At 41.8% G+C, this 144,179-nt stretch overlaps 1 protein-coding gene across 1 annotated transcript; it reads left to right on the top strand.

Moving 5' to 3' along the window:
* The first annotated feature begins 28,973 nt into the window (after nucleotides 1–28,973).
* Nucleotides 28,974–129,888, top strand: PIK3CB (phosphatidylinositol-4,5-bisphosphate 3-kinase catalytic subunit beta). Its single transcript, XM_066619384.1, has 24 exons — nucleotides 28,974–29,106; nucleotides 59,695–59,809; nucleotides 73,846–74,029; nucleotides 75,835–76,060; nucleotides 79,685–79,908; nucleotides 82,581–82,763; nucleotides 84,726–84,896; nucleotides 85,458–85,535; nucleotides 89,621–89,872; nucleotides 91,250–91,346; nucleotides 93,599–93,729; nucleotides 94,165–94,218; nucleotides 95,366–95,554; nucleotides 101,307–101,428; nucleotides 102,738–102,881; nucleotides 104,921–105,020; nucleotides 108,449–108,627; nucleotides 109,340–109,449; nucleotides 109,830–109,908; nucleotides 120,881–121,048; nucleotides 123,289–123,412; nucleotides 124,056–124,201; nucleotides 127,473–127,605; nucleotides 128,533–129,888. Exons 3-24 carry the CDS (start codon nucleotides 73,877–73,879, stop codon nucleotides 128,659–128,661), a joined length of 3,192 nt encoding a protein of 1,063 aa, XP_066475481.1. The 5' UTR covers nucleotides 28,974–29,106; nucleotides 59,695–59,809; nucleotides 73,846–73,876; the 3' UTR covers nucleotides 128,662–129,888.
* The last annotated feature ends 14,291 nt before the right edge of the window (nucleotides 129,889–144,179 follow it).

Genomic DNA, 144,179 nt, shown 5'->3' with positions numbered 1-144,179 from the left:
TCTGCATCCCCATGTGAATGAAAGTGCAGATAATAGTCTTGTTGGAAGGGATGGACTTTTTAAATTGAGGGAAGTGTCTGTCTGATTGCTGGAAGGTGAGTGCACAGTGTCCTAAGGGAATAAGAACATAGGAAGAAAGCAGTTTAAAACAAATGAGAGAGACTTGTTGTGCCTTGCTTCGTCAAGATGCTACAGGTACCAGCTAATAGCTACTTACAACCCCAGCAGAACTAAGTGCTAGACTAGAGTGAGAACAGAGTGAGACTCTACTTTAACAGCAATTCAAGTTAGCACTGAAAAATGACAGCCCAACAATGGTAAAGCTTGCAGAGTGTACTTGACAACTACCCACAAGCAGTGGTATACATAACAAATACTCACAAGTAAACTGTATTATGATGATTATGAATGTTTATATATATTTTTATAATTATAAAAATTATAATTTTTATAATTTTTCAACAATAGTAGTTCACAAAGTTTACATAATGAAATGAATCAATAAACGGTTCCCTGTCCCCAAAGGGCTCACAAGCTAAAAAAAAAAAAAAAAGAATTGAATTATCTGGAAAGTTCCAAGGATCCATCTTAGCTCTTGGTATTGGTATTGGCAACCTTCAGTCTCGAAAGACTATGGTATCGCGCTCTGAAAGGTGGTTCTGGCACAGCGTCTAGTGTGGCTGAAAAGGCCAATCCGGGAGTGACAATCCCTTCCACACCGGGAGCAAGTGCAGTCTGTCCCTGGTCTGTCTCCCTGGCTATGGGCCTTCCTTCTTTGCCTCTTAGCCTCAGACTGTTGGCAAAGTGTCTCTTCAAACTGGGAAAGGCCATGCTGCACAGCCTGCCTCCAAGCGGGCCGCTCAGAGGCCAGGGTTTCCCACTTGTTGAGGTCCATCCCTAAGGCCTTCAGATCCCTCTTGCAGATGTCCTTGTATCGCAGCTGTGGTCTACCTGTAGGGCGCTTTCCTTGCACGAGTTCTCCATAGAGGAGATCCTTTGGGATCCGACCATCATCCATTCTCACGACATGACCAAGCCAACACAGGCGTCTCTGTTTCAGCAGTGAATACATGCTAGGGATTCCAGCACGTTCCAGGACTGTGTTGTTTGGAACTTTGTCCTGCCAGGTGATGCCGAGGATGCGTCGGAGGCAGCGCATGTGGAAAGCGCCCAGTTTCCTCTCCTGTAGTGAGCGAAGCGTCGGAGGCAGCGCATGTGGAAAGCGCCCAGTTTCCTCTCCTGTAGTGAGCGAAGAGTCCATGACTCGCTGCAGTACAGAAGTGTACTCAGGACGCAAGCTCTGTAGACCTGGATCTTGGTATCTTAGCTCTAGTTGTTTCGTATTAAGGTTCAACAGGGTATTCGCTGAATGTACACAATACAGTGTCATCCATACTTGACAATGGAGTCTATTCAAGCCTGAATTCAAAATACTTAGGTATCTATGAGGATACATTGAGGGAACTTGGTATGTTTAGCCTGGAGAAGAGAAGGCTGAGAAGGGATATAAGAGAGGAGATTCCAGATGGTCATCAGGAAGAAATTCTTGATGGTAAGGGCAGTTTGGCATTGGAACAGCTTGCAAAGGCTCAGCAAGCACCTGCTGGAAATGGATTTCCTGCTACAGGTGGGAGGTTGGACTAGATGACCTTGTGGAGCCCTTCCAACTGTATGATTCTATGATCTATTCAAGTTCAAACTGAAAGACATTTTTTCAACAAACTGAAAAGCAAGAAAAACTGTATTTGAAGACCATGTGTTTGAGTTACTAACTTTATCCCTCATAATAACGAGAAATAATCCTATGTGGTCACACATCTTTCCAAAATGTGAGGATCTCCATGAGAGTAACTTTGGAAACATGATAAGTTATGTAAGAATTTAAGGAACAAAAAGATCATCTTGGTTCTGCTTGGTGTGCGTTTTGCAGGGAGGAGGGGGGAATAAACCCAAACTATATTACAGTAAAATCCTATGCATGACTACTTGGAAGTGAGTCTCATTTAATTCAATGGGACATTACTCCCAAGTATAGGATTGCTGCCTAAGCCTTACTGGGGAAGGAAATAGAGAGAGTGCAGTTGAATCCAACTCCTAGGGGATGATTTATATTACCTGTTTCCATTCTTAACTTTCCCCTGCAATTTTTTTCAAACATTTTGCCCCACAGGTAGTAGTAATCATGATCAGGAGGACAGAGATTTGAAGAACTCTGGGACACGCATGGCAGTGAAAGAAATGTATATAGACACACAGAGACTTCCTTTTCATTGACTGTATCTTGTTTGAAATCCTTGCAATTCGTAGCAAAAAAGCATTCCCAAGCTGCAGTTGCACAAAAAAATCACATCAATATCCACATTCAAACAGGTCAAGTGACTTGTTCTAATGCTGTGAACACTGGGATGGTATTTGTCTTCACCATAAAATCCAGAAGAAAACAAATAGTCAGAGGCAACGCACTTCTGTTAAACTCTCTTTCTTGTTATGTCTACAAAAATATATTATCTCTACTGGGTCACTTGCTGTGCAGGATGAGAGAGTGACATACATCCCTTTGTTTCTTGGTAAGAACTTGTTTCAGAAACTGTCCACACATTCAAAGAACTGGAAAATCTGTACATTATCTAATATTCAAACAAATGACTTGTTCTAATGCTGTGAACACTGGGATGGTGTTTGTCTTCACCATAAAATCCAGAAGAAAACAAATAGTCAGAGGCAACGCACTTCTGTTAAACTCTCTTTCTTGTTATGTACACGTCTGTCACATTTGCAGTCACATGCTATGGTAGCATCAAGTCTAATATATTAAAAATAAAATATTGAAATGAATGGGGACCCACCTGAAATTGGCTCACGACCCATCTAGTGGGTCCCGACCCACAGTTTGAGAAACACTGGCCAAGAGATTAATTTTATTTGTTGAAATTCCATCCAACTCTTTCCAACCTGCTTCCTGTATATCAGGCCCAATCCTGTCCTTTGTGGCTGCACCGGTGCTGGAAAGTTGGATAGGATTGGGCCCACAATCATCTCCATAGGCAAGATGCACTGCTTAAGCCATTTCTGCCCAGCGTTGCATATACGCAACAGGGATCAAATGTATACACCTGTGGGCTTGGCAGAATAGGGTTAAAATGGCTGATTGTAAGCCTTACTAGCAGAGACCAGGACATTTTTAAACTTATTTTTCTTGCTTATGTGCTCATAAATTTCCAAAAATCTTTATGGCTTCATTTTCACCACCACCTCCCACCACACTGCTTGACTGTATGTACTCCTTGTGGATCTTCTGCGGTTTTAGCAAAAAATACTGTATGTTTACTTTTCTACAACATGCCTATTATACTGAATGCCCAAATTAGACACCAGCTGGATGACATCAACCTATTGCTGGGTTCTCTCTTTGAGCAGAAGAGTTGTTAAGTAGCATAGAGACAATTCTAAGCATGTATGCTTCCCAGTATATGTTTTAAAGATCAATGAATACTTGTGGATGCAATAGTGAATGTGTGTGTGGGGGGGGGGGGGTTACATCCTTTTACAAGAAGATCAAATACTAATAATCATGAACAACACATGTAATAATATTAAGAGATCCAGCTCCTTTCACTCCCCACAATATACCAGGTCCTCGCTTCTCCACCTTTTACCCATTTCTACTCCGGCTGGGTACAGTTAGGGGAAGGGAGTAAGGACATACACAAGTGTGGGTCATTGCTTGTCTCCCTGCATTCAGTTCAAAGCACAAGGAGTGAGGGGAAAGGAATACCTGCAGTTATGGGAGGTTATGTTTTTTTTTGTTTTGTTTTGAAAAGGGAGGCCTAGATCAAGTAGAGCTATGTAGCTGAAGATCCTTTTCCCGTTTGTTTTGCACGTCTCCTGCTAACTTGTGGCTAATAATAAAATAAGAGTAGAGGCAGTTAAAAAAATGATTTCAAAGGCCAATGACACAGTGCACTCTATGGCTATTGCAAAAGGCAACATACCATAGAGAGCAGACTGGCCGCTGCCACGAACAGTGAGTTAAGAGTAAAGGTCTGACAGCCCAATTTTATCCATGATTGGGCTGTCAGGAGGAGGGATTTACAACAATGGAAGGGTTATCTGATATCATAAAATGGCTACCAATGGAGGACTCCATCGACAGCCATTTAAGGAGTGCCGCTGCACTCCATGCCTATTGCTGGTTCCCACTGGACCAGGTAAGGCAGCGATGAGGGTGGGAGTAGGAAGGGAGATACACTTCCTTGATCTCCCTTCCTATCAAGATGGGAAGATGAAGATGGGAAGATGAAAGGAACAGGGAGGTGGTGGGTGGGACACAGCAGCAGCTTTTAGGTTGGATTCAGAGAGGCTTCCTCCAATGAATGAAGCTCATCTAGATAAACATAAGAACATAAGAACAGCCCCACTGGATCAGGCCATAGGCCCATCTAGTCCAGCTTCCTGTAGATCCAACTGTGTGTTTATTCTGAAAACATATAATAAACTAGACATAATGTTGGGTGTTCAGAGCAACTTTCTCCATTAGAGGAAACTTATCTGGATCTCATCAGGGTCTCTATTTTTCTGCATGTTCTTTACAGAGGTTTCTCTAAAATAATAATAATAATAATAATAATAATAATACAGGTATTTATATACCGCCTTTCTTGGTCGTCCGATTTCTCCTCAGACTTTAATTCAAGGCAGTTTACACAGGCGGGCTGTTTAAATCCCCGTAGGGATTTTTACAATTAAAGAAAGGTTCTATCTTTCAAGAACCACACAACATTTCAGATGGAACTTTTGCAGTCTGTTATCACTTTCTGGCCTCCTCCCACATAGGCTGACAAGCAGCTCCTTCCAAAGAGTTGGTGGAATAACTTGGCTCAGCTTGTCAGCTGCTTCAAGGTCTCACCATTCATGGTGCCGGTAGCCTCGAACTGGCGACCTTCGGATGTTATCTTCAGGCAAATGGAGGCTCAACCCTCTAGACCAGACCTCCTGCCCTGTGGCTGTGGCTTAAAACTGTGGCTTAATTTCACGTGTCCCCACCCCTTTGCTTTTCCTTTGGTCTGCCTTTCTCTTTTCTTAAGACTTGACAAAACAATGCAAAGTGGATAATAAGATTGCAACTGAAAAAGCTCAATCATTTTTTCCCCTCTCAACTCAGAAAGTTCATTCCAATAGCATTTTGAGAACTGTGGCAAAAATTATATTTTCACGTTAACTAAAAATCAGTCAGGTGTCTCTCCATTAGTTTCAGATCAGTGGATCACACTCATAATATTTGCCAATAACCATTTAATGAGTTTGCAACTGGTAGGCAACACGGCAAAAGAGATGCGCCATTAACCAACCATAGCATGCTGGTCTAGTTAACTGGAACACAAGCCACCCTTTGACGCAGGTCTGCACATTGATAGGACCATGTTTGGAAGTACATTTCGAGTAACATTTTAAGGAGTTGTCTCACAGTGTGACCAGCAAACCCGTTTTGCATTACAACATTAAAACGACAATCTGTCTTTTAAAAAAAATTTACAGGTGTCAAAGCAGCACATAAATATGGCATTTTCTCCCTTCCAGATCCCAGCTGGAGGCAAACAAATGTCCTGGTATTTCTGAAAAGTAATATTGGATTAGATTGAAGGAAAGTTTTGCATTCATTGAAATTCACCGTATTTCTTAGGTCATAGCTGAGCAAAGTTAGTGCAAGTTTAAAATGCATGATTTTTTATGAGAGGTTAAACAATAACATGCCTGTTACAAGGGCCTTCGCATGAGTGAGAAAAGTTTGATCTCCATGGAATAGTTTTGAGCAGTTCCTGTTCTGCTTTAGTGGAGTTACGTCAGTGTTTTGGTCTAGCAGCTCTTTGTTGGTTATAGTGGAATGCAGTTGTTTTGAACCAGCTTGTGTGACTTCTCAGCTGACAGTGTGGCATCTGACAAAGAAACCCAAAGTACAACAAATTAGAGAAATACTGTAGAACTGAGAGGACATCCGGACAACAAAATTACCATAGGGATCAATTATTACTCTTAAAATATTATTTTTAATTACAGTATTTATAAACTGCTTTTCATCACCATCATCATTATCATCAACAACTTTCTCAGAGAAAGGGAATAAGACAGTGGTTTCCTGTTCCAAAAGGGCTCGCAATCTAAACACACACACACAGAAGGGATACCCCAGTTAGGGTGACCTTGGGGGCTTGTGGTCTCACCAGCAAGACACAGAGGTCAGTCTGGATCTTGTAAAAAGTTGTTAATGATGTGGGTTTACCCAATCACGTGAGGAGTTGCAAGTCAAGTCTAGTTTATTGTTTAACCAAAAGGTCGTAAAATAAAGTGTATAAGAAGGGGCAATCAAAGAAAAATGCCTAAGGCTGCAATCCTAGCCACACTTACCTGGGAGTAAGCCCCACTGAGTACACTAGGGCTTACTTCTGAGTAGACATGCATAATATTGGGCAGTCATTCAAACGCATAATTCAAATACACAAGGTTACAATCATGCATACTGAGAAACTTTTGCTCCCGTTTGTCAGAATGCCAGATGCAAGGGAGGGCACCAGGATGCAGGTCTCAGGTTGTCTTGTGTGCTCTCTGAGCCATTTGTTGGGCCACTGTGAGGAAGCTGGACTAGATGGGCCATTGGCCCAATCCAGAAGGGCTCTTTTTATGTTCTCATGAGCAGCCACAATGAAACTTGCCACACTGTATGTGTGTGTGTGGGGGGGGGGGGATCACCCACCTTGATTTGTCAAAATCAAAAACAGATTCATCAAAATTAATTGTCTGCAACCCTATACATCAGTGGTTCTCAAACTCTCTGGGAGAGTTCTCTGGGAGTATGAGAGAGTTTGAGAGCCAGTAAGTCTTTGCAGGGGAGGAGGCAGCAGGGGCGGGGGGAGGGCAGTGGCGCGATCCCCAGGATTTCGCCGCTCAGGGGGCTGCAGGGGCTTGGGTGCACTTACCCAAGCCTCCTGCAGCCTCCCCAGGGTGCAGGGAGCCCGGCGCGACTTCTGGCAGGGCTCCCCGCAGCAGGGAAAGTGGATGTAGAGCCATCGCGCCCTGCCCCTACTAATTCTGGGGTTTAATGTGGACTTCTAAATTCCTTTCACCCTGGATTTTCCTGTTACTGCTTCTAGAATGACTGCTTAGTTCCAGGAAACACTTTCTATGACAGAATGTCCTCACCCTTCTTGAGAAGTTTTCTGTAGCTCACAACGATGTGAATCAGTGATACACAACATTTTGCTGGCATAAATCATACCTGTTCTCGGATTCACGCTCTGGGTGATCCAGGAAGAACAGCTGGTGGAACTCTTCCAAATGTATTTTGTGGGATTTCTACAGCACAACTGTATGCATGTTTACTCAGAAGTATGTCCCATTCTTTTCAGTGGGTCTTATTCTCAGATAAGTGTGGATAGGATTGCAGCCCTACATCCCAATCTTAGGCAACACTGCCGACAAATGCAGCGGCGCCAAAGCAGCCACCACTGCGTCCGATGGCTCTACAGCTGCTGCCTGAGGTCTCCCTCTCAGCCTCAGCTGAAATGCCAGGAGGAGAGAGTTTCACCACTTGTTGTAAGGACTACATTGTGATCATGCAAGCAAAGTACTCTGAAGACTTGAAAGTTCTGTATACTGTAAAAGTTACATATTACGTATTACAAATGGGACATTTCTTTTTTGTTTGGATGTTGTTAAGCCTGCGGTGGGCCAACACATGAGTGGGCAAATAGAAGCATGCCAGCTAGCCATTCCAACACACCACCTAGTCATTCCACACACACACACCCCCTACATTTGGTACTTAACAGTATCTGTAGAGGACAGCACTGAACATGGGATAAGATCTGTCCGGTGTTTCGGAAGAGACTTGGGCAGCTGCTTGCTCCCTTTTCTCACTGATTCTCCATGGATGGGCAGCCCAATCTTGCATAACTCCCCATGACAAGGCAGGTGATGTATCCTGTGGGAGAGTTTCAGCATGCTGAGGCCTTCTTGGGGTAAGGGAACATTTGTCTCCCCCCCCCCATCCACATGGCTCCAAAGGGGAGGGGAGGAGCTGCTTGCACACTGTGGTGAGGCTAAAAGGAGGTGAATGGCTTCCAAGGGTAGGGGAAGGAGCCACTTGCATGCTGCAGGGAGGCTCCCTGCAAAACTCAGTGCACCGTCCCCCCTCTAGCTACGCCAGCAGCAGATCAGACTCACAAAAGGGGTTAGGTTTCATGGGCACTGCTGCTGCCAAACCTGCCCCCTTCCTGTGCCTAATCATCTACTCTCTGTTTCACCTACCCCATTCCCTCCCTCCACACCTCCATCCAAACCCCTGCACAGCCTAATCTGCGCTGGTGCTTACTTTCACTGATGGATGTCCTTGATCTGCCATCACACAGACCTGGCCACTCACCACTTGTGGCAGTGGCCAAGCCAAGCTTATTTGCTTTGTCAAGTTTCGACCACTTTAAAGCATATTATGCCATAGGATTGTCCATTAGTTTCTGAAGAGAGCTACTTTGAAAAGCATAAAGGAGCCTATACTGTCTACTAATTAGTTTTCAACTGTTGTTCAAGTCCCCTTCTGACAAATGGGCATTCTTGTCTCTCATCGTAGAAAACCTTAGAGATAGTACACATGAAACAGGAACATGTTATAGACACATAGCTACTGCTTGTCAGGGGGCTTTCCTTCATCTGATTATACAAATTTTGTATATAATGTGGGGAAAACCTTATTATCAGCTTGGCAAGCCCTGCAGATAAAAGCTTTATCAAGACTGAAGTTAGGACAGTTTCCTTCTGGCTGTTGTGTGAGATTCTTTCAGTTTGTTTAGGAATATTAACTAATAATCCAAGAATCTGCTATTCCAAGTGAAGTGTATCCATCCTACTACTTCTCCTGTAATTACACAGGAACAAAATAGTACCTACATTACCACATCCCAGTCTTTGGAGGTGTTCCCAAATTCAACCTGAGACTGAGCAAACTAGCCAGTCATTGCAAAGGAAATTTAGCTCACACTTTAATCATGCCATCTCTTAGAGGGCTACCACAAATAAACAGCCGTAAACACACACAAAAGGTTGTTCTTCCTACATGTACAGATACTATGACTCTGAACAGATGTGATGAGTGGGAGGGTGGTGTCATTACATAATTCTCTGCAAGTCAGAACAGCAAAATGGTCTATTTAAAAATGTTACAGGAACTTGGCACCTAATTGAGCACTCCTACAGAAAATACTCATAATGGGAGGCAACAAATTTCCACTAGAAATCTGTGAGTATCTTGCAGTCCTAATTAGTTTAATCTTCCAACACCTTTAAGGAAAACAATGAATGCAACATTAAGTGTTAATAATGATAACACAGGGCACCACACATTCTGCTGTCTTAAAAGTTAGACCTATTCCTGGGTATATTTGGGGTGCCGATTCAAACAATGGCATCAATTTAACCCTATCTAGTTTCAGAGATATGGCAGAACCTCTTTAGTGAATGGTTCAAGCAGCTTCCTCATGAGGAAGGCTATGCCATGACTTCCTCACGAGGAAGCTGCTTGAACTGTTCAATGAGGCTATGATGTATCTCCAAAACTAGACATGATAGGGCAAAACTGATGTCATTTTTTGGAATAAGCACCCTAGATTTATATAGAACCACCATAAATAAAAAAAGGTTTTTTGGACCCTCACTTTTACAAGCCTGTGTGAAATTGTTACACACTCATGTGGTGAGTGAGGAGAGGGTGGGCTGTGGTTCTGCTTCCACACACCCTCAGCTCACCCTTATTTTAAAAAACACACACACAACAGCAATCACTTCCAAAACCAGGGCTGAAGCTACACAGAGGAGAACTGCCTTGTGTGGTAGATGCTGCAGATTCCCAGGTGGGGTTCATGAAAACAGATTGAATAGTGTAGGACTAGCGCTCAAGGAAACAAGATGCTCTCTACTGAATCAACCCGGTCAGACAAGTTGAAGGGGAAAAAAAAGAGAAGGAAGTATATTAAACAAGGTAGCAGCCAAAGGGATGTAAATGAAAACTACAAGCAGACATATGCAAAAGACGAAGGTTCTGGCAGGGCCTAGGCATGCCTCTTAAAGCCAGTTGAATAAGTATAAATCTGATAGCAACTTTCTATATTGGGTCCCTGATATCACTTTAGACAGTATTTCCTATCTACCATAACATCTAGAAATAGGCTGGATCCAGGCACTGTAATAGTCACTCAGCCAGTGACCAAATCAAGAAGCCAAGATCATCCTTTAGTTTAACCTTATATGCCTTTTGTCTGTCTGATAGTGTTACCATTCTGCCTTATTAGCCAAGTCATGGTCTTTGACTTGGTCTTTGAAAATTCTTACCTGACTTCTGATCTCCGTCAGAAGGGAGACCCTTCTATACTAATACTAATTTCAGTAGGAATAGCAAAATAGGTGGCAATCCTAAAGTATTCCTCAAGTTCTGCTTGGGTGTGAACAAATGTGAAAGGTTCTGTTGTGATAAAATTGAAGGGAAAGCCAGGGATTTTCACTGCAACTCATCACAACTTTTAAGGGTGTGGACCAGAAAAATGGAAAGTAGTGGAGTAAATTAAACAGTTATGGTATAAACAAGCCTGGGTGTGGATTGCCCTTGCCTATCATGGATGACCACATGGGAATGTAAAAGTAATAAATTTCAAAGTTGAAACTGGCTCAGCTTCCTGTGTTCTGCATTTCCAGCATCTGAATGGACTGTGGTTAGGTGATTCACCTGTCAGGCAGTTTGTTTTGTGAGTAAAACTACTGTAAAAGTAGAAGCAGAGAGGAAGAAAGAAATTATCCAAATTGTCTCTGACAGGTCACCAAAGACAGGGGGTGGGAGTATTCCATATTTTAATGAGGTTAAGCAGTAATTGCAAATAACTGACACTCTAAAAATAAATGCAGGAAAGTGGCACAGACGTGACAACATGGTGGAGTGGCATTTTTTTTTTCTCTCTCTAGGAGGCTGGCAGTGAACATGTGGTTAAATGTCAATGTTGATTGATAGTTCAGGGAATGAGTGTGTGCCAAATATTCATACAGCCAATTCGTCAACATCACTCAGCATGCACTTTGAGGGTTGCAAGAATCTGGCTTAGCACAGATGTTTTCTGTTTGTATCCCCAGGTTACTGTGGATAAGGTCTTAAAGAACCATGGTTAAGGAGTGGTATAGATGGCTGTGATACAGGGCCATTCATAATGTTACAGCAAAAGATGAGTCCCATGTTTCTAATGCAGGCACACCAATTACCTTCAGTGACATTTTACTTGACTAGCAGTACAGTCCTATTATGCTTACTCAGAAGTAAAAACTGTGATTCCAGGAAAGTTCATTTAGGATTGCAGCCTTAAAGTACACAGTAAACATGTGCTCATTGGAAATGAGAACCTGGAGGTGGGATGTGCTACCTGGTCTCAAATATTCTTCTGATGTTATAGAAAAGGCATGACTGACTTATGGGATAGCCAGTCTGTATGATAAAGCACACATTATATGCTATAAGTCAATATAGTAGATGTGTGCTTTTAAAAAGAATTTAACATAAAATGAAAACTTATTACATGCACACATACAAAAATTATCAAGGATCCTACACAAGAATTCAGTAGCAACTGTGCCATTTGTTACTTATATATATAACCCTTTGTAATTGGGTAAGAGGCACTTTTTCAAGTGGGTGCTCCTCTTTTATTTAGCAGGGGGACAGTAACTGGCCCTCCACACCCCAGCAGTGTCTTTTCTCATGGCCGTCTGCTGGTGTTCTTTTGCATCTTTTTAGATTGTGAGCCCTTTTGGGACAGGGAGCCATTAATTATTTGATTTTTCTCTGTAAACCGCTTTGTGAATTTTTGTTGAAAAGCGGTATATAAATACTGTTAATAATTATGTACTAAGGGGAGAACAATTATGAATCAATAACAGTGTGTATTGATTTATTATATATTCATGACCCAATCCTCTTCTTCCCCCACCATGTACAGCCATGCCAAAAAGCATGCATTATCCAGTGAGGGGTGGGGGAGAGAGTGGGAGACTTTGGAAGGAAAAGGGAACATCCCCTTTCCTGTCTGTAAGTCTCCCACCCCGCAATGGGTCTCCTCAGATCTGCACCAGCTCTTTACCACCAGAAAGGGAGTGGGGAGGCTGCAGAAATGGGGGATAGGATCCAGCATGTGCCATCACCACCCCCCACAGCCCCTGTCCAGATTTTCATTGTAGAAGGGCAGGGAAAACAGCTTGCACTTGCAGCATTGTGGACACTACCCATGGACAACTGGATTGGCAGGAGATCGACTAGAATGGGTAATACTTGTTTGTATTTTCTTCATCAGACAAAAATTAATAAAGTGGCTATAGTTATAGTAACTGTAAGTTAAGCTATCCCCTCTTTTCCTTCACAGCTTTGAACATTTCAGTAATCGGATAAGCTGTTAATGAGAGGGAATTTTAAACCTAAATTAAATTTGATATTCAAAGTATATGTTACTTTCAAAAGGAATTTATTTTAAAACACTTGAGGTATGCACATAGTACAATAATCTATTACACTACCTGGGTTAACCTGGTATCCAATTCATCTCCCACTAAACTGCTGTTACTGAATTTTGAGTGAGAGAATAAAGTATGTAAAGAGCATGGGGAATATGCAACATTTCACAATTGTGAAATGGATTCTAGTTTTCACTCCTGACCTTCTATTTAATTTTTTACCACTCATGGAGAATAGCAATAGGCCACTAATTGAACATTAGCAATATAAGCATGTGCTCTGTCTCAGTGGAATCCTACTCTGGGAATACTGTAGCTAATTTGTGGCTTAGCTGTGGCAGTTTTGCTTGCCTCCTTTTCTTGCAGGTGGTTTAAGGGGCAGATGTGTTTGAGAGATTTGCAGCTCAATCCTGTGCTTGCCTATGCAGAAGTAAGCCCACTGAGTTTGAAGTACGTATAAAATTGCAGCATTAAAAAACAAATAGGATTTTTCAGTAGGAAGCATTTCGAGCAAATAACAGTGGAGGAATACATGCATTACACCAGAATGCAAAATCCACTTTTGGAAGACGAATATGGAGTCCAATTTCCCATTACAACAGATTCAGGGCCCAATCCTACCCAATTTTCTAATGCCACTGCAGCTGTGCCAATGGGGTATGCACTACATCCTGTGATGGGGAGGTACAAAGGCCTCCTTCACAGTATGGGAACATTTGTTCCCTTACCCCGGGGCTGCATTGCAGTGCTGGAAAGTTGGATAGGATTGGGCCTTCAGCCCTGAAACAGGACCAGAGGACTATGATTTGACAACAGGTAACTCATTGATCATATTATCATATTTTTAGATGCAAGCAAGGAATTTAATAATCCAAGAAGAGATGGGATCCAGAAGAGCTCCTCAGGAAAAACATTTGCTTTGTTAGGAAACTACTGAAAGGAACTAATCACTCCCTAGGGGTGTTAAATGATTCTTGAATCAATACAATTATTATTGATTCTGCATTTACCTAACCTTAGCTTACTGAGAGCTCGAAGAAGGTCTATATTAAAGTGGCAGCTGCTGCAGGAAAAGAATGAGTGATGGCTTTTACCAGTCAATTAGAAGGAAATCTTTAGGACGTACACAATATAAATTTATAATGGCTGATTTTTAATAAAACGGCAGTGGTTGCCATCTCTACTTGGCATGTGCAGTAGACTCTAATTCTGATTGCTAATTTGAAAACAATATGTTCTTATGTATGGGCTATAATTTTGTACTCTGATGTTGGACCAACAGAATTATTTGAGTCGGTAAAAAATTGCTTACAACCATGAATCCCGCTGATCTCACTAATCAAATCCTGCCACCCATTTGTCTGACATCCGTACTTGCAGTCTGGTACCAATGTCAGTTGGACCATTCTTTGTCAGTGTCCTTCTCCCTCAGTCGTGCCAATCACAAGACACAAAGGGAAGTTTTATCACAAAGAAGCAAAAGCAGGAAAAGACAGTAACAAAAGAACAGCTGCGTTAAACACCTTCTCAATAGGCAATTCCTCTCCCTGCTCCAGCATCAACAAAGCATTCAGTGTACTACTGCATGATATTTTTAGCTCCCCATCTTGGGAAAGAATGGCTGTGATTTAGCTCTGATATCATGAGACAGTCACTCATAGGATCAGATGCCAAGTTCCTAAATCATAGGACTAGGTGTTAAGGCACTAGTGCAAAAGGCATCCTACAGGGTCTTTCATGCTACTATGACAGCATGGTATCATAATCAGGAAGCCTCCAATCAGAGGAAGCACACCCAGCAGAACTCCAGTGGGGCACTGCTGCAACAGGGCAATGGAAAAATCAGGTAAAGTTAGGAACACAGTAGGGGAAGAATGGGGCTTAGTTGGAATTCTATGCTTGGTCAGAGTCCACACTTGCCCTCAATGAGGGTGTGACATTACGTCTGCAAAAGTACATTCTCATTGGACTCAATGGAGGGACCCAGCTACAGAGCACTGGAGAGGAACAGCGGTATCAAGGAGTCCTTGGGAGACCAAAGGTTCTCATCCTAGGACTCTTTTGTTTGTTCTTTGGCAATGAGAGGCCTGGGTTCTAGTCCTGCTGCTTTCTGCCTGCTACCAGAAAGGTTCCTAAAGACTTAAACCCTCATCTTCTGTTTTCCATTGCACTGACATTACTCACTGATCTATAAGCCTGGAAGGCATTGCCTTCTGATGAGCTTATGTTGAAGTGTGCATTTATTTTTAGTTGAATTTGAACTCCTGCATGAGGGCGACCATGGAGCTTGTTGTTATGTTTGTGAATTGCTTCTCTGCCAGGCTGGGGAACACTCTGAGGGAAGGCAGTTTTGGCTATTCATGGGAGCCTGCCCAGGAATTCTTATTATTAAGAATATTTATATACCACTGTTTATCTACTGAATTATGATGTAGCACAGAGGTTCCCTAAGTGTGCACCAGTGCCATGCGGCATCTTCTTCCCAGTTCGCCAGGCTGACAGCGAGTGAGATCTTTCACTATTTTTGTGAGATTTATGCTATTCTCATGAGATTTTGTGCACCATCAGCCTGGTAAGCTGGGAAGAAGAGGTTATGCAGTGCCATGTGGTGCCCCTGTGAGTGCAAAGGGTGTCATGACCCCAATGAGTTTGAGAACCACTGATGGAGTGCAATGGGCTCCACGATGTTGCCGTGGCATCCTCACCATCACTGTTCCTTGGTTAATGCCGTCCCTCCATGGATACTGTGGAGACACAGTTGGTGTACAACAGTGTGGAAAATAGCTATTGATGCAGTTGTCAAAGATGCTGTGTAAGGGCACAATCCTAACCAACTTTCCAGCACTGACATAGCTGTGCCAATGTGGCGTAAACTGCATCCTGCAGTGGGGAGGCAAGGGGGCCTCCTCAAGGTAAGGGCATGTTTATTACCTTATCTTGGGGCTGCATTGTGGCTAGATCAGTGCTGGAAAGTTGGTTAGGATTGCAGCCTAAGTAGCTGTTTCTTGTGGTTTTGTTTTGCTTTCTCTGCTGTTGGGGGCACACGGGACTGTGACTATGCCAGCTTTAGCCATGGCACAGTGCCTACCAGCATAATAGCACCATTGGAGTGGGCTGCTCATCTTACACATGTGCCTTTAACCAACAAGAGACAATTAAACTGCTTTGTGCCAGTTTTCTGTGTTTTTTTTTAATTGTAACTTAAAAACTTGGAGGAAGTGGCTAGGACCAATGAAGCTAAAATTAGATTAAGGAAGAAGCCTAATCAAATAATGTCTGACTATCTTAAATTCAAACCCAGAGGTCCCCAGACAGTAGTAAATAAAAAGAAAAAAAATTGTTTGGCACAAAGCTGGAGGAAAGAGAAACAACGTTAACCAACAATACCCATACGCACTGATAGCATCAGCTGTAGGAATCTCAAAGTTGCTAACAATCCTCTTTGGAAATCTTGGAAGACAGCTGAGATTCTTGCAGACTGACAATGTGCTGGCCTAAGTCTCAAGATATGCAAATATCCACAAAGGAGACAGCACCATGTATCTATTTGGCATGGGACACTGAATGTGGAGTGCCAGGTTCATGCTAAATGCTCTAGTACAGGGGTGTCAAACTCGTTTCAAACCAAGGGCCAAATAGTATTTATGATGCCTGCTGAGGCCTGGAAATGATGTCATTAGGCAGGAAATGTCATTAAACAGGTCATAACCAAAAATAAGCACTTTTTCCTCACTTAGGAACTTATTAGCTGCAAATGATGGAAGAGAAAATATGCAAATCTTGATCATATTCCAAAATATGGAAGAGCCCCATTTTCATGTGGGCTGCCCTTTCAGAAGTAACACCTCAGCACTGCTCAGCAGATGAGAGCCTGAGGGCCAGATAAAAAGCTTCCGGCCCCCATGCCTTATGTTTGACACCTCTGCTCTAGTAGCACTCATTTGCATGTACACTTCCCAGCCTAGAAGGTGTGTGTTTCTATACCTATGCACACAATGCCTACTTTTGTATGGATGGATCAGGGTGACCGACGTCTCCAACAAATGCAAGGACCTACCAATTGGTAAACTGACAGATTTGATCAGCTTAATCAATAGATTAATCATCATTCTAAGGTGTATGTAAAGCTGGCAAATACTGAGCATTTCAGGGCAATCCCACTGTGACATTCCTGTGAAACTGAGGATCAGAAAAACTTTTTTTTTTTTCAAAATTGATAATGGTTTCATATGAATTTGGGGTGCTTATTCCAAAATGGCATTGGTTTTGCCCTATCACATCTAGTTTTGGAGATAAGGCATTGCCTCATTAGTGAATGGTTCAATCACCTTCCTTGTGAAGAAGCAATGGCATAGGATTCCTCATGGGGAAGCTGCTAAAGAGGTTCTGCCATATCTCTGAAACTAGACACAGTGCAAAAATGATGCCATTTTTGGAATCGGCACCCTAGATACACCCAGGAATAGGTCTAAGACAGCAAAATGTGTGTTGGCTAGTATAATAGGAGGCACAGGCAAAGGAGCTGACAGGTCTCTGCTGAAATTAATGTCAATGCTTCTTAAAAGTGAATCTTTCATCATAATGACAGGGTTTGACCTTGTTCATTTTTAAGCCATCTTTGGTTCTGGTATGTTACTGTCATGGGATTTTAAGAAATATTCTACGTGCTCATCTTTCACAAAAAGAAGATATGAAAGCTTAAGTGCCTGTGGAATGCTATAAATGAGATGGAAAATTGTGCCAACGAATGAATCAATTTCTTGGGTCTACCTTGTGTCTGGCTGCTAACCATTAACCACTGAGAAAAAGAAATGGGTGTGATGTCTGGATGATTAATAAAAAAAAAAGCTAAAAGAAACAGCAAATGGAAAACTCAACATATGTGAATGCACTACACATTATAACTAGGGGAGGGTAGGAAACTTTCCTGCCAGTGTTAGTTATTCAGTTAACAGGATTGTAGATTGGCAGCATGTATTATTTTTAGAAGGATTACCTCTGTTGATAGATAGTCCATGCATGCAGGGTGTGAATGCTAATGCATTCCTCCTGAGGCATCCAAGGAACCTTCCAGCCAATCTGTCATTCCTGAAATTTTTAAGATAAAGAGCCTACAAAAACAAATGAGAGGAATTGCTGCTGATTGGGGTCTGAGGCTATGTGTATCTTTTCTGGAGAGAGTTTCTTGGTGTTTTGGTGTAGCTAAAATAGGAGGTCCTAAGCCTGAGGTCCTTTTTTAAAACGAGATTTTGATTATTATAGCTAAGAGATAAAAATCAAATCAGACACTCCTCTTCGAGATGCTTCAGCAAACTCCTCCCCAAGCTATGGTCTTCCTCATATCTTCCATGCATCTCACTGTTACCTTGCTGCTTCCTATCCCATCTCTGCATCACCATTATCATAACTCATTTCAAAATTCTAGACATGTCCCTCAAGGGAGTCTTGCCTGTGTAGATGACAAGCGCTCTGGGCAAAGATTATGTCACCACAGTTTATTGTGCAGACACACTGTTGATATTGAAGGAATGCTCTCAACAGTATTGAGAATGCTGTCAACAGTTCCCAAAGTGTTGGGGCTGATTCATATGAAGTCCTTCCAGTGTGGTTAGAGGTATATGGTGAATACTATGGATTGTTGCTAAGATTTCCAGCTTGAAGTTGCCTACAGTACATATATAGATTGATTCTTTATTACCTTCTCTGTATGATAACCACTGAAAATGTAAGATTGGTTCACATCATCTCATCATAAGGTGATTCAGGCCCCAATCCTATCTCCTGCCACCAGCACTGATGCAGCCATGCCATAGAGGCATGTGTGTTGTATTCTATGGTGGCAGGGGGGAGGGGAGGGAAGAAGGAGCCTCCTTGGATTAAGGGAACTTTTGTTCCCTTATACCCAAGTAAGCCACTTGTCACTCCATGGGTGTACTCAAACATGTGCCACCTCTGGGAAAGCTTAGCAAAGCCAGATGGGGCATAACTGCCCCCCCTGCCCAGCTCCTGGAGATCGAGTTCCTATTCCTCCATCTCCATTATGTCTCTTCCTGCCCCAATTCACCACCTCCAGAGGAACCTGTTCACTCTGATGGTGCATGCACAGTGACACCAGCCTTTTGCACTGGTGGCCCCATTGCATGTATTGCTGCTGTATCTGTTTCACCAGCGTAGGGGGCCTTCCACTGATGGAACAATCATTGTGGAAGGCTCACATAGGTCATGTGCCCTGCAGAGACCGTAGTTCAGTGGTTAGAGCATGTATGCTGCATGCAGATGATTCCAGGTTTAATCCATGGCATCTTCCAGTAGAACTGGAAAAATCTTGGAAACACAGAAGTACACAGTCGCCAATCTGTGCAGAAAGTACTGATTGAGATGGAGCAATGATCTGATTTACGATACGGCAGGTTCATGTGAAATTTTCTGTGAATTAGATCTTGGGTTCCAGAAATGTAGCTTGTTGTTCCAGATTAATAACTGTCCTTCAGGTGTTTCCTAGTATGGGCTATTGTCCCTTTCATCCATTCTGTTCTTAGAATATCACAATAGAAGTCAGAAGGAGTTGCTTAGTGTTGTTATACACTGGACAGGCTCAAAATACTAAGATGTTTACATGACAGAAGCATAATGAGTAATGCAAACTGATGACTAATGCCTTAACTGAAAAGGGGAACTCCCATTAGCATGTTTTGTAAAGGTCTAGTTTCTGGGCCTTTACTGATGTTTATTTTCAGCATGCAACACTGCCTTTTGTATGCTGAAACTGGATCTTATGTGTTGTTTAGTAGACCAAAAGTAGACCAACAGCTCAGGCCATCCCATCATTGTGTCTCCACAATGAAAAAAATTTACCTTTTGATTTCTGCCTGTGATACTAGACACGGAGTCCAATTCAGTTTCAAACTGGTCTGGCATTATAAAAGAAACATTTTTATTATTATTTTAAAAACATTCAGTGCAGAAGTGCTAACTTCTGAAAGTCCTAAATATATATTGTGCAACTGAGGTCAAACAAGAAGTACACAGAAGCATGCAGAAGAACAATTTGACAATAGTAAGAGATGGAGCAGAGATGCAATGCAGCCAACTCCACGGACAAAAGAGATGAAGCTGCAAGGAAGCTGGAGTCCTCCTGATGGCGAGCCTTGTGATCAGTCTGACTGAGGGCCCAACCCTATCTAATTTTCCCGTGCCTGTGCAACCATGCCAATGGGGCATCCTGGGATAGGGAGGCATTCACAGAGGCCTCCTCAAGGCATGAACATTTATTCCCTTACCTCAGGGCTGCATTGAGGCTGCACCTGTGCTGAAAAGTTGGATAGGACTAGGCCCTTAGGCTGTAATCCTATGCACACTTTCCTGGGAGTAGATCCTATTGACTATAATGGGACTTACTTCTGAATAGACAAACATAGGCTTGGGCTGAAAGTTTTTCTTTTTTGTGTTTCTAGCAGGAAGGAAGTCAGCAAAAGGAGATTGTCCCACCTCAAAGGTGCATTTAAATTGCATTAAGCCTTTGTCCCGGACAAAGACTAAAGCACAAGTGAGCAGAGGACAGTTCCTCCAAAGAAAGTCTCACTTCCTGCTTTTCTTCCACAGGAAGGAAGCAAGACAGACCCAAAAGCATGAATGAAAGGAGGGGCCTTGCTTCTGCTCAGATTTGGGCTCTTCCTGGTTTTCCACCCACCCACAGAAAGGGCTTGGGAAACCAGACGGAATGGAATATTTAATAGATCACGTGTGCTTGTTTGCTTGCTCTAATTTCTTGTATAGAATCTGTTGACAGGTCATGTTAGTGGTAGAACCCAGCTTGGTTCTTCAACAGCCAGTCAGATCTGGCCATGGCAAAAAGTGTCAACTAAGACAAGGATAATTCTGGTCCCAAATCTGATACAACAGAAAATTTATTTATTTTTTACATTTTTAGCCCATGTGGGGTAGGTGAGGCTGAGAGTGACTAGCCCAAGGTAGTCGCCCTGGAAGATTCATGGGTGAGCAAGGCTTTGAAACTGGATTGTCCAGGTCTAAGTCCAACTCCTGAACCACAACATCATCCTGGCTCTCAAATGTAATTCCAAAACTATTTTTCCATAGCCTGAGTTTAATTATGTGCTTGGATTCACTTTTTTATAGTCTTCTAAGAAGTTGCAGTCAGATTGCAAGCACAGCCCTTTACACTTAAGTATTAGATCGTGGTAAAAAAAGAACTACACTACAATATTTAAAAGGTCCTATAAGTATTTTTTTAAAAATTATTGTATTACTCCCTGCTTTCAGGAAGTATTTTAAAATGTTCATATAGCTAACACTCACAGAGCTTATCAAACAAAGCAATCATTTGCTTCTGCTGAAGTCAATGAGTTTCTTAAATTAAAAAAAAATACTTCACTGGAAGCAGGAAATTGGCAGCCTTCCTTTATTTGGCTATTTGTAGTTTATAAATAGACATTGATTTTTAAAACCTTTGTGCCAAAATTGACAAATACTTCAACAAAGTATTTTTTTGTTTTTTAACAATACATGAAGACTCAAGGATTTACTGAAAAACTAATAGGCTCTTCCAGGGAAAGACCTGCCAGAGCAGACCTTCCCTTGATCTCCAGTAGTAGTCTATTCCCCCAGGTTGCTATTTAGAGCACGCTGCCTGGCAGTACAATGGATTTTTTTTTTCTCTTAAGGTTTTTAGTTTAGAAATCTTTACTGCAAATATGTTATAATTAGACAGTGCATGCCTCATTGACACAGCTGTATCTGTGCTGGAAAGTTGGATAAGTTTGTGCCCTTAGATTCATCTTCTCTCACATGAACCAACCTACACATTAATGTCATCTCTGGAGGTCCTTCTCTTGGACCTCCTGCCTTCAGAGGTTAGGTCCTTTTCAGTTGTACTGAAAGGTTCTTTTCACCAAGGTCCTTTCAGTTGTACTGCCCTGCCTTCAGAATGCTCTCCCCAGGGAGGCTTACCTGGTGCCAACTCTCACATCTTTCTAAGCTAGGCAAGAACTTGTTATGTTCCTAGGATGGTAAAAATCTGGTTTAATTTTGTTGCTGCAATGCTATGCTTTTATTGTTCTGTCACTTTATTTGTTGATATTGGGCTTGGCAAGCAGAGTCTATATTAACACTTTATTAGCTGACCTGGGAGCAGCACTACTGAAGGAGGGGAAATCAATATTCATCCCAAAAGCAAACAAAAAAGGGTGTCTTCTTGAAGCAACACTGGCAGCTGCTGTTTATAGCCTCCACTGGGAAGTCAATATCTAGTCAATGCTTTAATATGATAATTTTGTATAGGGTTAAAGTTGCTTCTCTGGCTATCAGTGGCATCCACAGCCATAGGCTGAGCTGCTCCAATGTCATAGAATGTTCATAAACACAGGGAGTTAAAATTTAGACAGACAAATGCAAGGTCACTTTGACTTGGAAATCCTCAGAGACAATTCTAAGAAATGAAGATGTTAGGGTAGGCAGTAGGGAAGCTGAGGATTTGAAAACAGAGGGTAAGAAAGTGAGGACTTACAGACACAGAATGTGTGGTGAATTGAAAAATAAAAAATGGAGCCAGAGACCTGCAAAAAGTAGGCAGAAGAGACAGTGTGGTGAGAAAAGAGACTGTAGAAGTCTCTTACACAAGTCTAAGGGCAGGATGGACAAATGCCATTGGTGTGGAAGGGAAAGAGGTGAGCACAACTAAAGAACAGAGTGGATGGAAAAGTAAGGGCCCGATGACAGGGGGCACTGCATTGAAGCAGGACCTTGGAAGAAAGTTAGACTAAAGGATAAACCTCACACAGTTCTGGAATGAAATTCCCTTTGATTTAATTATAAAAGACACAGAATCCCTGTAATTCCTGTCCCCACTACAGGGATAGCAAGAGAAGAAGGTAATGTGCAAGGATCAAACCAGCTCTGATATGAACCATCCTTAATCTGATCTCCCAATGCTTTTTAACCTTATAGCAGTTGTGGATCAGTGGGGGGCACTTTTATCAGCCTGGAGGTGTTTAACTCTCTACCCTGTCCTGGTTTCCTGATCTAAATCACACAGCCAGAGCACTGCAGTGGAAAAAATACAGGGACCATTTTTTTTGTTTTTAAATTGCATAGCTAACAGAACAGGGGAGGGGGTAGGTGACTAAGAAAAAGAAAATGGCATTGGGCAAAAGCATTAAAATAAGGTTATTTATCCCCCCAGCTGTTTTAAAGTTCTGCTTTAATAAAAGCACTGAACAATCTAATAATAGATCAGCTATATCATGTCATTTGGCCTTAAATTTCAGATACCAACCAAGCTGCAGATTTCCAATTCCATTTCTATTCCATCAAATCATCACAGAGGGCTGAAAACAAATGTTAAGATTGCTATAAGGGTAAAAATGCCACTTTTATAAATGGACGTAGCTTATTTCTTGCCCTCATTTCCAGTGGCGTCGCTAGGGGGGTGCAGGCCGCACGGGTGATGCACATGGTTGGGGTGACGCGCACTGCAGAGGTTACATGCTAAAACTGTGGTGGTTAGGAATAATACCATCATGTTATATACCATTGGATGTGGAACTTCTAGCTCTGGGGTCTGCAACCTGTGTTTTTAGAGCCACATGCGGCTCTTTCAGCGGTCTGCTGCGGCTCCCAAGTGGGAGCTGGAAGTGGGGCGCCTTCCCCGCGGCAGCCGCCCAGCCCCGAGGGCGCCTCTCTCCGGTGCGATGTGCTGTGGGCGCTGGCTGCTGGTGAGTGCGGGTCGGGGCTCCGCCCTCGCCTACAGCAGCTCCTTAGGCAGGCAGGGGCAGCGGTGCTCTCCTGCACCTGCTCTCCGCGCCCCACTGCGAGCAGGTGCTGCGGGACAGGGCCGCTGGTGGCGGGCGTGGGTGGCGCTTTGCAGGAACCCCTGTGGCCGGGCAGGGAGAGCTGGCAGCGCTGGCGCGGCCGCGCATGGGCTCAGCGGGGAAGGGCATCAAAGGAAGGGGCAGCGGCACTCTCCCGCACCTGCTCTCTGCACCCCACTGCGAGCAGGCGCCCGCAGGCACCCCACTGCGAGCAGGCACGGGGGGGCAGCCGGGCTCCTCTTCCCTGCGCCCTTCCTTCTTCTCCCTGCAGCGGGCAGGGGGCTGAACCGGGGGACAGGGCCGCTGGTAGCAAGCGCAGGGGGGGCACTTTGCAGGGACCCCTGCGGCTGGGCAGGGAGAGCTGGTGGCGCATGTGCTCAGCGGGGAAGGGCGGGTGAAAGTGGGTGAAAGTGGCAAAGGGGGTGACAGAGCGCCTCTCTGTCACCCACTTTGCTAAACTAATTACTATGTAAAAATACAAAGGCAGATAAGCTGCGCTCCAAAGCCTCCTCCGACCCCTCCCCGCAACTTGGAGTCCTGTCCCCCCCCCAGCACAGAGCAGGCAGGGGGATCCTTCAGCTCCATCCCTCTGAGACTGGCAGGCTTTGTGACGCCCTTTGCCTTAATGTTGCCCCCCCCCACTGCAGAAGAGATGGGGTGACCGACCCTGGAGCTCCCTGGAGTGCGCCTGCAGGGAGTGCACACTTTCCTGGGAGTAAACCCCATTGAACTGAATGGGACTTACTTCTGAGTAGGCATGCTTAGGATTGGGAGCCAACTCCGGAATCAGCCCCTCTGGCCTTCGTGCGATTTCTCTCCTGGTCAGTGCGCCTGAGCATGGAAGTCAGTCCCTCTGAAACCGACAGGGCAGACTTCCCAAAAGAAGTCTGAGGGTGGAGAATGTGATCCTAATACTACACATACTGACTAAGGAGGAAGCCCCATGGAAATCAGAGAGGCGCTTACTTCTGAGTAAGCCTGCATAAGTCTTCCCATTGCTTCGATTCAGCACAAAGCAGCATGTCTGTTTTTTTCCCCTCCCTTGACTCCACTTTGGAGTCAAATGAAATCCCATTGATTTTAACACACTATAGTTTTTTTATACATAGCATAAAGGTAAAAAAAAAAAAAACTATATATGCAGTGTTATCTTCATTTTAGATGTCAAGAGGCTTTTGTGGCTCCCACGGTTTTCTATTCTCTGGAAAATGGGTCCAAATGGCTCTTTGAATGTTTAAGGTTGCCGACTCCTGCTAGCTGAATGCAATGCAAAAAATCAGAGTGAAATATCTCCTTTCTATCAAAAGTTAAGGCCAAAAAACCTGAGAACCAAAAATGCATGGAGCCCTATGGAAAGTGAAACTGAGCCGTATCGCGCGTTAACTCGTGAGTAGGCGAACTTGCCTTAGTCTGTAGGAAAGGATAGGCTGAGAGGAATCCAAGGACACTAGAATGGTCCTGATTCAATGAATACAGCCCCCAAAAACACCTGAGAAGGAAGTCCTTCCCTCCAAGCAGACAAATGTATTGAGCCCTATGGAAAGCGAAACTAAGCCTCACAGTTGCATTTACTCAAAAGTAATCAAACATGCCTTGGTTGGTGGTCAGGCCAGGCAAAGGGGAATGTGAAGCCACCAGAATGGTCCTAATCTGATGGAACTGGAGCTCAACAAATGCTCCAGAAGGCAGCTTCTCCACCGCTAAAAAGGATCAAAACAGAGGCTTCAGCTGATAAGGTGAACTTTTTTGAGACTTGCAAAGCCAGGTGAATCCTGATAGTGATCTGGTTTAAACAGAAGTTCTTAAATTGAGCTGGGCCCTGGGTAGGGCTGAAAACCTAACTGATTTTGGAGGGGGGGGGGTGTTATTGCAGGCAGGCTACAGAGGAAATTCACTTGGTGGACCAGGACTGGCTTCTGCTTATTTAATTATTTGTTTTACTTTAATTATCTATACTTATTTATTTTAATTTGCCTGATGATGTCACTTCTACCATGACATCACTTCTGGTGGGTCTTGGACAGATTGTCATTCTAAAAAGTGGGTCCCAGTGCTAAAAGTTTGAGAACTGCTGGAAAAAGGTGTTAGTAAGTTGACATCCTGGGGGTGTGTGTGTGACACCACTAGTGACCAAAATCACTAAAATCACAATTTGGAGGAATAATACCATCATGTTATATATCAATCAATGCGTGTGTGTGTATATATATATATATATATATATATGTGTGTGTGTGTATTTATATATATATATATATATATATATATATATATATATATATATAAATTATGTATCAACACATGCAGAATGTGTTCTATCTTTGTTCTATCAAAAGGTACAGCCAAAGAACCAGTGGGGGCGGAGTGATGGTACATCACCATGCCCACCACCTGGGGTGTTGCCCTGCCCACTGCATGGGGGGGGGGGGTGATGTGCTGGCATCCCACACCGGGTGACACAAACCCTAGTGATGCCACTTCTCGTTTCCCATTCTGGGGCTATGCATATGAACTACCAGTTAGGTAACTGCCTGAAAAAGGATTTAGCTTCTGCCTCAAAGTTGAGCTTGGCATCCAGCCCAACCCTTCCAGGAAAATGGCATGAAAAAGTATACCAAGCTTGCTTCAAGTTTTCCATTGCACAGTAATGGGAATGGGGGCAGGGAACGAAGCATCGTTTTAGGCCAGTTACTTATTAATAAGATTAAGCTGTGGCTTGATTTGAAATTGCTTGGAAACCTGAAACAATTTTTTACAAAACATCTTATCAATAATTAACTGACCTTAAAAAAGGGTTGCAGCATTCAGTTGGTGAGAACACTTGGTTGTAAATGGGTTATCTAAAAAGATGCCCTAATTAATCAGGCAGCAGCTGTATTTATTTTATTTTTGAGACTAATTTTTATAAAAACTACAGATGGCAAACACAAATCTGAAGAGGCCATTCCGCCTTTAAAAACAGTGCAGGCTGCAACACCTGAACGCACTACTAAACCAGGGATGGGCAGGCATGTAGACTCTTTTGCACTTTCTCAAAACCCAAGGGCTGCCAAGCCAAGCCAAGCGCAAATTGTGATGCTCACACACTTGGAATTAACAGACTGGGGCTTTGAAGCATCTTCTTAGCCCAAGCATATGTCTTCAGCACCAGACCTGAGCTAACAGTCCTTTGGCACAAAAATCTCCACCTGGTTTCCCATGGGCCATCTGTGGGGGGAGGGGGGACTGGAAGAGAACCTCTGTTCCTATTGTTAACAGAGAAATCAAGGAACTGTTGTCCATTTATTGCAAGGCCTACCAAATCTACTGGTAGAGCTCAAATCTAGCATTTTGTCCACAACTGATTTAATAACAGTAGTTAGGTGTGTTTGAAAATTGTTGTTTTTTTAAAATTGTTGAATTAAAATGCAAAATGTCATGTTTTATATTTTTGTTCCCAATTAATACATTACCTATTGTTAAAGGTGTTTGAAAAATGTGGTGTTTTATGTTAAACAAAAACCAAACACCTCTAGTATATTTTGTGCTTCAGATCTATTGTTTTTATTCTCTTTCTCTCTGATTAATTAGCTAATGCTTCATTGACTAATATTTCTTTAAATTGAATGATAGCCTTAGTGTAAACCCTAAAGACTTGGTTTATGGCTTCTCTTTGCCCTGCAGCTTGTGGCTAAACATTAAAAGTTATTTGAAATCAGATGCAGGGTGCTGTCCCTCACCAACGACCATCCACAGCCATTGAACAGAGGTAAGGGGGAAAGGCAGCCAGGAATTTTGAGGCAAGTTTAGCCTGAACAACTTATTTATCACACACTGTATCAGTACTTCTTGGAGTTTGGTGCAACTCTGTCTGCTGTCCAGAGGTGGCAGAATACTGTCCTGAAAGGGTTAAGCCATGGCCCAGTGACCCTACACTTTACCTGTCCCCTTTGGATGACCTATGTGGGAGTGTGGCCCAGACACTATAACCTTCCCTTCTGCTCACTGAACACTGACCTGACAAGATGGGTCACAGCAGGGCTCTGCTGGCAACGCCATCTTGACCACATGGCATGCAGGACGAGGCAGCTCCAGGGCCTTGTTATCTTAAGTTTAGCGTAACGTCTGATCATAATCAAATGCTGTAACATATGCTTCTATGGAACCGTGAGTAAATAACTTTCTTTTGCAACTTCAACCAGCCATTGTAGTTTGTCTTTCTTGATTAGCAGTCAGCCAAGTGTGGGAGGCTCCCTGGGGTTGATTCCTAGCAAGAGGGGGGGGGGTCTGCTGCTGAAGCTACTCTGCTTCCCCCCCTAAAGAGGAAACCAATTTTTTAAGATTCCTCCAACAGTACTGACAAGATTTTTGCCACTGCTTTTATTAATCTGGAGAAAATGCAGTACTCCCCTCAACCCCTGTGCTGTCTGCTCTCAATCATACGTGCATTAAAAGCAAGAGTGGCAAGAGCAAATTCCTTTATTTGTTATTCAGAAAACACACAACCCACATTCCAATATAAAATGCTCAAGGTGGAGAATAAATTCAACAAAATGCAATACTAGTGTACAGCAATCAAAGTTCTCAAAGAAAGAGTGCCCAGAGACTAAACAGCAGTCCCAAACACCAAATAATATCATATTAAACACCAATAGTCTGTCCAGGTTCCATGCAGACAGGTCTTTAAAGTCTATTTAACACATTTCTGCCTGGCTCACAGGTATACACATTTGATCCCTGTTGTGTATATGCAACGTTGGGCAGAAATGGCTTAAAAGGGGGCCAAGATCCCAGATTTCAGTCGGTCCACAGAGAACTGTTCTAATGGGATGGGGGGGGGGCAACCACCAAGAATGCCTTTTCTGCCATGCCCAGAGGTGAATAGATGATGGAGCCACCTAGAGGTTCCCTGATCTGGATACTTACCGTGCAGCCTGAGCAGAACATCGTGGTTGACAGCTTAGAGCCCAATCCTATGCATGTCTGCCCAGAAGTAACTCCCATTTTAGTCAAAGGGGTTTACTCCCAGGAAAGTGTGGATAAGATTGTAGTCTTCGAGCCCAATTCTATCCATGGGTATAGTGGACTTACTTCTGGGTAGACAAGCATAGGATTGGGTTCTTCGTGCCCATAGGCTGGATAAATGACCAGGCATTGGATGGTGCTGCAGGGATCCTGGACTACCTTAAGTGATCTTGAGCTGATGCCCCGTTGTGCCCATGAAAAAGCCTCCTCGCCCCGCTCCCCCTCTCCCCCCCCCCGCATGGAATCTCCCCCAACCTGCAGGCCAGCTGCCGTTGCCTGGGACCCTCAGGGCAGCAGCCCGTCCGCCGCTTGCAAAACCCGGGTGCGCGCTGCAACCAGGGAGGCACTTCTGCTTTGCGGCTCAGGCGAAACTGCCGCTTCCTCTTGGCCAAACCTGGGAGGGCGGCAGGCACCTTCCTTCGCCATTGGCTCCCCCGCCAGACGGTCCCGGGAGATTGGCTGCAAGGAGCGGGGGGCGGAGAAGAGGGAGGGATGCTGTCGCCTAGGCGATGCTCGCCCGGGAGGGAGGGAGAGCGAGCGCGCGCCCTCCGGCAGGCAGGCAGCGCATTCCCACCCAGGAGGGTGGCGCGGACGCGGCTCGCTGGGGCCCGGGAGCTGATGCACGGGGTGCCGGCAACAGTGTGGCAGGGCGGAGGAGCAACAGTAGCAGGCGAGGAGGAGACGGTGGCGGCTCCGGAATAGCAGCAGAGGCAGCCACCACCCGCCAGCACCGCCGCCGCCTGGGCAGGTGAGTCTGCGGAACCCGGATGCGTTTGCACTTGGAGAGGAAAGCCAGGGCGGGCTGGCGAGCAAACTTCCACCGTCTGCCTCGCCGTTCCCCTGGGGGGCTGTGTGTGTGTGGGAGGGGGGCTGTGTGTGTGTGTGGGAGGGGGGCTGTGTGTGGGGAGGGGGGCTGAGAGGCGGGGGCTGTGTGTGGGGGGACTGTGTGTGTCGTGCTGAGAGGCTGTGTGTGTGGGGCTGTGTGGGGGGGGGACTGAGAGGCTGTGGCTGTGTGTGGGGGCTGTATGTGTGTGTGGGGCTGTGAGGCTGTGGTTGTGGGGGGAGCTGAGAGGCTCTGTGTGAAGGGGTTGAGAAGCTCCTCTCTATGTGTGGGAGGGGGCCCTGAGAGGCTCTCTATGTGTGTGTGAGGGGGCTGAGAGGCTCCCTCTTTATGTGTGTGGAGGGGGGGCTGAGAGGCTGTGGGGGGGCAAGGCTACGAGTTGCCTGCTTGGAAAGCTCCTGGTGGGAATTTCGGTGTGCAACCCGGCGCAATGGACTAGCATTGCGGCGCCTGCGCGCGGGCGTCCTGCTCCCTTGCGGAGTTTTCTCCAGCCAGACGTGTTTACGTGGAAGTCGGTTCAGTCCGTCGGTCCCGCTCAGCTCGGGCGGATTTCCCCACCTCCTGACTCTATGCCTTGAACTACCCTCAAAGTGCGTTGCCAAAAGGACATCCCTGCAGTGACTCCGGAGCTATCTCGGATTCCAGTTCGCTTTCCCCTCCTTCTTCTCCCACTCTCACCCTCGTGTAAGATCTGGCATCTTCTCCAGCTACTAATTGGTTTCTGGGTGTCTAATCGCAGTGGAAGTAGTAAGAAGACAAAGGCATTTGTCTGAGTGTTTAAACACACACACACACACACACACACAGAGATTGCAACATGGGCTTGCTCAACAGGCACTAGAGTCAGAGGGCTGCTGCCTTCCTTTCAAATTGTCATGTGAAGTTTAGTCACATCTATTGAGTCTTTTATCAGTCCAGGGTGGGTGAGAAGAAGGCTGCAGAGGGAGGGATACTTATCATGCCTCTTAGTAAGAATTTGAGCTGTGAATGAGTACAGGAAAGACTTGTCAGCTAGTATCATGCTATATATATATTTGGCAAGTAAAAGTGGTGGAGAATGCTTATTTTGTTTGGTGACACAACAACCCTAAAAGGCGGTCCCTGACATTTTACAAACTGAGAACTGAAAGTTAGAATTGATTGATGGTTGGGGTGAACTTTGGGTTCCTTATCTTTTTAAGCAAAACTTAGTCACCAATAAGCTTTTAGAATGATACAGGCTGATCCAAAAGCCTTTACCTCTTTTGCTGTTTCTAGTTTTCTTTGGTTCAGTTTGTAGTGGATGGCCTGGGTCTGTCTTTTAACAATGAATATCTTTTTGTACATTGCATAAGAATGGCCAAAACCTTACTGATTGGAACACGACTGTTCTTTATTGGAATCTGGTGTGATTCTGCAGTGTTGTACAATAAAACTTTTTAGAATAATGCTATGGCTGAACTTATTACCCGACTCTTCCTGTTGACAGATTATTTAGATTTTTTCTTCACATTGGATTCCGATTTCTGAGTAAAGAGAGATAGTTTCAGACTCTTAAATGCGGAAGTTGTTTAGACCAATTCTGTTTTCCCAGTGATCATTGTGACACTTCTCATAATAAGGTCATAGCTTCAAATAAGCTAGTTCCATTTTCAAAAGCATGTGCTGTCATTGATCTTGGCGACTTATGATGGGCTGGAGTTCACCACAGTGTCTGCAGTGCATTAATATACAGCAGCTGTTTTCAACTAGTGGCACACTGGTGTGCCATGGGTGGTCTACAGGTGTACCACAGGAGTTTGGGGGAAGGGTCATTTGTTAGTAGGGCCACAGGGGGATGCAAGCCCCTGCTGGCAGTGCAGTGTGCCTTGATAATTTTAGCTTCTTCTCTGTGTGCCATGAGATGAAAAAGGTTGAAAATTGCTGATATACAGTATGCATCATTGTTGAGTACTTCCTTAGTATATAGGGCCATGAAGTTGGTTTGTAGAGCATAAAAGGTGAAATGGTGATTGTGATAATTGAACTATAACTAGTTCTGAGAACTAGTTGAACTAGTTCTGAGAACTATAACTAGTTCAATTTGTAGTAATGCAATGCAATTGTATGGTGTGTAGCTCAATAGCAAATGAGCGATATAAACAGATACTTTGAAGTGCTTGAATTTCAGTAAGGAACACTTACTTTGGAAATTACCTTGGACAATTAATATTTGCATTTGGTTGTATTTCAGGGTGAAGAAACATTTACTTTGAACTGGTAAGGAGTTCCATCATGGTAGACAGGAGACAGATTGGTGTTGCTGTAGCAGTAAATGTAAGCTGTAGTGGAGAGGTTCTGCCCAGTGACTTGGATATTGCTAAGATTAGTGACTGCATGAACTTGTTTTAAGAAATAATGGTAACTTTCCCTAAATATGGCTTCTGCATACATTCAACTGCCTAGAAATTATAGTTCTCACAAGGGTCTGATCATTTGGATTAAGTTTGGTGGCTAGGAATTCTACAGCCCTGAATATCTTTTGCAGACTTCAGGAGTATAGCTGTGGTGGCAAAACCCAAAGAAGAGTTTTGTGATGCCTTAAAGATTAACACATTTGTTGTGGCATAAACTTTTGTGGATCAGAGCCCACTTTGTCAGATGCACGAAGGGTTAATCTTCATTCACACATGAGCACATATAAGGAGAAGGGGAGATAAGTGTGTCCCATTCCTATGCAGAACCATTTTGAGATGGAATTCATGATAGGGATAGATAAAAGTTGTGCTTCAAGAATTAGTTTCTTTCTTGATCATTTTTTTCTTTGATGTAGGAGGACTAGGGACAGAGATTGAAAGTTTAAATTATTGAGCCCATAATTAAAGTGGAGTCTATTGTGTGGCACTGGTATGCCCATAACTAGAACTTGGCACCGACTGACTGAAAACTATAGCTACAACAGGTTCCAGTGGGCTGTATGAAGTGAGTTTGAATGGCTAAGAGTACTGTATGTATATTGGCCTGTTTGCCAGATATTTAATCCATGAAACTCCAATGCATTGATCAGTTGTAAATTAGAATAATGTAATCATCCATAAGTCCTAAAGGGACTCATGAAATTACCTGTGAACCTGTAAGGGTCTGTTCTTGCTGATAACATTGTTCTGTAATTATGAAGTGATTGATAACTACTAAAAAACACTCAAATCTTGTTCTAGTCTTACCTGATAACAAAGCAACCGTAATTTTAAAAAGCTCTATTGTAATGAGTTGGACATATGATCCTATGAACATTGTTTCTGTTTGTTGTTCTGTTCAACATCACAGGTACAAAACAGAAATCATACGAAAAGCAAGGGATAAACTTCTTACCCATCCAGTAGAGTGATCTTTTTGGAGGTTTTTGAGCAGAGGCTGGACAGCCATTGGCCAGGGATGCTGTAGCTGTTGCCTGCACTGAGTAGGGGGTTGGACTAGATGACCTCCTGGATCCCTTAGATCAACTTTAACATTCTATGGTTCTATATTAGATCCAGATTAGATTAGATTAGAACCCCTAGGGGGTGGGGGATAAGAATAGGGCCTCGGTTTGGCTGTACTTGTTGTAAGAGGCGACTAAACAGCCACCAGGTAGATGGGACTTGTCAGCCTGGGAAGGCAGCTCATCTGAGAGAAGGAAAACTCTGATCCCAAACCTCCACTGCCTTGTGGCTACATCCAGTTATGGAAAAGGCTTAAGGAGTCAACCTTGAGGCAAAATCCGGAGCCAGAGTCCCTGAGGCAGTTCATGGCTGAACACAGTCACGTTCTGGCAACTCCTGCGATGCCGCTGGAACCAACTATGTTGGCTTCTGCCTTTCCATTGGACCAGTTCAGCGACGTGGAGAGGGGGGATTTGAGTTGGTAACAGTCTATCCTCCATATCTACTTTACCCAGGCTTTGCGCACTGGAGAGGACACTCTGTTCCAGAACCGCCATTCAGAGCGTGATACCATAGTCTTCCAAGACTGAAGGATGCCAACAATATTAGATCCCAAGTCACAGATACTGTGTTCTAATGTACCACCGATAGTTTAGGATTGTGATGTTAGTTAACTTTACATTTTTCTGGATGTAATGTTCTGTATGGCTTGGGCTTTTGTGTATTCCTGCACCAACAGAAGCTGGTTCAAAGAGCTTTTGTTGTTTGCTTTGCATCTTTTGGTATGATAGTTGCTGCTGTATTCGAATGTGAGAACATTGTTGCTATTATGTTTGCATTTTATTTTCAATATGTGACAGTTATTAATATCACTTTTTAAAAACCCACCATTTAAACTTGCCAGACAATTTGTGTGATAGAGTAGAGGTTGGGGAGGGCATCTATATTCTAGGAATGGAAATTGCTGTTATATCACTCTTATTGGAATTTGTAGTACTGTACTGTACTTGGAATTCATGCTATGATTTAAGTTTCCTAAATTGATTTGGAATTGGAAAAACCAAACAAATTCCATCTTATTTTAGAATTTTGTCTGCTCCACAGTGATAACTGCAACTTGCAATTTTGGAGCAAAGGATAGGACCTTAGATGGCATGAAAGATGTAGTTTGTTTTCAGAGTGATTCCTAGAAGGTCATACTTGCCCTCTGGGCAGGAACAGTCTCATTTTTATGGTCTGTACTGCACTGGTGCTAAATCAACATTTAGTAGCAGTAGTGACTTCAGTGACTTCAGTGAAGTGACTTCAGATAAAATTGCATTGCTTTAAAGTGGTTAAATGTTTTTAAAATCTTCAGGATTTTAAAACAATGGAAAAAAGAATACTATAGAGCTATTAGAGGAGAGTGACTTCAGATTTTGTGGATGTGTGTAATCTTTTCCTGCTTGGGTGAACTTGAGTTGGTGCAGGTGTGCATTATGCATTAAATGAGTTTTACTGAACAATGTGAGTTTGCAGATGGCAGGATACTTCTGCACCTGACAGCTCTGGATGTCTTCATGCAGTTCTTCTCTCAAAACCCCAGTGTTGCAATGACAGATGACAGAAATGAAATCAAACTATATACAGTAGTTAGAAAATTTAAGACCTTGAAGTCTCCTCCTTGACTGCATTTTTGCTACTGTCAATATGAACAGGTGCTCAGTGGTGGTATCTTTTTTTATTGTACTTTTATTGTGTGCAAACTTTCCTTGTGATCCACCTTGAATCTTCTGAGCAGTGGCGTAGCTAATGATTGTGTAGCCCACTGCCAAGTTCAAAATGTTGCCCCAGAAGTGTCACAGCTGGAAGTGACATCACGCCCGGGCTTTTAAAAAAGTGAAAATTGGGAGGAACCCACCTCCTCCCCCCAGTAGCTCACCACCCACTTGCTATGTTGCCTCCGCCCAGTCAGTGGCATAGCTAAGGTATATATCTGTTACCTGGGGTCAAAGAAGATTTTGTAGCCCCCCACATGACAAAATCAAATTTAATTAAGTAACTAAAAAGTTATTGGTTCCATGCTGTATCATAATAGCATCTCATTGGCATTCAGAACAATCAGTCTCATAGCTCAGTTTGGAGTCAAGAAAATCCACTTTCTGTTTCACAAGGCAGTTGTGTTTTCATTTTCTGGTTAATTGACCATAACTTTTAATAGAATACAGATATTCCAGTGCAGTTTGTTGCATTGTATTCTGCATTAAATTGCCTTTCCAATGATATATAACATGATGGTGTTATTCATACATATCAAGATTTTCACTATTTTGGTCACTAGTGTTAAGCTCAGCTTGTTGCCCCCCTAAAACTTGATGCCCGGTGCAACTGCTATCCCTCTGTACCCCCTTAGCTATGCCACTGCTTCTGAGATAAGGTGAGACAAAAGTGATTACAGTGAACCCTTGATTTAATGGGAGGGGGGAAGGGGTATCTGTTAATGCTGAATGTACATTTAAGTCAATGGAGATGTGCATTTGACTAGTTATTAATGTAACAGACCATGGCTGATGTCCACAGCTTGTTAAACCAAGATCTGTTAAACTGAGGATTCACTGTAATATGATTTTTAATAGTTTAGCTTAGCCATTTTCAACCACTGTTCCTTGGCACACTGGTGTGCTGCAAGTGGTCCACAGCTGTGCCACAGAAATTTAGGTGTAGGTCCTTTATTAGTAGGACCAATGGGCAATATGAGCCCCCCACTGGCAGCTTGGTGTGCTTTGTTAATTGTCAAAAAGCTGATGGTGTGCCTTGACAATTTTAGTGCCTTGTCAGTGTGCCATGAGATAAAAAAGCTTGCAAATCGCTGGCTTAGTTGAAAGTTTATTTTAAGAAATTATACTGGTATACTGCCACTTGCCAAGAGGCAAGTTTAATCTCTCTTGTCCTCCCCTCCCCCTCCCCCCCAAAAGGAAGCCCTAGATCAACTAATAAAAATCTGGAACAAATACTTAAGTCCAGGTCATTTGGACTGTTGGACTAGTGAAGTTTGAGAAGGTGAAAGGGCTATATGTCAGAATGCCAGTGTGCTCCCTGGAGCATTTGGTGGGCCACGGTGAAATATGGGAAGCTGGACTAGATGGGCTATGGTCTGATCCAGCAGGGCTGTTCTTAAGTTTCAGAATCAATTGTTGTCAGTGCTAGTAAATCTGTAAATCCAGACACAGCAGGCCTTTTCTTTTCTTCCTGGATAGGAGTACCTAACCTGTATCCTTGCAGGACACATCACAAGCTGCTGTTAAGAGAGAGTTGAAGCTGTGCTGCATACTTCAGTATGTGTTTAATGGGCTTACTCCATGGTGGCTTTTGTAACTAAACTGACTGAAATCCCAAGTACATTAGTTTGAGTTTTGGATTGGTCTTTAAACACTGTATTAGACAGTTGGCATCCTTCAGTCTCAGAAGACTATGGTGTCACACTCTGAATGGTGGTTCTGGAACAGAGTGTCCTCTCCAGTGCGCAGAGCCTGGGTAAAGTAGGTATGGAGGCTAGGCTGTTACCCATGCAGCAAATCCCCCCTCTCCACGTCGCTGAAATGGTCCAATAGAAAGGCAGAGGCCAATACGGTTGGTTCCAGCGGCGTCGCAGGAGTTGCCAGAACGTGACTGTGTTCAGCCATGAACTGCCTCACGGACTCCGGCTCCGGATTTTGCCTCGAGGTTGACTCCTGAAGCCTTTTCCATAACTGGATGTAGCCACAAAGCAGTGGAGGTTTGGGATCAGAGTTTTCCTTCTCTCAGATGAGCTGCCTTCCCAGGCTATCGAGTCTCATCTACCCGGTGGCTGTTTAGTCGCCTCTTACGACAAGTACAGCCATACTGAGGGCCTATGCTTATCCCCAGCCCCCAGGGGAAGATCTGTATTAAGATGATCTAAACTACAAAAGTGGGATGTATTATTTAGTACAAGAGCTTCACATAAGTTGTAACAGTAACATACACCACTTTTTGATTGTACAGAGGGCTTAACACACATGATTGTGATAAATCCTTACTCATTTTACAGGGTGGTTGTATTATTATTCCCATACTATAGATGGGAGACACTAAGAGGGAGTGAGTTGCCTAAGGCTACCCTAGTGAGTTCATGGCAGAGGTGAGATTTAAACTGGGGAAGTCCTGATTCTCAGTTAAGTCTCTTAGGCTGCAATCCTGAACACACTTTTCTAGGAGTAAGTTCCATTGAGTGCAATGACACTTACTTATGAGTAGACATGCATAGGGTCATGCAATTAGCTACTATAGTACACCAGCTTTTATAGCAGTTTTCCTCAAAACAGTTTTTAAAATGGACTAGCATTCTTGCCCCCATATTTCAGATGGCGCATAGGGGTTGAGGCCAGCGCCTCCCAACCTTTAGTGTCCTACTTGCCCCCACATGATGCAAATACTTCCAGGTTCCTTGAAGTCACTGGTGATCAGTGGCGTCACTAGGGTTCACATCACCCGGGTTCACATCACCCAGTGCGGGAAGCCAGCGCGTCACCCCCCACGCAGTGGGCGAGACAACACCCCAGGTGGTGGGCGTGGTGATGTGCCATCACTCCACCCCCACTGGTTGTTTGGCTGTACCTGTAGATAGAACAAATATAGAACACATTCTACATGAAATTACACATTGTTTGATATATAACATGATGGCATTATTCCTCCAAACTGCAATTTTGATGATTTTGGTCACTAGTGGTGTCACACCCACCCCCCAGGGTGTTCGCTTACTAACACCATATTGCAGCAGTTCTCAAACTTTTAGCACTGGGACCCACTTTTTAGAATCCACTTTTTTTTTTTTGGCAGTGACATCACCAGGCAAATTAAAATAAATAAGTACAAATAATTAAATAAGCAGAAGCCATCCCTGTTCCATAAAGTGAATTTCCTCTGTAGCCTGCCTGCAATAACACCCCCCCTCCAAAACCAGTAAGGTCTCCAGCCCTACCCAGTGCCCAGTTCAATTTAAGAACTTCAGTTTAAACCAGATCACTGTCAACATCCACCTGGCTTTGCAAGTTTCAAAAAGTTCACTTTATCAGCTGAAACCTGTTTTGATCCTTTTAGTGGGGGGGGGGGAGGCTGCATTTTGGAGCTAAGCACTTGCTTAGCTCCAGGTGCATAGGATCAGGACCATTCCGGTAGCCTTGCACTCTCTTTCACCTGATCTTCCACACCAGCCAAGGCACGCTTGCTTACTCGTGAGTAAACACGACTGTGAGGCTTAGTTTCGCTTTCCTTAGTACTCAATACATTCATCTGCTTGGAGGGAGGGACTTCCTTCTCAGGTGTTTTTGGAGGCTGCATTCATTGGATCAGGACCATTCTGGTATTCCTGGATTCCTCTCAGCCTGCCCTTTCCAACTGACTAAGGCAAGTTCGCCTACTTGAAAGTAAACATGCGATACGGCTCACTTTCACTTTCCATGGGGTTCCATGTATTTTTTGTTCTCCAGTTTTTTGGCCTTAACTTTTGATAGAAAGGAGATATTTCACTCTGATTTTTTGCATTGCGTTCTGCTTGAAATGCAGCATCCAACAGTATATAATATGATGGGGTTACTCCTAACCACCACAGTTTTAGCATTTCACCCCCCCCAGTGTGCGTCACCACTCCTGTGCACGTCACCCGGTGCGGCCCACACCCCCCACATCCTCCTAGCGACGCCACTGCTGGTGATGACATCATTGCCACTCACTTATGGGTTCAGAGACCATACGCTGGAAAGGCCGGTAAGATGCTCAAGACAGGTGGGAGGGCTTTTCCAAGTGTACAGGAGCTTTGCCCGCTGAGCAGAGCCTCTTACCAACCATTTCCAGTGTCCTGCAGGGTCTCACTGCTGACTGGCATGAGTAGCTCAGGTTGCCCTGAGGCATTGCAACGTCTTGAGAATAGTGTTAAGACCACTTTAGAGCCCTATTCTGTGAACACTGTCTTCTGAAAAAATTTCATAGGGTTCAGTGGGGCTTATTCTTAGATAAGGACATCAGAAAATATCCCTTCCCTTGGTAGCATTTAGTATATCAGTTTGCTTTGCTGTAAAAAACCATGCTTGCCTCATTCACCAATTACTGTACAACTATGTTCTGCACCTTCAATGTAAAAATAGTTCTCCTGACCACAGCTATTCTTGTAGCATACAAAGCATATAGCACAAAATAGGTTGTGATTGGTATTGGCAACTCCATGTATTTAAAAAAAAAAATCACTAGATACCTAAATCAGGTCACTGCTACTTTTGTGATTATTTCAAAGCAAGTGTTGTCTTTCTCTGTGTAGTCAGTGAATGTTTGATACAAGGTTGGAAATTGTTCAGTCAATTTGCACGAAGATGTCCAAAGTCTTGGTAATCCTTTGATGTTTCAGAGCATTAAGCAGTTTACTGTTGACCTTGGAATTCAAGTTCTAACACCTCTCCAGTTTCTCTAGCTCTCAAGTCTAGGCTGCACAGTCACGTTGATGTTTTAGAGCTGATAACCTTTGGCAGTTCTTGGGTTATTGTGATTCTTTCTCTACATAAGAACAGCCCCACTGGATCAGGCCATAGGCCCATCTAGTCCAGCTTCCTGTATCTCACAGCGGCCCACCAAATGCCCCAGGGAGCATACCAGATAACAAGAGACCGGCATCCTGGTGCCCTCCCTTGCATTGGCATTCTGACATAGCCCATTTCTAAAATCAGGAGGTTGCACATAGACATCATGGCTTGTAACCCATAATGGATTTTTCCTCCAGAAACTTGTCCAGTCCTCTTTTAAAGGCATCCAGGCCAGATGTCGTCACCACATCCTGTGGCAAGGAGTTCCACAGACTGACCACACACTGAGTAAAGAAATATTTTCTTTTGTCTGTCCTAACTCTCCCAACACTCAATTTGAGTGGATGTCCCCTGGTTCTGGTGTTATGTGAGAGTGTAAAGAGCATCTCTCTATCCACTTTATCCTTCCCATGCATAATTTTGTATGTCTCAATCATGTCCCCCCTCAGGCGCCTCTGTTCTACCCAAATGCCGTAGCCTTTCCTCATAAGAAAGGTGCCCCAGACCAGTAATCATCTTCGTCGCTCTCTTTTGCACCTTTTCCATTTCCACTATGTCCTTTTTGAGGTTTTGCGACTGGAACTGAACACAATACTCCAGGTGTGGCCTTGCCATCGATTTGTACAACGGCATTATAATATTAGCTGTTTTGTTCTCAATACCTTTTCTAATGATCCCAAGCATAGAATTGTTCTTCTTCACTGCCACCGCACATTGGGTCGACACTTTCATTGAGCTGTCCACCACCACCCCAAGATCTCTCTCCTGATCTGTCACAGACAGCTCAGAACCCATTAGCCTATATGTGAAGTTATGATTTTTTGCCCCAATGTTGTGACTTTACACTTACTGACATTGAAGCGCATCTGCCATTTTGCTGCCCATTCAGCCAATTTGGAGAGATCCTTCTGGAGCTCCTCACAATCACTTCTGGTCTTCACCACTTAGAAAGTTTGGTGTCCTCTGCAAACTTAGCCACCTCACTGCTCACCCCTGTCTCCAGGTCATTTATGAAGAGGTTGGAAAGCGCCAGTCCCAGGGCAGATCCTTGGGGCACACTGCTTTTCACCTCTCTGCATTGTGAAAATTGCCCATTGATACCCTCTCTCTGTTTCCTGGTCTTCAGCCAGGTCTCAGTCCAGGAGAGGACCTGTCCTCTAATTCCCTGACTGTGGAGTTTTTTTAGTAGCCTTTGGTGAGGGACCGTGTCAATCGCCTTCTGAAAGTCCAGATATATAATGTCCACAGGTTCTCCCGCATCCACATGTCTGTTGACCTTTTCAAAAAATTCTAAAAGGTCTGCCATCTCTCTCTGCTTGCTTAACTCTGTTGTGACAAAGTGATTCAACTTTGCTCTGTAATACTTGCCAGGGTTAGGCAGCCTAGGAAAAAACAGCTGAGTGCTACGGTAGTCTGGGGAGCAGTTCGTAAGCAATGTAAAAAATTAATCAATTGCCTATGGGCTATGGAATTTTGAATGCCACCACCTTGACACAAATCACTGGAAGTGACACAAATCATTCAGAACCTTGTAATGAGGAAGAGGTTGTGCAATGAACAGTCTTTGGCTCAGAAATTTATTATTTATATATGTGAAAGTATTAGTCTCTTGCGTACTAATTAAGAAGTCTCAAACCTGCAAGGGGCTGTCATTGTGAAGTGCCTTTGCATTAATTGTTTAGAGCAGACACTCTCTTGTTTTTCCATTTTAAATATGATTCCTCAGCAAATAATCTTGTTTATGACCTATGCCCTCCCACATAATTAGCAACAGTATTCTGGATGTCTGTAATTATTTCAGAGCAAGCACCTTGTTTACTCACTGATTGTTTCATAATGGCCCCAAAATAAAAAATGCAATATAAATATATAAAATCTCCAAAAAGTCTAGGATAGTTGGTGTTAGGACCTTTTTGAGACTGTTTCAGTTCTCATTTGTCACTATGAATTAAACGACTAGATCACTTCTGTCCAAATATTACTTTGGATAATATTAATTATCAGGATTCCTGCACACACTTGGGTAAAAGCGGAAATAATCTTGTACAGTATCCGAAACCATCTATGCATTTTTCGATATGCGGTAAGCTGGGGATGCTATTTATTTATATGGTGTTGTAGTATATGGTGTACAGCAGAGAAGCACAAGTAAAAAGAGCACATTGTCTCCCTTGAGCATTTTGCTTTTAAAGGTCCATAACTGGTGAAACAATAGGGGAAGTGTTGGAGGAATTTCTTAAACCTGGTTTCCTCCTTAAGGGGGAAGCAGAGTAGCTTCAGCAGCAGATCCCCCTTCTTGCTGAGAATCAACCCCAGGGAGCCTCCCACACCCAGCTGACTGCTAATCAAGAATCATAAACAACATTGGCTGGTTGAAGTTGCAAAGTAGTTTCATTTACTCACAGTTCCTTAGTAGTACGGTTACAGCATCTGAATATGTTCAGAGGTACACTAACGTAAGACAACAAGGCCCTATAGCTGCCTCATCCTGCATGCCATGTGCTCTCAAAATGGCGTCGCCAGCAGAGCCCTGCTGCGAGCCATCTTGTCCAATCAGTGAAGGAAGGAAGAGGTAAGAGAGAGGGAGGAGAGCATGCTCAGGAGTTATATAGGGTCTGGGTCATGCCCCTCCCACATAGGTCATTAGAAGTGGACAGGTAGAGGTCACCTGGGTTTAACCCTTTTTAGGACAGTCTCCTGTCACCCTTTGAGAGCTTACGGAGTTGCACCAATTCCAACAGGAAGGGGAGGCTGGGTAAGATGGGATGAGTATGTGCAAATACAATTTGGAGGATTCAGAAGAAAAGTTTGATTTTTAGGAGGGTTTGAAAAGAGGTGGCAGGTATTCTGGTAAGGAGTTTAAGATATAAGAGGCAGCAAGGAAGATGGTGGAAAGCAATTTTAGGGCGCAGGACACATTTGGGGAGTAAAATGGAGGGGCAACGGTTCAGTGAGACATATGAATCTTAGAAGCCATTTCTGCCCAATGTTGCATATATGCAACAGAGATAAAATGTGTACACCTATGGGCTAGGCAGAATTAATTTTAGCTGTCTTGATGATCCTTTTACTGGGCAGTGGATGAGTAGTTAGGGATTTTACAGCAGGATGCTAATGTTGCTTAATGGCTTGTACTTTGTTTGAGAATAGTTTATCTGTGGAAGAGGACACTCTCCAGCTAATGGGAACATCAAAGAAATTGTTTAGATAGAAAAGGCTTGAATCTGGAGATGTTCAGAGTTTTGACAGCATTTTTGGAAACCTGATGCAGGATTATTTATAATAATAATATTGTAATTCCACTCTTCATATGTTGCATTTTGCTCCTCAGATGTAGTTCTCCCCCTCCCCCCCCCCACTGGCGATAACCAGTTGGGCTAGGCTGTGAGATCACTTACTCCAGGGCTGAGTTAGAGTTTCATTTCCTCAATTGTAGTCCAACATTCTTAATACTGACAGCATTAGTGGTCTTTCACTTAAACTAAAAAGTCTAAAATGTTTTATCTTTACAGAGAAAATGGTTCAAAGGAAGTATTTCTTTAGCCAGCGTTTAATCTGTGGTACTCCTTGCCACAGGATGCTATGATGGCACTTGGCCTAGGTGCCTTTAAAAGGGGATTGGACAGATTATGGAGGAAAATTCCATCACAAGTTACAAGTCATAATGACGATATGCAGCTTCTGGTGAAGTAGCCTGTCTCTAAATCTCACTTGCAAGGGTGTGGCAAAAGTATACAGATACCTTGTCTGTGTTCTCCCAGAGGCATTTGGTGATCTACTGTGAGAAACAGGAAGCCAAACTAGATGGGCCCATGGCCTGATCCAGCAAGGATCTTCTTCTGTTAGTTTTTCATCAGTTTGAGTTAGGTTGTCATATAAAAACTGTTCGCAGTATTCCAAATGTAGCCACACTATAGATTGTAATAAAGACATTATGACATTTTCCCTGTCTCATTTTCTGAATCCTTTTTCTTACCTCTTGTGTGGAATTTGTTTCTTGCATAGCCACTGCTATGCAGATCTTCGGTCACTGCTTGTTCAGTATGAATTGGCCTCAAAATCTGTTTTCCACTTTGTCTTTCAAGTATTTAGTTTGGATATTTTCAGGGTAATTGAAAAAGGATTTCAGTAGTTTTTTATGAACGCTTGCCAAAAAGCCATGGGCAGGGGTTAGTTCTCAATTCCCCAGTAGGGAATTTCATAATTGTGGCACCATTCTAGACAAGGCTTGCCCTTGCGTCGCCATCCCTCTAACTTGGGCAGGAGCGGCACTTGCAAAGAGACCCATCCAGATGGCCTAAGATGGCAGGCTGGAATGCATGGGAGAAGGTGGTCCCTCGGATAATCTGGTTTCAAACCATTAAGTGAAAAAGCAATCAAGTGCATTTGCTTTGCTTGGAGATTTTTAACAGTTGCCACAAGCTGCAGATGTTTGAGCTACAGATAATCTCAAGTGACTGCTACTTGTGAATGCAGCTGCAAAAGTCTGCATATTTCATTCTTGGCATAGATCATCTCTTCTTGCAACAAGCAACTCTGTTCTTTCATAAGCATTTCGCATTATTGGGCTGCCTCATACATATGGTTAGTTTCTTTGACTTTCCTGGTCCCAGAGCTGAGAAATCTGTGTAGTCATAATTGAATGGACACTGTAGAGCAGGGGTGTCAAACTTGTTTCATACAGAGGGCCGAAGTTAGCATTTAGGATGCCTGCTGAGGGCTGGAAGTGATGTCATTAACCAGAAAGTGACATCATTAAGCAGCTGATGGCCAGAAATCAGCACTTTGTTCTCATTAACTGCAAATGACAGAAGAGAAAATCTTGATCATATTTCAAGATATGGGAGATCCCAATTTTCATGTGGACTACTGTTTCAGCAGTAACAGCACTGCTCAGCAGCTGAGAGCCTGAGGGCCGCATAAAAAGCTTCCAGGGGCCACATCCAGCCCCCGGGCCTTATGTTTCACACCCCTGCTGTAGAGTATCAGACAAGGGCTGGGCAATCTTATAACATTTCACTAGAACAAACTAGTAGTGAAAATTTTCACGACTAATATGTCTCATTTGTCTCCTCCTCCCTCTGAGTCATGTAATTTTAGTGTTAACAGTGAGCACACCCAAATCCACTTCACCCACACTCCCTTCAGGTCCTGTGACTGCCGTTTTCAATTCAGAGGGTAGGAGAAAAATAAGGGTGGAACTTTTCCTGTGTAGAACTGGAAGTTTACCAGGGGTGAGAAGAGATTTGTTGTATTTAATAGCTTTCCGAGTTCACCTGCCCATTACTCTTTTTTTATTTAAAAAAAATAACACAACAAAAACATAACACAGCACAGCACAACATAACATAAACAAACACAACATAACACAACAAAACATTAAAGACATACACATACATTTAGGAGTGCAGGATATCATATGTCACTTTTACTAATAAATCATTCCATATCTCCTAATCCAATTTCTCTTCTACTTTTACCTCTTATTGTCATTTATCATTCATACCATATCATATATAATGTATCATGTATGTAATACGTTCATCTAAATACCCTATATTATACTTTCTAAGTATTCGTTTTCAACCAAGCACCTGCCCATTACTCTTTGCAGTCTTCACTACTTTTCTAATTGCTTGATCTATTCAGTGACAACTGGTGCCCAAAAGTCTGGCCCCTGTCCACCACCTCTCCTTTAGGCAACAGGTGAGGACATTGTTTCCTTGTGCTGCTTTACTGTTGAAGTTGGGGAGCGGGGAGAAACTGGTCACATGTGAAAACTATCATCAAACAGGTGCACTTGAAACTCTTGTCTCTGATTTTCTCATCATTCCATCTCTTCTTCCTGTGGCTCCTAACGACCAAAAAGAACACGAGTGTCTGCCACCTTCACTTTCAGCAGTCTGGATCATGGTGCCCCCCTCCCCCCCATGCCCATTCCCAACTTTCTATGGTAGGCTGGGAGTAGTGAGTATTTGAAAGGCTGTATGGAATTGGCTGTTCCAACAGAAATTTGTTGCACATGCAGAGCATTTTACAATTTACTATAGGTCGTTTATCCTTTATCCGAAGTGCTTGGGACCAGAGATTTTTGGCATATCAGAACCTTCCATATTTCCGAATACTTTCATATACTTAATGAGAGATCTTGGGGATGGGGCCCAAGTCTTAAACACAATTCATTTACATTTCACAGATACATATAGCCTGAAGGTAATTTTATACAATAGTTTCTAATAATTTTGTGCATGAAACAAGGTTTGTGTACAAAACACACTTTGTGATTTTATTTCTTTAGGCAAAAAGGGGGGGAAGTCATGTTGATGCTCAATAAAGTTCTGTATTTTTGAATACTCCGTATTTTTGGAATTCCAGATACGGGATGACTAACCTATATATCGTAATTGCTATATTTACTCTTGGTTCATTTCACAACTGTTTTTAAAGTTATAGAATTTTGTCTTCATCAATGTTAGTTGTAAACCTTGCCATGCATATGCCTATGGCATTTGTGGCACTTGATGCTGTACATATGTTTTTCCACCTTCTGTGAGATTTGTGGCACTTGATAATGTGTAAACTTGGAATCATTACCTCATTCCATGGAATTTGTAGAATTTATGGTTGGATTTACAATTGTTTACGCAATCTAGATGTGAAAAGGGATACTGAAGGGTTCAAACCCTTCCAGATGATTGGTATGAAAAAGGCTTCAAGTCTCTCAAAAAATACAGGGATTGCAACATCATAGAATGATTGTTACCGTAATAGGAAAACACTGAACACATCCTGGATGAATGTGCTGTGAACACAGTAAAAACATTGCAGAATTTGTAAATCATCCACATGATTTGGAGTACTCTTTGTAAATGACAGAATGCTGCTGTTGAATTTTGGCAGAAGCACTACTATTTATTTAGTTGCTGTGCGTGATCAGGCTTCAGGAATTCTGAAGGCTTCTCTTATCTGACAGGTCAAGGATTGAAAGTCAGGATTGCCTTCAGTCCTTCAGGTTAGTTTCAGAATTAGTTTCATTATTTGTGTAATATCTGCTTGTGTGGTTAGAGTAATTATCTGCATAACCTTCATGGATGTTTTGTGCATTCTTCTTAAAATAAAAATACTGTTCCTAAACATAAAAATTCCACAAATTAAAAATTCTGTGAGATGATCAAACATTCCTTGGTAGAAGCGTTGTGAAGTCGGAAACCCAACTCTTACCCCCACCTCTTTTCATTCTGTAGGGTTTTATTTCCCACATAATCCATGTGAATACTTTAGTTCAGTGGTTCCCAAACTAGTGCATCATGACCCACCAGGGGAACTGGAAGCAGGCCATTCCCCCTTGAAGGAAGTGGCCAAGCACTGATGGCAGCAATGGCACTGCAGCAAGTGCACTGCCGCCACCACCAAGGGATTTCATAATGTACCTGGGGTAGCACTGGCTATCCAGAGGGAATGGGGGGCTCGTAGCCCCCTCTGCAGGCTTTCCTGCTGGTCAGAAAGGCTCCTTGATCTGATCAAGACCTATTTCTGGCTTGTGATAGCCCCCGCAAATACTTACAGGGTTCCCAACTTCCCTGTAGAAGTTTGGGAACCTGCTTAGGTTAGTTCAGCACTGTGGACAACGTAGTTTACTCTTTAGTCATTGTGTTTACAATTACAGCTTTATAGCTCAACCCTATTCAGATGTCTCATTATTGTCAATGGAGCTTACTCCCAGGTGAGTGTGCATAGGATTTCAGCCTTGATGTCAATTCACTTGCAAATTTCCAAAAGTATTTTTCACTCTAGGCTACTGCTGCTTATTACATAGGAAGAAAAATAAAAGTGAAATAACTTCTTTGATACCAGTAGTAGTTGGCAACCTTCATTCTCGAAAGACTATGGTATCGCGCTCTGAATGGTGGTTCTGGCACAGCGTCTAGTGTGGCTGAAAAGGCCGATTCAGGAGTGACAATCCCTTCCTCACTGGGAGCAAGTGCAGTCTGTCCCTGGTCTGTCTCCCTGGCTATGGGCCTTCCTTCTTTGCCTCTTTGCCTCAGTCTGTTGGCCAAGTGTCTCTTTGAACTGGGAAAGGCCATGCTGCACAGCCTGCCTCCAAGCGGGCTGCTCAGAGGCCAGGGAAACAACTGCCCAATTTCATGCACTTTAGAAGTAAACCCTAGAGTTCAATGATATTTACTTCAAGATAAAAATGCATAGACATTGCAGTCTTAAGCTAAATTCAGACACCACAAATCATGAAACTTAAATATGCTTTGCTGTATTGCCTGAATAGGCAAACCATGGTTTACCACCCATCAACAAACCAGAATTGGAAACATTACTGTTTGATCTCTTTATCCTCCAAGGAACTCAGGGTGGCATATATGATTGTATCTCAACCATTATTTTATCCTGTATTACTCTATGGGCCCAATCCTATCCAACTTTCCAGCACAGATTTAGTGATGCCAATGGGGCACACTGCATGCTTTGTTGGTGGGGTAGTGTAATGAAAATGTGCAAGATCCCTTAAGGAGATAGGGTATGGTGTTAACAGTGACCCCTTGCTCTGGCAGGCAAGCATGGGGTTAGCACCAGGGCCTTAGATTTTAGTGAATGTGCTGCTACCCTGGTGGTGGGGTCTTGCAGTGCAAAACTAGGGCCATTATTGGAGAGGGGCACTGGGGAGCTAATTAGCTTAAAGTGGGCATAGGTTCTCTAAGCAAAGCTTAGGCTGGGGATCTGGCAAGACAGGCGGTCACGGAAGCCTCCTCAAGGTAAGGGAATGTTTGTTCCCTTACTTTGGGGTGCATTGTGGCTGCATCAGCACTGAATGGTTGGGTAGGACCAGATCCTAAGATACCTTTCTCCATGATTCAGCTTCAGGATAAATAGATAAGCTCCTTCTGAAGTTAAAGGCAGTACTCACAGTTGATTGACCCTGAAGTGCTATTCAGGCATTTTAAAATTATGTATGTTTCACATGGTGAGAATGTTTATGGGAAAGGGTGGCATTGGGTTGTTCAGATTGTGCAGAAACCGAAGTCCCTCAGTACTGGTGACATTCAGCACCCAGTGTACCATTGGGGACAGGTGGGAGTGCGATGGAGGGCCAGTGCATGATTTTACTTCTCTTGCCCCCAGCAACCTGGCATTTCCTATGCGGGTATGCCAGAAAACCCCACTTCTAGTTGTGATGCACATTTATAGTTCTTCCCCTTGCCATTCATGGCTCTAACATTTTTCTGCAGATGATAATGCTGTACTTGAAAGAGATTCTTCCTTTGTTTGGAATTCTAGAGTGGATCTTCCCCTGGTACAGTGTTGGTCTACAAACACTGTTTCCAAACATTGTTAGGAAACAAACACTGTAATGGCAGAGAGTAAGGGGCAGGGCTAAGGACTGCAGCAGCACCAAGGATGGGGCTTGCCAGGATGCTTCCATAGGGTATTCCAACTGTATACTGTATAGGGTATGTAGTGTTAACATGCCTGAACAGGACTTGAATCATTATTGTGAGGTATTAGGTCCTAATCTGATTGGGTGTAACAGCAAAATTATTTTAAAAACAGTGAGGAAAATATTCAGGAACAATGCTCTGGGTATGAGAGGAAGCAAGAGGCAAATGATGATGATGATGATGTTGGAAAGAGAAACAGATTTTTGGTCTAACAAAGGGATTTGTGTAAAAGAACCTAGCTTTCCACCACAATGAAAGATAACATTGGAGGTGTAAGGAGGATTCAAACTGTTGTCAGCCCAAGAAGCTGACAGTACAAAATAAATTGTAATCTGAATACAGAATAAAGCTGGAAGCCAGTGGGGTTTAAAAAATAGAGGAGTGAGTATCGATGAGTGAGTTGCTAAGCAGACAGTTTGTATCCCTCTTTGTGATCCCTGAATCGTGGGACAAGTGACAGCTGAACTGTTTGGTTTAAGAGAATTTCTTGTTCAAGTTCAAAGCCTTTCACATAGGCTTTAACTTTGAAGCCCTTCCTATCTCTTTGTGATTTTGCACAAAGGGCAAAAACAACAACAACAACACATTTCATCTAGGAAGGTTGAAGCTAATGTATTTTATTTGTTGCTTAATCTAAATTTATTGTAACACACGGTTCAGTTGCATTTGTAACATTTGTAATTTATTATAACACACGGTTCACCACAAAATTACTTTGCAGACTTTTGCAGTTCAATTGTTTGCTTGCCTTGTGTCAGTTCTTTGCATTTCTCAATACCGTTTCAGAACCACAGAAATAAACATAGCAAATTTCCTTGTTATCTACTACACTACAGTATTCATCTTACTGTTAGGTTACTCCTATAAGTGTTGGCTTGGTTTTTAGTTCTTGTGTTTTTATGTTCTTGTAAGGTCTTTCTACTTGTTCATTTTCTTCCTAAATAGAATAATAAAGGTGAAAGTTTATGTGAAAGTTCCAGCAGAGAAGTTAAAATAGTTATACTTATATGCTAAGAATATTTACATATGACTTTTCAGCAGAGTAGTTAATGATTTACGTATATTTGCCACAAGGGCTTGACAAATGAGAATTGGACAGAGAAGCCAACCCAAAATTGCCTTGTGATTTCAAGGAGCTAGAAATCACAAAAAACCTTTAGAAATGTTATGCAATCTTTTAATGTTAATAATGTGTAATGAGCATACTCAATCTAGTGCACTCATGGGTATCTTAAAAAAAGTCATTATAAATCTTATAAGTTAATGATTGTTAGAAGGGGCAATAAACTGGTTCTTGTAAAATACTGAATACAGGAGGTTCACACCAGTGCAAGTTGATGAACCTAATGTACAGCTTAAAATTGCCTCTGCAGCAACGATAACTTTCTGTAGAAGGTAGTGTTGATTTGAGCCGAAAATACCTAGGGAACAACGTCCTTCTCTCTCTCTCTCTCTCTCTTTGCACTATCTGAGAAAATCACATGAATGTTGAAACATAAATGGGTCACTCTAGGCTTGCTGGCCAGCAGCTCTGAAGCTCAAGTTTAAATAAAGTGACCCATTTTTACTTACACATCTGTCCCACATCATTATTCAGGGATGGGGGTGTTTTATGCCTGTGACTATATATGCTGACAGTATACATCCTACATTACAGCTATTACAATTCATAAAAATGCATTAAAATTGATTAAAATATTAATTTTGAATAATAACGATGCCACTTTCAGCACTTTTTATTTTTGGAAAACATGAAAAAATAATCCTAGAAAAAATAAAACTGTTTTCACCTACCTCTAGTAATGAGGCATTGTTTAAAACTAATACATGGCGTCCCGCATTATCCACAGGGGTTCCGTTCCAGGAACTCCCATGGATAATGAAATCTGTGGATTAAGGGTGTCTTGTAATCTTCTGGAGGCAATGGGAGCAGCCCTCCCTGACTCTCCAAAGGCCTTTTAAGACCTTAAAACATTACTTCCAGTTTTTAGGAGAAACTGGAAGTGACCTTTGGGGAGGCTGTACCCAACCCTCAGAACATCCTCCATAGATGACCAGAGCACAACTCTCTCTCTCTCTCTCTCTCTCTCTCTCTCATATGCAACACTCACTTTGAATAGAAACAATTCAAATATTTGTCCTTCAAGAGGTGCAGGGTAAACAAGTTGACATTCATGAGGGAGTAGGAGATTTCTTCCTCTTTGGCCTCCTTATACAAGAGACAGCTCTCTGGGGTAGCATCAGATTCATTGACTTGGTCAGTGGCTTCTGCTTCAATAAGTTATGTAGGGTGAGAGGAAGAGATGAGAGAGGTGATGCAGGTTTAGAATGGTTAAAACTCCTGGTGACCACTTTGCAGAGCTTGAAACAAGCCTGGAATTTGATCCTCACATGCTTTCATGTTCAACGAGATGGGCCAGCTCAACTCCAAATTTCAGATTCATATGCCTTTCCCAAATTGCAGTAATGCACAAGAACAAACTTTAGCCAACTCCGTATGTTGAGGACAGACTGACAATTGCAGATAGAAAAGAGCAGTTGGGCTCCCTCATTCCAGACAAAACCACCACAAGGTGAGGGGGGAGGGGGGAGAGAGTGCATGTGGATGGCTTTGAAACACCTATGCAGCTCTTGGAAGCATGAGGTGGGCACCTCTGGAGCCTTGCCAGGAGGGTGGAGATGTGCCTTGGCATAACCTTGTTCTTTGCCTTGTGTACTAAAGGAGACAATAAGAGAGGTTGTGCCCTATTTTGGTGGAGAAGAAAGACTGACCTAACAATTTCTTATGGCAGGGAGGAATAAGCGAGGTAAAGCCCTGAAACCTGCCATTGATTCTTTTACTGTAACTTATCTGATATTGTCTGCCTAACCTTCCCTGGGGAGAGTGTCTGCAGTGTCCCAGAAGACTACTCCAGAACATCCTTTCTGCAGCATCTTCTAACTTCCACCAATACTAGGTGCCACAATGTAATTTCCAGTTGCTAAGGCAACTTGGTGCCCAGTGTTTGTGACCTGTGTGCTGTTCTTTAGCAAGAAAGGTGTTTAATAAGCTATCTATCATTTAATATTAGCCTCAGAATCATAGTGTGAGTGAAACCATGTGGTAAACCGGTTGGTATCCTAACTTCCTTGCTCTGGCTGACAGTTTCTTAGGATATAACCTGTTGACTTTACCGTAGTAGTGAGGAGAATTCACTCACTACTCACTCCTCACTACTTCTCACTGTAGTAGTGAGGAGCACACGTTGGGTGCTAAAGTCTCTTAAAATAGTTGTCTATGAAGCCACATTCATAGACACATGAGCAAAGGTTAGGCTGTGTCTGCAGTAGAGTTGAAGAATAAAGGCAACATGTAGCCAAACAGTGCCACTCAGTCTAATTGGTAGTATATTCAGTGCACAGAACTCTTGTTGTAGGCAAGCACATGGGCATAAATTTATACCTCAGCAAAAATGCTGCATTAGATCTTTCAGTTTGGGAGGTTGATATTGTTTAATATATTTTTCCGCATCTGTTGAATGGGATGAAGTTGTTACCCTGTTTTTATTCGCTGATTGTTGCACTCCCACATTCTGTGTACTCTGGTTGAATACAGATATCCATAATTTAACTAACAATTACCCTTTCTAATGTAGCACTTTGTTTCCTTCATGGTTGTTTGCCCACTGTTGTAAATTACCATAATAAATGATAATCTGTGTTCAACCTATGCTGTGCTATGTTATATTGGTGTAACTATATAGCCACATCATTGAAATTGTAGAATCTAATTGGGGGGTGTGTGACTCTCCAAGTCTATCTGTATGATTTAAATGTAAAGTTAAAGTAGTGCAGCACAGAAATGGGGAACTAGAGAAAATTGTGTTGCCACCAAATATTTCAAAATGTTAACAGAAACATAGTAGGGAATTAAACTGTGTGGAGGAGCTTGCAGAGAATATAAACTTTCTGAAAATGTAATTAGCATTAATAACCTTTGCAGATGGCAAATAGACAGTAAATTAAAGTTGGTTAGGAGTGTGCTTTGAGTCATTCTTGGGTAATACGTAGTGTCTGTGCTGCAGTGTCAGTAAAAACGTTAGGGGTGTGTATATACACTTTCATGATATGTTTAACTGGGCTTATAGTGGAGCAAAATATTTTTTATCATTAATATTAACCAGAAAAAAACTCTGTAGATTTTTGAAATGCAGTTAGCAGAACATGTACTGTTGTTAGAAACTGGTAGTTAGAATTTCTGCCTTGAAGTTATTTTTTTAAGTACACAGGAACACTTTAGGCATATTTGAAATTATAGTTTCTGAATGTCCTCATTTTAGCTGTTACGCCATTTTTCATATTCTTATGAAATATTTCTTGTCACTTAGAAAAGTGACTCCTTGGTATGCTAATTATATGAACTCCAATTGGCTGGGAACGAAGTGCACTCCTAGAAGATGGGCATCTAAAAAGACTAGCTGCTTAGTAGCATGAGTTTCAGGTCCTTATCTTCCGTAGACTTTGAGTTATTATGTAAGCCCCATGGAGAATGAATGGGCTTCTGCTGAGAGTTAGAAATACAGCCCTTCATGCTTAACTCCTTATCTCTTCTGACCCTTCTAGATTTATTTTCATTTTTATTTGCAGAATGATTTTGTGAGGCAGAAATGAGAGCAGTGCTTATTCCTTTGGCAAGGATGTTGGCTGTGAATTCATCTCTTGTGTTGGATTGCAGCAGCACCTATTTGTGAAAGCTTTTTTGCTGGACTAGACTGAAAGGGTCTTTTATAGACTGGCAGTTTTTTGGCCTCCTGAAAGGTAATGCAAAACAGTACTGATTAAGCTAGATTTCAGCAGTGTTGGAATTTTATCCCATAGTGCAAGTGTAAATTAATAGCAGGTTCATATATTCCACAATCTAGTAGATCAGGGATTTGTTTATGTTTGTGGTTTGTTTTTCCTTTGGGAAGGTATCTGGTAGATCAGGAACCAGTTGTACTGTAGGTGTATTTCCGTTTTCATACTGGTGGGGGGAGAGATTAGTTTGCTTCTTTGTCATGTTGTTTCTCTGTCATGTTTTGACAGGTTTACAGAGGAAAAAAGTATTTGTGTGCTTTAAGCACAGACCTTTGAACAGAAGTATGAACAGAATGCATGTGAAGGACAGCAGCAACGATAATGTACATTTCTAAGCAAATTTACTGCGGAGGATATTTGTCAGGCATCAGTATCTATTTCCAGTCACAGCCACTATTTGGAATTTTATGATTCATGAGTGTTAAATGTTGGACTTGTTTTAGCAGTGGCAGCTGGAGGTAGTGGAGCTGGGAATACCATACTACTCCTCTGCAGTCTGCATTAATCAGCAAACTCTGCTATCCATTAGATTGTTTCAGCCGTAGTACATTTCTATGAGGTTTCATGTTCAATGTGTGCAGATTTGCATCTAACCTGTGTGACATTCATCCTACTGCAAGTAAGTGCTAAAACAGCGCCCATAATCTGTGTTGCAAATGGATACAAGTGTAGTGTCAGTGTCTGCAGTATGTTAAATGACATTTAATGCTACATAATTTGACTCTGTGTGGAACTGATTTGTCAAAGTATGATTTGCTTAAAAACAGTGCAAATACTGGCACGTGTGGATGCAGTGTAAACACTTGTTATGCAAACATAGAATCCTGGGATCTTACCCAGGATTCTGGGTAAGAATCCAAGGTTACAAAAAGATATTAGGTTTTATACGATCCAATCCAATAAATAAATAGTTACTGTATATTTGGCCAAAAACGATCTTGGATGACACTGTGCTGATAAGTTGAGCCTGCCTTCCCACTTGGCCACTTATCTTCCACTTTCGTTATTGAGGGTGCTGATGGTCACAGTAATAAGTGGGGAAGACAGTTGTTTATTATTATTATTATTATTATTATTATTATTATTATTATTATTATTATTATTATTATTATTATTATTATTAACAACAGTATTTATATACCGCTTTTCAACTAAAAGTTCACAAAGCGGTTTACAGAGAAAAATCAAATAACTAATTGCACAGGGAACCAGACAGGCAGTAGGACCAGCATTTCATCGACTAGTTCTTATGAATACGGTTTCTGCTCCTAAGTCTTCACTCAATTTTGATCCAGTTTGCCTAAAGGAAAAAATACCTTCCCCTCCTTATCACTGATCCTGCATTAAGTTTTGTTTGTTCTGTTGTTTGGCATGGATTGTAGGGTCATTGGGAAGTTAAACATCTAGTATTTTTCTTTTTATTCTTGTTCTGGTACTGATCTGCCATTGTGCACACAAGTTATTTGAAGCTGGTCTTACAATTAGTGTATCAAGCTGGCAGTTGGCCACCAGTCTAAGGTTAAAGTACTACCTAGGATTGCAAGGGCCTTTCCCACATATGCTACACATATGTACATAGGGGTGATGCTGCTATGGTTCTACACTGGTCCCTTTGTCCCCCTCATTTCACTCTACTGTCGGACACAAGAACAGAACCCTGCTGGTTGCAGCAGGTGGATGAGAGGACCAGTGAAGGAAGAGTGCATGGCACAGTGCAGTAGTTAACATAAGAACAGCCCCACTGGATCAGGCCATAGGCCCATCTAGTCCAGCTTCCTGTATCTCACAGCGGCCCACCAAATGCTCCAGGGAGCACACCAGACAACAAGTGACCTCATCCTGGTGCCCTCCCTTGCATCTGGCATTCTGACATAGCCCATTTCTAAAATCAGGAGGTTGCACATACACATCATGGCTTGTAACCCATAATGGATTTTTCCTCCAGAAATTTGTCCTCTTTTAAACGCATCCAGGCCAGATGCCATCACCACATCCTGTGGCAAGGAGTTACAGAGATTAACTACATGCTGAGTAAAGAAATGTTTTCTTTTGTCTGTTCTAACTCTCCCAGCACTCAATTTTGGTGGATGTTACCTGGTTCTGGTGTTGTGTGTGAGGGAAAATAGCATCTCTCTATCTACTCTATCCTTCCTGTGCATAATTTTGTATCATTTCCCCCCTCAGGTGCATTTTTTCCAGACTGAAGAGCCCGAAACACTGTAGCCTTTCCTCATAAGGAAGGTGCCCCAACCCAGTAATCATTTTAGTTGCTCTCTTTTGCAACTTTTCCATTTCCACTATGTCCTTTTAGAGATGTGGCGACCAGAACTAGACGCATTACACGAGGTGTGGCTTTACCATCAATTTCTATAACAGCATTATAATATTAACTGTTTTATTCTCAATACCTTTTCTAATGATCCCAAGCATAGAATTGGGCTTCTTAACTGCTGCCGCACATTGGGTTGACACTTCCATTGAGCTGTCCACCACCACCCCAAGATTCCTGTCCTGTTCCATCTCATATAACTCAGAACCCATTAGCCTATATGTGAAGTTTTGATTGTTGAATCCTGTTTTGGTGCCTTGGAATATTTAAAGGATGATCACAGGCAAAGACCTGGCAATCCTCTCTCTTAGGTGAGTAGTGTGCCAGTCTGTCACTCAATCTGCTTTGCAGTACATAGCTATGTGCAGGTTTGTGTGGGAGTAGCTATGTGCAATGCCAGAGCATACTGAATTTGTTTTTATTTTAGTTCCTAGATGCTATGCAAACAGTAGCAGGCAAGAAAATTATTTGCCTTTTTAGTTCTCAAAATTGAAAACTCAACTGTATGGTGATGCCTGTGAATCAGTTGGGCATCGTTATCCAAACTGGTCATTGCTGGGCTGGTGCAGGCCTCCTGCACCGGCTCAGGAGTGTCACAAACGCACTGCAAGATGTGTTTGGCCCAACTCATGAGCCGGGGGTGCCAGCACAATGATGTGCACCAGCCTGCTGGTATCAGATCCCATCCTGTGCAAGCCGGTGCAGGACAATTTTGGGATGGGGGAGAGGATAGCAGGAGGGTGTTCTGGGCGTAGGAAGGGGCATTTTGAGGTAAGGGTGAAATGGGGAGAGGTTTGGGCCTGAGCTGGGGCTATGGTGGCAGTGCCCTCGCGACTGAGCTGGTACTACACCGGGACGCTCAGATTTGCTCCAGCTAAACAGCTGGCACTGATCCAACTAGCCCCATGGGGTGGCTTGGGTGTTACATGGGGTAAGGGGAAAAATATCCCCTTACCATGAGGTGACCTCTAGCAGCCCCCTAACCTGTTCAGGATACAGTGCAGACCACTGAAGCCTGGCTGTTCCATCACAGGTTAGGATTGCGTTGTATGTCACTTACCTTGCCTTCATGAGCAGAATTAGTTTCAGTAAGAAGAAAATCTAGTGGAAACCAGTGAGGCTTCTTTCCAAGTAAATGTGCTTGGAATCAAGTGTCAGGGTTTTTATTCCCGCTAACCAAGATAATCTGTAGAGTTGTTTTGACCTGCTCTTTAGCATTATATGATGATAATGTAGTGTTGAAAGAACTTGTAGCTACATGCCTATGGCTTTCCCGAAGAATATGGGAAACAATTCTATAGATTACTTGTGTCTTTCAGTACAACATTTTTAAAAATTCACATCTTGGCATTTACTCTAACTCTATTATTCTGGCCTAATAATTGTTCTGTCTCTCATTTATTATAAATATTGGAAAATGATTATTGTCCAGAAATGCACCATATGTGTTGACAGGGTTTTTACTTAATAAAGTATTAAGAAAGCATAACCATAATCATAAGGCAGGAGAGGAGGGAGGAAGAGTCCTGTGTTCAATTCTTAAGTCTGTTCAACAGTAGAGCAGTGATCATATGACTACTTGGGAATGCAAGAATTCATTACCTAATGAAATTAAATACTGTATGTGGTTTCTGTGAACTGTAAGGATTTACAATAAGGATCAAAGGTGGAGTTACAGTTACAGTACTATTTTAAAAACCTTTTGGCTTTTAAATCTAGTTTGATTACACAACTCTTGTTCCTCTCCTAGCCAAAAAAGGTATATCTCTGTATGAAAATTATGTTCCTTTCGTGTTAAGTTTGTGCTATGTGTGAGAAAGTCAGATGACTGGGTTAAATATATTTAAACTATTAGTTTTACCTTCTAGGTCAGTCTGATACTGCTCTGTTTGTGGCAAGTTTTATCGTACTGTAGTGTTCTTTCTGTCTCAGAACACTAAAAGGTTAAAATGATACCTGTGGTCGCAAACAGCTTAAGGAACTTTTTATTTCCCAGCAAGGGGACTGAAAACAGTCATAGACTAATTGAGGTATATTTCTTGCTGCATAATTATCTATAGTTACGTGGATAATTTATTGGACCTCCATCAGGGGTGGAGGTGGGATTTTATGCGGTCAGCTATGCTTCTACTTGCACAGTCTGTGACTATCCTATCTTAAGGATATTTACTCTCCATCTGAACCTTCTTGCCAAATGAGATCTAGTCAGTGGGCTTTACTATCTGCCCCATCCTTGTCAAACGTTTAGACTGTCCTGGTTGGAACTTCATAATAGTTGCCCCAAAGCTGTGGAGCCTTCTAGAAGAGGCAGGAGAGCTTCCCTCTTTAAGAGGTAATACGAGAGATACCTCTTTCACTTGGCTTTCAACTGAGAAGTTGGTTAGTAGCCACTGTTTTTGATTTTAATAGTGTTTTGATGTTGGCTTGTTCTGTGTATGTGTGTGTTCTGTAAAACAAATAGTATTGTCTAAAAGAACACAGTCAGGATCACCCTAACCTTGAAACTAGCAGAGCACTTGCTTTGGTTACTGTTCTTGAGCAACCTGCTGGGTACTCTTAATGTATCCCCTTCTTCTGTCCCTGCCAGAACATCTTAACTAGAAGCGTTATGTGCATATCAGAATGTTGATAGTAAAGAATACTATCTTTACTTGGGTGGGGATTATGAAATGAACCCTGAAAGATGGATTGTGCACAAAACCCATGCAGAGTGACGGGAAAGTTTATAAGTGGTGCTATACAACATGTTATGGTTCTTGATGAATTGTTAAATGCATTGCATACATCCTTTTGTTGTAAAGGATACATTTTTATGACCCACATTAAAGCTGTACTTGGCGACTACTTTTTAACAGCAAGCCAGTGGGCCACTAGCAAAATTATCCCCGCTGCTTGCCAGAGTGGTCTTCTAGCAGATCCATATACTGTTTTCTTCTTCCTCATTCTTTTGACTATCTCTTCTTGCTTGCTAATATTATCAGGTCTTCCTGTCTTTCCTCTGGAAAAAGCAAACAGAAGTCTGATGAAAATGAGCCAGTGAAGGTGGATTCTTCCATCTCATTTGTTTGTTTCCGTCTTCATTTCTCCTTCCTACTGAGCTTGTTGAAACAAGGGATTACTAGAACTTTACCCATCAAACCAGATTGCATAAAAAATTGGCCACTTGGGTTTAATAAAGTGGCCCAAATTAAACCCAAGTGCAGTCTGGTGTCTTTGTTGGGGGGTGTGAGGGTAAATAGAATGCCAGATGCAGGGGAGTGGCAGCTAGATGCAAGTATCTTACGGTCTTGTGTTCCCACAAGACCAGAAGCGGTGGTCAAACTTATTTCGTACAGTGGGCCAAAATAGCATTCATGATTCCTGCTGAGGACTGAAAATGATGTCATTAAGCAGGAAGTGATGTCATTAAGCTGTCATGACCAGAAATAAACACTTTTTCTTACCTAGGAATTCATCAGCTGCAAATGAAAGAATAGAAAATATGCAAATTTTGACCATATTTTCAAGATATGCGAGAGCATATCTTATATTTTACACCCCTGCCCTAAGGCATCTGGTGGGCTGCTATGAGATACAGGAAGCGGCACTAGATGGGCCGTGGGCCTGATCTAGCAGGGCTGTCCTATGTTTTTATGACTGAGCTTGAAGACTGCCACTTGCCAACCCTTGCGGCATGTTATGTCACTATTGTCAACTCTGTTGTGGTACTCAGACAAAGAGTATTGGGTAGATTGTGTTATTTGATGAATTCTGTAGAATTGAGCTTATAGTGTCTTGTGGAGTGAGGAAGGGAAGGATGTGGTCTGGGTCTTTCAATTGGCTCATTGAGGCTAATGGAAGAATACAATAATTTCACACTTGATTAGATTTTCATTCACTTAATTAATGGCTGTTAAAATATTGCACTTTCCCTCCCTTTTTTTTTAAAGGTCACGTTTGGGTCATCTCGCAAAGCATTCAAAGAAAACTAGGAGGAAAGATGATTTGCACAAATAATTTGCACCAGAATGAAATTGGGAGAACTCTCTGCAGAACAACAAAAATGTAAGTTCCAAATTATAGTTATTTTAATATTGATCCCATAACAGTTTGCTTAGAGTAAAAATTCAGGCATCTGTCAACAGTTTATAGAGCATCCCTAGGCCCTCTTTATGTGCTGTAAAAGTAGAAATGTGATTATAATTACTCGTCTTTGAATATTAGGAATATTTATTTGTTAGATTTGTGTCCTACCCGTCTTCCAAGGATTTCAGCTAGAAATCAGTTTTAAACAGATGTACAGGATCCATCAAATTTGGTATTTGGTAGTTCTTAGATTTTGAGCCCTTTTGGGACAGGGAGCCATTTAGTTATTTTATTTTTCTCTATAAAGCGCTTTGTGAACTTTTTTTGTTGGAATTATTATAATAAACGACAATTTTTTACATGTCGCTGTAGAGTGCTCCAATAGTGTAGCTAAAGCAGTGCCAGGAGGTTCAGGGCCCCGGGTACCATGGCTTGAAGGGGTGTCAAGCCAGGTATACCTTCTTGTTTTGTACCCCCTGGCCCTTTGCAAGTACTCAAAGCAGTTGTGCACTGCTTTGAGCAGTCAATGCTTTCCCCCCTTTTTTTCCTTGAAAAAGCAGTTGGCTGCTCAGAGTGGTGAGGAACAACTCTGAGTGTCCACGAGGGGGTGTGTCAGAAAAAGTACTATGGCTGCAGGAGCGAAGGTACTGGGTTATGGTGTGCTTGGAGTGGTTGTGCACCATTCTGAGCAGCTGAGCAGCTCAAAAAGGCAAAAAAGGCAGTCTGCCACTCAGAGCAGTGCACAACTGCTCCGAGCACACGGTAACCCAGATGTAATTGCAGTGACATCATCACATCAGCACAATTACTTCTGGGTCAGGCACTTTCGGGGTGACATTACATGTCACAGCCCTGGGTACCAGCTATGGCACTGGAGTGTTCAAAGCACTTCACCCATATTAGCTAAAAAATTCTCTCAACAGTCTTTTAAATTGATATTATCCCCCATTTGCAGACAGGAGACTGAAGCTGGGAGGCAATGTTTCATAAAAACTATCTAGTGAGTTCATGATTGAGACACGAACGGTCTTTTTGGCGCACTCTATACATTTTTGTCAAAAGTAGGGTTTTTTTTCTTTTTCAGTGTTTGATTCAAATAATTAAAAAAAAGCCATACGGAGAAGTGGCACACAGCACTTCAGTGTTGTTGAGTGCAGAACCTAATTTTTGAGTGAAATTAAAACCCACTCTGACATCTCCAAACATTGTACTTGCACAGTTCTTCAGTATAATAATTGTGTTCTACAGTAAGAATTATCCTGTCCAAATATTACAAGTCTTGAAAAAATATACTTGTGGTATAGTTTCTACTGTGTTTGGCTTCTGAGCCAGGTTTTATGTATCACAGAAGCTCCATGTGAAAGGGGAAAAGTCAGACAGAACAGCCACAGACGTTTAAATGATGATTTCTTGCCAGTTAGCTTTACTGCTAGCCAGGAAGTGGAAATTGAGCCATTCTGTAGAAAGACCTGTCAACTGTAGTCTTTCATAGTGCAGGAAAGCACATACTCCTTTAACTGGACTGTAGCAGCATTGTTAGTGGCTTGTGGCTGCAAATCTGTGCAGTCTTTGGGAGTAAGTCCCACTGGACTTGGTGGAAATTCCAGAATAAAGAAGCACAGGATCTGGTTGCCTGGCAGTATTAGAGGTCTGACCACAAACATCATACCATGTCACTGTTTTAAGCAGCTATATGAAGCTTATGTAGTGCAGTGACAATGAAAGTACTGCATTAAAAGTCTTGAATTTGCCTACTGCGTTACCTGCTCAGTATTCATGTGTGTTTGCATAGAGCAGGGGTGTCCAAACATTTTGGCAGGTGGGCCACATCATCTCTCTGACACTGTGTCGGGGACTGGGGGAAAAAAGAATTAATTTACATTTAAAATTTGAATAAATTTGCATAAATGAATTTATTAGAGATGGAACTTATATGAATAAATGAAGGTCTTTCAGTAGCTCAAGGCCTATAAAAGGCCTTTCACAAAGCAAGGCCAGCTTTTCCTTTGCTGCCACTGCTGCATCACAGATGTGAAACAGCAAGTAGTGGAGGGAGCCCTCATCCCACAGCTTAGGTGAGAGGTCAAACAGTCGTCCTCATGCTGGGAGCAGTTGCATCTGGTCAGCATGGGCTCCAGCAAGTCTCTGGAGGGCCAGTGGGCTACCCAAGGGCCTGATTGGGAGCCTCCGAGTGCCACAAGTGGCCCCCGGGCCAGGGTTTGGGCACCCCTGGCATAGAGTGTGTATACCAGAATTTCTTCTAATCCAGTGGTCCCTACTGTGGGACTGCTGCATTATGAAAACGTCTTCCCTGTGTGATGCTTACTGCTCTGCACTGCAGGTGCTTATCTTTCAAGCCAGTCTCCTCACAAACTCACTCCAGGCAGCCATGTTCACCTGGAAGTCGGGGTGCAGAGTCTGCTGGGGCAGCAGGCAGTGGAAGCAGCTGCATGGTGCAAGTTTGTGGGGAGATTGACTTGAAAGATAAGAGGCTCCGGTGCAGAACAGGAAGTGCCATGCTGCATGGGGAAGACGTTTTGTAATGCTGAATCCGGCCCACAGGCCCTAGTTTGGAATCTGCTGCCCTAATCCATGGACTATTCAGGAAAATCATCAGTAACTGATCATGCCCAAAGGAATGCTGTAGCCATGTCATGTCTAAAAGAAAGCATCATGTCTGACTTCCTGACAGATCAGATAGTTATTGGAGGTACCTGATGTCAGACAAAACTCGAATGCTCAGTAGAACATGACTGTTGCAACACTTGTAGCAGGACCAGCTCAAGATCTCTTAACGCCTGAGCTGGCATGCCAAATGCTACCTCCTTTACTTGCTGGTGTGCTAGCTTCCCCTTCCCCCACTTTCCAGTGTTTAACTCAGAACTCTCCTCCTGTCCACATTTCCTCTTCCTTTTACAGTCCAGAGAGTAAAAGGAGGAGGAGGAACAATGGAGGAAAGTAGGTGATGAGCACCCCCACCAATCTATTGCTGGAGGAAACAGAAACAGCATGCATAAGCAGCTTGGTACCATTAACCTTAAATAAGATAGTTTCTGACTTTGTATGTAGATGTCATGCACATGATATCAGTGTGGTATTCTTGAGCATCCACATCATTTCATTGTAATTTATTGGCATCCTTCAGTCTCAGAAGACTATGGTATCGCGCTTTGAATGGTGGTTCTGGAACAGTGTCATCTCCAGTGCGCGAAGCCTGGGTAAAGTAAATATGGAGGATAGACTGTTTCCCATGCAGCAAATCCCCCCTTTCCACATCGGCACTGAAATGGTCCAATGGAAAGGCAGAGGCCAATACGGTTGGTTCCAGCAAGAACGTGACTGTGTTCAGCCATGAACTGCCTCAGGGACTCCGGCTCTGGATTTTGCCTGAAGGTTGACTCCTGAAGCCTTTTCCATAACTGGATGTAGCCACAAGGCAGTGGAGGTTTGGAATCAGAGTTTTCCTTCTCTCAGATGAGCTGCCTTCCCAGGCCGACGAGTACCCGGTGGCTGTTTAGTCGCCTCTTACGACAAGTACAGCCAAACTGAGGGCCTATTCTTATCCCCAGCCCCCAGGGGAATTCATTGTAATATTAAGGCTTCAAATGGAACACACTCTAAAATGCCAGGAGTGGTCTGAAGGTTACTAAAGAGCAGCCTTCCATTTGCTTCATTTCATTTTTGTGGGTCCTGCAAGGACTGTGACAGTTGGGTGGTAGTTTAAGATATCTCAGTTAGTCTTTAAATGATACCCCCTAAGGAAGAATTTTTCCACTCTTGTTGACTTCAAAGAAGCGTTAACTGATCTTAGTTCAACTTGCTATTAAGTATGAAATGTTTGTATTGACTGCATTTAAAGTTTACCCTTAATTTAGCAAAACTCTTCATTTATGATATTTGATCGGAAAATAATTGCCAGGCTTTGTAATAATCAAACAAGTGGGATTTGTACTAATACTGCAAAAGTCACGGAGGATAAAAAAAAAATCATGAATTATAAGTACTCTCTTTTAATGTATTTATAGATAAACTCATTATGAATTGAAACTAAGAAATTATTATCCTTCCGTGCTGCCTGAAAGAATTTCTGTTGCATAGTTTTTGCTTGTTTAAACATACTGCTAAGGGAAAATGCATTGTGTATGGTAACTCATTAACAAAGGGAACTGTAGAACTTTGTGCTTAAAGTTCGTGATCATGTCAGGTTACCAGAGGTTGGTAAATTTATTACTAGCTTGAATGTAGAAAACCAACCTAGAGCAGAAACATCTTGAAGCTTTTTTAGTAGTTATTGTATTAATGTGTGGGTTTAGCTTTTTATGTGCTTCTTCTTGGTCATCCAACATGGTGAAGGAACTTTACCTATAAGGACCCAGCAGCTTGGTGGTTAGGCGTATACTCATTGTTAATTAATCTTGCCCACATGAATAACTTGATGTACTCCTAGTCCTGTTGCACTTTTTTTTCACAGGCAGTGATTGGGTTGGGGGGAAGCCCAACTGGTTTGGGCACTTAAGTAGACATTGGATTGTGAATTGGGATAGAGATGTCTAGGAGAAATTATTATTATTATTGTTATTAACAGTATTTATATACCGCTTTTCAACTAAAAGTTCACAAAGCGGTTTACAGAGAAAAATCAAATAACTAAATGGCTTCCTGTCCCAAAAGGGCCCACAATCTACAAAGATGCAAAAGAATGCCAGCAGACAGCCACTAGAACAAACACTGCTGAGTTGAGGAGGGCCAGTTACTCTCCCCCTGCTAAAAAAAAGAGCACCCACTTGAAAAAGTGCCTCTTACCCAATTAGCAGGGGTTAGGATTCAAGAATACTTGGATGAGAGAGCTGCACTGACACATCTTCATGGAGCTAGTACAGGGTTAAGAGTCTAAACTGCTGATTAAAATTGAGTTGCAGTGTTATTACACTATAAGAACTTTAAAAGAAGTAGAAAAATGCAACTATTAGGATCAACATTTGCAATGTAGGATGTTAGTTGTAGGAGATTCAAGGAGGGTCACTGCATTGTAACCACTGGTTGACAACTTGGTAGTAATAAAGATATTACTCTGCCTGTCCTTCTGGAACGCACATGCATACTGTTCAAAGCAAACTTGTAGCATTCCCCCCTTTCTATTATATTAAAGCAAATGAACTGTTTTGTTTAGCACTCAGCTTGCCACTATGCACACTCTTAATAGGATAATTTTGAAGAAACATAGAACTACATAAAAAGGATGGAAAGACTAGACAGGCACTTCCATTCAATTTAAACTGTTTTCAATTATTATATACTCTTTGGAGAAAGACCTGTTGTTGGCATCCTTCAGTCTCGGAAGACTATGGTATTGCACTCTGAATGGTGGTTCTGGAACAGAGTGTCCTCTCCAGTGCGCGGAGCCTGGGTAAAGTATGGAGGATAGACTGTTTCCCATGCAGCAAATCCCCCCTCTCCACATCGTTGAAATGGTCCAATGGAAAGGCAGAGGCCAATACAGTTGGTTCCAGCGGCGACACAGGAGTTGCCAGAATGTGACTGTGTTCAGCCATGAACTGCCTCAGGGACTCCGGCTCCGGATTTTGCCTCGAGGTTGACTCCTGAAGTCTTTTCCATAACTGGATGTAGCCACAAGGCAGTGGAGGTTTGGGATCAGAGTTTTCCTTCTCTCAGATGAGCTGCCTTCCCAGGCTATCGATCCCATCTACCCGTTGGCTGTTCAGTCGCCACTTACGACAAGTACAGCCAAACTGAGGGCCTATTCTTATCCCCAGCCCCCAGGAGAAAGACCAACAGTGCATGTTTAAGTATGGAACTCCTTATGCCTTCCGCTAATTCCAGTGCATTGATGGGCCATGATAGACTAAAAATTTCTTCCAGCCTGATCACGTGGCTGCTTGGGAATAAGTCCCACTAAGTTTAATATTAACCTTCTTAAGATGTATACTTAAGATTGCATTGCATAGATTACACACATAGTCACTCCAAAAAGCTAGTGGAGCTATATTAATAGAAAGGATGGGAATCCAAAAGTCAGGTGACTCGAGTTCAAGTCGCAAAAACACATTTTTTGCTGACTGATGTACACCCGAGTCAGCGTGTCAATGACTCTGGCACTGACTTGAAAATGAGCCCACACACATGCAGTCTCGAGTCTTTCTATGTCTGGGTATACTGGCTTTTTCACAGTGCGAAAAAACCTTGCGGGACCACCATTCAGACTGGGAGAGTAGCAGGGAAGTTCCAGCAAGGAGGCAGGGAAGGGTTAATGTTTTGGTTTCACATTGAGCAGGAGGTGGGAGCAAGCTCTCTTGTCCATCTCTGAAGGAACAGATGATCATTGGATGAAAGTTTTTTCTCTGGACAAGTGAGGGGAGAAGGCAGGGGGAGGTGGTTCCTAGCCATCCAGGAGAAATGGCATGGCTCCAACAGGGTCATTGAATGACTGACCTTAATGGGAGTACTTCTGAGTAGAGCTGCAAAGGATTGGGTCATACTGGTACATGACCCTCCTCCCTCTTGCTGCTTCTGTCCTGCCTTGTTTACAGATGGGAAGGGGACATCAGGGGACTGTTTAAAGTTAACTCCAACACACACCCCAGCAGCAGCTCCGTTTTCTTCCATGGAGCCGCACCTGATGTGAATAAAAAAGACTCGGGACTTGAGGCTATTTAGAATCCCCAAAATTCTCTGGGTGGTGTGGAAAGAGAGCACATCACATAGTGGATGAGCAGTGACTTATCATGCTCACCAGAGGGGAAGGGGGCCTTTGCTTCAGTACAGCTCCAACCTAGTTATACATGGATTTTTTATATATGGATTTGACTCAACACGAATGGCCACTGCAAATGAGAATGAATGTGCTGATCCCTGGAGAAGGGAAAAATGCATCCCTTTAAAATCAGTTTAAAAAAACAACAGTCCTTTAACAGTAGCTGCCTTGATGAGAGAGAGAGAGGGCAGCTGGCTGACAATCCATCAATCCTTCTCTCTCCAGGTGACTCCTCCCTTCCCCCTGAGTACGTGAAAGAAATGTGATCACTTTGCATTGGTGAAGGGAATGAAGTGCTTTTCTAAGCTCTTAGAGGAGGACTGATTATGGATTGCCTTCTTAATGACTCTTACCTTACATCACGAAGGTCAGCAAGGCTGTTTTTAAATCACCGGAGCAAGGGGAGTTTGTTTTTTAAATTGATTTGCTTTAGTGCGTTTTTTGCCATCCATGTGAGTTCTTGGAACAGAACCCACGTGAATAGTGAGGCTCAACCTGTATTACCTTGGCATGTGTGATGAGCAAACTTGTTGACTTCTGTACCAGTATCGCCTTTGTGAAAATCAGGTTGTAGGATGCACATTCTTGGTATCAGCCTTCCTGCCAAGGGAAGATATCAGCACACCAAAAAAGGTATCAGTCTGTTTATGGAACTACCTTAATTTCAACTCTAACTAAAACTTTAGCATAGTTTTAAAATGTACTATTTGAGCAGTAACAAAATCACTGTATAGGATATATGTTTGCTTCCTCCTCCCTCAGTTCAGTTACTGAAATTAACTGGTCTTAATTAAAACAGAAGAACTAAACCTTCTTAAATTATAAAAATGCATACAATTCTTGGATTACAAATATTAATAAAGAAAATTTTATTCTGACCTTGCAGAGGCCTACTTGATACCTCACAACAGTTAAAATAATAATGCAATTTAAAAGAGTTTAAAATAATATTTTAAAAGAGCATAACAGCTAAGCGTTACTTGCTTAAAATTTTTTCCTTTAACTCCTAATATAAATGAATTTAGATCCTCTTCCACCATTGTCACACCACTCCCAGCTGCCTTTGCCATCAAAATACTGTCCTTTGCAAGGTTAAAAAAACTCTGATTAGAATATGGTCACGTCTTATAAAGATGTATGTTTAATTCTTTTGGATGTTCCTAATAGTGAGTCATCTTTCAGAAGGGTTTACTGTTAGGAGATGCTGTAATTGTATACCCCTTAATTGGATACCGAAAAAGCATATGTACTGTTTTAATTACTTAAACCTGTAGGAAGTTACCTGCAGAATGTGTCCCAAGAGAGGCTCAATTTGCAAACCTAAATCCACAAGTTTGGAGAACACTTAAGAAGCAAAGACTTAGAGACTATGATTACACAAGCAGAAGATGAGTTAGCATTTTGTTTATCAATGAAACGGATTAACTTCTTTCAGAAATGGCATCCAATCATCAGTCTACTTCCTGCCACTTGCTGACAGCATAAAGGTCAGTGAAGTGCAAGTATTTATACAGAAAATGCCACTTGTCACAGCCATAAGACTGCTGTGAGAATGAATCACAGGCCAATCTGTATAATACACAGCAATGCTGGTGAGTGACTAACACCCTCACATCCAGCAAGTGAAATGCTGCCAAGAAGCCATCTGTATGGCAAATAGTAGCATGAGAGGAATTTTAAACAGCCCCCAGGAAAAAAGAAAAAAGTGCTATTTCAAGCAACTATTTACTCCTATTGTGATCATAAAAATAACTTATTATAGAAGAAAGTAATTAAATCAGCACACACCATATGGCTTGCATATGATTAACTGGAAGCCTTGAAAATATGTACATTTTAAAAAAAAGTGTACTTTTTTCTTTGAGCATATTATTATTTGCCAGAATTTGCTTCTCTCTATGACTTCTTTTTGCCCATGATGATCCCACTAATTTGCAAGTCTCTCACAGATAAATTGCGGACTGGTTTTGTGCCAAAAATCATGGAATTTTCTATGACCCTCGGATAAACTGGTGGGTTAAACTTAGGGGGTGTCTGACTATAATTTTGTCTGATTTTACCTGATCCTGATTTTCAGATCCTGAACAATAACCTACCAGTAATTGTTACCTAAAAATTGTACAGTCTCTATTAAAAATATAGTAAAATATATTTTTATTCATTAACTTTTAAAATTCTGGTCTTCACAACCTTTTTGTAAACACTGTCAGAGTAAGCACACTGTAAACAACATAAGAGTTGAGCCGTTAATCAAATCCTTCTTTAAGGCACCTGGTGTGTTAAGCCAGAGGCTCTACATATAACACATAACTGAGTGAGCAGTTCAATTTACAGTGGAGACATACTCAACAAGGAATGAGTGTGAGCAAACGCAACTACAGATAGTTGCAACCTGATTTACTCAGAAGTAGACTTTATTGCTTTCCATGGGTGTTATCCTTAAGTAATGGTTCACTGAATTGTAGCCTGGGACTTTGTTTCAGATGGAAACGAGGGTTTCATCCTGGTGTTTAAAAAATCAGAAACCTGCCAAGCATTTGCAAAATGGAACAAGGGTGCAGAAGGGTCTGGTGTGATCCTGCCAAAGAAAACAAGGCTCGCTTGATTTACATAGAAGTGTTGTGCCCTTACTTACTTTTTGCTTGGGAGGAGTGAAAATGTTAACTTTGGCTGCAGCTTGACCTGGATCTTGGTTGCCCTGTAGACTGATTGAAGGGGGAGGGGAATCTGAGCCTCACCACTGTTTCTGAAGAAAATAACAAGGTACTTCCGTAGTGATATGTGCCATTTCCCCCTTTCTGTGTAATGGAGTAGGCTGGAGGGAAGGAGGAGAGAACTTAGCAATGCTCTGTGTCCTCTTGCTCTCTCTCCTGGGCTTCTCCTGGTTGCCACAACATGCCTGAACAGCCCTGACCCCTGACTGACCTGTAGATAAGGTGAATTATTTATCTTAATTGGATTTCTTGGCAGAAATTTCCCACCTTATAGGCAAATATTTATAGTAGTAATAGGCAGTTCAGTGCATCTGATGGGCTATTGAAAATAAAAAAGAAATTAAATATTACTGGGTGTGCCCAAGCCCTTTGGGATATCTTAGAGTCCAATCCTGTGGTCAGCGCCACGGCTCCGTGCCACCGCCTGCAGTCGCTAATGTGCCGTAAGGCACGTTCGCAGGGCTCACCACTGGGCTCCTGCTAGTGCTAGCCCAGCACCAGCCGGTGCTGGGCTAGTGCGGGGCAGTTGCCCAGGTTCCGCGGCTCGGTGGTCTCCCAGACCGCAGAGCAGCGGAACGGGAGGTGGGGGTGTGGATGGGGATGTGGAGGAGGTGTTCCGGGGAGGGGGGAGGCCGGTGGGCCGGGTGGGAGGTGTGCCGGGCGGCGGGTGGGCAAAGGATCCAAGGAGCTGAACTCTGCAGGATCCAGGGTGCTCATGGATGGCTGCGCGCCCTACACAAGCGCCTTTTTCTTACCGCCGACCTTTTGGTCAGCAGTAAAGTGAGTAGCCCCATTGTGAGTAGCCCCAAAGGACAAACATCCCCTTCTCCTGAGGAGCCTCCCGTGGTAGCACGGGAGGCTCAGAATTTGGCAGCAGCCTTTTTCAGTGCCGCTGAGCCTGGGCACTCCGGGCAGCTCAGGATTGGGCTGCACATTAGCTTTTTTAAAAATTGCAGATTCTGTGTTCCTTATAATTTAACCTTGTGAATACTGTATATTACAGTGGTTCTCAAACCTTTAGCACCAGGACCCACTTTTTAGAACGATAATCAGTCCAGGACCCACCGGAAATGATGTCATTAACATGGAAGTGATGTCATAGCTGGAAGTGACATCATCAAGCAGAAAGTGCTTTCCTAAGAATGCAGCAAGCACTGAAATTGCCTGTGGCAAGTACTGATATTGTGCTATTTTTTCTAAATTGGCAGGCTATAAGTAATTAAATTAAAATGAAAAATTATAAATAAAGTAAAAGAATTAAATGAGGGGAGATGAATTGGGGAAAAGAGCCCTGTTTCACCAAGTGAATTCTCGCTGTAACCTGCCTGCAAAAACCTCCCCCCCTCAAAAAAATAATTGTAAGCTTTTCAGTCCTACGCAATGCCCAGTTCAATTTAAGTTCTTATATTTAAGCCAGTTCAGTGTGATTTTGGACAAATCAATTTTAAATAAAACAAGTTTTTGTTTTCGGCTGGATTGGGATTCAAAGCTTCCCTCTAAACCAGTGTTTCTCAAACTATGGGGTCATAAGTCAATTTCAGGTGGGTTCCCATTCATTTCAATATTTTATTTTTAATATATTAAGACTCGATGCTACCATAGTGTATGACTGCATTTGGGGAAATGTTACAAACCTGTACTTATTCTTTTAACAATGATAGCCAATGGGACTTACTCCTGGGTAAGTGTGGGTAGGATCGCAGCCTAGGATTGTTAAAATTTTCCTGCTTGATGTTGTCACTTCTGGTCATGACATGACTTGTTGAGCTCCACATTCATCAGATTGTGACCATTCTGGTAGCCTTGCATTTCCCTTTGCCTGACCTTCCACATGAGCCAAGGCACGTTTGTTTACTTGTGAGTAAACGCAAAAGTGTAGCTTAGTTTCACTTTCCATAGGGCTCAATACATTCATCAGCTTGGAGGGAGGGACTTCCTTCTCTGGTGTCTTTTGAGTACTACATGCATCAGACTGGGACCATTCTGTTGCCATTGGATTCCTGTCAGCCTGCCCTTCGGCAGTGGGCCAAGGCCACTCTACTCATGATTAAACATGCGGCATGGCTCAATTTCACTTTCCACAGGGTTCAGTGCATTTTGCTCATCTGCTGTCAGTTCGTCAGTTGCAACTTCATGACCCACCAACCATCGTGTCATGACTCACCAAGTGGGTCCCCACCCACAGTTTGAGAAACCCTGCTGTATAAAATAATATGGAGAAAAGATGGATCTAATACTCCAGCAGAGGCCTGTTTGGCAAAGTGACATAGACATTACATTACCTCCTGAATCTGTTGCCATGTGTATGTGAATAAAGAAGCATATGATGAGAAAACAAATACAGGGGGATATCCAAAAGAGAAGTCAGTCTGTGTTTTCCCCTCTAAATCTACTGCATATGTCTGTATAATCCAGCGATTATAGGAAGTGGGCAACTCAACCCTCGCTGGTGCAGTGTTCTGTGGGGCCTCTGCTGTATCCAGTGCTAGTTAGGAGCAGGTTGGAGGTCTCCTTGGGATAAGGGGCAAATCCTTCCCCTTACACCGAATAATGCCTCGGCCTGCTCTATGGGGCTACGTGGGTCTGTGCCTGCTAAAGTTGGTGGGCCTGGGATGGTGGTTAGGATATGGCGGAGGCCTGCTCTGCCGATCCTGTCTCCCTCTTGGGCATGATCCACCCCGTTCCACCCTTCCTTACCCTCAAATGCCTTCTCCCTGCCTCCATTCCATCCTCTGACTGCCTGATGCTTCCCCTGCATCAGGAGAAGACTGATTCTTGGGATACAGTATCAGTGGGGTGGTGCAGGTCTCCTGGCTGGTACTGCTTGCTCTCCAGGTGCTGCAAATGTGCCATAAAGCAGATTTACGACACCATCCACAGCAGGCACTGTGCTGGCTGATGACTAGTTTTGGATTACACTCCAATTTAATCAAGCTGAAAGTGGGTGTTCTGCCACTTGAGTCTAATGAATAAATTGGTGACCAGATATTAATAATTAGTGTTCATAATTTGGAGATCCTTAACTGTGTTCTAATAACCAGAAAAATGGTGTATTTTTATTTAAAATATTTGGTGTCTATGTCCTCCCAGTTTAAAACAAAACTTTCAGCTCATCTTGCAATTTAACAAATAAAACAGCAGGTTGCATCCTAGAGTGTCTTTCCACTTGCAGAAGAAACCCAGGGAGGGAGGGATGGCTTCCACCAATCTCCCCTTCCTGTAATAAAACCTTTTCCACCTTCCCTGAAAACTTGTTCCTGATGGTTGACACCCCCAAAAGCAAATATTCAGGGAGTGCAGTGAGCTGTAGAGGGAGGGGGAGGTTGGCTAAAAATCTGCACAGCAATTTATTTTGGATTTTTTTGTTGTTGTTGCCTTTCCAGAATTCCTGAGTGAAAACGCCTACTAGATTGCGAGTTCTTAAAATACAGGAAATACTGTCTTTTGGTCTGCTGCTCACTCAGTCTGTTACTCCCTTGCAAAACTTTCCTTACAATCCTTGTTTGTTCCTCACCCCTCCTACATTTAGAAAAATCCAAGTTAAACTTTGACCATATTTTTTAATTACAAAAAATGGGGAGAAAATGTCTTTCCATAAAATTTATCTATTTAGGTGTCTTAGGGCACAATCCTATGGGCCTGTGCACCAGCAGTACACTTGTACCACTGGCACTGGATGTCACAAACATGGTGTAAACCAGGGGTGCCCAAACCCCAGCCCGGGGGCCACATGTTGCCCTCGAGGCTTCTCAATGCGCCCTCAGGGAGCCCCCAGTCTCCAATGAGCCTCTGGCCCTCCAGAGATTTGCTGGAGCCCGCACTGGCCCAACGCAACTGCTCTCAGCGTGAGGGCAACTGTTTGACCTCTTGTGTGAGCTGTGTGATGAGGGCTCCCTCCACTGCTTGCTGTTTCATATCTGTGATGCAGCAAAGGAAAGGTCAGCCTTGCTTTGTGCAAGGTCTTTTATAGGCCTTGAGCTATTGCAAGACCTTCATTCATTCATACAAGTTCATCTTTAATCTATTCATTTATGTAAACTTATGCAAACTTATTCAAATTTTAAATGTACATTCTTTTTTTCCTCAGCCCCTGACACAGTGTCAGAGAGATGATGTGGTCCTCCAGCCAAAAACTTTGGACACCCCTGGTGTAAACCGACTGGATCTATCTCTTGTGTCAGGCTTGGCAGCCTGACATGGGGCTTCTCATATCTGCATCAGCAGTTTAGTTGGCACAGACTCAAGAAGCCATGTTGCGGAGGCTCGGACTTTACTTGGGGTAAGGGGACGGATGTCCCCTTCCCCTGAGGAGATCTCTGGCAGCTTCCCTAGCCCCGCAGGATACAATGGTGGCCATTTTGGTGCGGCTGTAACCCACAGTGTCGGGAAGCTTAGAATTGGATTGCCCGTGTTCATTTTAAAAACATGGATATTTTAAAAATAGCAGTTATTTTATTCACACTTCAAACTGCCCTGTAGAAGCGCACATGACAAATTTCTGAATTTTTGTTTCTTGACTTGCTCCCTAGGATCACATGGTTATGATCTTTACAATCCATTATGCCTCCTGCCATGGCAGATACCCTGGACATCTGGGCAGTAGATTCACAGATAGCAGCTGATAGCTCAATATCTGTAGACTGCCTGCTTCCCACTGGAATTTATATCAGCCTGGATGTCCCTCGTGATGCCACTATTTGTCATATAAAACAGGTAACAGTGACTTGTTCTTAAATTATTCATTATTGATTTTTTCATTGCTTTCATTGCTCATTGCAAGTACCGTCCTATTATTATCAGGGAAGTGCCAGCATGATTTAGTTTCTTCTCTATTCTATTGTCCAGGGGTGCCCAAACCCTGGCCCGGGAGCCACTTGCGGCCCTTGGGGGCTCCCAATCTGGCCCACAGGGAGCCCCCATACTCCAATGAACCTCTGGCCCTCCGGAGACTTGCTGGAACCTGGGCTTGCCCGACGCAACTTTTCTTAGCGTAAGGGCGACTGTTTGACCTCCCACTTGAGCTGTGGGATGAAGGCTCCCTCTACTACTTTTTTTTGCACGTCTTTGATGCAGAAGCAGTAGCAAAGGAAAGGCTGGCCTTGCTTTGTGCAAGGTCTTTTATAGGCCTTGAGCTACTGTAAGACATTCATTCATTCATGTAAGTTCCATGTCGAACATATTCATATATGCAAATTTATTCAAATTTTAAATGTAAATTAATTTTTTTTCCCTGCCCCCAACACAGTGTGAGAGAGATGATGTGGTCCTCCTGCCAAAATGTTTGGACACCCCTGGTATTGTCCATGTTCTGTTGATATAGACCAGGGGTGTCCAGACATTTTGATAGGAGGGCCACATCATCTCTCTGACAGTGTGTCAGGGGCTGGGGAAAAAAATTAAATTACATTTAACATTTGAATAAATTTACTTAAATGAAAAGAGATGGAACTTGTATAAATGGTCTCATGATAGCTCAAAGCCTGAAAAAGGCTTTGTGCAAAGCAAGGCTGCCTTTCCTTTGCTGCCACTGCTGCTTCACAAATGTGAAATAGCAAGCAATGGAGGGAGCTCTTGGCCCTCAGCTTGCTTGAGAGATTGAGCAGTTGGCCTTTGCATTTAGTGCAGTCACATTGGACCAGCCAGGGGCTCATTGGAGACTGGGGGCTCCCTGCAACCTAGATTGGGGGTCTCTGAGGGCTGCAAATGGCCCCCGGACTGGGGTTTGGACACCCCTGATAGAGACTATTCACACTGTGTGTTCACTTTAAAGAAGTACAATACAATAACTATGTCAGAACTGTCATTCATACACACTTTCAGGATGGATATATGAGCTGATGCCATCGAGACCCCTGAAACTCCAGGAGTCACCTTGCTCTACGAGCTGCTCTGTAAACTGGATCTTTCAGTTATAAACAAATCCCCCATCTCCCTTTACCATTAAACATGGAAGATGGCCTAGTGGATTCCCTTGGAACATGATGGCAACTATTGTTATCAGATTGGGCTGATAAACCCATGAGTTCTAGCAGCCATCAGACTCTGGATCTGGTTGTGGGTTGATGTCTTTTCAGTAATAGCATGACCAAAACCCTATAATGGTCACCCCAGATGATCAGATAGAATACTGAAGAACCAGCTTGTAGAAGAAGGTGTTTAGCCTTCTTTCATTAGAACATAAATGTATTAACATGTGTACCTTTTATTCTTGACTGACTGTTCTAGAACAGTCCTTACAGCAGAGATAATGCTCTTTCAAACTCCATGTTCTGTACTGTCAAAAACAATAGATATATTCATTTAAATTAGTTGCATGACCTACTACACTGAATACAAGTTTAGTTCAACTGGATTTGATTAAAGTAGGTTTGTTTAAAGTGGGAGGGGTGAGGATCTTGGGAAGAGTGACACTGAAACTCCCACCTATGCTGTGTGCAAATGTTGATAGGAATCTTGCTTTCTAGTGAGTGGATTTTGTGAACAAAGCATTTTACTTCCCAAGTATTCTTACTTTGCAGCTATTATGGAAGCAGGCACACGACTACCCTCTGTTTCATCTTCTTATGGAGATCGACTCCTATATGTTTTCCTGTGTAAACCAGACAGCAGTACGTGAGGAACTGGAAGATGAGACACGAAGACTCTGTGATATTAGGCCGTTTCTTCCTGTTCTCCAACTAATTACAAGAAGCTGTGATCCCGGGGAAAAATTGGACTCCAAAATAGGTGTTCTCATTGGAAAAGGTAAATGGCAATAATCTTACTTTTTGGAAAGGAGGGTATAAAAAGTGGAGATATTAATTGAAAGTAACAGAACATTAAATTGAATATTTGCAGTGCAATCCTATGTCACATTTGTTGGCCATATCCTAAGTCTGTCCAGGACAAAGGGGAAGGAGAAAGAAGAATCCAGGCAACTCCATGCTGTCACAGTCCTCCAAGTTACTCCACTAGCATTCATGGAAATCCCAACACAACCCAGTAATTATGGGGTGGAAGCCCAGTGTTGGTCTGGTATTGGGTGGACATTGGCCTGTTGCTTGCCAGACATACAAGGGGGTCAATCACTGCACCTACCCAGTTCCATTTTGGCAGCCAGAGGAGTGTCACTAAGGTGAACCAACCAGGGAGACATACCTGATATGCAGATTCAACATCTATAGCAGCACTCTCACAGCACTCTCACACTACAGGAGGTTCTGTGGTACAGACAGCAAGGAGACAAGAGCAGAGAACTGCTGGGAATCCCAGCACCTAGAGTTCAGGGCCCTTATGCCTCTCACACAAATACACACTTTTGAGAAATAGCTTTTTGACTGCAACAAAGCAAGAGAAGAAAGAGGGCAGCTATGTGAAATAAACACAAAATCCCTCTAGGTTCGAGTCCCTTTGGGGGAGTTCACTAGCTGGAACGAACCCTTTTGCCATCAGAGGATGAGTCACCAGGCAAATCAGGGTGCTGCTGGCCTGCTGCCCAGAGATGCAGGCTGGGAGCTTTGAGCTCAGCCAAGAGACTTGCTATAAGATCCAATTGTTTCTGCCCTTCTTAGCAGCAATTGAAAGTTTTGATCGTTCCTTCTTAAAAGTTTCAGTCAACTGCTGCTGAGTCTGTGTACATACATATAAGAAAATTGTACATATATTGGAACACAAACAGTTACGATTGTAGTGATGTACACTGTGCATGAGCAAAAGATACTAGCCCCACCAACTCCAACCCTCACCAGCCACCACTGGAGCACACTCTCTTTGCTGTAAGCTGTGGCATAAGGAAAGGATGGCAAGACAACACAGTTTATAGCAAAGGTTCATTTGACAATACTGAATTGTCAGTAACAGGAGGGGAAGGGGCATGAGACAGATATATAGCATCAGTGTTGCATGACTGATTTTTTAGCTGCCCTGAGCACCTGTTGAAAGGCAGTATTAAAATTGTTTAAATAAGATATATGTTGCCGCCCAGGATTCCCTCCCCTGCTTTGCTTACCTGTGTGGAGTATATTGTCCTCGCATTCTATGTTGGGTGGTGGAGTAGAGGTTCCACTTGGATATTTGAGAGGGGCAGTCCCCTAGGGCACTGTACTTCCAATAAAAATTCTGAGAAGACACATGTCAAAGTATCTGAACATACATTTTGTAAGAAACAGTAGATTGATTGTGCAAAGTGTCCTTCTTCCCTAGTTCTTATTGCTACAAACTCCCATGTGCATCTGCTTGAAGTGCACATGGCAAGGTGAGAAAGGTGTAGTTACATGCCTTGCACTTTGTCCTTTCAGTTCTGGTCTCCCTAGGAAGGGCATTATTGCTGGGGATATTGTGCCATGATTGGCTGCCAAGTGTCTTCTGTATCCTATGCTGCCTCATCGGAAAGTGGAGGAAGTGGCAGAAGTTGATATTTTCTGGTGTGTTTTGCTTCTGCGTTGTTTCAAATGGCTTTTAAAAATTCCTGTTTGCCCTAATGTCAGTATAGTATAGTGTTGGCATTTGGGGTATGCCTGTCATCTGGTGGGGGTTAGGATATGGAGTACATTTCTCATTGTCCTGTCTATATCCTTCCTACATGACCACCCTTTTTGGGGGTTTGCATTGTTGTGCCAGCATTGGAGGTATGTTGAGGCAGTGTCGATAGTGCATCTGTTTGTAGAGCTGGAGCTGCAATGGTAGGGCTGTTGTGCTGGCATAGCTGTTGTTGTGCTGGCATCAGAGGGCATACGTCATATTTTATGCCATTTAGCCTGGCATTTCAGAAGTATCGGATTGTGCCATTAATTATCTTAATAATAAAATAAAAGCAAGTCAATCAACTTCAAGGCAAATGGTAATTAATGTCCAAACTATTAGTCCCAGATCAGCAGTGATTATTCTCTCTGTGCATGGCTTTCTGTAACGAGGGGGTAAACTCAGAGAGTAATCTGTTGTCACTGCTTGCAACAGATTGCGTGGGCTTGGTGGAGTGGGCCCCAGATGTTAAACTATAGACTCAACTACAAGTTTTGACATAAGTACAAAGTTTAGATACAATGCATGTCATGTAACAGTTTTGCTGAAGATATCTTACCATGCACACTTAAGTATTCTATAAAAGCCAGAAACTATACATCAAGCTGTGTTAAATTCTTTTTAGAAAACAAAACTTTTCTTGCTTAAATGCATTTATTCACTTGCAATCGTTTTGTTGGAATTAAAAATAGTCACTCAGGAGGCTGTGCTTTTCATCAAAACAATGGTCACTTGTTAGGCCTGTCACAAAAGGCTGTAAGTCTTGTTTAGATTTCCGCAGCAAACTGAACACTAACTTGCCTATACTGTACTGACAGTGGCTTCTGTTGATGCAAACAGTTGTTTCTTTTTTAGATCTTGTAACTGATTATTTCAAAAAGAATGACCAGGCAATCTTCTCCCTCCCACCCACACCCAACTCTCTTGTTTTAAATAAATACAGCATCTGGTTCTTTTTTCTTCAGATATTAGAAAAAATATCTAATTTTTTCTGAGCATCTGCTGGATTTACGCTGTACAGGTAGAGTCTGTATCAGCGGATTTTACATCCACTGATCTGGCTCAGCACAAGTCACCCTGACCCGCATTGAGCCAGACTTGGTTCCACCTGAACCCTCTGAAGGGGACCAGAGCTCCACTCTAGTTGCCTCCAGAGGGCTTTCTGAAGCCTGCAGAGGCCATGGGCAGACGTGTGCGGCCTTTGTGGGCTTCAGAAAACCCTCCAGAGGCAACCGGAACGGTGCTCTGAAGGGTTTAGGGTGCCAAAAACTGCAGATTTGCTTATCCGCTGTGTTCAGTAACAGCGGGAGATCTGAGAACAAATCCCTTGTGGATACCATGGCCCAAACTGTACACCACTTGTCTCTCAATAAATGCTATAAAGTCTAAGGTTTAAGACAAGGTGGCAATTGGTAGCAACTTTAGTGACTTCACCAAAGTGATAAGAGAACAAAGTTGGCCTTTTCAGTACTGTACTGTAGCTTTTGTATGTAGGTTGGAATGCATTCTCTTTTTTTCCTGTGAGCAGATATGAATGCTGCTGTTTCTCTCTCTAGCAACTGAAGCATGCATTAAAATAGTTTGGGCAAAAGATAATTATTAGTATACCAGGTAGATAAATTAATTATTTTAGAGTTGCGATTTGCAAGGTCCTGTTTTAAATTCTGGAATTTGCTTCACGTGAGAATCTTGGAATGTTCATTTATTGTCAGTTGATATTTGTATAATGTTGATGTTGATGTCAGTTGATGTTTGTATAATATGTGATATTTAATTCATCTGCGTTGTTAACCCTGAAAGTAGCAACATTGTTTTATATGGTAAAAGATATTTGGTTTAAAATACCTCATATTTAATAAAACTTTTTAGGGCTCCAGGAGTTTGATGTCCTGCAGGACCCAGAAGTGAATGAATTCAGGATTAAGATGCGGCGTATAAGTGAAGAGAAGATGCAGTCACTTGTGGGATTGTCCTGGATGGATTGGTTAAAGCACACTTATCCACCAGAACAAGAACCAGCAGTTCAGGAAAATCTTCAAGATAAACTATATGGTGGAAATCTAGTTGTGGCGGTTCATTTTGTTAACCGTGAGGTAGGAAGGATTTATTTCTCATTGTTATTGAATGTTTTCACATCTGTTGAAAATGTTTTACTCTGTTTTCTCTTGTAAGTTGAAAAATTCACTTATTCCAAGACTACTTGCCCCCTTTAGTGGCCCAATTTCTTATAGTGGAAGTATGCAGCCCTTCCATGAGGACTCTACTTGATATATGGAGACAAGGACTAGAGAATAATAATAATAATTAATAATAATAATATAATAACAGGTATTTATATACCGCCTTGCTTGGTCTTTATTCAAGACTTTATTCAAGGCGGTTTATATAGGCAGGCTTTATTTAAATCCCTTATTAAATAGGGATTTTTACAATTTTGAAAGAAGGTTCTTTCTTTCAAGAACCACTACATTCAGGTGTTTCATTCCGATCTGGTTTCACATTCTGGCCTCCATCCTCCCACGCTCAGAGCAGATGGAATAGCTTGGCTTCAGCTTGTCAGCTGCTTCAAGGTCGCACGGTGCCGGTGGCCTCGAACTGGCGACCTTGTGGATGTTATCTTCAGGCAGATGGAGGCTCTACCCTCTAGACCAGACCTCCTGCCCTTGGTACCTGATGAACTGAAGAGTGTTTAAAATATTTCAGAATTCATTTAGTACATATTCTTTATTTTAAGCAATCATGATGGGAGCATGATCCAGTTCATGTCATACTGAACCGAATGAAGGATGAGCTGACTCCTATTCCCCAAAACTAACTCTACCTAGCTGTTTGTTCCCAATCTTGGAGACCCACAGAAGGAAAGATAGAGGTCAGTTTGGGGAGGCGAGTGAAGGCTAAGGATTAGATCTACCCACCCGATGCCTGAGGCACCTCTGCACAACTTTCTAAGAAACCCGACTTCTGTTCCTATTGCTGGCAGCCCTGTGAAACAGTAAAACACGCTATATCAATAAAAACACTATATTGGGCAAAACTGCTATAGTAGACACCATAGCTGCATGAAATTCTTCTGCGTTTCTCATTCTAGCTACATGAAACTCTTCCGAGTTTCTTATTCTGGTGTGAAATTATTTTAAAACTGTTTCTAGGACTGTATAGAAACAGATGTTCCCCAAGAAAACCATAGACACCAAACCTGAGTGACTTGAAAGAATTTGAAGACTATATTCTGGAATGAGGGCCTCTGAGGGCCTCTGTGTCTGGTAGTAACTTCAGGGAAAGTAGCTATTTTGAGACAAATAGGTTTTGAAACTAAGAAAATATTGAATTGATTTTGACTGACTAGTTCATTATGGTTATGATTTTCCATTTGCGTGGCTTGGCCTGTTACCAGAAGACTGTTAAATAAATAAACCTCCAGACAAAAAAAAAAGATAAAATGAAATGAAACTAGGCCATGATTTACATTTGTAAATAATTGGTTTTGAATGATTAAATCTTCTTGGCACGTTTTAAAAATGAAAGCCTTGCATGTGCTTTTGCAAAAGTATTTCTACGCAATGTAAATAATTATGAAGAAGATTCATACAAAGAAAAATATGTAACTTGCACAGTGGTGTATTAAACAGTAGTATAGCTACACGTGCCTGCCACTTCAATGATAAAATGAATCTGAAATACTCTTATTAAAATGCTCCAACTTTTCTCATTTACAGAACCCATTTCTTTTTTAATATAAAAAGGAATATAATAAAAATAAACAGTGATTAACCCCCCCCCCCCCAGCAGTGTCTTTTCTAGTGGCTGTCTGCTGGTGTTCTTTTGCATCTTTTTAGATTGTGAGCCCTTTTGGGACAGGGAGCCATTAGTTATTTGATTTTTCTCTGTAAACCGGTTTATGAACTTTTTGTTGAAAAGTGGTATATAAATACTGTGAAGAAGAAGAAGAAGAAGAAGATGACGACGACTTTTTAATTTCATTTGTTCATTTCTTTTAATTGTTGTGATGCTTTCATATAACACAATTTTCTTTGGGCATTTGCCTACTTGTTTTTCTTGCCCCGGTACAGCTTCAGTCACAGAGAGGCTAGACTCTGGCATAATATTGAGTCATATCTTTACTGCTAGAGGGGTTTGAAAATGGTGTTATTTTACTCAGCCTACTGTATTCAGTAAGACTTGGGCTCTAATCCTATCTTACTCACCAGAAACAAACACCTCTACTTACAGCTCTATAAACAGACTGTAGAATACTGTTCAGGTTTGCACTCCTGAGTCTTTGCTATGTGGTCTAAAGCATCATAATCTTTTCCTGCTGCAGACAGTGAAGCAGTAATATGAATGCAAACCTTTAGCGTATTTCTTTAAAATTCACATTATTAGCTTGCTCTTAAGCAAGAAGGCAGTTCTTAAAGAAATTATTTTAATAAATTGCACCTTAACACCACTTAATAATAATGCTGTCAAGATGTTCTGATCTGTTCTGTATTTTCACTTTTTGCATACTGATTAAGATTGTTGACCAGTGTGTCTGATCTTTCATTTTGACTTTGAACATGTTATTTTTACATATCCTAATAGTTGCTTAACCACTTCTGTGACTTCCAACCTTTCCGTGTTTTGGACAGCAGCATCTTTCCAAGTGCTTTCCTTGGCAGCAGTGGTGCAAAAGCTGATCCTGGTGAAAATGTTGAGCATGTGAATGGAAATAAATTACTTGCAACGCTAATTTGATGGTAATAATGGTTGTCTCTTTTTTTAATAGGACGTATTTAGTTTTCAGGTGTCTCCTAACATAAACCCTATCAAATTGAATGAACTGGCAATTAGGAAAAGTTTGACTGTCCATGGAAGAGAAGATGAAGAATTTGATCCTTACGATTATGTACTGCAAGTCAGTGGAAGGCTGGAATATGTCTTTGGGGACCATCCGTTAATTCAGTTCCAGGTGCTCACTCTTTAAAACAGCATGACTATTTAGGAGCTGTGTCTTTATAAAAACAAACTACATTTTTAATGGGATAAAAGTGCTTCTCCATGCATTGAGGTCACAGATGAATTTCATGTCTGGTCCTTGCTGAGTGAGTGGGGAGAGAATGTTTGGTTCAGTTGTTTCCACGTGTAGTCTTACTGTCTTCCATAGGACTGAATAAATGCATTCACAGGAATGGAAGAAAATAAGTAGCTGTATTCAGGACACAGTAATCAGTGTATGGAATGGAATAGCTGCCACTCAAACTGTGACCCCCAAGTATGGCCACAGCCACAAAATAAAGCTGAATGAAAGAGAGCCATTCGTACCATATGTTTTGGTCCTGTACTGCTAATGATTTCTATCTGCCCTCTGATTCATTTTGTATAGCATATACAAGCGTGCTCTCTACAAGCCTCATGTCTGGATATGCAATAGAGAGTACTAAATGAACACCAAACTTAAAAATGAACACTATCATGAGCAAAGTAACTGAAGCATACAACATTAAAAATGTTACCAATCTTTACATCTGTTAGCTTATGGGGTAGCTTTAGCCTTTTAACAGTGCAATCCAATGCATGTTTAGAAGTAAGTCCCATTGCATTCAGTGGAACTTATTTTTCAGGTAAGCATGCACAGGATTGCAGATTTACTCATCTTGGAAAGGATATGGAAGAGGTAGTAATTATTTACTTCTGTCCTGATGTATTTTATAAGCTGCAGAACCTAAGCTATTGAATATTCAACTCTGAGTTTCAGTTAGGGCAGTTTATCAACTTAGCTTGATGTAGTGGGTTATGTCTGTCAGATTATATTTAGCACCTAGAACCCTGTGCTGAAAATCCACAGACTTTGCCTTTGGAAAATGCAGTGGTGTGTGTATGTGTTGACTAAACTATGCAGTCTAGGAAAACTACATAGATGCAACTTCTTTCTGTACTAGTTACCATATATTGGGATATGGACTTGGTGACTGCTGTTGTTCAGGTGAGCGAAATGGAAGTTATGAGAACTTTTGTGTCCGATTGCTTCATTTGCCTTCATCTTTGGATGAAAAAATCTAAAAATACTCTTATTATTAACATTTTTATGAATATTAATATACTTTTCAAAAGAAAAGCTCTCAAAGCAGTTTACAAAGCACATGATATAAGAAAAATGGTTGCTTCCCTCAAAAATGTTCATCTTAAAAACAAAAAAACTTTTAAGCTATTTCTGCCCAACGTTGCATATACACTACAGGGATCAAATGTGTACACCTGTGGGCTGGGTAGAAATGGGTTGAGAAGTCACCAGCAAACAGTCACTGGGACACCATCAAAACTGTTTTGAAAAAAATTATCAAGCCAAATTCTAATCGCACAGCAGACATGATGTTTCTGTGGCTATATCATTCTTTAAAACATTGTACCTTCTTCCAGAGCTTTTAAAAATCCTAGTTGCCTGGTCACCAAGAAATGTGAAGTGTTAGACAAGTCCTGTCAATCATTTCTGAACTTGAACCGTATTGTAGGTTTTGTGAAGTCTTGGACTGAGACAGTTGCAGCAAATCAGAATCTGAGCTCATGTATTTTACAGTAACTTGGCTAACTGATTTAAGAAGCAAGAATTGTCCCAGGCTATTTCTTGATGTTGAACTCTAGTTCTAGATCAAAATCCATTTTAATTAATGACTGAGTTGGATCCAAAGGGCAATTTCTGCTGCACAAGGGACCTGAGATTTCCACTGGCTCCCCCCTTCAGCAGCAGCTCCCCACACCTTATCTCTCACTGTTCTCAAGGATCCCTCAACCTCAGGACTGTCTCTTCACTGTGACTACATCGTAGGAGGGAGGCTGGCAAAACCCCATTGCGTAAATAGAATGTCTCTTGGAATTCAGCCATGTTTCATTTTCAGCATGCAAATAACAGAATAATTCCTCCTTCCCTTCTCAGTATATCCGTCGCTGTGTGATGAACAGAGCACTTCCTCAGCTGACTCTTGTTCACTGCTGCAGCATAAAGAAAATGTGTGAACAGGAAATGATTGCCATAGAAGCTGCCATAAATCGAAAATCGTACAACCTTCCTGTTCCTTTACCACCAAAAAAATCACGACCTGTAGCTGTGAGTTTGCTTTGTTGAAGTTTATTTAGATGGGGGAATTCGTTTTAAGAACACAGTTGCATCATGTGTGGAAGGTACAATTTTGTTGTCTGAGAAATGCAAGTTTGTACAGTGGTGGAACAGGAGTAGAAAAACCACGGTTTAATTCCTCACTGTTCCAAGTAACTATCTTTCAGCTTAACTAACACATGGATGGTTGTGAAAACAGAATGAGTGAAGGAACCTTGTATCACTCTTTGCTCCTTGAAAGAAGGGCAAAATAGAAATGCAGCTGCTAATATAGAGGTGTTTGAAAACAGTATTTATTTATTTTACTCAGAAATAAGCCCATTATGTTCTATAAGGCTGTAATCCTATCTTACTCACTGGAAACAAACACCTCTTAAACGTATCTCCTGATTAATGTTTATATTATAGCCTTAACTATCATCCCTTGGCCAAAAGAGACATTGGTTAGTGCAAGATTTAAAAAAAAAATCAGCAGCATTACTTTAGTCTTGGAAATTATACATTTTTCCAGGACCCTCTGATCTGTACGTTGCTGTTTCCTTCCTCCAACAGAGTGTATGGGATATTACCAGTCCTTTCAGAGTTGTGTTGGTAGATGGCAACAAGCTGAACACAGAAGAACCTGCCAAAGTAAGTAAATCTCTTCCAACAGGCATGTGCATTCATTTTGAAAATGAATGGGAATGAAAGTGAATGTACCCTATACTTTTTCATTCATTTTGGTTTGAAAATGAAAGTGAAATTGGAATTCGTTTTTGTTTTGCATTTATATCTGTAAAGACCCACCCAATCTTCTGATGCTTATAACTTGGTCACTTTATAACTAAATTGCATGGAATTTTCAGAGTTTGTACTACTTTTTTGAGTATCATCTGTGCAACATTTCATAGGGATTGGACAAAAGGTACCCGTTTTATAAAGCAATCATATCAGTGTAGATCTCCTGTTCCCCTTTTTAAAACTGTCTTTAAGACTGATTCTTTGTATTAAATCTCTGGAATTTTTCAAGTATGATACCTTAATTGGAGTAGTACAGTTCTGGAAAATGTAATGCAGTTTGGGCAGAAAACACCAGAGTTACAAGCATGACAGGAAAGACAGGCCTCTTATGACTTTGTGCTTAATACAACAATTAAAGAAAATGAGTGTGTGTTTTAAATTGCTTATAAAATGAGTTTATTTTCTCCAATCTGTCTAACATTTTGCAGGTGAAACCATAAGAGTGTTTGGATATTTAATGCAATCCTGTTAGGAAATGATGAAGTTATAAGGATCAGTAGATGGTGTGGTGTCCGTTGGAATAAATGTAAAATAAAAATGAAAGAGAACAATAATAAAATGAATCAAATCGTAAACACAGTGAATGAACATTAAAGTAAACAACTGAAACAAAAAACATTTTCTTGCACATGCCTATTACTCAAACATAAGAGATACTACTCCAGTGACTTTTGTATAGTCTGTCAGCTATCACAAATATGGTTATTTAAACAGTGCCTAGTTTTAAGCCAGGGGTGTCCAAAGTTTTTGGCAGGAGGGCCTCCTCATCTCTCTGACACTGTGTTGGGGGGCCAGGGGAAAAAAGAATTCATTTACATTTAAAATTTGAATAAATTTACATAAGTTTACATAAATGAATATATTAAAGATGAACTTATATGAATGAATAAAGGTCTTGAAATAGCTCAAGGCCTATAAAGGCTTTGCACAATGCAAGACTGGCTTTTCCTTTGCTGCCACTACTGCATCATAGACCTGAAACAGCAAGCAGTGGAGGAAGCCCTCATCCCACAGCTCACACAAGAGGTCAAACAGTCGCCCTCATGCTGAGAGCAGTTGCATCGGGCCAGTGAGGGCTCCAACAAATCTCCAGAGGGCCAGAGGCTCATTGGAGACTGGGGGCTCCCTGAGGGCCACATTGAGTGGCCTCGAGGGCACCATGTAGCCCCAGGGCCGGGGTTTGGGCACCCCTGTTTTAAGCAAATCAATGACTGTTCTTGCTTGGGATGCCTCCAGAAGTTCTTATGAATTTTTGGGATAAAATTTCTTAAAGTCCAGATCTGGTCTTGCAAAGCATTCTGAATTTACTTTATAAAGCATGCTGATCAGAGAAGCAAATGATGCGGCATTTCCTCTAAAACTGTAAGGTAGCTTTTAGATGACAAGTTTAGCACATAGGAATTTATTACACAATTACATAAAGCCCTTACTTTGCACTCTTGTCTCAGAAACAGAATAGTGTGCATTTTCTTTATTTTGTTTGGCACACAAAATCAAGTGAATGACTTAATTTTCACACAGAGGAGAGAAAGAAATTGAATTTAGTTTGTAGTGCTTATTGGAATGATGGTAAAATTCAGAAACTGTAGAGACAATCACATTGACAAAAAAACTGTTCAAGTTTCTGAAAATCATACATGCATTTAACGACTAAGGAGAATTAGTTTCTTCTATTTAGTAGGGCAGTGAAGTTGCAGTGGTCTACTGCAATGCCATTCCCCTAACCAGGTACCCTTTCCAGCAGTCTGCTGGGCTTAAATGCCTTCACATCATGCTGGGTAGGCAAGACAAAACTGGGATTTTGCTGGTGTACCGCCCGACTTGCTGCCCAACTGTCTTCCTATCTAAGCTGACTTGGGTGATCTTGGCAGAGGCCTTGGAGTGTCCTGGACTATTAGGCCTGGGGATCTTCAATGTCCACTCCAGAGACCCCAGTGGTGAAGTGACTCAGGATTTCATGGCCGCCATGGCAATCATGGTCCTGTCTCAATTGACTTCTGTCCAGACACATGTGGTGAGACACTTTGAACCTTACTTATTGCCAGGCAAGTGGATATTGATCTGAGTGTGGAGAAGATTAAGATCACTGCTTTGTCATAGACAGGTCACTTCCTGGTGGGGTTTAGGCCCCTTACCCCTACAGAGGTGGGGGCAAATTTGTATGGTCCCTACCAGAGGCTGATGATGAATCCATGTGGTTTCCTGAGGTTCGGGGGATTTCCCCGCTGTCAGTGTCAGTGACTCATCCAAAGCTCTGGAATGAGGAAATGACTAGGCTGGTGGATCTGTTGGTTCCACTGTCTTGGATTCTCTTCATCCTATACAACCTAAGGATGTGGACATCCTCCTTTGATATGTGAGGCCAGTGGCATATTGCCCCTGGGGCAAAAGAGGGTGTCTGCCCTGGGCGCTAGAGCATGCACTCCAATTGCTTAATCCAGTTGAGAAGCAGTTGGTGCTCATGTGCCGTCTTGGCAGCTGGTCGGGCAAAATTGCCCTCACACTCCAACTGCTTCCCAATTGGGAAAGCAATTGGAGCACATGCGCCCTCACAGTAACTGGTCAGATAAAATTATCCAACTGACTGCTTGCTTGCACTCCAGCTGCTTCCCAAATGGAGAAGTCGTTGGATTGTGTTCATGCTAATGTCATGACATTGCATGATGTCATGGTGTTTCCCTGGGTGCCCAAAAGCCTTGGGTATGCATGCCTTTGTATGAAGCCAGCTGCTTAACCGCTTGATCCTTGCCCAGTAATATAAGATCTGCCTGGGGAGGTCTGGCCAAGTGGGTGGGGAGTGGTTAATACATCATTCAGGATGGGAGTGCTGCCAGTGGCATTGAAAATGGCGGTGGTGCCCTCCCTAGATACCACCATACTGGATAATTTCCAGCCAGTTTCACTTTCCCTTCCTGGGTAGGGTGATTGACAGTGGTGATGGCTGTACTATGGAGGCTCCTGAAGGGAAATGAGGATTATCTGGATTCCTTTCAATCTGGTTTCAGGCTTGACTTTTGAATGGAGATGGCCCTGGAGGATGACCTTCCCAGGGTCTTGATGGGAGAGTTTGTGTCTGCTGGTCCTGCTGGACTTCTCAGTGGCTTTTGATACTATTGCTAATGGTGTTCTCCTGGTGTGGCTAGCCAAGTTTGGGCTTGGAGGCACTGTTTTGCTGTGGTTCCATTCCTTCTTCACCAACATGTCCTAGAAGGGGGTACAGAGTATTTAGCACCCTGGCTATTGGAACAAGAGGTGCCTCAGGGGCCTGTCTTGTCCTCCATTCTGTTTAACATCTACATAAAATCATGGGAAGAGGTCATCTGGGGATTTGAAGTGGAGTGTCCTGACTACACCTATCCCCCTCTCTCCATTTAATACTGGGAGTGCTGTCAAGCTCTAGGAGCACTGCCTGGAGGCGGTTGGGAACTGGATGTGGGTAAACAAACTGAAATTTAAATCCAGATGAAACAGAGGTTCTCTTGGTCTGGAAGTCCACTATGCCGGTCCCTGATTATCAACCTGTAAAAAATAAAAAAATTAATTTCAAGCATTTTTAACTTTATTTCCATTGAGAAATGCAATGAATAAAAAACTAACAATTTCATTTATAGAAATCTCCCTTGTAAAATTTGCTTCTGAGGTCACATACAGAGGGACCCTGAAGATCTCAAAGGCATCACCCCTTTTAATTAACTAACTCTTTGTTCCTAATCCTCAGCATCAAAAATAATTTCCCATGGTTTTTCTAAGCAGTAAACACTTACCATAGCTAATATTCCAGCATATATTGGTATCTGCTCACCAGTAGGTACAAATACTCTAAAGCTGCTTGTTTTTTTTAATACAATAAATGCTTCTAGGTTAATAATCCTTACAATTATTTGTTTGTTCTGTGGAATATGTTTAGATACTTTCTTATCATGTCTCTTTTGCAGGTTCATGTCAGGGCTGGTCTCTTCCATGGAACTGAGCTCCTTTGTGAGCCGAGAGTAAGCTCTGAAATATCTGGGAGAAATGACCATGTGTGGAGTGAACCCTTGGAATTTGATATCAATGTCTGTGATTTGCCAAGAATGGCTAGGCTGTGCTTCGTGGTTTATGCTGTGATGGATAAAATGAAAAATAAAAAGTCATCCAAGACACTTAATCCTTCCAAATACCAGACCATTAGAAAAGCTGGGAAAGTGGTAATAGTTACATTTAATTTTTTTATGTTCCTGTTGCTTGTACTTTGTAGCCTGTGTATGCATGCTTTGTTTTAAAATGTCCATGCCTTTTTAAAATTCTGAACTACAAAATAAAAGTCAGAATTATTCCAAATGACTTCTTAAAAAAATACTTGGAGCTATTTTTTTTTTAAACAGTTGATATTTCATTTTCTTCAAACTTTAATACTTAAAGTCTTTAACAGCATTTATTTGGTGTATTCAGAGTTTCTTTTACATTATGTAGCAATCTTTACAGCAATTCTGCATGGTAAATATATTCTCTCCCCTTACTGCTGATTGGAAGGCCGGGACTGATGGTGCCTAAATCTCTTGCCTAATGCTGCCTACTAAGTTAGTGAAATTTGAACTCAAGTTTCCCAGTTTGCAGTCTTATCCACTACATTTAAAGGGGAGGGGACAGGAAATAGGTGGGACTGGGGGGATGAGTTGTGCCAAAGGCTTGGCAGAAAATAAGAGTGTATGATTTACATATATTAGCATTTTTATATCTGTACAGAGAAGAAAACTGCCTCATTGGGAGGGAAATTAAAAGTCTATTGAAATTTCATGATTCTGCTTTCTTAATTAATAATTTATATCAGTTCTTAGAGCTGTCCAGTGCTTTACATGGTGTGTTTACTGTGGCTACATCTGTGTTTCCAATGGCGAATATGAGTTCCCTCAGTGTTTATATCTCTGTTGCATGCAACAAAATGTGTGCAAGTTCCCTAAAGAACCTCAGGGAAAAAATTGGGACGATTTTTTAAACTGGGATGATATGTTAAACTCTGAAATTGCTCTATTCAATAAAAGACATGCACACTCATGTTCGACTCAGCCACTCTCTTTTGGGGGGAGGGAACTGTACAGGGTTGGTTCAGATGAACTGCCCCTGTTCAGTTCCTACTTTAAAGGTAAGATGGGAATTTCAGACAAATTGCCTCTCTCCTCCAGCAACTGAGAGAACTCTCTAAGAATCAAGGGTAGTGACATGAGCATGACTTTTATCGCAAAGGACCAGTCAGGCAAATTTAGTATAATCCAAACGAGCCCATACATCTATTCTAAGGTACTTTCCTAATTGAAAAGGGTTGGCATGTACCAGTGTTACTATTTAAGCAGTCATTAGTTTGCATATATTGATATTTGATGCTTGGGTTAGTTTAGCTTCACAAATACTTTTAAGTAACCTGTAATGTTTTGAATGGCATCTAGAATTGTTCCAAATCAGTATCTTAATTAGAAACTCTTTGTTGTGTTTTCCCCTGGATTTGTAATGTTTTCCTGTCTTAAAATTTTCTGTATGCTTTGGGCTTGCCTGAATGAAAAGTTGTGTTTTTTTTTTTTTAATTGCAGCACTATCCAGTTGCATGGGTCAATACCATGGTGTTTGATTTTAAAGGTCAGTTGAAAACTGGAGACCATGTACTACACAGCTGGTCATCATTTCCTGGTAAGGTTTACCATGCAGTGCTTTTGTATAGCCTCCATTCATTTCAGGGAGGCAGCCACTGAAGGAATAACGGTTGTGTAGCATCACTATTGGATGCTTTGCAATCCTTTTTTCTGTTGTGGAATTTGATGTGTTTTGAGCACATAAGAATAAACTTTGGTTAATTATACAAATAAATAAAAGCAATTAAAAAGACATAGAACATCCAAATGAAGAGGTCAGTTTCCACATTATCCCAGATAGAAACTCTCCCATAGCAGTAATTCCACGTGGTAGCAGCTTCATAAAGGACATGTTAAATTGAGATTTTTCTCCCCTTTAATTCCGACAGAATCATGTTATGCCTTATTGCTCTTTCCTGATTGGAACTGGTGTGGAGAAATTCCATGTGATTTGTGTAGCTGTAGGGCCAGCATTCCAATACATTGAATTGCATCACATCAATCTGCTATCATAGGGAAGAATTTTTCCAGCAGTTCCCATGAAGTGCAGTTATATCTAAATATGCCTTCATTCCGAACACACACCTGAAAAGATATTGGACCCCTTTTGACACCAGATGCAACTTGCTCTGCTAGTACCTTCTGTTAAGCTAAGGGCACAATCCTAACCAACTTTCCAGCACTGGCATAGTTGTGCCTGTGGGGCATGTGCTGCAGTCGGGGGCAGTCACAGATGCCTCTTCAAGATAAGGCAATGTTTGTTCCCTTACCTTGGAACTGCATTGCCCTTATGTCAGTGCTGGAAAGTTGGTTAGGATTCCGGCCTAACTGTACTTATTTCCAAGGAGTCTTCTTCAAGGTAGCACCTATAGTGCAGCTTTGTAGATTGAACATTCTTTCACATTCTTGCCCCACAGAAGGCAGATTCTGTTCTAGTTTGAGGCAGGGTAGAAGATGCCATTCATGTTTCATATTATTTTACAAATCATCCTAAGTATGTAATTGTGGGACAAGTTTATTATAACAAATTTCAAACCTTTTATTTTCCATTTAATCATCTAACTTGGCTTTGAGAAAGTAATACCTGTTCAGTACGAAGGCGCAACTTTGGCTGAATATTTTAAATGATGGCAGTTGACCCATTGATGACACCTGTATGAAAAAGAGATTGCTTTTGCAGCAGTTATTCATTGGATCTATGCTAATTTGTGTGTCCTGAAAATTTTCCAATATATTCTTTGCAACGTTGGAGTTCTCTTTAAATGCATTATTCTGTTACCAATGTATAAAATATTTTCTTCTTGTGTATCTTACTGCACAAGTGCTGTAATTTTCAGGAGTTGAATTGTTGGCTCAGAAGAGTTGAACTGTTCTCAGAAGAGGGGAAAAAAATTGGCAAAGAAAAATCAATTTCCAACCCTGAACTTTTCTGAAGAAAATGATGAAATTGTTCTTAAACCACTTCCCTGACTTGTGCTACCTAAATGGTTTCAAAGGGGAAAGTCTTGTGTGTGTTTGCCAATGCATGATTCTAAATTACTCTGGACTTCAAGTCCTCTAAGTGTCATAATCCTTTCCATCAAAGTGTGACAAATATACCATCCCTACCATACCTTCCGCAATAGCTGTGTATTTCACTCTAAAGCAAATTGAGAGATTATGGGCACACAAACGGTCCACTGTGGACAGTGGGGATAATCCTACATGCTTGAAACCTATTGCAATTAGTCTGCTCCATTTTACTGTAAATTTAAATAAGGAAATCACTGTACACTCTTACTCCTATACAGTACTCAAGGTGGTTTCTGTATTAAAATGAATGTCTCTAGTAGGGAAGGGATAGAAAACGTTACAACTCCAGGCGTTGTCTGAAGGGTGGTCCTGCTACTACAGTATATTGAAAGTAGACCTCTACTATCATTGTGCTTGAACTGGGTAGCATTGAGCAACATGAAGTAATCTGACTGTCTTCTCTTCTGTAGTGGGTCATTCCCTCTGTCTTGAACTGTGCAGATAATCTTGAAATGAAGTTATTTCTTCGAATTACAGATTTCCTTGCAAAACACATCGTAAGAAGATGGAAATTAACCAAACTTGCTGTTCAACTTATTTGCAATTAGTAACTTCTTCTCTCATGATATTCTCCTTAAGTTAGAATTATGTTATCAGAAGCTTAAGATATGATGCTTGTCTTGATCTCTGTTATGGCACCCATGGTTTTTTCTGCTAAAAATGGTTCTTCAGTGTTTATAGCTTACGTTTAACAAAAGATTGCATGTTTTTACAACTGATGTTATTTTGGTTGCCTAGATGAGCTTGAAGAAATGTTGAATCCAATGGGAACAGTACAGACAAATCCATACACTGAAAATGCGACAGCTTTGCACATCAAGTTTCAAGAGTATTCAAAACTTCCTATTTATTACCCTCCCTTTGATAAGGTAAGCTTGTCGAGAATGCTTGTGTTTACTTTTTTCCCCCCTGCATGCTTTCTTTTGGATTCACATTTCATGACTTATGGCTTATTTGTAAAGTTATTCAGTTGTTGTGTTTTGTAAAGTGTTTAGCACTCAGAATAAAAGGATGAGGCCCCCAGAATGATAATTAAATCTGCAAAATGCTTTGAAATATGTATTCCCGGACAAATTTCACACAGTGTGTAAAGATTAAGTTGTGTGCTTGTCACAAAAATGTCTTTATCTGTTCTTTGGTTAACATAACCCTGAATATTGGCATGCTGTATAGCTACCATTTTGAAAACCTCTGTGTAAGTGTAATGTGGTTCAGTTTGGGAAGGGCTCAAGAAAATGTGTTTTCTGCAGTGTTATTATATTAAAAATTCTTTCTGATGCTTAAAGATTGCTATTCATTCACAGATACTTGAAAAGGCAGCTGAAATTGCAAGACATAGTGATAGTTCTGGTATGGCAGTAAGTATCAAAGGTGAAATAATAATCTCCTCATTAAAAACATAAAATATTTTTACCATCTTATTGTTAGTTGTGCAGTGCTAGGTGCAATATGTTCAGAAATATTAACTCCCCCTAGGAACTATTTCCTAGAAATTATTTCTGCTATGATTTAAGAAAAAGATGGGCAAAATTTTGCATAATAGCTCTGGCTTACCCTTTATAGCCAACTGAGTATTATGGAGGCCAGCATGCAATGTAACATATTTAAAGAATGAGTGTAAAAAAGTTTAAACATAAAAGTTTGCTTGCTCAATATAGCGTTATAACTTAAACACATACACTGTATGTAATTCAGCATAGTCATGAATGATTCAATGCCAGTGTTCAAAGTAATCAGAATTTAAAGCATATATTGGATGCTTTTTTCAGCAGCGAAGGATATAAATATGGAAAATAAACATCGATATAAATGATGAGGGCTTTTTGTTCCTTTCTGAATCATTGTGGTACTTGTATTTCTAGAAGCAGCCATACTTATATGCTGTTTACAGGTGGAGAGTAAATCCACTTGATGACAGTGCCTTGGAAAAATCTATTTATAAAGAGAGATCGTTTTATTCATGATAAAACTCCTTTGAAATTCAATGAATTTTCTCCTGTTCATATGTGAGTGGTGTTGTGGATAGAACACAGGAAGAGATACCATTACGCCTGAATGTGCATCCTAGATGATGCAGATGTTTTAAATACTTGAATTACTAAACCTAGAAATGCAGAAATGCCAATTTAAACATCTTTTTAAAAAACAAAAAAAACTGCTTCAGTTTTAGGTTAGAAGTTTTCAGTTGCTCCCCAGTCATCACAATACTGCCAGCATCTGAGTTCACATAGTGTTGAACCCATCTGTGCTTTTGCTCTTACAAATGTTAATTTTCATCATGTTTTGAATCTTGATGCCAATAAGCACTTCCATGTCTGACACAGATTAAATGAGAAAACACCACCATTGCCCCCTAGTGGCTTTCCATGTGAAGTGTAAAAACAACTTTTAAAGTTTTGTATTAAATGTTTTGGCTAGCTTATGGCATTTGTGTGTACTATGTGTGAATGGAAAAATTTATGCAGTTTTATAAATGGTATTTATTACTAGTCTTTGTCTTTTTAGGGCCGTGGTGGCAAAAAGTTCCACATTGAACTAAAGGAGATAATGGAAAGGGATCCTTTGTCTCAGCTGTGTGAAAATGAAATGGATCTCATCTGGACTTTGCGGTATGACTGTCGTGAGAATTTTCCGCAGTCTCTGCCGAAGCTCTTGCTCTCTGTGAAGTGGAGCAAGCTTGAAGATGTAGCTCAGGTAAGACAAATAGTAAGATTTGTGTAGAGCAGTGGTTCTCATGCTTTTAGCACCGAGACCCACTTTTTAGAATCTGTCAGGACCCACCGGAAGTGATGTCATGACCAGAAGTGACACAATCAGGCAGGAAAATTTTTAACAATCCTGGGCTGTAATTCTACCCACACTTACCCAGGAGTAAGTCCCATTGACTATCATTGTTAAAAGCATATACATAGTAGCCTATTCAAAGTACAGATATGTAACATTTCCCCAAACATGCCATGGTAGTATCAAGTACAATATTAAAAATAAAATATTGAAATGACTGGAGACCCACCTGAAATTGGCTCGCAACCCACCTACTGGGTCCCGACCCACTTTGAGAAACACTGGTGTAGAGCAATGTGTGAGCAATTTTATTTGCTTAGGAATGTGAGATGGTGATTTCCCTGTGTTTTTAAAAATTAGATTATATCTAATTTATATCAAGCAATATAAAAAGAGCAGATTTCTTCATCAAGTCTGTAGTCAAGTTACTAGGATTGGCTAAACTATCAACAAAACAAGCATATCTTGTTTTTCAGATATATTTGATCTTGAACACAAAGTTATATATAGTGTGATTTCTTCATGCAGTACCACATCCTTAGTCCATGAATTTAAAGGCTTGTTCGCCTTGGCTTTGCCCCATTTTGCATGTGTGAACTCCTACAGCTTACCCATGTTGTATTACTGAACATGTGTGGATTTTGTAATTCTGCACCCCTTTTTGTAGTTCTGGGATCTTTGCAGAAATAGTGTTACAGAACACCAAAATGACCATTTCCAGCTCTCTTCTGTGTCCCAACTTGGCCACTAAACTGGACAGAGAAACAACACATAGCAATTAAGACCTCTTATTTATAACTGAATAAAACTTACTGAAAATGGATATCTCCCTTGCTCGACATAATTCAGAACAAGCTGCAAGTTGAGTTCCTTTTATTCATTCTTCTAAAATAAACTAGTACTGAGCTGAAATTGAGGGTACATCTTGTGAATGCAATGGCCAGTGCAAACCACTGTCAGCAGTTGCACAGGGTGGGGGAATTGGGGAAAAGAAAGGGGCCCTGCTTCCCCTGACATTAAAGCACCCAGAACAGTTCTTCCTTCCCCTGTTGAGTTGCAGCAGGAAGTGATGTGAATTCAGTTGCACCGTGGAATGCATGTCCCATTGGAAGTGATAGTGTTGATAGGTGAGATCTGAACGTTCATCAAAACTGTTTTATTTGCAGTGGGATGTGCATTGGATGTTGATGTCATTTGTCCATGCTATATTGCTTTGGATACAGGTGTGCAGCCACATACCTTGCTATATAGGCAATCAGATTTGACAGTACGATACTGTGACAATTCACAGTGTAATCCCCAATTGGAGATTATGCAGTGAAGATGTCATTTCAATTTTATTTTACTTTTCATGATGCCAAAGCAGTCGTCAGTGGGAGAACACTGGCTTGGAATATGTGTAAAAAAGCACAAAAGAATGAAAGGTAGGGTTTTTTAAACTAACATTTCTGTGCTCATCAAAACATAAACCTTTGCAGTGAAAGTTGAGTCCCCCAAACTGGGTCTAATGAAACACTTTTCTCACGTGTAACCTGATCTCATCATAGTTCTGTGGGACTTCCTGCCCAGGTAAGCTTGTGAATGTTTACAGCGATAGTTATAGCGTGACATCCCACAACTTGGAGCCATTTCCCAATATAATAAACTAACATGGGCAACATATGCAGAGTTAAGTCAGATTTTCACCCTGACAGCAAATATGAGTGTATTACCTAAAATCTTCTATATGGTTGCTGGTTTTATGTCAGAGGGCCTTCCTATACCCTCTATGAACTCGTAATAATGAATGAGACATGAACACCTAAAACTCAGCCTGAGAACCAAATGCTTCCCACAAATGCAGCACCTTTTAAATTTGTTTATGCTGTTACCAGGGATTCTATCGGGTGACTCTGAGGCACTATACTTGTTAGACTAGTTGGAAACCTGTACTTTTAAAACATGTTGTTTGTCATGCTTTGGATCCTTTTGAAAAAACTAGTTAAGAGAGAATTCCAGAAAGAACAGGATAAGTTGTCTGATTACATCTTTCATACACACTCACTCATGACTAATACTTTACCATGGGAAAATAATAGGAGGCTAGACAGTTCTCTTGTGATTCTATTCCTAAGAACATAAGAACAGCCCCACTGGATCAGGCCATAGGCCCATCTAGTCCAGCTTCCTGCATCTCACAGCGGCCCACCAAATGCCCCAGGGAGCACACCAGATAACAAGAGACCTCATTCTGGTGCCCTCCCTTGCATCTGGCATAGGTTGCATACACACATGGCTTGTAACCCGTAATGGATTACACTTACTTACACTTACACTTACTTACTTACACTTACCTGTAACCTTACACTTACTGACATTGAAGCACATCTGCCATTTTGCTGCCCATTCTGCCAGTCTGGAGAGATCCTTCCGGAGCTCCTCACAATCACTTCTGGTTTTCACCACTGGGAAAAGTTTGGTGTCGTCTGCAAACTTAGCCACCCCACTGCTCAACCCTGTCTCCAGGTCATTTATGAAGAGGTTGAAGAGCACTGGTCCCAGGACAGATCCTTGGGGCACACCGCTTTTCACTTCGCTCCATTGTGAAAATTGCCCATTGACACCCGCTCTCTGTTTCCTGGTCTTCAACCAGTTCTCAGTCCATGAGAGGACCTGCCCTCTAATTCCCTGACTGTGGAGTTTTTTCAGTAGCCTTTGGTGAGGGACCGTGTCGATCGCCTTCTGAAAGTCCAGATATATAATGTCCATGGGTTCTCCTGCATCCACATGCCTGTTGACCTTTTCAAAGAATTCTATAAGGTTCGTGAGGCAAGACTTACCCTTACAGAAGTCATGCTAATTCTCCCTCAGCAAGGCCTGTTCATCTATGTGTTTTGAGACTCTATCTTTGATGAGGCATTCCACCATCTTACCCGGTATGGATGTTAGGCTGACCGGCCTATAGTTTCCCAAGTCCCCCCTCTTTCCCTTTTTAAAGATCGGCGTGACATTTGCTATCCTCCAATCTTCTGGCACCGTGGCCATTTTGAGGGACAAGTTGCATATTTTAGTCAAGAGATCAGCAACTTCATTCTTCAGTTCCTTAATAACTCTTGGGTGGATGCCATCAGGGCCCGGTGACTTATTGATCTTTAGTTTATCAATGAGGTCTGAAACATCTTCTCTTTTAACCTCTATCTGACAACTCCTCGGTCAGGAGGGGCCGTTCGGGCAGCGGTATCTGCCCGAGGTCTTCTGCCGTGAAGACAGATGCAAAGAACTCATTTAATTTCTCTGCCATCTCTAAGTCTCCTTTTATCTCCCCTTTCCCTCCCTCACCATCCAGAGGGCCAACAGCTTCTCTAGCGAGTTTCCTGCTTCTAACATATTTGAAGAAGCTTTTATTATTCCCCTTAATGTTGCTGGCCATGCGTTCCTCAGTCTCGCTTGGCCTCCAGTATCACCTTCTTACATTTCTTTTGCCACAGTTTATGTTCCTTTTTATTCTCCTCATTAGGGCAAGACTTCCATTTACAGAGGGAAGCTTCCTTGCCCTTCACAGCCTCTCTAACTTGGCTGGTTAGCCATGCGGGCACCCTCCTGGATTTAGTGGAACCCTTCTTTCTTTGCGGTATACACCTCTGCTGGGCCTCTATTACTGTTGTTTTATGCAGCCTCCATGCACTCTGGACAGATTGGACTCTTTTTACCCTCCCTTTCAACCTCCTTCTAACCAGCCTCCTCATTTGAGGGAAGTCCGCCCGTCGGAAGTCAAGGGTTTTTGTTAGAGATTTGCCTGGTATTCTTCCCCCGACGTGCACGTCGAAACAGATCGCAGCATGATCACTGTTCCCCAAAGCCTCCGTAACATTGACATCTCTAACCAGGTCCTGTGCACTGCACAATATTAAATCCAGAGTCACCTGTCCTCTGGTGGGCTCCATGATTAGCTGCTCTAAGGCACAGTCATTTAGCACGTCAAGGAATCCGGTCTCCTTTTCGTGACCAGAACACAAATTGACCCAGTCAATATGAGGATAATTGAAGTCCCTCATGATTACAACCCTGTCCCTCCTTGTCACCTCCCTGATCTGTTTCCTCATTTCAACGTCCCCTTCTGATTTCTGGTCTGGAGGACAATAGTACACCCCTCTCTTGCTTACTAACATAGTTTTGTTGGAAAATGGCAAAAGAACAGAGTGGTATGCAACAGAGTAGGTTCAGATGAGTTGAACAGTGTTCATAAACAAAGAAAATGGTTTGTGCGTGCTATAAATGTAAATTATTACTGTATAATTAAGAGAATTTGCAAACTTTCCATTGGCTTAAAATATCTGAGAATCATTGTCTTGATTGTTCTGCAGAGTTAGTGTGTTTGTGTGAGGTTTTGGCTTTGACTTAAGAAAGGAAAGCTCTTTGCCCAGATGTGACAAGTCCTCTCATTGGCCTCTGACCGTCAGCCTATACCCACCTGGGATGTTGATCTAGCTGGCCAGCATTTCCCTCCTAATTTGGGTTCAGAGGAAGAATGTAAACAAGAACATGCTGTATTTTTGGAATCTTCTTGGCTCCTTCTCAGGTCATTGAGCTCTTGTTTCCTCTAAGGTCATATCACTTAACATTTTCTAGTTGAATAGCCTCTGCCTTTAATTTTAAAAGTCTAAAGCAGGCATAGTCTTAGTGGGGCAGAACAATATTCTGTATGTAGTGTACATTTGGGTACTTACTACAGTGGCAGAACTTTCTTAATTACTGTACCTGGTATTGTACAGAAATAATAAATATTAAGTGTTTGGCAGCTACAGCACAGTTAGGTCAGGCAGTCATACTTACTGAATACTTCCTAGACGTCTCATTACTTGAAGTTCCAGCTAAAAGGTGATTTTTGCGTAGCTTATTCACCATCTTTTCCTCCTGGTTTATCTTATCCCAAACACCTCCCACTCTACCCAGTTCTCACCTGGCACCTTATTAGCTGTTTTCAGTTCTCTGCACTTGTTCTGTTCTCCCCACTCAGTGGGTGGCTTGTGCTGTTGCAGCTAGAGGAACAAGGAAAAAGCAACATACTCTAGATCTGTATTTTTTTAACAGCAGAAGGAAAAAAAATTATTCTGTTCTCTCTAGCTGGAATGTTGGAGAACAGAATAGTTTGCTCCACCTTTTTCTTTACATGTTTCAGCTGTACTGGAGACTTATCCCTCTGCTCTTGTATGCTGCTACCTTCCTGCTTCACTGCTTCAGTTCAGACACCTTCAGCTGCCTATGGGTTTCCTGCCCCATCAAACAGCTCCACTCCTTCTCTCTTGCTGCTTCTTCTGTCTACGCACCCAAAAAAATGCCCCCCTCTTACGGTCTTCAAATCCCTCCCTGGCCTGAATTATTGCATATTTTTTTTCCAATTTCTCTGCCATCATTGTCCCCCCCCCCCCTGTTGTCATCCTTCTGTCTTTTTTAGATCATGAGCCCCTCAGGGAAGGCACCTGGCTTCTCCTTTGTTGTAAGCACCAGTGTGCATTGATGGTACCATGTAATTAATAAAGATAGGAAAATAGGTACTCACTGGTGGTTTCAGGAGCCTGTGTTGAACATGCTTCATGTCATTTCCTCAAGAAAGATGTATGTCCATGATTGTGTTCGAACATGTGTCTGTCTGATCACTGATCTTGTTTATTTACTTCAACAGCTTCAAGCACTTCTTCAAATATGGTCCAAACTGCCTCCCAGAGAAGCATTAGAGTTGTTGGATTTCAATTATCCAGATCAATATGTCAGAGAATATGCGGTGGACTGTTTAAGACAAATGAGGTGAGTCTTGGGGTAACTTCCTTTCCATATTTGACCGAAAAGTGAAAACAAAACATAAAACATTTGGTTTACTTCTATCCCAAATAAAATAAATCCTCAAAATTGGGAAGCAGACTACGTCTTATATGTCCCAGCTGTGGATTAACTGGGATCTCATTTTAGTTATCATATCTGTGGGATCAGGGGTGGGTGGTCCTCCTTTGGGAACTGTATCTGGGAAAGACTTTTACCGTCTGTCTGTGACAAATCTCTTGGCCAGATGAGGAGAAGCATAGCATAGGAAATATGAAAACAAAATGGCTGACTTCAAAGCATCTTCCTAGAATGTAGTGCATTGTGCTAACATCCTGTAGGTCTAATTTCATGGAGGCTGTTTAATTTGGGCCACTCTTAAGGTAGCACCTCTTGCTCTTAAATTTTCTCGTTTATGCGTACATGTAAATTTAATGCCATTTTTGGTCCAGAAAACCGTTGGTGGTTATCAGTTGCAACACTGCTGTGTTCCCAGTGCCCTTGACATCGCTAGAGCCCTGCATGTGATTAATGACATTTTTATTTTCAAGGCTAGATTGTTAACAAAATATTTTGACTTTCTCAAAAAATAAACAAGTTAATTGCCCTCCTCGGCCTGGGCTAGTCAAGTAATGTTGAACTTTTATTTCTGATAGGTTGTTCTATATTTCTGTGAATTCATTCTAGATATATGTATTATTTGAAGGAACAAAATAATTTAAAGCTTAAATAAATTTATCAGGTCTCTTTGCCATGCTGCTTCACAGGAGCAATTTTTAGTCAAGTGTGCCGTATATTAATTGTTGTGTTGCCATATCTGTTTGCCAAGCTCTACATAGAGAAACTCCTAAATAATGGTGTTTCTGATGTAGTTCAGCAGTGTGTTTTCATAAACTTGTAACAGTTTAACATGTTTACTACTAAAAGAGCAAATAATATTTTTGTTCAAAAACTAATCAGTATTTGTAATTTCTATATGACTCCAAAAGCAATTGTACAGATTTGATAAGTACAGAGAAGCAGAAGGATGGTTATTGATCTTGCCTCAGAAGGTTTAAACCAAATGTGTATAACTTGTACTTTACACAAATACTTCTGAGCTTCCACTGAAAATGTGTGCTTTGAATGACGTCCCTTTTTTTCTGTTCTATGTTCCTTGCACAAATAGTGAAACAGTAGAAATATCTTTCTTTGCTTTGCAGATCTAATGTTGCATTTTATGCTGCATATGGTTCTTCTCCATTAATGTATGTGTCACTATTAAATTAGTTACTAGGTTCTCTTTATCTTCTTCCAGTGATGAAGAACTTGCTCAGTATCTTCTGCAGCTTGTGCAAGTACTGAAATATGAACCTTTTCTCGACTGTGCTCTCTCCAGGTTCCTGCTAGAGAAAGCCATGGCAAACAGGAGGATAGGACAGATGCTGTTTTGGCATCTGAGGTAAGACTTGCCAATATGATATCTAACTACCACCTAAAAACCTGATCTCTTTTATTGCATCAAAAACTGCAACAGGACAAAGAATTGGACGCTACAAGTTTGGTTCCACTGAACTAGCTCCATCTTGCTTTCACGCTGAAGAACCTGAAAATGCAGAATGCCCTGTTTAAGAGCCCGTTTCCCAGACCTAATAGATATGAAAACGTCCCAGTGGCTGAGACATTAGACACCAAGTGTGACCCAACTGAAGCTGCTGTTATATGGTAGAATTTCAGTTATCTCACCATTCCATCCAGTAACTGCTTCTGTAGACGTATTACAGGAATATCCTGGAATATCCTTATTAATATCCTTTTCTCCTTGATTTCCATTTATTTAAAAATTATTTTTCTGAAAGTTCTGCAACCACAACAAAATATGCAAGTGAAATTCTGCTATTTAGTATCATCACCAAGCGTTTCAATCCAGGCAGATGCTCCGTTTATTTGGCTACAGTTTCGATATCCACACAAAATGTCTGCCTATATGCTTGTATTTTTGTCCATTGCTTTTGTTGACCTCCTCAGCAATGCTTCAGCCATCGCAGACATCTGCCTGTAAGTCTATCTCACAGATAAGGCGAGAGCAGATTTTCAGCCAAAAATCATGAAATGTTCCATGACCCTTGGATAAGTTGGGGGTAAAACTTGGGGAATGATGTTTGTCATTCTGCAGCTTGCCCTGGAGCCTGATTGAAAGGGGGGGAAAGAATCTGAGCCAGGAGCTGTTTCTGAAGACAATAACAAGGTAGTACTGTGTACCACCACCCCTCCCAAAGCAACAGAATTGAACATTGCATTGAATTGCTAAGAAAAAAAAATCCAGGTTTGAAACTGCAGAAAAGCACTTGCCGTTTTTAAAACCATCCTAAACAAATGCAGCACCAATATAAAGCAACATAAACAGCTTACCACAGCACCCTGCTTCAATTGCTGCCAGACAACACTGTTCACTTTTTTTTAAGAGATACTCCTGGGTTTGGAGTTGAGCAGGCTTAGAAGACTCTACCACTGAGCTCTAACAAATGTAAGCAAAGCTGCCTGTTTGTAAGCTGTCTGCAGTAACGCAGAAGTTCCTGAGATACTTCACAGAGCCTCCGCAGACATTTTTAAAGCTCCTCCAAGCTTCTCCTGGCTGCTGGGACAGCCTGAACAGCCTTGACGCCTGAGTGACCCACAAATACGTTGAGGTGTCAATCTATATTTGATGTATTGTTAAAAGTCTCTCACCTTATAGGCAAGTATCTATGGTAGCTTACTTGCAAGCAGAAAGTGATTTCTCTCATTTGATGGTGGATATAACTGAACCAGCTGGAAGCTGCTAATGAGGAAAGAAAACCTGTATGTTTCTCAAAGGTATACCTCTGAAAGTAGGACAACTAAGGCTGGAGATAACCCTTTGATGGTGAAGTGTGTACATATTTTTAAAAATAGTTTCCCTTTTCTTTTTAGCATTCCATTTACAGTGTGTTTCTGAGCTGGTTCCTCACCTTGTTGAATTCCTCAATTCTCAAAAACAGCAAACAGCTTGGGGATAGCTCTACCTACCACTGGCTTTAGAAGACATTTCCACTTCTCCATTTAGTCTCTCCATACTTTCAAGGGAGAAGCAAGCCCAGCCTAAAATATTCTAAAATGAATAAAAGATGGTATATGAAGAGAGGGGTTGGGCACTATTCAGTGAGTAGAAGGAATATACTTCAGGTTCCCATCTGCATTCCAGACGTGCATTTGTACATTTTTTTTGTAGAGAGCCAGAATGAAAGGGAAAAACTGAAATCAATGACCGTTTGTTTCACCAAGGAACTGATGATACAGTTGTATTATGCTGTCCCCTACAAAAGGGTACATGAACATTTAGTGTTGTCTGTTATTATAAAGCCGTGATAAGAACTTGTTTTATTTTCAAATGCAAGTACTTAGTTCCAGCCATTGTACAATTCCTTAAATTGAGTGTGTCTCTCAGAATCATAAATGGAGGGATTTTTATTTTATTTGTAGATCAGAAATGCACATACCTGCTGTTGCAGTGCAGTTTGGTGTGATACTTGAAGCTTACTGCCGTGGCAGCGTTGCTCACATGAAAGTCCTTTCCAAACAGGTACTTCTTTCTTAAATGATTGCCTTCTGGTTATGCCTGTAATTGATCAAATTGCTTGTAAACAGTGGCATACTTGGGGGGGGCAAGGGGGACATGCTCCAGGTGTCAGGCTTGAGGGGTGTTGCCTCGCCACCATCCACCCCCCTCCACAGTGCTCGCCTCCCAGGCACTCGGGTCCCCAAGGCGTTCTGAGGGCCAGGGAAGCCTACTTAGTTTGTGCACTGCACTTTTTATCAAGGTAGATAGAACACCTGACCTCTACTGTATTCATACTGAAAGTTCTCAACACCTTGAGTTTTGATAGAGAATATTTAGTGAATGAATGAATGAATGAATGAATGAACCTTTATTAGGCATAGATAGAGAAATCATAAAAGCAAACATAATTAGTCCTAATCCCGTTTATCAAAAACGGAGTTAAGATACTAAATTACTAATAAAACATTTACAGTTCAACCTAAATATCAACATTTTTGACAAATTACATTAAGAAGGCTTAGAAATCACCAAAAGTAAAAATTTAGAAATTCCCTCTAGCATATCTGGTGAGCAGTCATTTAGGAGACACTTCAGTTTTGCCTCATCCGAAAGCCCATTCATTTTGCCGAGAAGTGGAGTCATGTAAGTGTGGCGGAATCTAGTGTGCCGAGGACAATAAAAAAGAATGTGTATGATTGATTCAACATTTCCCAAATTACAAGGGCAGAGGCGTTCTTTATATGGTATTTGCCTTCTGTGACGAATATTTAGTGTGCTTCATTAAACTGCTGAAATACCATAACCAGTTTATCATTATGAAAACTAGATTTGCTGAAATTATTAAATGATAGAACATCTAGCTTGATAGTCATTGTAATGCTTTTCATCAATAGGAGATGCAAGTTTTCACTAGGCATTATTATTTAGGCTGCAAATTCTGGCCATCCTTTGTGTGAATCCTACACAGCACCTAGGCCAGCAATTTTTTCCAACCTTTTTTTTTTATCTCATTGGACACTGAGAAGGCCCTAAAATTGTCAAGGCACACCAGTGGTTTTTTGACCATTGACAAAGCACACCACGCTGCTGGCAGAGGGCTCACATCCCCTGATAACAAATACTAATAAATGACCCTCCCCCCAAACTCCCGTGGCACACCTGTTGACCATTCGCAGCACATCAGTCACAGTATAGTGGTTGAAAGTTGCTGACCTAGACAGTATACTGGTCATTGTATGCCTGCACTATAAATAAGCAGCAGTATCTCCCTTAAATGCATTCTAACGTACTGCTGTTTGTAAAATTGGGGGGGGGGGGAAATAGCACTCTTTAAACATGGGGTTTATAGTCATTTGTTTCACTAGTCTAGACAGAATCTGTGTTCACAAACTTTCCTATGCAATCCAGACCATCATATACATAGAATGAGCTTATTCACAAAAGTGTATGCTGAAATAAATGGGTTAATCTTTAAAGTACTAACCAGATTGAGGCAACTACCTCTCTGGAATAAGCAATAGAAAATTCTCTATTTACTGTAGTTCTGTCTTTAGCTTTGAGGTGTGTGTGTGCGGGAAATTATTGGTCTTAAAGTACTTTATGAGAGCTCTGAAAAAGAAATGGGAGTTTTGCATGTGTTTCAGCTGTAGGCTTTGAGGCCTGTAAAACTGTGCACTTTGGAGGAAGTGCATGTCAATCCAATCAAAGAAGGGGCAGAGAAAATTCCCAACTGTACAAACACGGAAGAAATTCAAAGTAGAAACACTTCAAAAAGTTCCTGTTTGTACAGCGCAGGTTGCATTCTGTTCCCTCATTACTGATGTTTGCACAGCTCCTGGAATTGTGGAAATGCAGGCAGCTTTTGGTTTTGACAGATGGCTGACCTGGCCAGTCTGTACAGCCTCACTTCCACAATCAAACTCCTTACAGCTTCCCCAGCATCCTGCTTGGTGTGAGTCAGCTTATCTGTAGGAAAGCTCCAGCAGCCTAGCACAGTGCCTTTTCCAGAGATGGTTGCTAGTCTCTTCCTTATGCTGCTTTTTAGATTGAGTACCTTTGGGATGGAGAACCATTGTCTTGTGCCTTTGCTGGGTCACCTGTGAAGACTTTTTGTTGCAAAGCAGTGCATAAATATCTATTTAAAAATCAGTAAATTAATCCTTCCTCAAAATCCAACAATAAGGAGGTAGTTGTAAGAAGTGAAATTTAACAAAATTAGAGGGGATATAAGAGCAAAATATATATTGTAATGCTTGTTAGGAATCAATGTTTGTGTTAAAAAAAAAAAAAAAAAAGATTGGTTTTGACGGATTTAGCTTGTCACTTTCACCTGAATTCTGAAGATGCAAGTATGGTGGAATGGATTAACATGTGCTTGTGAAATAAGAAGAAAGAGTCTCATCTAGCTAACAAACGGAATGAGCAAAGTATGTGCTTGACCTTCAAGTTTCAAACTTCAGCCATTTTTTTTCAAACCCATTTTAGGTAGGTTGGTAGTGTCCTACATACATTAAGTGCAGTGTGGACACCACATTTCAATAGCTTAATCTCCTACTATATTACTATACTATATTACTATAGTAGGAGATTGCGCTATAGTAGGAGATGCTACTATAACCCTTTAAAGGGCAGGGTCAATCATGGGAGTCCTAGTCAGGCAGTAGCTGCCTAGTTGGAATGAAGAGTGATAATTTGGTAGTGAGGAGTGGTACAGTTATCCGCACCCACATAATACCAAGCTTTCAAATCCTACAGCAGTGTCATTGGAGGGAGCCAAGGAAAAGCAAGTTCTATGCTACAGCTATAATGTCTAAAATTATAAGAGAAATGCACACAGCAACAAACAATAAACCAGAAGTTTGATATTTAGCTTTGATTGCATTTCTAAGATTTGGGACAATCTTATCACTGACGCACTCTGAAACTGTTGCTTTTCTTAAAAATTTGGCAACTTTGCCAAGGGATTGAAATAAAAGGAAGGAGACAATGCAGCAGCAGCTCATGTTTTTCAATGAAAAAAGTTGGTTTGCAGATTCTTGGTTTAAGACTGCTATACATTTCAGATATGCATACACTGTGAATTGTTTTTCAGGATTGCTGATAAAAAGGGGGAGAGTGCCTTTGTGTGTCATTCCTGTGGGTTTTCAGCACACAGACATCCCAGTTTCCCTTCTGTATGCTGGAGAAATTGGGGAAACTACTGAGCCGTGAATTCTGTTTTTCGTATCTTTTCAGAACTTCGTCTGTACTTTGTTTTTAGCAACAGCGAAGCCAGGGGCCATTGCTATGATGTTTTGTTAAAGCTCTGTATTTGTTGGGATAGAAAGGTGGGATAGAAATTATATATATAAATTTTTAAATTGAATTCCTGCCATTTAGATTAAGCCATTAACTTGGACTTTGACCATACAATGCTTAGAAATTAATATTTTTTAAAATATATATTTCAGGTTGAAGCGCTGAATAAGATGAAGACCTTGAATAGTCTAATAAAGCTGAATGCCATGAAACAAAGCAGAGCCAAAGGAAAAGACACCATGCAGACCTGTCTAAAACAAAGAGCATACAGAGATGCCCTTTCCGATCTCCAGTCACCCCTGAATCCTTCTGTTTTACTTTTAGAACTGTAGTAAGTGATGTGGTCTTCTGCTTTCACGTGTGCTGTAGCTGCAATGTGGAAATACAGACAGAAGGCTCTTGCTCTTTGACTTTTGTTGGCTGTGTTGCTCAGCAAACTTGCTGGCACATGAGACCATTGCTTCATGTTGCCAACACTCAACACCCCTTCTTACTTTGACCTAGATGCGTAAGCAAATCTTTGCCTTCCTAAGGTTAAGATGTCAATTGCAGATATTTCCAATTAACCTTAAAATGTTAAATTTTTCTCAGAAAAATTTCCAATAATAATGAGCAACCTTAAATTTATGCTGACTGTCTTGTTAAAATACATGTAATAATAAGTAGGAAGTAATGATGCTACACCTTTCTTTCACTATAGTAAATACACTGTGGTCTGAAATTTAACTTCTAAACACAAAAGCCGAGTAAAATTTGATTGAATAAAAAGTAGATACACATATTTTTTAAGAAAACAGGGACCGTTATTTCAGGACTTGGAGTCAGTGGTTGCCAGGTGTAGATCCATATAAGCTAACCTGCCAATTTGCTAGCATAATTCATACTGTAGCAGCAAAACGAAAGTTTGGAAAGGCAATTGTCCAAGCTGTAGAGTTCTACTATGGAAATGCCTTTTGAGTTACTTTATCCTGTTGCATTTTTGTGGCTTTTTAATCTCCCTGTTTTACTTACAAAAAAAAAAAAATTATTACTCTTTGTTTCAGTGTGGAGAAATGTAAATACATGGACTCTAAAATGAAACCTTTATGGATAGTCTATAATAACAAAGTGTTTGGTGGAGATTTAGTGGGAATCATCTTTAAAAATGGAGATGGTAAGTAAACAATGTAATTTTTATTTTCTGTGGTTACTGGTTTACTAGTTTTTTTACTCCAATACCATCATAATTCTGATGAGCATAAGACTATTGGAGAGTTTCCATTATTTCAGTGCATTTTGTACTGTACTGCAGTCTCGGAAACAATGCAGTTTCTTGCTCAGTCATCTTAACCTCTTTGATTGTAGTAGCATTTGAGACCAAAGAGATATACAGACTACAATAACACAAGTTCAAGGAAAATTTTGAACAACTTTTCTTGAATGTGTCTTTTTGCAATCTGCATATTTGTTTGTTCTCCACATGCGTTTAATTCATGTTATTTCGTTATTATGCAAGTTATTCAGTCCAATAATCCCTTTCTACCTTTCTGATAGATCTAAGGCAAGATATGTTAACACTCCAGATGTTACGCTTGATGGATTTACTTTGGAAAGAGGCTGGTCTTGATCTTCGGTAAGAGTGCCTGTAGTTATTAGCTCTTCTGTATCTCATTGCTTTTTCAGTCACATATAATTAGGTTGTGAAGACTTGGGGTGTCATAGACAAATGGTAAGCAGTAGTCAAAGATGGCTTAATAGGTCTGTATGTTATGTGTTTTAGATCATTTATGTGATAATATGGATGTGGGTTTAAATAAATACATCTATCTTTATCATCCTGCATGCTTGTGTTAGTTATGGCTACAAAAAGAATGACTTGCATTACCGCAACTGGAGTTGTATCTTGGACTAAGTATGGCTTTACATTAGAGCAGGGGCTTCCAAAGTGTGCATCGTAATGACTTAGGGCAGCCATTTTCAACCACTGTGAAGCCCAACTGGCCTGCACTGTTTCCTGAACAGGGTTGGAGATGGCTGCCCCGCAACTCAGAGTAAGGACTGCCTCTTACCCGTGTCATTTAGAAGCCACCCCAAGATTTCACTGGCAAAGATCCGAGCAGCCCAGTGTAATGCTAGGATGTTCAAGAGGAGGGTTAGGATATAGCCTAGGTCACCAAGGCTGGTCCCATCCCCTCTCAAGAGCCTGATCTGTTGACTTCCCCCACCCCAAAATGCCTCCATTCTGCCCTCTCCCACCCCCCTCCACCCCCACTTGCCATCTTCAGTCAGCAAAAACTTAACCTTTTCTGGTCTGGATCCAGCACTGGGAAACCAGCGCACGGGAGGAGTCCTGGCTCATATGGTGGTGTGACTCCTTGCAATGCTTAGGAACATAGGTGTTACCCTGCAATTCTATTCTTGATTAAAACAGTAAGAAGTTTATATAGAAACCTGTAGGAATGAATGAAAGTGTAGGGGCAAAATAAAAGTACATGCCTTTTGTAAGAGTCTTAAAATGACTGCTCATTTATTCCTAAATATCAAAGTGACTCAGATTATCCACCACTGCTTCTAAATCTTGTGAAGCAATTCTGTCTATTCTAGCTGATTGTTTTTCTTCCTGTGCTTCAACCTTTGCTTACAGTTTCTCAAGCAGAAATCATTTTGTGCCAAAATTTACTAACTGGAAACTTTTGAATGGAACAGAAACTTAAGGCATTTGCTTGTCATAGTGATAGGCATTTTCTTGTGCCCTTGTATTGATTTTGATGTGCGTTTATCAGAATTACAGAAATCTCTCACTTTCATTTCATTCTATTGTAATTTGTTTTCGAAATGAAAGTTGAAAAGTGGTCTTTTAAACTTTGCAAGAAAGGTAATAGTTTCCTTTCTCCTTATTTTAATCTGTTTAGTGTCCTTGTTCAGTCTTGAAAATTCCTGTAAAGTACATAAGGCTTTAGTTGCTACTGTTGTTTATAAGGTCAGATATTGTATTTCTGACACCACATATGGTGAGCTTGAGCTCATTGCTTAAATATGTTTTGTAGGAGTTTTCACCAACTGAATGAACTTCATATACAAAACAAGAGCCCACACAGATAACAGAGATGTTGTAAACAAGTTACCCATCAGGCAAATATGATAATCATGAGACATTTCCCTTTTATTAGGGTCTCTAATATCAGAAGAATTTAAAGTTTGATTCGTTCAGGAAATGTAGTTTTCTTTAGGGTAAATGCATAAGTGTTTAGTTACTCTGAAATCGCAGTGATTTATTCTCTTCTATTTGGAGATTGTTTTGATTTTACTGATAGGCTGCTTGTGACTGCTGCCAATGTTTGGGCAGGGTCTCCCTTTCTGACAGCTGTCAAATTGGATTGGGTGTTCTATATTTGCTGCCTCCCTAGTGCAAGGTGGTGTTATGAATCCAGCACAGCCCACACGCCTTGTTTAGCAATCAGCAGTTTGCTCGGGGTGTGTTATTAGACATGCTTTCTCTGATTTGCTCTCCCTTATCTGAGGTTGCCTTCAGGAAATGGAAAAGGAGGAGGATGCTGAGCCAAGTTTGCTATCAAAGTCTCTCAGGAAATGGTGGGATCATAGTGAAGAAAAGGAATTGATTTCAGCCCAATCAGAGGTCCTTGTGAATATTTTTACGCATTCCTTTGATTGCAGCCCTAGGATCCAGAAGTAGAGGTTCAGTTTTTCGGTGATAACGAAATAAAAACACATAACATTGTTTTCTGCACTTCTCATTTTTGTTAAAAAAAAAAATCTGCCCCAAAAAACCCCATTCTTTTCAAACACCTAGTTGACTGTGTAATGACTATGGCTGTATCTGCTGACACTATACTACCTATATCACTTACCTAGTACACTTTTAAAACTGTTTTAATTTGTAATTATAACTTATTAAAATGTGCCTGTGGAACAAAAACACACAACACAGCTTTCTGCACCTTTTCCTTGGGGGGAAAAAAATGAAATCTACCAAAAAAAATCAAAACATTTAAGAACATTTATCCACGAGGAAACCTACAGTGTTAACAAAATAGTTTGAAGAAAAGAGGGCTATAAATATCTTGGCATGGTCTTCCTCCCATTTGTACTGAACTCAGCAAAGCAGCGAATGAATTAAAGGGCTATAGAGCTTTCACTCCCGCAGTACAAGGATCCCTTAACCTTTTAAGCATCCCAGCTGATATTCAAACTCTTCTTTAAGATCTTCAGATGAATTTCCTAGTCTCTTTATTTCAATCTGCTTAGTGTCCTTGTTCAGAGCACTAGAGGGGAAAAATGTTTTTTTCCCCCTTTAACATTGCTAAGAAATGACCAAGTGATGTTGAAATAGTCTTTGGTTTAAGAGAGTGACAACATCCAGACCCACACTTTCTCCATTTTAATCTGTTTAGATTTAAATGGGCAAATCATCCTGTGATGACTGGTTTTCTGTTTTATAATCAACCAAGAAAGTATAATTCCCCAAGAAGTCTCTGGAGAATCTTTTAGAATTTCCCAGTGCTTGGATATTTCTCTCTAAGGAAGGAACACATTTTGAAGTTGTGAATTTTGTTAAATTCTGTCTCCCTCGGTGTAGCTGCCTACTTAAGTCTTATTCAGAATATTGGTAGCTGCTTGTGCTGCTACAAAAACTTGCTGCCATGAAGAAGAAAAGTTTCGTGGTCCAGCCTCCAGTTACCTGGGGCTCAATCTTCTGGTACCTTCCAAAGGAGCATAGAGACCTTTAGTGCATGCAAAAATAAAAAATCACCAGTGGTTTGATGATGGTTAAGGGTATCAAATGAAGCAGAGAATAAGCCTACCTCAGGGGTGGGCAGAGCCAGTTACCAGGACTGAGGTCTGAATCCTTTCCCATGAGAATTCACCAAGTTTTACTCTCTTTTATTTTAGCAGCCTAATTTGGAGCTGGGAGAATGCTTTTTTTTCTTACAACTGTTGAAAAAAATTAGGAGTCTTGGGGACTCTTACAGATCTACAAATCACCCAGAGATCTACTAATATATCACAGCCTATTTTCAGCTCACCCTACCTGGCTTCCTGTACCTTTAGTCCCTGGTTCTGCAGTGTCATGTCTTAATTCAGTCAGGTTTTGGTAGGGATGTCAATAAAGTGATTGCAGGTATGTATGATTAATCTGTTGCTCGTAAAAAGGAAGCTGCAAGGGAAAGTTGAGATAGTCAATTCACTCCGTAGTGCATAGAAATTATTTAAAACCACAATAAGAGAGACTCAACTAGGATGTAAATCACTGAGTAGAAAAGGCACCCCCAGATTCAGGAGGGTGCCTGCATGGCTCATGAGGAGTCAATGAAGCTATAAAAGGCCAGAAGTCCTTCAGAAAATGGAAGTCTTGCCCAAGTGAGGAGAACAAAAAGACACACATTGAAACTCTGGCAAAAGAAAATGTAAGAGATATGAAAAAAGAATATGACGACCATGTGGCTAAAAACAGCAAAGCAAACTATTAAATGTTTAAATATATCAAAAGGAGGGAACTGCCAGGAAGGCAATGGATCATTACAAAATAAGGGAATAAAAGGGAAGCTTAAAGAGGATCCGGAGATCACAGAAGAGCAGAACGAATTCTTTGCATCTGTCTTCACTGTAGAAATCATAGGGCAGATAGCTGTACCTGAACTAATCGTCTGAGAGAGGGAATCCGAAGAACTTTGTCAAATAGATGAGGGTTCTAGAAATTCTAAAGAATATCGACAGTTTAAAAATTAACAACTGTCTATGAGATCCACTCAAGGTTTCCTAAGGATCTCAAATGTGAAATACTGATCTTCTGTGTAACTTATCCAGTAAATCCACCTCCATGCCAGAAATCTGGAAGGTAGCAAATGTAGCACTGATTTGAAAAAAGAAAATATACAGACTAATCTGGGACATTATAAGCAGGTCAGCTTAATGTCCATTGCATGTAAACTTGTGGAAAGTCAAATCAAAAGTAAAATGAAATAGCAGCTGTGAAGGTGGCAAATTCCACGTGAGGGCACATTAGGAAAAGGATTGAGGATAAGACTGCTAACATTATAGTTACTCCTATATGATCTGTGGTGCAGCCCACATTTGGAGTACTATGCACAGTTCTAGTCACCACATCTTAAGAAGGCTATTGTAGAACTTGAAGAAGTGCAAAGTGCAATCAAAATGATCAGAGACCTGGAACTCCTTCTTGTCAAGAAAAGGCTACAATGTTTGGGGCTTTTTATTTTGGCAATTAAGGGGAACATGATGGAGACAACAAACTATGCATGTGGTTTGTTATAGAGGGAAGTTTTTTTTTATTTTTCTCCCTCTGCTACAGTACTAGAACTGGGGTCGCCCAATGAAACTGACAGATGGGAGATTTTGGATGGACAAAAGGAAAGGATTACTCCACACAGAGGATAATTTGTTTCCACAAGATGTGATGATAGCCACTTAGTTGGATGCTTCAGAAGGGAGGACATGTCTATCAGTGACAATATCATGGTCATTATGGTCATGGTCTTGGTTTAGCAGGAGCGTGCCTCTGAATGCCAGTTGCATGAGAGAGATAGTGGGAGAGGAGTGTGTCTTCCTGTCCTTTGTTTGGGCTTCTCAGAGGCAGCTGGTGCAACACTGGGAAATGGTATGCTGGACCATTTGGGCATTTGTCCTGATCCAGCAGGGTTGGTCTTATATAATAAAATGGTTATCATTCTTGTTTTGCTTCTCTGACCTTCAGGAGATGCTCAACAGGCAAAAATTCACCCTGTTACATAAGAACATAAGAACAGCCCCACTGGATCAGGCCATAGGCCCATCTAGTCCAGCTTCCTGTATCTCGCAGCGGCCCACCAAATGCCCCAGGGAGCACACCAGATAACAAGAGACCTCATCCTGGTGCCCTCCCTTGCATCTGGCATTCTGACATAACCCATTTCTAAAATCAGAAGGTTGCGCATACACATCATGGCTTGTACCCCATAATGGATTTTTCCTCCAGAAACTTGTTCAATCTCCTTTTAAAGGCGTCTAGGCTAGACGCCAGCACCACATCCTGCGGCAAGGAGTTCCACAGACCGACCACACGCTGAGTAAAGAAATATTTTCTTTGGTCTGTCCTAACCCGCCCAGCACTCAATTTTAGTGGATGTCCCCTGGTTCTGGTATTATGTGAGAGTGTAAAGAGCATCTCCCTATCCACTCTGTCCATCCCCTGCATAATTTTGTATGTCTCAATCATGTCCCCCCTCAGGCATCTCTTTTCTAGGCTGAAGAGGCCCAAACGCCGTAGCCTTTCCTCATAAGGAAGGTGCCCCAGCCCTGTAATCATCTTAGTCGCTCTCTTTTGCACCTTTTCCATTTCCACTATGTCTTTTTTGAGATGCGGCGACCAGAACTGGACACAATACTCCAGGTGTGGCCTTACCAGAGATTTGTACAACGGCATTATAATACTAGCCGTTTTGTTCTCAATACCCTTCCTAATGATCCCAAGCATAGAATTGGCCTTCTTCACTGCCGCCGCACATTGGGTCGACACTTTCATTGAGCTGTCCACCACCACCCCAAGATCTCTCTCCTGATCTGTCACAGACAGCTAAGAACCCATCAGCCTATATCTAAAGTTTTGATTTTTTGCCCCAATGTGCATGACTTTACACTTACTGACATTGAAGTGCATCTGCCATTTTGCTGCCCATTCTGCCAGTCTGGAGAGATCCTTCTGGAGCTCCTCACAATCACTTCTGGTCTTTACCACTCGGAAAAGTTTGGTGTCGTCTGCAAACTTAGCCACTTCACTGCTCAACCCTGTCTCCAGGTCATTTATGAAGAGGTTGAAAAGCACCAGTCCCAGGACAGATCCTTGGGGCACACCGCTTTTCACCTCTCTCCATTGTGAAAATTGCCCATTGACACCCACTCTCTGCTTCCTGGCCTCCAACCAGTTCTCAATCCACAAGAGGACCTGTCCTCTAATTCCCTGACTGTGGAGTTTTTTCAGTAGCCTTTGGTGAGGGACCGTGTCAAACGCCTTCTGAAAGTCCAGGTATATAATGTCCACGGGTTCTCCCGCATCCACATGCCTGTTGACCTTTTCAAAGAATTCTATAAGGTTGGTGAGGCAAGACTTACCCTTACAGAAGCCATGCTGACTCTCCCTCAGCAAGGCCTGTTCGTCTATGTGTTTTGAGATCCTATCTTTGATGAGGCATTCCACCATCTTACCCGGTATGGATGTTAGGCTGACTGGCCTATAGTTTCCCGGGTCCCCCCTCTTTCCCTTTTTAAAAATAGGTGTGACATTTGCTATCCTCCAATCTTCTGGCACCATGGCCGTTTTGAGGGACAAGTTGCATACCTTAGTCAAGAGGTCTGCAACTTCATTCTTCAATTCCTTAATAACTCTTGGGTGGATGCCATCAGGGCCCGGTGACTTATTGATTTTTAATTTATCAATGAGGTCTGAAACATCTTCTCTTTTAACCTCTATCTGACTTAATTCCTCGGTCAGGAGGGGCCGTTCGGGCAGCGGTATCTGCCTGAGGTCTTCTGCCGTGAAGGCAGATGCAAAGAACTCATTTAATTTCTCTGCCATCTCTAAGTCTCCTTTTACCTCCCCTTTCCCTCCCTCACCATCCAGAGGGCCAACCGCTTCTCTGGCGGGTTTCCTGCTTCTAACATATTTGAAGAAGCTTTTATTATTCCCCTTAATGTTGCTGGCCATGCGTTCCTCATAGTCTCACTTGGCCTCCAGTATCACCTTCTTACATTTCTTTTGCCACAGTTTATGTTCCTTTTTATTCTCCTCATTAGGGCAAGACTTCCATTTACAGAAGGAAGCTTCCTTGCCCTTTACGGCCTCTCTAACTTGACTGGTTAGCCATGCGGGCACCCTCCTGGATTTAGTGGAACCCTTCTCTCTTTGCAGTATACACCTCTGCTGGGCCTCTATTACTGTTGTTTTAAGCAGCCTCCATGCACTCTGGAGAGATTGGACTCTTTTTACCCTCTCTTTCAACCTCCTTCTAACCAGCCTCCTCATTTGAGGGAAGTCCGCCCGTCGGAAGTCAAGGGTTTTTGTTAGAGATTTGCCTGGTATTCTTCCCCCAACGTGCACGTCAAAACGGATCGCAGCAAAACGGATCGCTGTTCTCCTTAGTTTTTAGTGTGGAGTGATTGGAGATGTGTAAGATTCATTGGAGTAGTTCTAATAGGGTTGCCAAGTCTTTCTTTTCAGGTGAGGCTTTGTACCTCAGCAGTTGCATAACTGGCTGTAATTTTGCATGCACTGTTTTGTTTTCAGCATGGAGCTGAAGTCCTGTGTCAGGTACAGTTTCAGGGAAGATCAAATATAGGCAGTGGTAAATATGAAGGACTTAATAGTTAAGTGTTTGACATTCAGCTCTGAGGGGAGAAGGATACAGAGGGTAACCACACTGTGTTACTTGTATACTCAGCAGTTTTACTACCCCAACTCTTCCTCTTTCCACCCCTTCCTCGCACAAATTCCACATAAGCAAGTAGGAATTGATGCTTTGGGGAGACAAAAACTGAAGCAAGAGTGACGAAAACAGAAAAAGTTTATTTAAGTCTCTGCTGTCTTAAAAAAAAAAAAGTTACATTTAAAGGTATACTCTTACATTGTGCCAAAAAAGAAAGAAACCCAACCCTCACTGAATTTATTTGGAGACTTGAATTGATAGGAGGAATCTTTACAAACCTAGGATACTGACGAGTGGGGAAAGAGTATTCATTTCTCAAGGTGGCTTATAGATCTGTCAGTGGTTGTCTTTATATAGTTGTGTTACATGGACAAAAGAATCCCACTGACAGATGGCAAAGGCAAGGATGAGGTGGACAGGGCCCCAAGGATTTGTCCCCAGCTTGACTTCTGTCAAACTGTCTCTCTGACAAGGATGTTTTTTCCTCCAGTTGTGAGCAGAGTGTCCTCAGGGGGCCCAGCAGCTTTCATCATTGCCTGCTTTTGAAGGGGAAGTTGTTGGCAGTGTGCCCAGAGAAGACGGCAAGTCAGGGTGGGGTGAAATGTCGTGGAGTGGAGCAGGGTTGCACTTTAACCTAGTGAGACCTTCCTTCAGGTTGCTGTGTAGTGATTGCAACCCCAAAGTGCTTCCTTATGATGTGAGAGCAAGGATCTTACATGTGTGACAGCAGGGGTCTGGGTGTGGAGTTCGGCATTTTGAACTGCATGGACAAACTTAAAAGTAGAACAGTGGTGGAAAATGAAGAATCCACAGACTTCGAATCAGAGCACTTATGAAAACTAAACTGGCAGATAAGCCTAGTGTGTCTGTTCTAAATCAATGTTGAGATTCTTGGATGATGCATGGTTAACTTTGCAGAGGCAATTACTTTTAAACAAATTGAACTGAGCATTCTTGATTTTGAGATTTTTTAAAAATTACTTGTATTGAAGTTCAGGGAATCCTGTAGCATCTAAGAACAGGGGCAACCAAAGGTCCCACCTTGTGTTCTCCACCCCCCCACCCCCCACGCAGAGGGCAGCAAACCTGCTTCTTATCCTCTTACCTTTCTCCTTCACAGTCCCTTTAAGCCAAACAAGAATGCCCCAGGAGCATTTAGCAAGTAAGAAGCAGATTACAGTGATTCTGCTGGTGGCAGGTTTCAGGTTGTAGCAGCAGAGTTGGGGTGAAAAGCACCCAGAATCTTTTTGCTGCTCCCTACAACTCACCACTTGAGGCAATCCACAACAGTTGACTCTTGGGCCACCTCTATATAAGAAGCTATGGTTTTCTGGAATAACATGGTGAGAGTGAATGACAGAGATTCTGTCTCATTCTCTTACAGTGATTATTTTCCTGCTCTGTCAGACATGCTCAGGATGGATAATTTTTGAAAATTACCTCCCACTTTTGGCCACTTCCTGCTATCCTTTAACCCATTTCTCCCTAACCCTCCTTTTAGTCTTAGGTTATGTACAATAAGATTCAAATTTATACCACAAATCCCTTCCTCCCCCCCCCCACCACACACACCCCTGCTCTGATACCATTTCTGACATGGAAAAGTTCAGTTCCAAACTAAATAGTTTGTCCTCCAACTTATCCATATTGACCTTGCTGTGTTTCTGAAACAAAGTCTTCATCACTTATGTGTCCAATGCCACTCTTTCCTTTCTTGCTTAACTAACCTCCTTCCTCCCAACAGTATTGCCTCCCAGATTGGCCACCAAACAGGGGGCACTCTGGAAACCCAACTTTGTGAAGTACAAGGCTTCCCAAGTTCAAATGGCAAAATCCACAGGCAGCTTCGGGGAGGTTGGGGGTTGGCCAGGTGAGGCTATAGGCCCAAGTATTCTCCCCCACTGAAGGGCCTATTTGTGCCTCTGTGATGCCCGGAAGTGTCCGTAGCCACTGCTGTCTACCACTGCCTAGTAAGCCTCTATGTTGGATTGGGGGGGGGGGAACTTGAAACATCTGAATGCAACAACTGCTGAGAAGAGCATCTGTCGCTACCCACTGCTGCAGCCCTTGGCAGTGGTACTGATGGAGAAGCACCTGTCCCCTCTCCCAGCTTGTGCATAGCCACACAGTAAAGGTAACAGGAGAACTGATGGAGAACATTCATTAACTCCCCTCTTATGTTTTTCCTGGGCCCTTTGGTTGGGATATGAGGTCCAGCAGAAGGCTTTGCTTGAGGATTCCCTTCCCCCAAATTCTAATACCAAAGCTGGATTGAGTGTGTTCACATTTGGTTGTGAATGGTGCATGTGTATTTAAATGGCTGGGTTCCTGACAAAAAACATAGAAGTTGTGACCAGCTTGCTTCTGTGGGTATTCCAGGCTAGGATCTCAACAGTGCTAGGGAGTGCATTTTTATGTTTTCCAGTGTTTTGCCAGTGTGCCGAATGTACAGTTTTGGCAGCTTGGAGGTTTAAACTACAAGTAAAGGAAATACTGCCATCTGTTGTCACAATTGTAAAAGCACAAGACAGCAAATATCTTAATGTCTTTGATTAAAGCAGCGATTTTCAATCCTTTTCATCTCATGGCACAATGAAAAGGCACTAAAATTGTCATGGCGCACCATCAGGTTTTTTTATAATTGCCAAGGCACACCATACTGCCAGTGGGGGGCTCGCATCCCCATTGGCCCTACTAATAAATGATCTTCCCCCAAATTCCTGTGGCACACCTGTGGACCACTCATGGCACACCAATGTGCCATGTACCATTTTCAGCACAGTGGCTTTTTCAGCACAGTGAAAAAGTGGCATTTTACAGTGGCTTTTTCAGCACAGTGGCTGAAAATGCCTGGATTCAACACTGAACACTGGTGACGTGTCAATGTATTAGTGGTTCCCAAACTGTGAGTTGTGGCTTCTTGTGGAGCCACAGAAAGTAGCTGGGGAGCCACAGAATCCTTGAGAAAAATCCACCACCCTATACAATGTTTAGGATTGTAGTTCTAATCGGGAGCCACAGCCAGTAGCTCAAGGGAGCCACCAGTCAAAAATGTTTGGGAACCACTGGATTAACTCTTGGAAACCTTCAGTTTAGCCGATATGTTTGTGCCTAAAAAAATCTTTAAAATGAACTTAACGTTTCTGACTTCCTCTTCCCTTTTTCTAGAATGTCACCATATGGTTGTTTAGCAACAGGAGATCATTCTGGATTAATTGAGGTCGTTTCTAAGTCTGAGACCATTGCGGACATTCAGCTAAATAGTAGTAATGTTGCTGCTGCTGCTGCATTCAACAAAGATGCCCTCTTAAATTGGCTCAAAGAAAACAATACAGGGTAAGCTATAATTGGATACTTATTTTCGTTGTTAATTATGGGTTTTTAGCAAACCACTGACATGTCAGTGTTTATGCAAATTGCTTTTATAGTGTAATATTTTAAGAGCAATCATAAATTGGAGTGACTGGGGAGGGGTGGGGCTAGGTGTGTGTAATAGCTGGCCTAGGCCTTAAGTGAAAACACCTTTTTCCAAACAAACCAAAAGCTGCAATCCTGTGCACAGGTTTCTGAGAGTTAGGTCCCAATCCTATCCCCCCACCACCAGTGCTGATGCAGCTGTACCAAAAAGGATGTGTCCTGCATCCAGTGGTGGGAGGAGTGACCTGAGGGCAAATGAGAGGTAAGTAAACATTTTTTAGTTGCTTCCACATAAGCCCTGGGGCCACTTATGATTCTCCTCAGACATACACCACCAAAATAATTGGTATATGAGCAGAGAAAAGAGGTGGGAATAAAATCTAGCATGCACCATTGCTGCCGGATCCACCCCCTCCTGCTTCCTCCTCACCCAGTTACACCCCCAGTTCTACCACTCCCTCCACCTCCCCACCCACATCTCACCCCTACCACTGACAACTGCTCTGGGGACTCCAGACAGTCTGCTGCCACACAACCAGCACCACTTGCCATTTCTGGAAATAACTATACAGCATCGTGTTTTGAGATGCTGTAGGTCTGGCTGCTGGAATGCTAGTTCTGGCAGTGAAACCCGATCAAAGGATTGGGCTGTTAGACCTATGCATATCTACTCAGAAGTTAGACTAACAGCCCAGTGCATAGAACTGAGTAGTTCTGAGTAGACATACAGGTACATAAGATTGCCCTGCAAATGAAATTACTGAGGAAAGTATCAACCATAAAAAAGGCTATTAAATTCCTAGCAGCTTGTTTTGTAGCCATTCTGCCAATAGTTCCTTTTGTTCTGGACATTCTCCCCAGTGTATTATTCACTGATGGGTTTGCTGGTTTAATTCTGGCAGATTAAAAACACTCTGTATGCCTGTCTTCCTTTCCTTGGTTCCTAAGAAGCAGGACCCCACTGACATGGTTAACCATGGAAGGAATTTCCAAAAGATCTCAGTGTTAGACTGAGCAAGATTCCAGACTCATGACTTGTGAAATTTTTCAGAAGTTTCCCTGTAAGTACCAGGCTTGTCTACTATGTCTAAAATGTCTTTTAGGTCTGTCTACTATGTTCCACTACATCAGTGGGAAGAGGAGAGATCCATCCCAATAGTATAGCAGTCAGCCAGATACATAAAATGTGCACGAACAGATGTAGTTGGGCAATGCTTTGCCTGTGAAATTTCTTATCCTGTCTTTTTATAAAATATGCCAATAACATTTCTTCCTCCTGGGGTTCTTTACAGTGTCAATGCTGAGAGTATTGTCTTAAGTCATGGTTTGACTAACTGGAAGTACAGATGCCACATGGGTTTTTGTGGCATACTGGAACAGAAGATGGAAATTGCATGAGCCTACCTGCATTCCTTCTCTGGTAGGATTAAGGCAAAAATGTACTATGAGTTGCACATAATGCAACTCATGATGTACTATGAGTTGCACATAATGCACACAACTCACAGAAGTATCTCTCACTATTGTGTATTTTTGATTCGGCTAATGGCATGGTTGACCCCAATGCTTTTGTTTGTGCCATAGATTTTTTCTAATTTTATTCAGTATTTTTTAAAGCACTTCTTAAAAAGCAGGCAAGAATTCAAACCTGAATCCAGTTTGCCCAGTATTCAATGCAGCATTATGGATACTTTTCGGATCTTACACCTTCTAGCCATAATTAAGCAACCAGCTGTGAGGGGCATGTTCTGTGTGGCCTGTAAGCCACTGTGTCTTGCACAAAGAGTGATGAACACACTGCATGTTTTCACAGTGGACCCATAAAAGATTGCCATAGCTCTCTACGGTGTGCTTGCAGTATAATGAATGTGTGTGGCCTTATCCATTGTTAGAGATGTACTGCAAAAGCAAACAGTAAACGCACAGTGGGTTCATTAACTGGTGATCTGTGAAGTGGTGATCTAAGGTGGTCTCTGTGTTCACTATTCCAAATAGAAAGATCCTTTTTTTTTTTTTTAGAATATACCTGATGATAGCTGAATGACTACATTCCTAGCCATAATTAAGCAACTTTTTGAAATGTTTTATATACAAATTCTTTTTTCTTTGTAAAAATTATCCAAAGTTTGTGGTTTTTTTCTTTTCTTTTTGCAATGTAGAGATGACTTGGATCGAGCCATTGAGACCTTCACTCTGTCTTGTGCTGGCTACTGTGTAGCTACTTACGTACTGGGCATAGGAGACAGACATAGTGACAATATCATGGTTAGAAAGAATGGTCAGGTAAGAATTTTCTTAGGCAAAGCATTTGTTACCACCTTGGGGAAATGTTTCAGTGAGGATCTTCCACTACAAGTACTGATTTGCCTGAGCTTTTAGTGTATTGATTGTGACTGCTATTGTTTAAAAGGGTATTCAGCTGATAAGGTTTTCTGACGAGGAGCTGTCTTTGAGTTCAGTATATCCATGGTGTAAACTTGCCCTGTGTAACGATTTGAGTACCATTCTAAAGGTAGTAAGGATCACTTCCTTCATGGCATCTTCTTAAACAGATAACACTTTTATGTACAAAAACCCCCACAATATACACTATTTTTTTTCCACTTTAGAAGGCTTTTACTTTGCAAAATAAACTGCAAAATAACTTTCCCTCATACTTTAGAAGCATACAATCTGCATGTCATTGCTATTAAAGTCTACCTAGAATACTACACCTGGTATTGTGCTTATTCATCTTTTTTAAAAAGACCTCACAGTTTAAAGTCACAAACAATTACTGTGCACTTGCAGCTAGTATGAAATGGGATTGGGAGAAAATATCTCCATGTCCTCTTTGGGAGTACATTTGTTGAGTATTATCCAAGTTTTTAGAGCTGTAATTATTTCCCCAGGGACACTCATTTCTGTTTCTAATTTTTTTTTCCAGCTCTTTCATGTAGATTTTGGCCACATACTTGGAAACTTCAAATCCAAATTTGGAATTAAAAGGGAACGAGTGCCTTTCATTCTTACCTATGATTTTATTCATGTCATTCAGCAGGGGAAAACTGGAAACACTGAAAAATTTGGCCGGTAAGTGCTAAATGTGTCAAAACAATGTCACAGGTGTTACCCCACACTCTTAAAAATCATTTGGCATGCCTTGAAATGAAGCCATCATTGCAAATAGAACTACACTTTTTTCAGTTCTCACAATGCTAAATTGCTCTGTATGGATCTTTTGTTAAGAACTAGTCAGGGAACTATTTTTTCCTTATTTTTTGAACACTTCTAAACCTCCCCCCCCCCAGCTCTGTGGTGGCCCTGTAGTCTAAAAAGGTGTTGGAACATGTTCCTGTCGCAGCCTTTGTCCTGGGTTTGAAATACCATTATCCCATATGATTTTGTGGATTCAGAGTCCTCCATTGTGCCTGAAGCAGCGAATCATCCTATTGAGATTGGCATGTACCTATCAATTGGGTAGCTAAACCTACCCGTCTAGGTAAAATGGTGGAATGGAGTGGCCAGGTGGATTCCGCTCCTCTAGTTGGGTGACTTGATCACATCATCAAACCTCGGTTACTTAAGTTCAAATACAAGGATGCTCGTTTGTGTTTCTGTCAGTTCTGCTGTGATATCTAGTATTGATTCACAGAAAGAACATACTCTCCAATAAGTGCAGGGATCAGGATTCCTGGGACAATACAAGCAGCTTGTGATAGGGACTGTGGTTCTAGCCAGGCACGTTGAGGAATTTTGTTTGATCTTCCCACTTGAAGCCAGTCTGCAGACTGCACCAGTTTTGCTAAGCATTGGGGGTTTGCATGCTTTGCTTTTGAGCAGCATCCCACCTCCATCTGCTGGGCATTACTGGTTATTGTATCAATTAGATCAAACTTACTTTCTTTGTGTCCATCCAGCTTTTAGGCTTTTCCCACCAGCCTGATTATACTTTATCTAGCTCCCCCCTTCATTTTATTCAATTTATTTTCTTTTGAGTTTTTAATAAATTAGGTATCTTTTAACTATTGCCTGTCTAATCCATGTTCATGAGTTATGACGTAGGTTCTCGCATTTGATAATGCATGGGTGCTACTGCTTTGTTTTTTTATCAGAACTCCTGAAGTTCTGAGCTCTCCTGGAAGGTGGATTTTTCCCATATGCCCCTCCCCCAGCTTAGTCTCTGGAGTGTGACATGGTGACACTGGATAGAACTAGTAGTTTTTCTTCCCAGTTCAGCTGCTGACTTTAAATAAAAAAGGGAAAGCAGAGTTCTGGAAGGGGTATGTACATGCTAACCACCAAGTGCTACTTGGCTCTGTCAGCCTGCCTTCTCCCAGCACCTTCCCTGAGAGTCCAAGAATAGAGTTCAACTTGGGGCTCTTAGGACCAACACAAAAAGACCTTTGTCACATTAAGGCACAATGAGTTAATCTTGTCACTTGCACTGAAGGAGCAGCAGTCCTTAGGAAGAGAACCAGAGTTCAGAGCTGGTTCAGGGTAAAGCAGGAGCTGTCATTCTCTCTTGTCTTGAATCCCATGATGACCCACAGTAAACCCAGATCTTGCTGTTGGAAGACCTGCAAGACCATATAGGACCATGCATAGCTGTCTTATACCTATTCAGACCATTGGTTCATCCAACTCAGTATTGGCTAGCTAAAACTGACTAGCTTTGGCTCACCAGGGTTTTACATAGGGTTTTCTCCTGAGTTTTTGCCTAGCCTTGCCTGGAAATTCCAGCGATCCAACCTGGGACTTTTGTGTGCAAAGCATGTCTCTCCCACTGAGCTATAGCCTCTTACTTTATTGTTGTACCATAACTCTTGCAGGGGAGGGGAAGTAGCACTGTGATGAGAAAAAAATGTGTTTTTATTGATGGCTAGTGAAAAGACAGTCAGGCAGTGTGTTTGTTTCTTAAAATGATCTTGTCGATGCTCTGGATCTTTCTAAGTGAAGGTTCTATTGCCAAGTTGGGGGAGGCAAACCTGGTTTCTGTCACAAAATCCATCAGCCTGAAAGAATGAGATGCGACTGGTATGATGCATTTTGTAGAGAAAGAAATCATCTTTGAAGATATGTTATACTTGCACAAAATATTCCTATTTTATTATCATCACAATTAGAACCATTATTGAAGTTTATTGTATATCCCTTAGTATTACGGGTCTGAGTTGCTGCAAATGCATCATCCTGCCCTCTCACCTGTAATTTGCACCCCAACAAGGCAGTAGTAGTAGTAAAAGGATGGTGTTATTTTGCCTCTTTGGAACACAAGGCCGCAATGACGAACCTTACCAGTTATTAGAAGCTGTGGTTGGCTACCAAGCCCAGTCTAAAATTCATGGAAGCCCATCAAAATAAAACCTGGTCTTGCTGCAATATGGAAAGGTTCCTGCGCATTCCTTTCATATGCTTAAATAGAAAATCCAATTCACTTTGGATAATGGGCAGAACTTTGGCAGGAGGAGAGTTTTGCTTGTGCACGGACCCCATGTGTAAGTGGAACTATCCTTTGGTTCAGATACAGCACTTCCACCAATGGGACACCACTCCTCTGTAGCTCTGGATTCCAGCCACAGTAGCAGCTTTCTTAATAATGTTTCTCCCAAAGCAGGGGATATGTATAAATGCATTTAGACATGTATCGGATTAATGTCAAAAACTCTCACGGTGGAACAAGTAGTTCTATCAGTAAGGAATAGTTCAGGCATCTGTGCTTCCAGGAGCAACCTGCACACAGTGGTGTCCGATCTTGTAATGGCATGTACAGATCTATCCCTGACACAACTGTGCTGTCACTTACTGAGCGAAGTAACAAGTGTTTCAGCTACAGTTGCACAGTCCTGATTTTCCAGGGTCTTCATCTTGTTGTCTGGCTGTTGCTACAACACTAAACTCTGCCCACCTAGTTAGCCTTGTGTGTTTGTGTGGACTGGGCAACATGTGATACCGGTTTTTGTTTTTCCCCTCCCCTTGCATGCCATGGGAAAATGTCCAAAGTCTATAAGAGCAATTACCGCCTAACCCTTAGCTATATTAATTTGCTTTTGACTACAGTATTTGGTTTCCTTCCTTCAGAGCTGAATGTCCTTGTAATTTATCTGTTGCTGTGTATAATAGAAAGCAAACAATTTCCAAGTATATCCTTTTTTCACCTGAAGAATAAACTGCCTGCAGCCATATATATTTGCAGAGAGTTGTAAAAGTGAAGCAGGTGATGGATTTGAAAGCTCAGATGACCATCGTGACTGAACGCCAGTCCTGTGCAAACAAATATGTATTGAACCAGATCAGGCTTCATGGAGTTTGGCCCACTTTTTGTAGCCCTGCTTCACAGTATGTGTCCTTTGTGGCTGTTCAGGTTCCGCCAATGCTGTGAAGAAGCATACTTGATCCTGCGAAGACATGGAAACCTATTTATCACCCTGTTTGCACTGATGTTAACAGCTGGGCTTCCAGAGCTAACATCTGTTAAAGACATCCAGTATCTAAAGGTAAACGCTGAAATGTTCCTCTCACTCTGACTCAAAATTTTTATTATGTGCAACATTTTTCAGAGATGCTTCAGTCGTAATCATCACAACATTCCCCATCTGCTATGAGCTTATGAAACTGCCATACTGAGCCAAACCGTTGTCCATTGTTCCCAGTATGGTCAGCACTGATTGGTGGCAGCTCTCCAAGGTCTGCAGCAGAAGTCTTTTCCAATCTTGCTGCCTGACCTGTAAACTGGAGATCCTTTTAACGGAGACCCTTCTGCATGAAGAAACATGCTTTCTCCTGGAACTATAGCTCTTCCTGCAGTATCCTGAACTAAGACTAACTGCTCTCTTCCAGACAACTATTGTAATCTGTAGTCTAATCTTAGAAAAGTGTGACGGTGTTTTATTGATTTGTATAATTTTGTGGCTTCTGATTACAGGTGAGCCTATGGTGTATAAAGGCAGAGGCCTGCAAAAGAGCTATGGACTTCAACCTCAAAATTCCTATAGGACTTAAGATCAGGGGTTAGACCAGTGGTCTCCAAAGTGGAGACCGCTGCATTCCAAAAAAAGCTTCCTTGGCGCAAACGGAACACTCTCTTCCACCAGGGAGCTTCCTTACCATGCCGCTGATCTCCCCCAAACTGCATGCAGACCAGCTACTTCTGCCTGGAAATCCAGGCACAAAGCCTATTGGGGCGACTGACCTCAGAAGCAGCTGGCCAGCTTGCAGTTTGGGGGAGATCGGTGGCATGGAAAGGAGACTCATCTGCTAGAATGGAGTGTTCCACTCATGCAGGGTAAGGATTCGTCCATGTACTGGAACCAGCCTGCGGGGCAGGATATGGAGATCCTGAGCTAGACTAATAAGGAAATCTGAAAATGTTTGAAAAGTGTGCGGGTGAATTAAGTCTTTTGAAATGGTACTTTTGTTCTTAGGACTCCCTTGCCTTGGGGAAGAATGATGAGGATGCACTAAAGCAGTTTAAGCAGAAGTTTGATGAAGCACTCAGAGAAAGCTGGACTACTAAAGTGAACTGGATGGCACACACTGTTCGGAAGTGTTAAGAGTTTGCACTAATCTTAATACTGCCCTGACAAAAGTGTTAAAGGGAGAAAAACACATCCCAGGAAATTGCCTGAATGATTCCTGATTGTTTTGCACTCTGCTTCGGAATGCTTTGACAAGATTTTGTAAAACTAGCTGATGTCCTCAATAATTACTTCTGCTGACTTTGCACGTTGAAAGCTACTACTACTAAGCTTTTATATTATTATTATTTTGATACTTTGGGAAGGTGTAAATATTTGGGGGGATGTTTGTGTTTTTTTAATGTTGAGGTTCTCTGGTGCCGTCTAGATGACTAGAGACCTCTTACAGAACCAATTGTCAAAGTGTCTGAAGTGTTTTGGATGTCTTAATTTTGCATCAAGTGAACATTGTGTGAATATGTATTTTTCTACTGGCATAAGTGTATTGGTTATATTGTAAACAATTGCTGCCAGGTCATTGTACAGCAGAAAGCTGCTTATTGTCTTGAACTACTGCCAGTTCTATTTAGATGGCCCCTTTTTGCCAAGTGCTATTTGATGCAAATCAGTTAGCACTGATGAATGACTGCTTCATTGGGGCATATATTTTTTTTGTTTGGGACAGCCTTGAAGTCTTGGAAATTCCACCTTGAAGTCAACTGCCTTTTTGAGTTTTATTAAACTTCCACTTTTAAAAGATTTACAACCAGCGAACATCTGCATAAGCTTCAATAAAAAGTTGACCTCTCAGTCTTCCAGCAACATCCATAAAGTTGTATTGTTCTCACAATTGTGATATATATGGAAAGAACACTTGATATTAATCTGGTTACAAGCCTCTGCACCCAAACATAAGAGAAATGTATGTCAAAGCCAAGAAATTTATAAGGTTAAAAATCCATGCTAAAAATGTAGCATTGTTTAAAAGAACTCCAAAGTGGAGTCGGATCTGTTCTTTATTATGTTCCTTAAATGCCTGCAGTGATACTGTTTGTCTTGTCCAGGATGCTTGTATTCAACCTGTGATGGAGAAACTGGATTTTAATTTATAAATGAGGAACCATGTACTAAGGTGCTTAAAAGAGGAGCAAATCACAATAAACGTGCAATAGGATCTCCTGGTTAAAAGAGGTAACCTGTAATATTTTGACGAAGTGGGGAGGTGGACTTAAGTCCTGCTTGCTCATCACAGAACACTGGGATTCTTAGTTTTGGTTGTGATTGAATGAAATTATGTGACCTTTGGATCAAAACAATGATTTTAAATCGGAATTGCATTAAATACTATTTTACTTTGTCAATGGCATGTGTGTTCTTCTCTAAAGAATACAATGAGATAATTGATATTCAACTGCTTTCATGTTGGGGATTTTCAGTTTGTCATGTTAAAATGTTCAAAGATTGATGGAGAAATATGCCATAAATGTGATGCTAAATTCCAGTCTCAGAAGTGCACTCACATACACTCTATGTTGTGATCACCTTTCAGCATGAGATAGCCACACTTACCATAGTTGCTTTCTTCTGAAGGACATTCCTTTTGAGACTCCATTCTCAGAGTGCTGACTTGGATACAAAGAACTTTGAGTAGATTGAAAATAATAGCCGCCAACATGTAGGAGTTCATGCAGTGCAGGTAATTCTATAGCAGTTCTCTTCTTTGCATAAGAGTTCAAGACAACAAGATCATCATCACCTTTGAGTTTAGTTCCCATTTTCTCCTACAGTGCTTTAACAGAATGTATAAAATAGAGCTTCTATGAAGATTCCTGCATAAGGAAGGACACACATGGGTCCAACCTACATGTGTTGCCAAATAAAATGAGAGTTAAACTTTCCAATCAACATAAAAATATTAAACATACCCCTGCCTCAGGCTTACAATCAGAGGAAAAGAAAAGGTATGACCAGGAGGATCTCTCCAACCTGGGAGAATGGGCAGCAAAATGGCGGATGCGTTTCAATGTAAGTAAATGCAAAGTAATACACAGTGGGGCAAAAAAAATCAAAACCGCATCTAGGCTAGTGGATTCTGAGCTGTCTGTGACAGATCAGGAGAGGGATTTTGGGGTACTGGTGGACAGCTCAATGAAGATGTTGACCCAACATGCAGTGGTGGTGAAGAAGGTAAGTGTAAGGTCATGCACATTGGGGCAAAAAATCAAAACTTTACATATAGGCTGATGGGTTCTGAGCTGTCTGTGACAGATCAGGAGAGAGATCTTGGGGTGGTGGTGGACAGGTCAATGAAAGTGTTGACCCAATGTGCAGCGGCAGTGAAGAAGGCCAATTCTATGCTTGGGATCATTAGAAAAAGTATTGAACAGCTAATATTATAATGCCATTGTACAAATCTCTGGTAAGGCCACACCTGGAGTATTGTGTCCAGTTCTGGTCGCTGCATCTCAAAAAAGGCATAGTGGAAATGGAAAAGGTGCAAAAGAGAGCGACTAAAATGGTTACTGGGCTGGGGCACCTTCCTTATGAGGAAAGGCTATGGCGTTTGGGCCTCTTCAGCCTAGAAAAGAGATGCCTGAGAGGGGACATGATTGAGACATACAAAATTATGCCGGGGATGGACAGAGTGGATAGGGAGATGCTCTTAACACTCTCACATAACACCAGAACCAGGGGACATCCACTAAAATTGAGTGTTGGGAGAGTTAAGAGAGAAGAAAATATTTCTCAACCCAGTGTGTAATTAGTCTGTGGAACTCCCTGCCACAGGAAGTGGTGATGGCATCTCACCTAGATGCCTTTAAAAGGGGATTGGACAAATTTCTGGAGGAAATGTTCATTACAGGTTACAAGCCTGATTTTAGAAGTAGGCTACCTCAAAATGCCAGCTGCAAGGGAGAGTACCCAGATGCAGGTCTCTTGTTTTGTGTGCTCCCCAAAACAGCTGGTGGGCCACTGAGAGGGGAAGCTGGACTAGATGGGCCTATGACCTGATTCAGTGGGTCTCTTATGTAGAAGAGGAAAGAATAAAACACATGAAGAATCTATCAGAACAGCTAGAACACTTTGGTAGTTTTAAAGGGCAAAAGACAGAACTAAAAACTTCCTTACAAATTGTAGCAATATTCCATTAACCATAAAAGTCCAAAAATACAGAGGCTTTTTTGGCTGGGATCTATGAGTACTTGTTTATCATTTTTCACACCTATATACCACTGCAGTGCTTTGCCATGGACTACAATGGGGCAGTTCTGCCTCACCTGCTGCCTTCACATTACCATCTTTCCTCCAAGAAAATTAAGGTGGTAGTTCCTCCCCCTTCTTTTGTCCTCACAACAATCCTATGAGATAGGTTAGAGTGACTGATAGTGATTAAAACCACAGAGCACTGACCCTTTTGTCTGAAACAACCCTTTTGGGGGGGGGGGCATTTGATGATTGGAATACAATACACCTAATTTGGAGAGAGCCAATCACAAACATTTGTCTGAAGTCTTTCTGTTCACAGTAAGTTGGGTAAAAATATTTGCATTATACTGATTACATCAAATGGATAGTCTGCTACTAGACATATCTGAAAACTACCTTACAGTAGTTAGACCTAAATTAAGATGCATGGGTCAGAAATGGAAGTTTGAATTTACATATTTTGTTACTGGCCATCATGTACATTTTTTCCAGAGCCAGTTAAAATCTAGTAAATTACAGTTTTTTGACAAGCTTCATATAGATGACCAAATGCAAGGTTCTTGCACAGATGGCTGATATATGCTGATGCTGCTGCCAGAACCTATTCACAGTAGTCTCCTATGGTATCTATTTTACTTCAGACCCTACCTGTATGGGAATGGATTGGAACACATATGACACCCACAGGAAAACTTGCTGCTTCTTGTGCACAAATCATGCCCTGCCTTCTCTGTTTCTCAGAGACTCCCAGCAATAGGTTAGCATTTGAACAACTAAATGAGTGTCACTGTAACAGACATGAAGTGAAGGGGAAAGCAAAGCCTGCACTAATTTTGCATTGAGAGACAGTAGTTAGGGAGGAGGTATCTGGAAGTGCTAATTCTACTCTGCAAATATATGGGAATGTGAAGGGAGTTTAGAAATTTATTTAATATTTGCATGAAAAAGGCATTCCACTGATGTTCCTTGTAACACTCAAGGCCCAAAGATTGTGCAATAGGTTCTGGGACTAGCCCAATTCTACTTTGAGAGCTTTGTTCTTCTGGAGCTCTCTTCCTTAGACCTGACTGTCTAAGAGCAAAGGCTCATCTAATCCAGCATCCCATTTCTCACACTTACCCACCAGTTGTTGTCTATCAGAGCAGTTAGTTATAGCCTATAGCAGCGGTTCTCACATATTTAGCACTGGGACCCACTTTTTAGAATGATAATTTGTCAGGACCCACCAGAAGGGATGTCATGACCAGAAGTGACATCACACAGGAAAATTTTTTAACAATCCTAGGTTGCAATCCTACCCACACTTATCTAGGAATAAGTTCCATTTACTATCATTGTTAAAAGCATAATCAGAGTAGCTTGTTAAAAGTACAGATGTGCAACATTTCCCCAAATGCAGTCACATACCATGGTAGCATCAACACTAAAATATTAAAAATAAAATATTGAAATGAATGGGGACCCACTTGAAATGGGCTCACTACCCACCTAGTGGGTCCCAACCCACCGTTTGAGGAAACACTGGCCTATAGGACACAAGGGACCTGAAAAGAATCACACAGAGGAGATACAAATAATGGGGACATTTCCCTCTGCCATAATATCATGCCACCAGATTCTGAGGCGAAATGGGTAGTTTTCTACTCGCCTAACCCTAATCCCCCATAGTTTTAGCAGTTGCTCTCTAGTGCTAATTGTTGGGACTCAAGCTTAGGTGAGCAGGAAACTGTAAACAAGCCTCAACCTTAACAATGCAAAGAAGGAAAGTATATTTATCCCTTCCATTAAAAAAAAAAAACTGTCCCATAGCCTGTGGGGAAGTTGAGAATATAGGAAAGATTCCTCATAATGCCTGTTCCCCAGCATAATTCTCTCCAGAATAACTGAGGTTTTTAGGATTCTATCAGACCAATTCTCTCTCTTGGCCCTCTCCAGAGAGGAGAACAAGTTTAGAAACAGATGAAATGAGGATAGCTAAATGGAGCTTCCAAGTTGCAAGACTGCACCTCCAAGGTACTCAAGACAAAGGAAATAAGAGCCATCATCTAAATTACTTGACAAGAGCTGTCATCTGGATGTTGACAACAGAATGCTAGATTTAAGAGACTTTGGTCTGACCCAGTAAGACAATGCATATCTTGACTACTGGTTATACTGACAGTTGGTTTCCAGTTGCCCAAATCCTCCCTAGAGCTAGCTGTAGAAGAGCTTAATGTTTGATACCTTCAAATTTCTTGGAATAGTGACCAGCTGTCACCTTCTTGGCCAGCCCACTGGAGAAGAAGCTTAGAACTTCCGGTTTCAAGTGTACTGGCTAGAGTTATGGAGGTCTACCTCATAGCACCTATACTATAAGTGAAGACCTCTGTAACTCTTGCCAGTACACCTGAAACCAGAAGTACTAAGCTTCTTCTCCAGTGGGCTGGTCATAGAGGAGACAGCCATTTACCATTTCAAGAGACTTGAAGATCTCAAACATTAAGTTCTTTCACAGCTACCTCGAGGGAGAATTTTATCAACATGGAGCCACTCTCCATTTAACTAGCAATCAAGATAGGTATGCTTTTGAGTAGCTCCCACATGATTCCTGGTTGCCCAAATCCATCCAAAGAGCATGCCAGTGAGATGGAAATAATTGACTCCACTCTTTTCCCCCTTCCCATAAAAACATAAGAACAGCCGTGCTGGATCAGGCCATAGGCCCATCTAGCCCAGCTTCCTGTACCACACAGTAGCCCATGAAATGCCCCAGGGAGCACACTAGACTTGTATCCTAGTGCCCTCCCTTGCATCTGACATAGCCCATTTGTAAAATCAGGAGGTTGCACATACACATCATGGCTTGTAACCCATGATGGACTTTTCCTCCAGAAATTTGTTCAATCGTCTTTTAAAGGGGATTACCACATCCTGTGGCAAGGAGTTCCACAGACTAACTACACACTGAGAAAAGGAATATTTTCTTCTGTCTGTTCTAACTCACCCAACACTCAATTTTGGTGGATGTCCCCTGGTTCTGGTATCTCTATCCACTCTATCCTTCCAGTGCATAATTTTGTATGTCTCAATCATGCCCCCCCTCAGGTGCCTTTTTTCTCAGACTGAGGAACCCCAAACACTGTAGTGTTTCCTCATAAGGAAGGTGTCCCAGCCCAATAACCATTTTAGTTGCTTTCTTTTGCATCTTTTCCATTACCTGCATACAAGTCTTTTTAAACAATCTCTAAAACTTTAATAAAACTTTAATATCCCAGAGTAGCAACAAAAGTGTTTCTCAAAGTCACAATAGATTACAGAAAACCACATTAGAAATGAATAAACTCTCCTAGATTGCAAAATAAATATAATATAGAACTAGCCTGACCTGCCACGTTTAGTTTCTTTTCTCAGCTGAGAAATGAAATCCATGACATTTTGCACAGCTTATCCTTCTCTGTACTCCATTAGCAATTCCACATACAGATCAGGATACAGACTTTGACAAGCTAAAAGGCTTCCAGGACACACAACAGAGCCACTAGGAAAATACAAGCCATGCTATTAAATGCCTTCTCTATAGGCCAACACATAGCACAATATGTGCTATTGTGGACAAGTGTGCTAAGTGGAGTTCCCACTCAGATTTTGCTTCTGTATGCAAAGAAAGCTTCTCGTTATGGGCTAATGTGCTGAACCTATAAGATCTGACATCAGCCAAGCTGGCCCCAGACTGCTCTTGCAAACACAGTGGTCTTGAGGAAATTCAGAATCTGAACAGCAGGAGTGCCTTCCCTTGTCATAGTGATCCAATAAGCTATGAGCAATAAAGCTGCTCTCAGAGTGAAGGGTGTTGCACACCCTGCAGATGATGATTTCACATTTGGGGCACATCTTCCCTGAGTGTGGCTTCCCCAAAGAACAAATCTCCTCCTTTGGTGCCTTCAGTTTCTTGGACTCTTTTCTTTGCAATCCTCTTTTCTTATCTTCAAAGCGCAAATTCCTTTCCTGGGACCTAAAAAGACCAAACGAGAGTCAACAGCAATGCTACACCCCTCCTTTTTACAGCTAGCACAAGGTCACCAGGTACAACCAGGATTTCAGATAGCAGGGGAAAGGCTCAGTATGAGACCTTGGAACTGAGAATTTAAATGCAAGGAAATGTATTACTGGGAGCAGGGACCCCCTCGTATATACAACTGAATTTGTGACCTCATGGAAAAGTAGAATGATGAAGGGTATGAAAAAGGTCTATCTGCAGTGTTTGGTTTGCAACAGCCCAGCGGTTGCGGGGGTGCAAACTGCACCAGATGACATCCTCAGGAGGAACACCACCACTACTGGTGAAAATTGCTAAAATCTTGGTATTTTTGAATAATATAATCATGTTATGTATCATTCAATTCGTAATTTAATGAAGATATAACTATATCAAAAGTTATAACCAAATAATCAGAAAAGAAAAACTACCTTAACAAAATGTGAATTTCCTTAATTCAAAACTAACCAATGAGACAGACTTTTCTGAAAGCCAATGAGGTGTTGCTGTGTCACAGCAGGGAACTAGTAAGGTGTTAGTATGAGTCAGTTCTTATTTTCTAAGTGTCAGAGCCAATACTAATTCAGTTGGGCAAGTGTCATCAAGTTGGCCACTGGCTTTTTGTTGGTTACCAATTAGTTGGGTGACCTGTTCACCAACTAATGAATTGGTGTATTGGTGTATTTATGTATTAAAATAAAGTTAATGGGGGGAGGGTTACACCAACCCTAGTGATGCCACTGCATTTAGACTGTACGTATGATATTGTAATTTATTCTGTATGGTCTGGTACAGGAAGATACCCAACATGAGAGTGATGCAATGAACTCTCATGCTGGGTGGCACAAACCCTAGTGACACCTCTGTGACAGCCCACCCATACTAGTCTTCACCCCTTTGATTCTTCAGTGATCAAATGATTCACATGCAAAACATCCTTTAGCAGAAGTCATTCCTGTGTGTCCTTAAGCTGACAACCAAACCCCAATCATCATTACATAGATGTGTATCACATTCACCTCATTAAGCAAACTCAAGGCCTGCAAATGGTCTGATGCTGTTCATGCTTACTCAGACAAACACCTATCTGGGTCTACAGGGCTCATGTCCAACTGAGAGTTCATAAGACAGTAGCTGAAGACATCTTTTCCAAGGTCTCCATTGCAATTGTAGGAGACGCGGCAATTGCAGAAGACAAGCCAATGGTCAGAAGCCTGAGATGACTTTAAAATTAACACACATTTGGGAACAAAGAGCTTGATATGGAGTCCAAAAGAACCAGCAGATCCATTCTTAGGTTATACACTGCTATTTTATTTCTAAACTCCTAGGCAAATGCTCTCCCCTGGACTATCTGTCAAAAACTCACATTTCTGATGACATTTTCAACAGATTTTTTTATCTTGACCTTTCCAGTGTCAAGCACAAAATGTGAAAGATGGTTTGGTTTGGCAGATTAGTGACAGTACAAATGAACATGCTGCTGAGACAATTGTTTGTGCTAAAGATTACAATATCCAGAAATATACTGGGTATAAAGTCTTGCCAAAATATAATTTTCTATCAAAAAGCAGGCATAGTTGCAGACACTAATTTACAGCAGGTGACAAGAGATGGTAGACTTGGTGAGCACAATTCAGATTTACAGGTGGCACTTTGGTATCCGTGAAGGATCCATTCTCAGACCCCCTGTGGATACCAAAAACCAGAGATAAGGAAATTCATGGTTTCAGCCCCTTTAAACCCTCTGAAGGCGACCAGAGCTGTGCTGAAAAATGCAACTTCCAGTTATTCTGGGAAAACTGGAAGTGATGTTTTAATGCTTTTTAAGGTATTCTGAGGACTGGAAAAGCCCTCTCCAGACCTCACTTCCTCACCTCACCAGACCTCACCTCATTTAAAACATCACTTCTGGTTTCCCAAGGGTAACCAGAAGTCACATTTTTTGACCTGATATGGCCATTCTGAAACTCAAAGAGGTCACGGGTGTGGCCTCTGTGTGGGTGTGATGGGTGTGGCCTCTGTGGGCTTCAGAAAGCCCTCCGGAGGTGACCAGAGCACAGCTCCGGTCACCTTCAGAGGGTTCATGTTGGACTAAGTCTGGTTCAATGTGGGTCCAGGGGTCCTGTGTTGAGCCAGATCCTTAGATGGAAAATTAGCAGATAAATAGGCTCAACCTGTATTTTTGACAGGATGAATCAGCATCATTCATTGAAGCAGTGTTTCTCAAACTGTGGGTCAGGACCCACTAGATGGGTCACAAGACAATTTCAATATTTTATCTTTAATATAGACTTGAAACTACCAAGGTATGCAACTGCATCTGGGGAAATGTTACAGCTCCGTACTTTTAACAAGCTACTATGTATATGCTTTTAGCAATAATAGTAAATGGGGCTTACTCCTGGGTAAGTGTGGGTAGGATTGCAGCCTAGGATTCTTAAAAATTTTCCTGCTTGATGATGTCACTTCAGGTCATGACATCACTTCTGGTGGGTTCTGACAGATTCTCATTCTAAAAAGTGGGTTCCAGTACTAAAAGTTTGAGAACCACTGCATTAGAGGAATTCTGAAGAAGGTAAAGGACACAATCCAGTGCTGCCCACATGCCCCATGGTACAGCAGCACTAAAATGACTGCAGCTGTATTATTTGGAGCAGGAGAAGCAGCCGGAAGTCTCCTCACGGTAAGGGAACATCAGTTCCCTTACCTACAGTGGTGCTCCCCCAGCCCTAAGGGTCTACTTAGATCTCCACCACTGATTTTGCTGGTGCAGAGTTAAGTAGCCCATGTTGGGCTTTCAGGTGCAAGATGGGAGGATCTGGTAGCAGCTTCTACCACCACCCTTGCTCCCTCTCCCAGGCCTGAACAGCTCCATGGGCTGCGCTACCCTGCCCAGAAACACTCCCTCCCCACCTTCCCCTCTCCTCCCTGGAATATCTCCCCACCACCCAGCAGGGACCTAAGCGGAGTGCCACCTTAGAGAACTACTGACGATCTTTACATACAGTCCTGAGCTAGACTGCCTCATGTACCCATTCAATAATATGCAACTTCATTTTTAAAAAGTAACAAGAACTATCAGACAAGGATCATGGCATGGAAGGGAGAAGGTTTAATGCTCTTTCCCACACAGTCTTCCTAATATAAAGCTCCGTGTCATCATCCCCCTGAACATATTTCCCGGGGCAAACAGCTACTTAGTAATGAAGATCTCTGTTGGAGCATGGAACAGAAGTCAAGGGTTTAAGAACAGAACTCTTCCTACTTAAAAATGGTCTGATCCAGATCTCCCCAGGAGATCCCTGCTTTTAAAAAGCAATACAACAAAACAGATGAAACCACAGTACTGCTCTTAATATCACATATAATGAGACACATACATACCCTAGCAATACCGTATGTACCGTACTTAAATATGGGGAAAGTTTAAGTCTGTGGTGGCACTGGAAATTGCTCCACTATCACCATGTGTCTTACTACATCCATTTTTTATACTTGGAGAGAAGTTCATACAAGTACTGGAGCTGATGCAGGTTGACTCAACATATATTTGTTATTGATTGGGGTCCATTTATAGCATATGAAAAGTTCTCATACGAAAATAATGAAATGACACTTCCATCTGCAGATGAGACACTTCGCAACATCCCTACATTTTTTCCTAAATGAAGGAGACATTTGAGCCCAAATTTTGGCAGATCCTGTACTAGCAGAGCTAATTAAAAAGGCAATAATAATATTGCCTTATTCTCAAAGTTAAACTTGTCTTGCCAACCCCCATTCAAGCTGAGATTGCATTCCTACAAAGATCTTTCTATTCATTTATTAAAAGCCCTGAGTTATGTGCAGACTTGCATTTGTTGGGATGGTACAAAGGTTTTTTGTTTTTGTTTTTAACTGTCATAATATACCTTTTCTTTTTGTAAACAGGATTTTTTCCCCTGAAGAGTCAATTCCAGTTCTATACAAGGATGATGATTTCCTGTATTAATTATTTTGTCTGCATTTTAGAACTATTCATTAATGTTGTATTAAATATTCAAATACAGTATTGTTTCACATTCTAGAAGAAGCCCTTCTTCTAAACCTTGGATCTGCTCAAAATGAGTTAACGGCCTTAAATGTAGGTCATCCATGGTTATTGTATCAATACATGTACCATATGAAGATACAGATTGAACCATGACTTCTGATTTTATAATCTTTCAACATTTTCTTCCAAGGAGTTCTATTCATTTTCTTAAATAATACAAGTTGCCAACTAGGCTGACTCCTTCGGCTTTAACAGCAGTTTGTGATTGGCATTTGTTCACCAAAAACTAGCAGGTGACACTTTTTCACAACATGGCAATTAAAACATCATTACCTACTAATGCCCACATAGCAAGCTACTTTTGCAGGTTGGCAGCCTTACTTTTTACTTCTATTCTACAAAGTTTTCTAGATGTTTATTCATGTTTATCAGTTCTCCCCTAAATCACCACCAAAGCATTATCCCCCAAATTCTGATCAGTCTAAAGATTTTTTTCTCTATCAATTAACCCTTCTGGGCTTGTATTTTTACCCAAAATAGCATATATAGTAACTCTCCTATCTAATTTTGGTCCAACCCAGGATTATTTTTGTCTTTCATTAGGAATACAGAAAAACTCACGTCACATTCCTTGAGTGTCCAGGGAACAAGTTAAGTGTAGAAAGCTTCTTCTTCAAGAGACATCCATTCTTTTTTCTGGGGGGCTTTGCATCTCCAATGCTGGTCTCCTCTTTCATTTCTCTCATCATCTTCCTGAAGGTCTGACCTGTCACAATGACAGGTCAAGATCTAAAAAGAATACTCAGTAGCACACACACCCCCAATCCTAGCAATGTTGGCCAAGAAGCAGGTCCCAGGATGTTCTGTGACACTCACTCCCAAGGAAGTGCAACTAGAATTGCAGCTCCTAACACAATAGCCCTGAAGCCCAGAAGAGTACAATTGACACACTGACCTGCAGGCATCTTTGGAAAGCAACACAGCTGCCTTCTGTCAGGTGAAGTCAACGCTGGCTTTAGTGAGTACTGCAAAGAAGAGAAAGTAAGCAGGAGAGAGGACTAGTACTGTGGTGCCTTCTTAACCCAGCAAATGATAATAAGCAAGGACCACTCAATGAAATAAATGCCTATTCTCCAAAGCAGCCACAAACATCTCTCCAAGAGTAATGAGAAGAATAGTCTCTCTTCTGCACAGGCAGGAAGCAGCAAAGTCAGTTCTCAGGGGAAAAAGCTCTAACACCAGAAAGAGAGAAATAGGGTACAGCCTATATGCAATTTCTTTCTTCTTCTAGTAAATTAACTGATTAATCTTCATTTCCACATTGTGCCACTGAGTCTCCAAGGAGGATCCCTTTGGCTGTTTTAATTGCATTAGTCTCTCTGCTCTCCGTTTGATATCTCATAATTGTATTTACTTTGGCTGATGGACTTGCCTCACAGTTTACACTTGTCCTAGGTCACCGGTAAGTACCTTTAGCTCATCCTCATGATTTATCAGATTTTGAAACATTTCCCAATAATTATTTCCCCAAACAAATAATTACAACAATCTAATTTTGAAGCATAAATTACAAGTTATTACTATAGTATTCCTGAATCAAATTGGAGCACAAAACTGCATTATGTTGACATGCCTTAATTATACTCTAAGAAGTGAGCTACATAACCGTGGAATTGTATGAGATACCCTGATATAACAACAGATTCTATATGGCCTAAAGCTCAGTGGATTCTTTGCTTCTCTAATCTCTTTAATTAACACAAATCAAAATGTTTATAACCCAGACACAGTTTGTATCCTTCTGCACAAACAAGGGAAGAAAGCACCATTTGAAAAGTGGAATGTTACCCTGATGTTTCCAAGTCAGTATCAAGATCTGATTGCTCAGATTTTACCAGAAGCAAATTAAGCCCCACCCCATTTGTGACATCACCTCTGCAAAAGGGAGAAGGGTGTTTGTCCTCTGATTTGTTGCATCAGCAACGCTGATTCACAAAGGTCTTGGGGGGGGGTGAACTTTCAACTTTAGGAATCCTGGACCTTTAAAAATTGCTTAACAGCTTTTCTCACAGATGACAAGCTTCACCTGCTGAAATTCTCTCTCCTACACAATTGTTAAAGGTCTAGTTGAAAGTTTGCCCACCCCTGGAACAGAGCAAAACGTAGTTGTTTGTTGGGGTGATTGACTTCACTTGATGTTCTTCTTTGGAACTAGTTATTTCCTTTTGATAAGGCAACAGCTACCTTTTTAAGGCTATAGTCCTATGCACACTTGCTTGTTAAGTGGGTACTACCAAACTCTGTGAGAGTTACTTCTGAGTAAATATGTGTAGGATCAATCTGACACAAATATGTAGTTGAGGCTGCAATCCTATCCAGGTATATAATCCACTGCATGCAGTGGGGCTTATTTCCGAATAAACACACATAGGATTACTTTGAAATTTTGATGTCCTTCAATCAATTCTTTTGCCCTTGAGGTTTAATACTGCAATAGTTAAATATATACTATTTGGTTTAAATGTACAGAAGAGCAACAACTGCACATTTTGCCTAAGGAGATTGATACTAGATGTGAAATGTAAATAAGGATCATAGTTTGCTGCATGTTTAAAAGAAAAAAAAATGGTCAAAATTGGTCCAAGGAATAAGCTTCTTAGGCTCATTCAGTTCCAAGGAAATTAAGGTTCTGAATAAACATCCATAGGATTAGTTTTTCTCACAAAGACATATAACTAGACCCAAAAAGTAGAGCACAGGGAAGGTCTGTAAATGTCTCCTGAAGCCATTTCAGTGTGTTTGAAGGAACTGGAGCTTTTAAAGAACCTACATTGTCTTCACTCAGGTTACTAAGAAACTGTGCTTTGTAGGAGGATGCTAATACACAAGATGTTTCTGGTCTGGTAGTGGAAGCTTACATCCTTTGATACCTGAGAGTGCATGGAACAGCCAAGTTCTGATCATAATACAGTGTATATGTATTTAAACAATTCTATCCTATCTTTTAATTACAATCAGTTAAAAACATGATACATGATTTTATTTATCTGAAAAATGTATATCCTGCCTTTCCTGTGCCAAAGCAAATGCCAAGGTGGCTTTCATTGGCATCCTTCAGTCTCGGAAGACTATGGTATCGCGCTCTGAATAGTGGTTCTGGAACAGTGTCCTCTCCATTGCGCAAAGCCTGGGGAAAGTAGATATGGAGGATAGACTGTTACCCATGCAGCAAATCCCCCCTCTCCATGTCGCTGAAATGGTCCAATGGAAAGGCAGAAGCCAATATGGTTGGTTCTAGCGGCATTGCAGGAGTTGCCAGAACATGACTGTGTTCAGCCATGAACTGCCTCAGGGACTCCAGCTCCGAATTTTGCCTTGAGGTTGACTCCCGAAGCCTTTTCCATAACTGGATGTAGCCACAAGGCTACAAGGTGGCTTATAAAGCTCCAAAATAAAATGTACAATGTATCATTACAAATTTGTATCAATATAAATTCATAAAAGCAATAATTACACAATCACAGTAGATGAAAACAGTAGCATAAAAATAAATGCAATACAACCTTGCAGCAGCTACAGTCAGTTCTCATTATCAGCTAGGGTTAGTTTCCTGGAAAACCTAGTGGATACCAAATTAGCAGATGCTGAATCGTTGAGCCTATGGGGGAAATGGTGTTAGGTTCCAGGGAACCCTCTTCACCATACACTCTATGAACTTTATGAACCTTTATGAACCTTGGACCTTGGCTGGTGATAATGAGGACTCATCAACATCTCCAAACATCTGATGCTTTCCCCTCCATGCTTGCATCCCTCCATGCATTGAAGGTTGTGGCAATGGCAATTTCTCCAAGCTGGCTATCCCTCAACTCGTTGAAGGTTGCTGGCCCAACAACAAGGCCTCAGAGTTCAGCAGTGGTGAGGGGTTTGCTTCACCCTTCCTCTACCTCCACCTGTCTCTTGGCTCCTTCCCTGGGCTTGTCCCAGCCCCAGAGGAGACCTCAGGTAGCTTTCCAGAGATCTCTCATCATCTGCCTCTCATCATCGCCAGAGTTGTGAAGGTTCAGCTGGAGTCCCCGAAACGGTGCCCAAGTTGGTGGAGCAAAAGTGGACACAAATGTGACAGACGATTGTCTACAGTAGGGGTGTCAAACATTAGACCTGGGGGCTGGATGCGCCCCCTGGAAGCTTTTTATCTGGCCCTCGGGGTCTCAGCTGCTGAGGTGTTACAAATGAAATAAGAACATAAGAACAGCCCCACTGGATCAGGCCATAGTCCAGCTTCCTGTATCTCACAGCAGCCCCACCAAATGACCAAGGGAGCACACAAGACTTGTATCCTGGAGCCCTCCCTTG

This window comes from Tiliqua scincoides, chromosome 3, assembly GCF_035046505.1.
Source record: "Tiliqua scincoides isolate rTilSci1 chromosome 3, rTilSci1.hap2, whole genome shotgun sequence".
NCBI classification, from domain to species: domain Eukaryota; kingdom Metazoa; phylum Chordata; class Lepidosauria; order Squamata; family Scincidae; genus Tiliqua; species Tiliqua scincoides.
The sequence above is the reverse complement of the archived record's forward strand: the minus strand, read 5'-3'. Positions and strand labels throughout refer to the sequence as shown.

Excerpts from the sequence above, each read along its gene's own strand:
- PIK3CB (XM_066619384.1), top strand. The coding sequence starts at position 73,877 with ATGCCTCCTGCCATGGCAGATACCCTGGACATCTGGGCAGTAGATTCA. Across the intron at positions 105,021-108,448 it reads TGAAAGTCCTTTCCAAACAG|GTTGAAGCGCTGAATAAGAT; the intron begins GTACTTCTTTCT and ends TATATATTTCAG. Across the intron at positions 127,606-128,532 it reads AAGACATCCAGTATCTAAAG|GACTCCCTTGCCTTGGGGAA; the intron begins GTAAACGCTGAA and ends TTTTGTTCTTAG.